General features: G+C 42.0%; 5 protein-coding genes across 23 annotated transcripts in view; 1 reads left to right on the forward strand and 4 right to left on the reverse strand.

The window, feature by feature from the left end:
- Positions 1-20,929, forward strand: part of SLC67A1 (solute carrier family 67 member 1) — a 66,957-nt gene extending 46,028 nt beyond the window's left edge. For 5 of the 7 annotated variants that reach the window (XM_084520627.1, XM_084520625.1, XM_084520626.1 and 2 more), the window contains 4 exons: positions 3,183-3,283; positions 12,374-12,475; positions 15,710-15,830; positions 20,632-20,929. In XM_084520627.1, coding sequence (XP_084376753.1) covers positions 3,183-3,283; positions 12,374-12,475; positions 15,710-15,830; positions 20,632-20,819 — 512 coding nt within the window. In that variant the 3' untranslated portion in view covers positions 20,820-20,929. The remainder of the gene's footprint in view (positions 1-3,182; positions 3,284-12,373; positions 12,476-15,709; positions 15,831-20,631) is intronic. The other 2 variants (XM_084520628.1, XM_084520631.1) reach the window with 1 other exon arrangement.
- Positions 20,930-22,236: 1,307 nt separating this feature from the next.
- PHLDA2 (pleckstrin homology like domain family A member 2) lies at positions 22,237-23,523 on the reverse strand. The gene is made up of 2 exons (XM_084520088.1): positions 22,932-23,523; positions 22,237-22,661 (listed from the first exon to the last, which is right to left on the reverse strand). The coding sequence occupies exon 1, from the start codon at positions 23,359-23,361 to the stop codon at positions 22,963-22,965; it is 399 nt and encodes a 132-aa protein (XP_084376214.1). The 5' UTR covers positions 23,362-23,523; the 3' UTR covers positions 22,237-22,661; positions 22,932-22,962.
- A 15,038-nt stretch (positions 23,524-38,561) lies between these two features.
- NAP1L4 (nucleosome assembly protein 1 like 4) lies at positions 38,562-70,441 on the reverse strand. Of its 11 annotated transcripts, XR_014693443.1 has the most exons (18): positions 69,879-69,979; positions 68,110-68,150; positions 65,928-65,959; positions 64,682-64,743; positions 63,701-63,800; positions 62,949-63,090; positions 62,768-62,854; positions 61,081-61,206; positions 59,701-59,772; positions 55,994-56,133; positions 54,297-54,442; positions 52,762-52,784; positions 52,037-52,156; positions 51,711-51,740; positions 46,617-46,673; positions 46,418-46,470; positions 45,433-45,470; positions 38,562-39,837 (listed from the first exon to the last, which is right to left on the reverse strand). XR_014693443.1 is itself a non-coding variant. In XM_084520637.1 (17 exons), the coding sequence occupies exons 3-16, from the start codon at positions 65,939-65,941 to the stop codon at positions 45,465-45,467; spliced, it is 1,125 nt and encodes a 374-aa protein (XP_084376763.1). In that variant the 5' UTR covers positions 65,942-65,959; positions 68,110-68,150; positions 69,879-69,979; the 3' UTR covers positions 38,562-39,837; positions 45,433-45,464. The 11 variants fall into 11 exon arrangements, 7 of the variants coding, with proteins under 7 accessions (XP_084376763.1, XP_084376759.1, XP_084376758.1 ...); XR_014693445.1 differs by lacking the exon at positions 46,418-46,470 and having other exon boundaries at positions 46,617-46,694; XR_014693446.1 differs by lacking the exons at positions 46,418-46,470; positions 69,879-69,979 and adding an exon at positions 68,879-68,983 and having other exon boundaries at positions 46,617-46,694.
- A 4,787-nt stretch (positions 70,442-75,228) lies between these two features.
- On the reverse strand, positions 75,229-109,256 carry CARS1 (cysteinyl-tRNA synthetase 1). 3 transcript variants are annotated; one of them, XM_084519714.1, is made up of 23 exons: positions 109,161-109,246; positions 103,731-103,976; positions 100,169-100,260; positions 99,237-99,325; positions 98,805-98,901; positions 98,245-98,343; positions 97,091-97,240; positions 95,976-96,116; positions 95,094-95,182; positions 93,889-94,010; positions 91,942-92,054; positions 91,407-91,535; positions 91,054-91,183; positions 90,644-90,747; positions 89,556-89,653; positions 87,886-88,075; positions 87,303-87,371; positions 84,226-84,307; positions 80,567-80,647; positions 80,142-80,209; positions 78,689-78,748; positions 77,308-77,391; positions 75,229-76,271 (listed from the first exon to the last, which is right to left on the reverse strand). In XM_084519714.1, exons 1-23 carry the CDS (start codon positions 109,183-109,185, stop codon positions 76,137-76,139), a joined length of 2,493 nt encoding a protein of 830 aa, XP_084375840.1. In that variant the 5' UTR covers positions 109,186-109,246; the 3' UTR covers positions 75,229-76,136. The 3 variants fall into 3 exon arrangements, with proteins under 3 accessions (XP_084375840.1, XP_084375839.1, XP_084375841.1); XM_084519713.1 differs by lacking the exon at positions 109,161-109,246 and adding an exon at positions 109,044-109,062; XM_084519715.1 differs by lacking the exon at positions 103,731-103,976 and having other exon boundaries at positions 109,161-109,256.
- Positions 109,257-109,413: 157 nt separating this feature from the next.
- LOC311438265 (tumor necrosis factor receptor superfamily member 10B-like) lies at positions 109,414-119,637 on the reverse strand. Its single transcript, XM_084522447.1, has 10 exons — positions 119,507-119,637; positions 118,307-118,400; positions 117,360-117,491; positions 117,051-117,162; positions 116,378-116,451; positions 115,576-115,671; positions 114,584-114,615; positions 111,503-111,835; positions 110,987-111,035; positions 109,414-110,172 (listed from the first exon to the last, which is right to left on the reverse strand). Exons 1-10 carry the CDS (start codon positions 119,534-119,536, stop codon positions 109,877-109,879), a joined length of 1,248 nt encoding a protein of 415 aa, XP_084378573.1. The 5' UTR covers positions 119,537-119,637; the 3' UTR covers positions 109,414-109,876.
- Between the last annotated feature and the right edge of the window lie 2,259 nt (positions 119,638-121,896).

The raw sequence follows: 121,896 nt of genomic DNA on the forward strand, positions 1-121,896 counted from the left end.
TGTTTCAGGGGAGCAGGAATAGGATCACTGGAGACATTCTTGCCACAAGCAGAGCACTATGGTCAGGAGCAATTAAAATCCTAGTGACTTTGTGGGTCTCTCTTCAGGCCACTGGCCATAGGATTGCAGCTGAAAGGGGATTTGGCCATCACCTCCTCCTCGGCTGCTCATGGCTGGAGGCTGAGCTCCTGTTGGTCTCATTCACCTTTCATCTCCCTGCTGCAACTGTATAATTAATTAATTAGATCATTCAAATTACAGACCTTTCTCTATTTACTTTGTAAACAAGTTTGTGATATACACAGGAGAAAATCTTCTGTTCCGTATGGATCTCGTTGTCCAAAATTAGCTTGACTGAAAGAGAAAGAGCCTTCCCAAGAGGGCTGCAAGGTTGGGAACCTCTTCCCTGGTTTGCATAAAAGCAGAGATCAGCTCTGTGCCTCCTCTGGGAGGAGAGCTGCCAAGGGATGGAGGGGCAGCAGGTCTCTCCAGCACGGCCAAGTTGCCTGCTCAGCTGACATGGGAAAAGCAAGCATCATTTCCTTGTGGTAGATAAGAGACAGAAAGCCAAACATGTGGATAGAAATGTCAAACATACCTCTTGCTGCTCAGGGATCACCAGGGCTTTGAAAATACTAATAATTAGCTGCTTGTGTGAATCTTTAATTTTTGGAAAGCCTGCTTTCGTCTCAGAGGCAACCCCTGCAGGCCCCCTGCTACCACCTTGCCATGTAAGCCCAGTATGCCCTCCCAGAGCCAGAGGCTGCTTTTATAAATTCCCAGTCTTTATCTTTTTTTTTTTTTTTTTTTTTTTTTTTAAATGCGTTTCACACCCCCATATCTCCTTGGTGCTCTGCCTCACATTTATCGAGTTTCACAAGCCCCTTACCTGCCTTCTGCTGCATGACCGTCATTATTCATTGTTCTGGTGCAAGGTTTTCTAAGAAATTCACCCCTTGTTTAGCCCTATCTTTCACAAGAAGGTGAAGTTTCTGAGACCACTTTAGTCACTGAAAGAAGGTAGGACAAGGAGGGGCTCCCTTGTCCAGGCAGTTGTTATTAACCACGCAGGCACGGGCATGATACCTGTCTGAAGAAAGAGATGTTTGCGTCTCCATGCAATGTGTAAGGCTAAAGAAGGAGAGCAGCTAGCCCCCTTCACAGAAAGAAATGAGTTTGTTTGGAGCAGAAAGATCCAAATCTGCCTAAACTCAGCAAGGGACTTCAACAGGGAGCTTAGCTGCAAGAGCAGGCGCATTGTACCAGGAAGCGTCAGGTATGTGGGAAGGCTGAATCCCTCCTAGGTGGTACCGCAGCGGGGCAGCTGCATGAAGGCAGTCGTGCCCGCCCTGAGCCGATCTCCCCATGAGTAAAACCAAGTGTGGTTTTTCTTTCATTTCTTCACGTGTGTCTTTTATAAACATGTGCAGCTCTGTTGTCTGTTTTGGATGCTGGGAGTAAATGCTGCAATTTGCATGTTACCTTAAACTGGCTGGGGCTGAGAGGCATTTCAAAGCAATTGAGTACTGACAGGCGCTCCCCACTGAGGGGTGTGGCAAAGCCATAAATCTTCACGTGCACCCAGCACCTTCTCCAAACCTCTGGGGACCAACACCAGCTGGGCAGTAAGGGAGGAGGAGGTGTCCCTGGAAAGCTCGGGGGGCTCAGGAAGGCTTTGCATCAGGGTCTGGAGTGGGAGGGCGGTGGTTCCTCGTGAGCTGGGAAGCTCGGAGGGAGACCCTCCTTGGTGCAGATGCACCACTGGTACCAGCAGTGCTGTGCTGTTGGACACAGGGGAATTAGGCTGATTTTTTCAGGTGTGAGCCCTCCCTTCCCAAAGCAGACCCCGGGGCCGGTCAGACCATGACACTGTGTAAGTGACCATTGTCTCACCAGCACCCAAAGCCCTTGGTTTGAGTTTTCCAGTTGGGTGAATTTCACAGGAAAAGCGTGGTCCCTGACTGAATGGAACCCACAAGGAAAACCCGTTGTGTTGTCCGCCGGCGATGGGTGGATGTGGTTGTGCTTGGAGTGAATGTGCTGCACTGCAGTCAGCAGTTTGGGACAGCTCTCCTCACGCTTCCAGGAAATGTGAGCAGGAGCCTTTCCATGCTGCGGGGTGCATGACTCACCTTGCCAGGCCACAAGCCCTCATCCCCAGCCCTCACCCATTTCCTCCTGGCCTCTGCTTTCCTACCATGATGGAGAAGACTTCATCTCCCAGCTTATCAAGTCTTTGCAACTCAGAGGATCCTCCAAGGGCAGGGATGGACCCCTGGAGGTCACCTGCTTTTTCCTCCTCTTCCCATCAGCATCAGACAGTCAAATGGGGGGGGGGGGGGGGGAATTAAACAGAGGGAGCCCCAATTTCCTCCTGTCTTTGTCACCCGAGGTATACAAGACGTTAGGGTGGCAGCAGTCTCACATCTTACTCCAGTTCTTTAGCAGGCTCTGTCCCAATATTTTTAATTTAATGGCTCTGTGTGTATGGTGGAGTGTGCGTACACGTTTGTATTTGTGTATGTTTGGCAGGGAAGGGAAATGCACCCTACTGTAATTTTAGGTGAGACTGAGCAGGCATTTTCTGCTGTGCTCTCTAGAAATTGCCTTAATTGAAGAGCTGCCCCAGTGGCTACTGTTCCTGTCCATACGTCCCTGGCTTTTTGTGGTGATACCACTATCGTGCCATGAGAGAGCTTCCACATACTGCTGAAATCACCGTTGGGGTGTGCAGCGAAACCTCCGTGTTTGTTCTGATGTCACTAGGTTGTTTCCCAGGCAGCATTGCCAATGGTGGAAAGCTAAAGTTAGGCGAAAGGGAGGAGGAATCCAATCAGATTATTCTCTGGTTACAGTCTTGTCTGAACAAAGGTTTTCTTGCTGCCTTAATGGTTAGTCTGGCTTGAGTGATAAAAATATTTACCAGTTTATTATAAACAGCTGAATCTACAGCCTACGTAGTCACATTATTTAAAGATGAAAGTAAGTGGGATAAAAAGTGAACATTTAAAGACTAAATTACTATACTGACTTTGAGTAGGATTCTGCTCATGTTTATATCCAGTCCCTGTAACCCCAGGGAGAGCTACTGACTCATGCTGGAGGTGACTGGGAGCAGGGGCTGGGCCATTACAAGCACTGGAGGTGTACTGATATATACTTTTCATTAACCCTCCCTCTAGGTTTGTTCCTGATTATGTTTTCCATCATCTCGATGGATTTCTTTGGCTTGGAAGCAGTGGAGTCTGGCTACCTGATGTCATATTTTGGTGTCCTTCAAATGGTAAGTGAAGTGGAAGCCCCCCTCTTGCCACACTAATGTCTAAGGTGCACCTTGCTCCCTTTTTCACTCATGTTCTCCTAAATCCAGGCATGATATTGATGTGAAGAGCATAAATGCACTCCTAGCTCTGCTGGGTGTTACTTGACTTCAAAAAATAAAAATGCCTCCAGATTTATTCTATTTCTTGAAATGGAAAGAAAGCAAAGCAAGGAGTGTCTTGATTTTTTTTTTTATTATTATTTTTCCCTCTTGTCCCTTCCTGTGGGCTTGGAATTAAATGATCTTTAAGGTCTCTTCCAACCCAAACCATTCTGTGATTCTTGCAAATGTAAGCTGTGGAGCTAAAATTTCCAACAAGTGACACGTCATCCTGGTTTTATAACAAAACTTACATTGAAGTTAACTTGCCTTGATTATAAGGTTTTCAGTGGTGCAGGGTAGCTCATTTACATTTGCTTAGTAGCACCCTGTGAATTTATGTAGGTAGACAGTCTTACTGGCATTTTCACAGATGCCTTCATTGTAGAAGAAGGACTAGTTTCTGCTGGGTGGAAACAAGCACAGCAAGCTTATGCTTGCAATAAAATAAAATAAAATAAAATAAAATAAAATTTTCTGCAATGGAATGTGATTGTGAGACTAATGAAATAGGCAAAATGGAAAAGTCAGCTGAATTAGGCCAGAGCAGGACCAAAAATAATGGCACTGCATTATTTGGAGGAAGAGGCTAGTAACTGTGCAGAAAGAGCAACAGCTGGTTACAAGCCAGCCGGAAGGTAGAGATGCGAGTTAAGCAATATCCTGAAGGAGGGTGGTCTTGTTATTTAAAAAAAAAAAAAAAACAACAAAAAAAAGAAATGCCTTCCTTTCCTGGACATTGCCACAGAATTCCTGTGGGATTTGGAGGAGATTCACATCTGTGAAATGACAATTTCAGTTCCTTCCCTTGTGAGCTGGATCTGGCATAGTGCTGCCAGTCACTTGGGCTCTGCCCTGTTCTCATAACTTGGTAGAGCAGCCAGCGAGCATGGCTGTGCATCAGTGAGCAAAGTGAAACATCTGGATCTGAGGTGCTGGTGCCTTCACCATGTGTGTTTTGGGAGGGTGGCATTTGACTTGCTGTATCTTGGTCCCATGTGCTCAACACCTGCTGTAAGCTGGATGCATGCTTCTGTTCAGCCGTGTTGGAAAGGAACACAGCTCTGCTGCTCCACAGCAAGGAAAGAGTGTGTGTGGCAAGTGGGGTGACCAGCAGCTGCTTGCCAAAGCATGTCTGACCCAAACTCCAGTGCTGATGGAGGCTTACTCTTCACTTCTCTTTGTGTGCTGCCTCCTACAGCAGTACCTCCAAGATTCATTCAGGTTTTAGGGGGGCCAAGTCGCCTTCTGATGTCCTCTTCTCTCTTTGAATGTAGAGGGACACACCAGTAACTCTTAACATATATGTGTCAGTTAAATCCATAATATATGTCTACACGGAAATCAAATTTGGGATTGCAGCATGGAAGTGGTTCTCGTTTCAAGCTGGCTGCTGTGGGTTACGATACCACCAAAGGTGAAAATGGTGCAGCCTGGGAAGGAGTGGCTTTGCGTTGCTCAATGGAGCTGGGACGCTGCTGCTCAGTGTGGGATATCTGTCTGTCTTCATGCTATTGTTTCCCAGGTTAGTTTGGCTGAAACTGCCGTAGATAAGGTTACTTGCACTGCCATGCCGGGGCACCCTACAGTCCTGAGAGGTGCGGGACCTGCTGCTTTGACTCTGCTTCCTAGCAAATAACCAGATGGCAAGCGCTAGCCAAGGCTCTGACCCTTCCCACAGTCTGGGTTTCATCCCAACCATACCTATTACCACGCTGGAATTCAGCAGTGGCCTCCGGGCTCAGGTGCAGTATCTGCTTTGCTGGGGAGGCTTTGCCTCAGGCTGTTTGGCACAGAAACTGGCTTTTGTCAGCCAGGCAGCTTGCTTTCATCTATCCATGCAGTTTCTGTCTGTTTTGCTACACATGTTCAACAGCACATGACTTTGGACAGCAGAAATGCAGGAGGAGGGAAGTGGTCGTAGTGTATGAAGGAGCTTCTTTTCCTTGTGGTGCTGTGTTGGGGTTTGTAGTCCAAATACCAGAAAAAGAATGAGAAAATTTCTTTTTTTCTTCTTCTTTTTTTTTTTTTTTTAAAAAAAAAAAAAAAAAAAAAAAAAGCGCAGGACCCGTGAATCCTGGTGGCAACAAAACCATCTTGCAAAGCACTGCCTGCTGCTTTGTTGCTGTTTTTTTTTTCCACTTTGTAGCTGGCAGTTACCAGTTCCACTCTAGTTTTTACAGGACCAGATCCTCAGTTGGTCCAAATCAATGATGCTCTCACCATCTGGCTTTACAGCTACTGTAAGACATGAGATTTGTGTCCTAACTTTCAAATCAGGACTCTGGCTGCAACGGCCCAAAGGTATCTCTTGTAGATAGTGGCTGTGTAAATTCTCTATGACTGCTTTCTGTCGAGTTTCCTCCAGTGGAAGATGTGCACAGGGGATGTAATGTGTGCCAGCTCCATCTCGCTGAGTTCATGGGCCTCCGTCGTCCCTCAGCTGGCATTTCAGGCATGTCTGTTTCTGTTGAACAGTGAATTGATACTGCTGGAGATATAAATGCAGATTAAGGTGCACGCAAATTCCACCAGTCTAGATGGGTGAATGGTGATTAATATCTGCTGACTGGCTTCCCCACTTCACTTGTTAAATTATAGCTTTATTCATAATGAATATAATGTCCTTTTCAATGAATTTCATCAAGCAGGTCCTCAGCTTTGATTTCTCATTCCTTAGTTTGCCTTTCTCTAAAACATTGTGGGGGTTTTCTCTCTGACTTGCTCTAATCCCCCTGTTAGAGATCCCCCTCTCATTTGCATTCCTCCTGGGCCTGAAAATGGGCCACATTTAAGAACTTTTATAGGTGGGAGTGGACGTCATAGAACCAAAGGGGAAAATAAAAATCAAGCTGTGTCCTGTTTACTCTAAACATCCTTGTAGACATTAAAAACAGTGCTCAGGGGTCTGTTCTGCAGGGCAAGAGGGCATGGCTGTGGTCTCCTGCTCTCAGAACACACTGCATGTTCTAAGAGGTTTCAGGAGCGCACAGATTTCAGCACGTTAAGCAAGACTTTGTCCAAATGTTCCCCAAAAGTCATACACCAACAAATGGCATTGCCTGGTCTGCCAATTCCTGGCAAGTCCAGTAGCATTATTGCAGTTTCTATTTTTTCTATATTTTTTTCTCCATTTAATTTTCAAAGCTAACACAAAGGGACATCACAGCCCCCTTTCACAGCCTGGTAAGCAATGCCAAGGCAATTCAAATACTGATGGTCTCTTCCTGCTTTCCTCTCCTGCCCCGAGGTTGTTATGCTCCAATTGCTTAACTTCATTTTTCAGCTTCTCAGCCTCATTTAACCTCCTGTGGTGAGAAGCAGCCACCACACCATCAACATCTGTGCTTCTCATCATTCAAGCCAACTACAGAGTGTGCAGAGAGGAGATTTGGAGTGGTTTTGAGTCAGTCAGATAAGCTTTGAGTCAGATAGACCACTCAAGAACTTTGCCATGGACATCTCAAACACCTCTCTGCACAGGGGGATCAGTGCAGAAACACCAACCCCACAGGAGTTGAGGGTTTTGTCACCTTTGCAGAGGATGTTAGTGAGCATCCCATCTCCATGGGATGGTCAAGGAGACCTGAGTGGCCCAAAGTAATACATCTGCTGACATTATTGTTGTAAACATACCAACAGGTGTACTTGTCCATTGGGAGGAGGCTTCCAGGCTCTTAGGATGAAGCACTAGGAGCTGGTGTAAATTTGCTGCTCCAGATGCTGCCCCTGCCCTGCTCTTCATATTGGACAGGTCACCTTAGTCCTCTCCAGCAGAGTTGATGTTAATATTCCCTTGTAAGCCTCCAGCTTACAAGGTTCCTTGTGTGGGAAGTCCTCTGGCTCTTTGCTGGATTGCATTTTCCAATAGTGAAGTAGTTAAAGAGTAATTATATATATATATTTATGCATTTATTTATGACTGCTAGGAAGAGATCATCAGTTGCACCTGCTTGCAGTTAGGCAAAGAGCATCATCTGATAGCAAAGGATAGAGAGCAGACACAGTGAGAGTGGGAAGGGAATGGTTGGATGGAAAATAGCAAGTGGAGGGTAATTCACGCAGTGCAGGCTCTGCACCCTGATAGTGTGGGGCTGGCCGATGGGCTGGGGTGGTGCCAGAGCAAGTCCAGGAGGAGGAGTCTGATGGGAGATAATGAAATAGGGATGGGAAGGCAGAGAACGGGAGGGGCACAGAGCCTCACATCGCAGAAATCCCCTTGCTTGTGATGCGTTTGAATCATTTTCATCTGATTGCTGGTGGATATCCAGCAAGAGGTCTGGGAGCCCATCAGTGATAATGTAGCTCTTGTCCTCGGCACTGTGATTCCAGAGCCCTCTTATCTCAGAGGCCGTGTGAACAAAATTTCCCTCCTATTGAATGCCTAGGAGTGTGGGATGCCATTCATTCTCCCTCCAGAGGATAATTAATTTCATAATCATGTGAAAATTAAAATAACTTAACTTTGCATAATGGGCAGAAGGATCCAGCTCTTTTTGGAGTGGGGAATGCGATAGCATGGAGGACTTCAGGTGTAGTATGTGCTTGGAAAATGCTGCCAGAGGATTAAGGCAGGGGAAATACCTGGAGTCCCTGGTTCGTATCTGAAGTCACATCTGATGCTCAGATTTCCAGACATGGGAGGGGGCAGGGGGAGCTCTCCTTAAGAACTTTTTCTCTGAAAACAAAGCAAAACACACAAAACAAAAACTCTGGGTGGGACAAAGGGGTAGGTATTTATTACCCTGAGGACCGAGAAATCATAAGACATCTGTTCTAGTTACTGCGTTTAATTGGCATTGTTGTACAAACTCCACCTCTAGCTGTGCAGCTTCTGGAGGGACAAGTTTGTACTGAGTGATTCTGGAAAGATGAGAGAGATTCCTGGAGGAGCGATTTACATTGCCTATCATCTTATCACCAGCCTGTCCCTCTTGCTTTTTTATTTCTCTGTGCAGCAAAAGGGATGATTAAAGAGCTGGGGATTTAATTACAGCCAGGTTCGCCTAGGGGGAAAACCCACTTGGTGAGAGGACCTTGCAACAACAAACAGAAAGTTCTCCAGTTTCCTCGCTTTGAAGGATTTAAACCTGTGGTGGGGGGCGGAGGGGGGAAAGCCAGCCATTAGGCTGGAGTTTGCAAAACACATGCTTGTCTCTCCCCTGCAAGGCCAAGTGCTGCTTCAGCAGTTCGGTCCTTACCGTCAGCTCTCCTTGCAGCCCCAACACCCTTGTGCTCTTCTGCAAGACCTGAATGACTTCTCCAACGCTTTCTGGCATCGCTGTATATATAAAACAACCTCCTTCCCCTCCCACCCAGATCAGTGCAGGGTTTTGCACTACCTTCAACCTGTCAAGAAACATCCAGCACTGTTTGATGCCCCAGCCTGTGTCTACCCCTGGTCCCAGCCCTTATGTGGGCTGTGCCTGCCTCCATGAGCTTCTCATGTCTTCTCCTTTCCAGGTGTTTGTGTAAATGGGTGTCTTCTTGCTGGGCTCTTTTTTTTAATGGGTGCTTGTGAAGGAGTTTGTAGGAACAGCCTCATGTCCAACAGCCACAGGTGAGCATGAAGGACCAGCCAGGCATCTGTATGACTTGGACTTTTTCCATTTCACTACTTGGGGATCCTGGTCTGGCTCCACAGCAGCTCCACACAGCGAGGAAACTGCTTTGCCATTAAAAAGCCAGCCAAAAAATAACACTTTAGACCTTTAAACAGCAAAAGCCTTTTCCATTCTTTAAGGGACTTGGGAGAGTTGGTGGTGAGGTCGACAAGATGTGTGCTCTCACTGGCTCTCCCAAGCAAATGGGAGCTCCAGCAGATGCAGTAATAATGAGGATGGTTTTCTACATCATCATCTGAACTAGTGGAAGGAATCATGAGTACAAATCCAGTGTAAGGAAGAGGAGAGAGATATTTGGCTGTACTGCATTTATCAGGAGACTTATTTGCCTTGTAAGAAGGAGGGGGGAGAAAAAAGAAAAAGCAGTGTTGGTTTTTCCTGTGACATGTGTACACAGCCACGGGCAGTGCCTGTTATTTCACTTGCAAACAATTTCCTCTCCCTTTTGTTTATTGATGACAGAACACATTCCAGCCAGGTACACTGTCTCTGCCCCAGCACTTCAAAGGAGGTCAGGTTACAAAGGCAAGCACCATCCAGCAGATTAAATGCGGGAGGGGAAGGCCCATGGGATCTCAAGTGGAGGCTGCATGCAAGGAAAAAGCCCTGAACATGCCAGCAGGAATAAAGATAAATCCCACTGCTGCCTTTTTGGTGCTGACCAAGCTTATCCATGGGAGCAAGGAAGCCCAAACCATCCCAGGTGCCCCTACTACCGCCTACATCCATACAAACAGCACTGCAAGAGCAGCACGTCACCTAAACCCTCCACAGGATCATGCATGCCAACCTTTTAGCTTCCTCCTTCCCAAATGTGCCCATGCTGCTTCTCAAACAAATCGGGCACCTGCATGCCCATGGAAAATTGTAGGTGGCATTTTGGCAGGCATTGTGCTTGGCGCGAGGATGTCATCACTGGGTGGTGCAGATCCGTCTATCCTCATTTTTCTAGATTTTTCTTCCTCTAAGCCTCTTTCTAGGGATTTTATGAGCTTATCTGTGACTCAGGAAAGCTCTCTGATGGAGGTAATGAGTTTTCAGGTCTCATTTCTGGCCAGAAGCAGGTCCTGAGCTCTGAAAATGTTATCCAGCACCTAAATCAAGATGCTGGTGTTAGAATGCGTACAAACTCAAGATGAGAGGTTTTTGTGTCTCATGGCTGGATCAGCCATGCTGGGGAGGGAGACCAGCAGCACAAGCCAACAGGGCCCAGTAACCAGTGGGGAGGCTGGGGTATAACCCAGAAATGGCCACGTAGCCTGGGACAGAAAGCAGGTGACATGGGCTGGTGCTTGCCGCTCCCATGGTGATCAGAGTAGGCTTCTCTGGAAATCACTGATGATATCCCCCCATGACTCAAGAATGGGCAGGGACAGGGCTGCGCCTGCACGGTGAATCCCGATTAAATACACCATTCAAGTCTGGGCAAATTGAGAAACCTTTCCTCCAGTGGCTCAGAGGAGCCAAACTAGGGTTTGGGTGATGCCACCACCATGTCAAGTCATGCCAAGGGAAGGCAGTCCTGTGACTCAGCACAGCCCTGGCGGGAGGGACTGGCAGGCTACAAGGCATTAATGACGGTTCTTCTTCGTTTTCGGAGTGCTCAGCTTAACGAAGCATGACTCAGCAGCTCCTCCACCCATCCCGAGCAGGAGCTACCAGGGCTGGCCTCATCCTCCTCCCACCCGGCCCATGTCCGTGGAAGGCATGAAGCCACAGTGACTCAGGTCACCCCATCCTTTGTCCCGGCGTCGCACTGCACTGTCCCCAAGGCCACCAGGCAGGTGAGCCGCACGGGGCTCGTGCCACCACCACGCACGTGAGCCCAGCTCCTGAGCCCTGCCCAAGGGTGACACAGGGACAGGGACAGGGAAGAGGAAGAAGCATGTACTGGGAAACCAAATTTCTGCATGGCAAAATGCCCCCTCATGCCAAAAATTGTGCTCTGAGGGACAGCAGAGGGTTTAATTTTGATTTTTTCCATTAAGTTGTAGCTTGTTGGAGAAATATTTAAACTAGTTATCACTCTTCATGAAAACTTCACCTTATTCTCACTCTATGTCTATTTACCTTTTACCGTTTGATTTTATTTTTGCAATTAAATTGTTTTTTTGTTTTGTTTTGTTTTGTTTTTTGACTATTTGTTGTACATTAACATTTCTTTTAAATAACTTCCTTTTTTATTTATCCTGAACTGATTTTCTTTTAGTGGATTTTGGGTTTCTCCCTTAGGATTAGCACAGTAAAGCTGAGAGCAGCACAGCTGTGGCCCAAGTCAGATCTGAGCACCAATGTTTTTTTAGGCTGCACCAAAATTGAAACGAAGCCATCACAGAAAACAAAGTGTTTTGCACTAAAGCTCTTCTTTCAAGTCAGAGGGGCTTTCGTTTGGATCAAACAAACCCTTCTGAAGTGGGGGAAGCTCGGTAGATCCCTATCTGTCCCTCCCCTGGAGCCCCATCAGCCAGGATGAGCTCTTCCACCCTCTGTCCTCTCCTGCCCACTCTGGCCAGTGCCAAGTGCGCCAGATGCTGAGCAGAGAAATGAAAGCGGGCACCTTTGCTCTCTGAAGCACTGTAAAAGACAAATGTGCCCTGAGATTTACATTTTCTGCTCCTCCTTTATTCCCCCCCTCCCCCAGTTTTTGCTTAAAATCTGTAAAACCAGTTCTTTGTCCCTTGTGCCTGTGCATACTGCTGGGGCTGGGGATTAGCATCGCTGTTGTCCATATTTCCTGTATAAAAATGATGAACTGCCCAATTAATACATTTATAGTTTAAAATAATGGCAAGACAAGATACAGAAGAGGAGGCATTTTCTACCTCTGCATACAAATATGCAGTTTTGCTTTGGAAAAGCTTTCCAAAAATGAAGAATTTAACAGTAATTGTATTTCACAAATAAAATAAAATAAAATAAAATAAAATAAAATAAAATAAAATAAAATAAAATAAAATAAAATAAAATAAAATAAAATAAAATAAAATAAAATATCCCAAGTTAAAAAATTGTATCTCCACGTGCCTTTAGATGGTTTCAATCACCACTGCTGACCATGCAGTGACAGCAAACTCATGCAAGCACCATTCAGTAGAGAGATCTTCCTCTGACAGGGCAGATTTATCACTAGGATGCAAAAAGCTCAAAATATGGATTGTGTGTTCAGGTTATTTACTGTGACAGCAAAGACCCTTCCCTCCCCCCACCCCCCCCCCCAAAAAAAAAAAAAAAGCAAGGAAGTAACTCATTTGCTCCCTTTCAGTTGCCCTCTCAGCTTGTTCCCATTGATATAAACTGGATTAACATTGCTTGTGTGCTTCTCCCCCAGGTTGTGCAAGGTCTGGTGGCTGGGAAGCTCAGTAAGCACTGCACAGAGAGGACCCTGCTCAGGCTCAGCGTCCTTGTCTTCGCCGGCGTGGGCCTGGGCATGGTAAGGCTTGGTGTAAAATCATTCATGGTGCCTTTCAATAACGTGGCAGGCAGGGGCCTGGCTGCCACCACTGCTGCTGGCAGTGCCACTGCTGGCTCTGCTTGGCAGGGCTCGGGGGGGGACCAGCAGTCCTGGGCCACTCTGCAAACACGGCTGTGCTCAGCAACGATAAAGAGCACTGTGAGTAATGGTTATGGGGATTAGCAGAATAATAATCCTGCACAGAAATTAGTAAATCCATCCTGAGTCACTGGATTTGCATAGAGGTCCTGCCTTCCGTCCTCAAGCCGCTGCGTTTCCTGAACAGCCCAGAAAGTAAATGCAGATTATGGGGAGAAAAAACATTGCAGTTGTACCCTGCTGTGAGACAGAGAAGGACTGTTTTCTCATCTTTCCGGGCCTTTGTTTTGCCTAATTCCCCCAAGCTTAGAGCATCTGGAGAAGGAGGCAGCAAGGAAATAATTCAGCTCCTCCATTTGGGGACAAGCTGCGTCACCCATCACCAGTTGTGTTGGTGTGGGAGAGAGTTGATGCCAACCCCAAACGTCAATCGGAAAATCGTGCTGACGTGGGCAGCTCTGCTGATAAGCATGTTCACTCAGATAAGCCAGCTCTGCCCAGGGCAGTGGGATGCTCGGGAAGGGTCTGTCTGGTCCCTGCCCACTGGCATCATGCCTTTTGGGCTGGTGGTGGTGTGCCCCATAAAGTGTGGCCCAGGGGTGGTTTTGAGGGTCTCACCACTGGGGTTTGGCCTTGGGTGGGAGCAATTATGTGGGGCCAAGGTGGAGCTGGCCCACCCAGAGATTTGAGAACCAGCAGCCAAGAGCAGGGCAGAGGGGTGATGGTGGAGTAAAGGGCTTTGGTGCACCAAGGTCTCACTGGGAGGACTGGCAGCTGCTGAAGGTACAGGAGAAAGCCTCGACAGCAGAGCAGACTGGAGGCACTCACTCAGCCAACTTTGTTGGATGTGGCGTATGTGTCTGAAACCCATCCAAAACTAGCGTGGATGGGACACATGAGCTCACGGGCAGCAATGACAGAGCAGCAAAGGGGTGATTTGGGGAGGGTAATTCCCATATGCCTCTGGAGAGACAGCAGCACAGGGGCCACAGGGCTGATGTGGCTGCACAGGGAGGGGAAAGCGGGGAAGGGAAATGGTTGGTTTGAGAGATGGCAATTACACCATGCCTGGAGGGCTGTGGACATCCTGACAGCATGGCCCGGGGACAAGGGTCAGCAATGACTTCCCACAAGAGCTATTCATAGGCAAATGCAGCAGCCATCCTTGTTGGGCGTGCAGTCCTTATTAAAAAGCGCTCTGTTGTGTGGTTTGCTGCAAAAATATCTATCTCTGGGGTGGCTTTTTGTCTCAGGCAGGTCCCAAGCACAAGGATGACAACAAAACCCCAAAGAGAGGCAGCGAGGAAAAGCAACTAGCTGTCCATACAAGAACCTGCAAAACTCACCCCCTTGCCATGAGGCAGGCTGAAGGGGTTTTGGATGGAGGCTGCCAGTGGCTGCAGACACACGGGAAGAGGCTGGAGGATGCTTGGCAGCAGTGGAGGGAAGGGGTGGGCTGGGAGCCCTGCAGTCACACCTGGAAGAGGGAGAGCAGGGCAGGGTGTCTGGCATGCAGATGCCGGCAGCGCTGCGAGCCGAGCGCGTGGGCAGGGGTGTAGGAGGTCTTGGCAGTGTTGACGGGGAAGTTTTTTCGCTTTGTCTCAAGGCATGGCTGTGCCCCGTCCTGCCTCCTCCCCTCTGGTTCCCAGGCGCTGGGTTTTGAGCTGAAACTCTTGGGTCTGCCTTCTTTACTTTGAAAATGGCCTCAGATCTGGCTGGGTGGAAAAGGCTGCTGTCTGCTGGGCTGCAGAGGAGTAGTGGACACCAAGTTCCACCTGACCTCATCCCACCAAAGCCCAAGACAGCAAGGAGATATTCCCCAGGATCTATGCACAGCCATGGGTCTGCTTTTTCCTGGCCACTTCCTTAAGCCTCCAGCCCCTGAGGACACTCCTTCAAGGCAGGGGAGCGTTAAAGCTGTTTTTTCCTACAACTGCCATGTTGTCCCCCAATGACATTTGCCCTGGCAAGGAATTAATCTCTCCCCGTCTGAATGTTTATGTACCAAATACCTGTTCCTCTGCTTTTGTTCACCAGTTCCTTAAGCTGGAGCGCTTAGTTCTTAACCAAAACGTAGGCAAAGAGCCCCTCCAAGGAGAGAAACCTGGCTGTGTACGAGTCTAGAGGGGAACTAGGAATAAACCTCAGTATTTCCAAGTCATTAGTTAGCGATAGCTCTGGGCTTCTCCATCTTCTGTAGCCAAGAGGCACAGACCAGTTTTTATGAGTGAGAACCCCAGAGAATGAAACCTCTGGCTGGGCCGGTGACTGTTCCAGCCACAACAACACACCTCGAGATGAGGCTGAGGGCAGGAGACTGGCAAGGGAGAGGGAATTTCCTTTTCATGCCCCAGAGAAGTCTATTTATTTGACCAGCAGGGCTGAGAGCCGCTCTAGCCCCATTGCTGAGGGATCCTTACCGCTTTTGTTTAAGCATTAAACTGCTGGAGGGATGTCTCCACTAAGAATATGTGCAATAACAAAATCATTACTCTCCTTAATTATGCTCGCTAATGTGCGCTTATGGCCAGAAGACCTATTCCAGATTACTGAATTCGGTGAATTTATTAGTGAGGAAGCAGGAGAACAGGATTAGAAATCCCAAAGGTACAGCATTACATAATGCACCGGCTTCATTTATTTTGGCAAGCTTAGTTTGGTTTTAATTACTTATGATAATGAACCAAAGTGCCTTCTCTAGGCTGTTTTGTATAGGTAATGGAGGCTTCCTGAAGTACGCCGCATTGTATCTGCTGCTGAACATTTCCTTAGGACTTGGACAAGTGACAGAAGACCGGGGGGAGGGTGTGGGGACGTCACTAATTCCCAGACACTAAAAATACCCGCGGCAGGACTGGAAAACGTGCTGCTGGATTACAGGGTATCGTCTGCTACTTGTGCTGCATGCTTGGAATAATTTCCTGCACACAAATGCTGGGAGGCGGAAGACCCTGAAATGGCCAAAGCCAGACTGTCATAAATCAGTTGGGGCTCTCCCAATTTACCTAAAAGTCACAGGTTTGGCTTGTGATGTTTTTCTGGATAGTTTCTTGCTGTGAAGTTGCTTTTTTGTGCTCTCTAATGATCTGTGGTTCCTCGTGTCTTGTTGCTTAGGCCCTGATGAGGACCGTGTGGCATTACTGCATCATTGCCTTGCCGCTGGTATTCGCCTTCAGCATGCTGGGCACCATCACCGACAGCATCCTCACCAAGGCTGTCCCCTCCTCCGACACCGGTAAGGCTCATCAGAGAGATCAGACAGGTCTTTTTCCGCTCCCTTTGCTCTTTTTTTTTGGGCCCATCAGGCACCTCCCAGCTCATACTCCAGCTCACCACAGTGGATGCCCAATTCCTCAGCAAATCTAGCTGCAGCAGTTGCGTGTGGTGGGTGTCAGTGGAGGGGTGAGTGAGTACTGGTGGTGCTAGCACAGGATGAGCCACAACGGTGTGGAACAAACATCCCACAGCCGGTGCACCCAGTCCTGCCCTAGCTGCTGCCATCAGGCTCCAGGGTGCTGTCGGCTCTGGACCTTCAGTCCTGTTTGCCCTGCACGAGGTGAAGTCCGTGGCCTGATAGACCTCACTCTTTCAGCAGCTGTTTCCCCAAAAAGCTGACACCATCCCCAGCACCATCATCCCTAATCCCTGACTCAGTGCCAAGCCGTGTGCTTTGCTTCCAGCCCCATGCGGTCATTGCCCCGTCTCCACTTTTTGGCCACATCACTGCATAGAGTTACTTTATTTCTCTGTACAAGGGGTCTGAAATGCAACAGTAGATGCAGAAATCTTCACGCCTGCAATTTTTCATCAGTCAACTGAGGAAATATGGCTGTGTTGTTGCCATGGGAGCCTTGCTGAGTTTGCCCCAGGATGGAGCAGGGTTAACCTGCTGCAGTGTATTCTGCTTGTGGTCTTTCACAGTTTTCTCCCAGAGCTCTGACCATCAGGTACCCAAGATTTCCTCTGCTTTAGCTGAGCCTTTCTGGGCCACCAGCCTTCACCCTTCAGCTTCACTTGCGGCTGTCTGAGCAGATACCTTCCCATAGGACCCAACTGAGAATTGGCTTTAGAGTCTGCACAGCCCATTAGTGAAGTTTATAAAGCACTTTTAAGATGCTTCTAGATGAAGAGCTTTTCTAAACGTCACTCCAGAAGTTTATTTGTAGAGCTGAAGACCGCCTCTACTACAAATGCTGGAAGCCCACGATTTCCAAGCGTGATGCTTCTACCTGGGAGAAGCTCCTAGACCATGCAGAGGTGAGGTCTGGGATACCCCAGCCCCTCTGCATGGCCAGGAAGGAAATCTGCTGCTTCACGACTTGGAGCAACATTCAGTGAGGAGGGAGAGTAGTGGAGGAAGGGCACCAAAGGCCTTTGGGGCATAAAGTAAAGCTGGAATTCATCCAGGCTCTGCTCAAAGGGGCTTTGTAAAGAAAAACGGAGCATTGCTCGGCTTTTAAAGCCCGGAGGCTAGCATCGGTCAGAGGGGAAAATGGGTTTAGTTGCCTCACCCTGGTCCCCGCTTGCGTATGTTGTTACGACAGGATGGGATGGATGATCTCTGCACAGAAAGGCAGGATGGAGACAGACCATGGGGTGGCAGGAAGACGTCTGGGGACCCTGGGATATGGGCTCTAATGTGCCCATCCATTCTGGGCCGATGCTGTGCCAAGTGCTCCTACAAATTACAGGCTCAAAACTGTGTACGAGGAGGAGGCATCCTGCTGGCACAGAGGATCACAGCAGTGGTGGAAAACTCTGTCTCCTCCAGCCCTTCCTGCCCCTCACCCTTACAACAGTGCCTTCCCTCACGGTGTTTCCCAGGGAGGAGGCATCTGCTAGTCTTGCGCTTGTTTTGGGCGCATCCCCAGCAAAGGCAGGAATGCCTGACACAGCAGAGCCGCGTCCTCGCGAGCTGCCTCTCCGCGGCAGCTGCGGCGGTGACGGCGTGGGTGTCTCTCAGAGCAATGCGGCTATTAAGATGCCTGCCATCCGTCGCAGGCCGTGGGTGGCACCACACGAGGGCTGCTCCACCCGTACGGCAGCTCGAATGTGGCTCCTTCCTCTGCCAGCCTGAAACTGGCTCTGCAGTGAGCGTTTTGGTGGTGTGCTAGGAATCGCCGCTTCCCCAAGGGCGTGTAAATCTGGGGATTCTCCTTACAGAAAAGTCTCTCTTTCATTCCCTGGGGTCAGCCGTGCTGTTTTTACCTGGGGCTGGCAGAGGCTGGAGGGACTTTGCATTTGGCCAAAGAGAGGCCACGTGAGGAGCTGGAGGTTGGGCTGAGCTGAGGATGGGGTGTTGCAGGACGATCGTTTGTCCACCCTGGCTAGACATTGAGTCACCCATCCTTGTCTCCTAGCTCAATGTTTCTGCAAGGAAACAGAGGCCAGGCAGTGGCCAGAGGACGGCACCATCCCTTGCACCCACCACCCTGCTTCCAGGCCCCATCTCAGGCCACTCCTCCTGAGGCTGACGAGTCCCACTGAAGGCAACGGAGTGGAAATGATTTCATTCATTTCCCTTTGATTTTTTTTCCCTCCCCATCTTCAAAGGCAGGAAGGGAAAATGTTGCGCTGCGTGCATGTGCCATTCAGCTGTGCGCACGAGCTGGTGGGAGCGCAGCCCCAAGCCAAGGCAGGCTCGCATCAGCACAAGCACTCCTTGTCCCCCCGAGAATGGAGGTCTTGTTCCTGCCTGAAGGAGGGGGGAGGTAGGAAGGAAGTGAAGCAGAGCATCACTGCCTCATGGTCCCGCATTTCACAATTTTATTCACACATCAGGCGCAAAACCCTAGAAGGAGAGCTTGCAGTGAGGCTTGGCCCCCCAGGCCCCCCAAGCTTTGCCTTGCTGGCTCGTTGGCGGCTGCTCGTGGTGCCCTGATCATTAAATGAGGCCATGCTATTGCCCCGCGGGCATCGGGCTGATCCGGGCCAGCACTGTCATCTGAAGGCGGTGACAGGATGTGAGCTGGAAAGGAGTGAGCTGGGAGGAGGGACACTGCCCCGAAACTTGTGGGAGGAGAGGCTGGGAGAAGGTCTGGGGTGGGAGGTGACTGCACTGGCCAGGTCTGACCACATGGGAAGGGGTAGTGATGCCAGGTATGGGAAAAAAGCAGGGGAAAAGCTAGTGAAGGAGGAAAAAAAGGGGGCAGGAAAGGTACAGAAAGATGAGATCGCTGTGATAAAGAAGGTGGCAAGCAATCATGGTTTTTGGCAGAGCTGAACAAAGTGATGCAGACATGGTTTTTGCTGGCGCGGTGACTCGTCACGGTTAAAGGTCTGATGTTAACAGATCCGTCACGTGTGCAGCATGGAAATGGAGCGAGGGCTGAGATTTACAGTGTCCCAAAGCTCCAGGGCATCCGACACGAGGGATCTAATTTAAGCCCATTAAATAGAAATTATCTTTCTCAGCAGTGTGTTACAGAAGTGCAGAGAGAGAGCCCAGCCTTTTGAGAGGATGGATTTCAGCTGAAAAAAAAAAAAAAAAAAAAAAGGAAAGGAAAAAAGTGCCTCCTCAATCATAAGAGCCAGTTTGGCAATTGCACGTAGTAATTAGTTTAATTCAAATACCTAGAGGGAAAAAAATAATTGCAAAACCTGCCCAGAAAGTTTGGTGGTTGTGGGATTGTTCCCATTGGCAAAGGGTCAGGTTGAGGTCCCACCCATCGCTGTGTTGTTCCCATGTGCAGGAGGAGCTCAGCAGCTCTTCCAGGGAGACTTCCCTCTCTGCACACCATGACTACGCCCTTGGTTCAGGCTCATTGCACAAGTATTTTAAGCATTTTTGATAAAAGTACAGCAGTCCTGGGGCAGCGTTACACCAACACTTGGCTGCCCACCCTCCCTCTGATCTGGGGGTTGTTCCTCCATGGTCACCCACTGCTCTAAGCCATGCTAGATATCACACTGGTGTCCGCTTCTTGCAAGCAGGACAGCATCCTCCCCTCTCCTAGGTGTTGCTGGCATGGCGTGGTGATGGTTCAGTTCATGTCTTGGTGGAAAATTGATGCCAACAGCCTACTAATCACATTGGGGTTAAGAGAAATAATTTAAAACAACATTTCAGAGCAGCGTGTAAGTTCCTTGTACAGCTTCCCCTCTCTCCCAGTGGTGTGGGCTAATAATTTCCTGGCTGGATGGGCATTGTCTGTTCCCCTGAGCGTGACAGCCATCCCGCATGAGGACCGCATGGTCAGGCGCCCAGTGGGTACGGGGGCCGTGGTTGCATTCTGGGAGATGTCCTGGTGGAAAAACCTGCCTTTGCCCAAGTGGAGGTGCTTCCCCTTCCCCTGGGCTCCTGTTAACCATGCAAATGTGCAAGCTGCTGGAAAGAGAACCGGCCGAGCCAGGTGAAAGGCTCCCATTTCCATCCAAATTGAAACATCCGCTCTGTTCGCTCTGTTCGCAAGGGTGTGGGGGGTTAACCTCAAGGGGGTTTGGTCTCTAGCTGTGCTTTTAGCTATTTAGTCTTAAAGACATAGTTCGACCTAAGTTTCTTGCTCCTGATAAGCTCTCAAGAGCAGTATTATGCAAGAGAAGAAATGGTGATTGCTGCTTGGTGGGATGGGAGCCTCTTGAGTACCCACTGCTGCTAATCATGATATCAGAAGACGGTGTGCTTCGCTTTGGAAGGCGTCAGTGTGCTCCTAGAAGCAACATCTCCGTCCCCAGCCTGTGCTCTACTTGGCAGCCCGGTTGAGTTCAGGAGCACCTTCCAGTGTCCAAAGCATCCTTGGACCCTGGCTAAGGTGGCGGTGAGCATCGGTTTGCCTTTTGGGCAGCGTTACGACCATCTGCATCGCGGTGGCAAAGAGCTGAGCTGCCTTCTGGTGGAAACTCGTCCCCATGCCTCCAGGAGGCCTTAGACTTAACGAACCCTAATTGGACTTCTATAAAGGAATGCGAGAGATTATTTGAAGTGATTTCCTACCGCTGCAGGGGGAAGGCCAGCAGGGACAAAGGGGCTCCCACACACCTCCCTCCCAAAACTCGCCCTCGCCCTGATGTGTGCCTATCTCTGCTGTCTCTCCTAGGTACCATGCTGGGGATCTGCGCGTCGGTCCAGCCCCTGACACGGACGGTGGGCCCAACTATCGGCGGTGTGTTGTACAAACGATTTGGAGTCCACTCCTTCGGCTATTTGCAGCTAATCGTTAATATCGGGTTGTTTGTTTACCTTTTAAAGAGTAAAATCCCACTGAGAGAGCAGAAAGCCCACTAATTCAGATACACCAAAGCTTCCCCCTTACTTTTCCCATAGCAATAAAGAAGACAGTGGCATTGTGCTTTCTTTTTGAGGCCACAAATGTGGAATAAAGCACTTTCAACAGCTCCTTGTGTTTCTTCGCCCTTGGCACAAGAAAGACCTGACATCAAGGCCAGCAGCAGGCAGACCAGCTTGGAATAGCAGGGGGCCGCGTGCCCCACAAGCTGCCGCTGCCATTGCAAACACTCAGCAGCAGCTCCCGAGCCCCAGCTGCTCTAAGTCAGCATTCCTGCGTTGGATTCGCGGAAACTGAGGGGATTAACAGCCAGACCCTCTGCTCGGTTTGGGCTTTTTTTTTCTTCCCTCAATACTAACAAGGAAAATGGGGGTAGAACGCACTGACATTTGGGCAGCAGTGCATTATCACTCTACTAACCGTGCCTCTGTTGTTCTTATGTTAGAGGGGAGCCAGGGCTAAAGGCTTTCAGATGTTGTGGCCAAATGCTTGCTACGTCCACCATTAAAGCATGGAAAGCCACGACGGTGCATGAGGCTGCTGGTTACAGCTGCCAGCAGAGCATGAAGAGGATGCCTGGCCCTGCTGTGGCCCTGACCCTCCTCCTGGAGTGATTTTTATTCCCTGTACTGAGCCTCTCTTGCTCTTACTACAGGCTGCTTGTAATTAAATAGCTTCCTCTACTATAAACTCTCCTGCAAGAATTTCCTGATACTGGGGGAGGGGAGGGGAATTACCCAAATGAAGCGATCAATTTTCGGAGCATTAGTAGGGAATACTTCACTAGTGATTATTGAGTCTCATGAGATAAATCTTCAATAATTTTGTCCCAAAAAAATATATATATAAAAGAGCAGCTGCTTGATCTATGGGCTCTGTAGGAAAAGACCATCTTACTCCTTCCCAGGTAATTTAACTTGACCTAGGCACCGCGTCACTGCAGGCAGATAAGAGGAGAGGAGTTTGGCTTGCTATGTTGTAAAGGTGAGCAATCCTGTGGAGCTCCAGCACTGCATTAGGCTGAAATCCAGGTCACTGCCCCAGCCCAGCAGGAAGCTATGGGACAGCAGGGGGAAGGCAAAGGGCATTAGGAGTATGCAGAAGCATTTTACAATTGCAGGGAGCTCTTGCGCCGTCTTTAGCTGCCATTACTCAATTACACGGGAAAATGCTTCCGAAAGAGCCCTTACCGAGCACGTGGAAGGCTTTTGTATTTCCACTGCTGGCCAGTGCTGGCCCTCAACACTCTTTCCCTCCCTGTTCTCAGATACAGATGGGTTACCTCAAGTTCCTCCACCTCCCACTGCCCAGTCCAGGCCACCAAAATGGTGCTTGCCCAGTCCTTTCAAGCCGCTGCCCACACCACAGATACACGTCCACAAAAGTTACTGCACCACAGACTATAGTAATAAAAAGTGAACATTTCAAGTAATTTATTTGGAATGGACATATTAATGCAAAAGCAATATTAAGACGAATAACTGCCAAAAGACATTCATCAAAATAAATACAAATATAGATACTACAAATAATTTAAATTGTGTTTAACACCACCAGTCAGTGTTGAATCTTCCTTGCGTCTCATAAATAGAAGATAATCGTTTGCGAAGTCGTGCCACTCAACACACGTGGACGCCTGGCTAGAAGTCCTGTATGGAAGTCTTTGGTTTTTCTTTTTCAAAATGCATCTCAGGCAAAGCTTGGGGCTCTTTGCTCAGCAGCCTCGACAGGCTTGGAGAAAACCAAGCTGCTTCCAGCTATCTTCTTCGCTTTCCTTCATTGGTACCCTGTCCCATTTCAGTCCAAGACACTTGCTCTGGTATATCATCCAGCGGCATGCTCTATGGGCAGCGAGAGAAAGCAGGTTAGTGAAACGCACTGGGTGGTGGAAATAGAAAAATAAGCGCTCCCAAATGGGAGGCAGCGTCCAGCCCTCATCGCATGCTTGGGGGTTTCCATAGGGAACTCTGCGTGGAAAGCACCGCCAAGTGCCATTTCTGCCCTGGCAGTCCCTCGCCGCCCGCACCCACCCGAAATACCCGGCCTGGGGGGACCCGGCGATGCGGGCAACCCCTTGGCAGCCAGACGGAGCGCAGGGGGCTCGGGCTCACCTGGGGCCGTGCCGGGTGGCGGGCGGGGGGCTCAGGGCGCCCGGGCCAGCCGCCGCTCCTGGGTGCCCGCCGCCTGCTCCATCTCCTGGCGGCTCTTGAAGTCCTGGATGGCCCGCTTGTTCTGGAAGTCGATGAGGGCCATGGTGATGGAGGCGTTCCAGCAGCTCTGGTCCGGGCACCGAAAGTCAATCTCTTTGCGGTCCTTGGTGACAATGGTGAAGTAGATGTACTTGCCCGTGCGCTCCACACAGTCCACCTTGAGGATGGAGCCGAAGCCCAGCTCCTTGCCCTTGGCCCGCTTGTGCCCGTCGGGGAAGAGGCTCAGGCTGTCCTTGGTGAGCACCACCAGCTTCTTCTTCCACAGCTGAAAAAGGCTGTCGCTGCGCTTCTCCAGCTCGCCCTCGCGGATCACCTCGGCTTGCATCTTCATCCTTTCCCCTTGCTTTTCTCCTTCTTCCCTCCCTCCCTTCCTCCGCGGCGGCTGCGGCTCCTCCAGCTGTGGCTCCGGCTGGGGCTGTGGCGACGATGAGCGAGCCGTGCCGCTCAGGACCGATTTATTGCAATGAATCAGCGCCGGCCGCCTTCCGGTGCCTCCCCCGGGGAGCCCGGCCCGCCGCCCCCTCGCCGCTCCGCCTCCCGCCCGCCCCCCCCCCGGGCCGCGCTGCTCCGAAGCGGGGGGGCCCTGCGGAGACCCCACCACGCTTGGGTGCCCACCCCGGCTCGGCCGACTCCCCAGCTCCTTGTTTTTTTGCGTCGTCCCCTGAAATCGCCGCCTTCGCCCCTTTTTTTCACCCCCCACTATGCTAAACCCACTCCCCCCCCCCACTCGGGAAGGCTGCGCGGTTTGCCAGCCCTCAGCCCCACGGGGCAGGGAGTGAAGCTGGGGCTTTAGGAGGCGAGCAGCAGGCAGCTGAAGCTAGCCCACCGTCCCTAGCACCCCATGAGTTTTGCCACCCTCTTTACACCCCACGCTGCTTCGCCCAAGCCGGCATTGCAGCAAGCAGCAACCTGGGTGGCTCACTTCTGCCGGGTTCGTGGCTGCCTTCAGCAAGGGAAAGGGTCCATGGTGGCATTTTCCAGACAAATGCCATTCCGGCCTGTAAAGCAGCAAAGTTCCTGCACAAAAGACCCCTTAAAGAACAAGGGATCTCAGCTAGGTAGGAGCAGAGCTGGATCCTAAGTTGAAATTTTACTATTATTTTAAGTAGGGCTCCCCAGTGCACCAGGGAAGGGTCTTTGTGTGCAGGAAATGGGACACCACTTCAAAAAGAGACGAAACAGAAAAGGCAGCAAGCTGGGAGCATACAAGGAACATCTGGAGGAAAGCTCCCGGTTTGGAAAGCTGCAGGACGTGGCATGTTTGTGCACACCTTGCTTCAAAAGGTCCAGAAAATTGAAAAAAAAAAAAAAAAATACATATAAAAAAATTTGCTTTTAAATGAAGCTCACATCTGTGGTGCAGGGTCAGCTGCCTGCTTTGGTGTTCGTCTTCCTGCTTAGGCTATCACCTAAGCGATCTTCTGTACTCATCCATCACACCAAAAAAATCAGAGCCTCAGCTGTCACAGCCTCCAGCTGGTTTGAGCACTGACCAACTCAGAACACTGCTGGGAAAAAAAAAAAATAAAAAATTGCTTACAGTGTAGAGAAAGGTTCTTGCAGCACTGGGACCCTGGCTTTCAACATATGGCCACTATAAGAACTCTCCCCTTTTTATTAGCATGGGCTTGCTAAGTGGATAACCACATAAAAGGAAAGCCCAGTGCATTAAAATACCTTAATTCTACATGTATGTCTTTGGCATGGTGACCATGCAAAAGCAGGTCTTAATGCTGTTTTGCCCTTACCGAGGCAGAGAGCAAAGCAAAGGTGACTCTAACTGACCCCAAACCAGGCAGCAAAATACAATCACGGAACATTTCCTATGGGAGCACGTGTCAGGGAAGAACTGAGAGCTTTGGAGACCTCAGAGCATCCTGGCCTGGGAAAAAACTCCCACAGCTTGCACTGAAGGAGCACAGCCCTAGCCCTACCATGTGCTGCAGTGGCTGATCTTTGTGTAGGAAAAAGCAAAAAGCCTATTGCTTTGCTTGGGAGAAAGAAAAGAAATGTGCATATTGACTCCTTTTAAAATAACACAGATTAATAAATTAAGTGAGGAACTCACAAGGAGTTTACAATGGAGGGCTCAATTCATCTTCAGCGCCTGGAGAGACAGTAAGAAATACAAGGCAAGCGTGATCTTCCCAAGTGTCATGGAGCGGCTTGTGCGCATATGGGTCTCCCTACTCTTAGAATAAAACTAAAATAAACAAAAATAAATAAAAATAAACAAAAATAAATAAAAATAAATCAGTTGGCAGTGCTAAGCATTGGGGAGGTGGTGGGGATGCAGCAAGGCAGGCAGCATGGGCAGCTCCAGGGCAATGCATCGGCATTCACATGCCAGAGCCTATTTCCACATGCCCATCTCCCACTTTCAGTGTTCAGCAGAGATGCTGCTACCATCCTTTGCATCACCCTAAAGCAACTTCTGCTTTGGTAAGAACATTTTCAAAGCCAACATGGCACAGAGGTATGGTTTCAGCCCTCTCCCAAGTGACGGGAGGGTTGCTGGCTCTGCCATAGTGTGTGTTTCTTAATTCAGTGCATGCTCCAGACCAGGGATTTTGCTCATTGTTTCAGACTTTGGGGTTTCATATGCCCCCCCACTGGCCTGTGTGCTCATTGGCCTGATGGCTCCCTCTGTGTTCAAGGGATGGGGCTCATGCTGAGGAAAAATGAAAAAAAAAAGGGAGAGGGGGGGCAAGGGGGAAGCTTAGTGATTTATCATCCCTGCAGCTCTCCCCACTCACCCTTTCCTGGGGTCTTGAGTGGGTTGTAGCAATGCACCCAGCTTGCCCAGGTCAGGATCTGCCCCCAAACACATCAGCTCTTACTCATGCTCTGCAGGGTATCAGCGTTTCCACTGGTGTCATGCTGTTATTCCCGTTGCCACTTAACTGTAATTCCAGAGATGTGCACATCCCTGGCCTGGTGAGGGACCACCAATTCAGCTGGCATTACATCTCAGCAACAGAAGGAAGTGGAGAATCGAGGCCATATGACTTTTTTTTTTTTAATTATAATGATTTCCTTTTATTTAAACATGACATCTGTAGGGGGAAAAGAGCCTGTTTACAGGCTTGAGGTTGTAATCCTGCCAGCTGAAGTCAATTAGTAATGGAGAAACATATGCTCTCGCATCATAAACTGCTGCCCTCCAAGTTTTATTATTTCTAGGAGCGTAGCTCTATCCACAGGCTTCTATAGATTAGTGAGTACTAGGTCCCCTGATAACTTGCATTAAAAAATAAAAAATAAGCTGCAAACTGGGGGTCTGGGTTACTACTGCAGAACAGTTGTGAGGAGCAGTATTTCTTCATGCTTTTCACATTTTTTTCCTTTGCTCATTTTTTCACATGCTCATATTCCTTAATATATATATATTAAATAATATATAAATATATATTTATATTATATGTTATATATAATTTATATAATATATATTATATATGTGTATAAAATATACATATATAATATACATATATATGTATGTATAATATATATATATATATATAATGAGAGCATTCCACAAGATACCCATGAAAGCCTTGCTTACAGTTTCTTATCATCCTCTCCCTTCACAAACCTCCTGGGACCACCAGCCCCCCCAGCCCACCCTGGAGAAGTGCTGGGCACTGCTCCCTCTGTGGGGAGGACCCTGGAGGGGTCTCAGCAAGGCAGACAGAGGCCACCAAGGCAGCTTGTTTAATGATTGCAGCAAACGAAACACAGCAGGGCTGGAGCTTTTCAGCTGGTTTGGGGGCTAATTTAAACAAGGGCGGCAGAGGAAGCATCTTTGCTCAATCTGTGAGGAGACTTTTTCATGCTGTACGCAAGCCATGTATTAATCAGCAATATCACGTAGCCCCCGTTGCTCAATTTACTAATATTTATCTGACTAAGACTCTTTTTTCCTAAGCAGCTTGAAAATGTTTCGTCCAACTGACTCAGTGTGTTACCACTGTGTGTTGTAAACTGCCATGAAACAATCATGAAGGGCTGGGGGGGAAAAAAAAAAAAAAAAAAAAAAAGCAGTCATTTACAGTAATCTGGTCCTTCACTGGGCTCCCAGGGATGCAGCCAAATAAGGGTGCTCCAAGTCCAACTTGGGCACTGCAGGTCAGGGTAGTGGTTAGAAATGTGTGTGTTTGTGTTTATTTCTCCCCAGCAGTCATCTTCCTGGACGTGACCCTATGTGGAGCACGTTCTCAGCTCCTGGACATCACGTAGGTGTTTAGTCTGGTTACAAAGGGGAAAAAAAGTCCCCCAAAGACGTTATCCGGTCTCTTGAGTGTTGGCCATGTTGCTTGGGTCCCACCACCTAAGACACGGATCTTTGAGTCTCGTCTCAAGCCCATGTGGGACCTGGATTAGGCCTGGTCTCCAGATCACAACTACCTTGAGATGTTAACCTGCATTTTGGGGGAGGACCCAGCCCCATGGCCTGGCTGCTGGGGACGGGTTGTGACTCAGTACTTCCCAGTAAATGAGGATTTTGGCTGAGGGCGTGGGAACACCAGTGGCTTTCCAAGTGCTGCCCTGAAATACACGGTATTTACTGGCCCCTTGGAGTGCCACAGATATTTGCTCATGTCTAATGAGCTCAGGAGATGGTTTAGGCTACGGCTCATGATTTTAAAATGATGTGATGTTCCCAAGCCCTATCCTGGCAATATAAATATTTGGAAGATCTTTATTTTGCAGCAACAGTGATAAATGACTGAGACCTCGGCCCTGATTGATGCTGACATGCTCATTTCATACTAAGTCTACAGCACGCACTTACAAATCATGGCATTCAGGCTGAAATGGCCACTTGTGCTTGCAGATAGTCTTTTATTACCCTGAGCTACAGCACTAGCATTTACTGGAGATTACGAAGAGCTGGGCCTCGTAGTAGTAAGAACGGAAATTGAAGGTCACTGCTACCAGCAAGCTGCCCTTTCTACTTTCAGTGATAAGGAAACTGCCTTTGAACCATCTCTTCCCTTTTTTATCTACCTGGAGAAATGCTTCTCATAGGAAATCCACCTGGAAAGAGCTTCAGCTCTGATATTTTCTCTGGCATTTCTCACTCTGCCTCTTGTCACACACAGCGCTATGTCCCAGCCCTTTTGCTGGGTGATGCTGGTGCTCCTGCTGCAGGCTCTGTCCGCAGGCTCCAGCTGTGTGCATCAGCCCTCCTGAGGCTGTCACCTGGCCATGGTTTGGGAGGAGAGGTGCTGGGGCTGACAGAGCAGCACATAGGTGCATCCACAGATGCTTGTGCAAGTGGGGAGGAGAAGGACATCCCCCCAGATTCACTGTCTAATGAATCATTGTATTGAATATCAGGAGTTTATTCTCCAGTGTGGAGACAATTGCAAAAATGCCAAACCCTTTGGCCAAGCAAAGCCACTTGGAAATGACCTTGAGTGTGTCCCACTTCCCAATGGTGTCCCTGTTGTGTCACCAACAGCCCCCCTTCCACCATGCAGAGGTTATACAGACGTGACAAACAGCATCGCAGCCCAGAAAACCCCATAATGGAGACAAGGACAGAGCGAGACGTGCTCCTGGAGGCACTTCCAGCAGGTCCAGTGCTGACGAATGTGTAGGATTGGGATGTCACCACCCCACGTCACATCCGAGCCTGGCATGTGCTCCAGGTCCCCCCCCCGGCTGTCCTGCCTGCCAATGAACGAGCTCTCTGCTTGGCGCATCCTCCCAGACGTGCTTTTTGCTTTTCTCCATTTTTATTTTGTTTTGTTTTGTTTTTGGACCAACAGTGAGTAAACTTTAAGGGTAAACATTGAAACGCATCACAAGCTCACCGAACCAAAACATCGGCAAGCTCGGGGTGGGGGGATGATGATGAGGTCACTTTACTGTCAAGATTTAGGCCACTTCCCGTCTCCAGCCAGGCTGGGGAGTGATCACAAACAAAATCCTCAAGCACATCATTCCCAGCAGAGGCTAGGGGAGTGGGGGATGGAAGAACTAACGTGACCTTCACCTGCTACCTCTTCCCTACTGCTCCTCGCAAACCCAGGCCCATGACCAGAGCTTCACCAGCATGGCCTGTGGTGGCTGAGGAGAGGACGCTGTGGTGAACCTCGTGTGGTGAAGTGTAGTCCCTCTTATATATATATTTACATTTATATATATATATATATATGTACTTTATATGTGTTTTCTATGTATCAGCTTCAGGAGCTTCAAGGAAAATCAAAAACCATGGGAGAAAAAGGAGAAGGGGCATCAGCAATGTGCATTTCTCCAGTTTTGTTTGTTTTTCCCAAAGCTCACCTGCTGCTGATTTATGTCCCTGTTCCAGACACCAGTGGGGTGGGAATGGGGTGGGTTCAACAGCCCCGAGCAGCAGCAGTTGGTGTGCATAAGCCCCAGGTGCCACCCAGTTTGCACCCATCGTTTGCGTTCGGCATCATAAGAGGGGGAGAACGGCAGCCCACCCATCACTCCAGTTAACCGTTCCTAATGAGGCCACCTCATAAAACTGGACTTGCTTTTCCTTCCCATTGGTTACTCAGATCCTCTCATGTTTGAATGCCCAACCCCACCTTGGCAAATATTTGAAGGAGGTGTCACAGCCCTGAGTCCTGGGGACGTCCTGATGCAACTCATAGTGGGCTCAGGGCTGGGACTGGAGAAAGTAAGCGATGAGCTTTGGGATGACGTTGTGCTCCTCCTCGCAGTCCCCATGCCACCCAGCTGAGTCATGAGGTGGGAAAGGGAAAATGTAACTCATAAAATGTTGGGGAATGGTGGTTTTGTTTTTTTTCTCTCATCTTTGGTGGCAAAGAGAAGCGAGCTGGCAGAAACATCTGTGTGTTTTGTGCTGACTTTTGGAGCCAAGCACAAGCCCAGTGACCTGGGTGGCATGGGGCAGGGAGCCTTGGCTGGGCTTTGCTTGCCGGGGATGAACTGAAAATAAGCAGCCAGGGAAGGCAGCACCTGTGCTGGTGGCAGAGTCTGGCCCTGGCCCTCTGCCACCTCTCAATCTGGTCAAAGTTCCTGTGGGGTAGGGACTGCAGCCCTGGTGGGATGGGCAGGGAGGGGATCCATCACCTGGCCCAGAAGTAAGGGAGCTTTAAACACAGAAACTGTAATATCCTAGAAATCCCTCTGTGCTGCACAGTCCAACACACTGGGCCAAATGTTGTAAAAGTTTAGCTATTAACCCCAAATTAGCAGCTTCATTTAGAAGAGGTTTCCTTTAGGGCAGCACACATAGGGTAGAACTGAGCTGGCATTACTGCCTGCAGTGGGTTCAGTCCCAGCTTTTCGGGAGATGCTGTAACCAGAGGGGTTTCTACGGCAAGGATAAAATGCTGCTAATACCACATTTATAATAATCAATAATTAATAGAATTATCATGCTTATTAATTATGTTATTAATATACCACTCTTAAATTATTGTTGTTATTATTATTGAATGTTGCAACTATTGAGAATTTATTCAGGTCAGAGAGCGAGGCCGAACACTCCGGTCCTACTGGCTGGCCAGCCTTCAGAGCAGGGAAAAAAAACCTCCGGATGGAGCAAAAGAAGTTAAGGCTCTTGGCAGGCAGCAGGGATGACTCAGGCATTCCTTCAGCCTTAGTGGGGCAAGAGTCAAAGTCACAGAACTGGACGGATTTCCCATAATTGGACAACCTTCGCCAGAAATGAACACTCAGGCTTTCATCAGCAGCGGCGAAGGCTACGGCAGAGGTGCGGGTGGGACACAGGGCTAAAAAGTGACTTTCAGTGCGAGTACCAGCATGGGCAGGAAAAGGTGGTTTGGGCAGGGACTGAGCCTGGACACACTTCCATGACCATGTGTGCTGGCTTATCCTGCTTTGAGATGGCCAAAAAGGAGTAAATGGACAGCGAGAGCAAACCACCCCTGTGTCAGACATAGTGCCAAATGAGGTTGGAGGTTCTGACATTAAACCCAGACAGCCCAGGGCAGGATGTTTCATGGCCAAGGCCTCACAGGACACTGAAGAGCGAAGCTACATGAAAGTAGGAGGAGAAAGGTCTCGCTTCAGTGCACCCATCTCCTTCCATCTTCTCCCCCACAATTGGTGGATGGGAGGGCCCATTGGTTGCCCTGCCGCTTCCAGGATAACTCATTCCCTAATTCCAGCCTTCCCTCCTGGCCGGGCGTTGTCTGCCACCTGTGACAATGTCCAAAGGCACTCTGTGGAGCTTCACCACCCAAGGTTTGTCTAAGCAGCCTATCAATCAGCGCCATTCAGCTCATGGCACCACCAGCAATCATCATCAAGGCCTGTGCTTGGTCAGTGATGAGGGAGAGCAGCAGTCACCCTGTGGTCACACCACCCTAGGACCTGGGCTTTTCGGGTCCGGCCGCCCCGTGAGCACATTTCTTTGCAGTGTGACAAGCCCACGGCCCGGCCTCGCCTTCTTGCACAGCCCAAAGCTGATAAGGGAGGGAACGTGCCCCTTATCTGTGGTGACTCAGGGCCGCACTTCCCCTCCGCTTGCACTTCAAAGGCCGGCTGCCTCCTGGATGGGAAAGCTGCTAAGTGTTGACCGAGGCCAGGAGGAGCTCAGCCACACCTGCTCTCAGAAATCCCCTTTTCTCAGGAACCACAGCCTCCGCTCAGCCTTTTATCGCCCACCACCACTCAGAGCCTTTCTCCCCTGTGGGACATTTTGCCTCAGCCCTGCTTATAACTGAGTGGTGATTACTTTGGTACAATTATTCTGGAAAAATGAATCCTCTCATATTGATACTCGCCACGGTCCCATGGGGCACTGTGTTGCCATGGAGGAGAAACAGCCTCCCACAGGCAGTGTGCGCCCCGTGAGTCACTGCGGCCACACCGTGATAGGAGGAGGGGTGTTGAAGCCAAAGAAAAATGCCCCTGATCTAGCAACATCTTCATCCACAACATTATTTCCAGGGTAGAGACTGCTCCCAGGACATGTCCTCTTCCAGAAGCCATTTATTTTTATATACATGCACAGGGGGCAGCACCATGGGAGCCCAGGACTGGGTCACCAGCATGGTGGCCACATGTGCTGAGAACATCAGGCACCCCATGGTGACAGAGGTCCCATTTCTCTGGGCGATGCCCAGCAGATTGATGGGCTGTGGGGCACAGGAAAAACCTGTGATCCAGCCATAGCTGTAGAAGATGCTGGAGAAGACCTCAGGTTGTGCACAACAGGCTGCAGTCGACAAATGCTGTGGGCACTGATGGGGGGAGGAAGCTTTTCTGGGGAGCTGGTGGCAGGCAGAGAGGAAAGCAGGGGAGGTTTTATCCGCCCCAGCCTTCCGAGGGTGGAGGCTGCTGGCTTGGCGCTGGCTGCTGGAGCCAGCCCAGCTCTCACATGTTGCTTCCATTCAGGCTTTCTTTGAAAAAAAAAAAAAAAAAAAAAAAAAAGCAGGTTTCACTTCTCCTCGGTCAGAGGAAAGCAGCTCACTCGCCCATCTGGCACGCGGCTGGGGCGGCCGATCAGCAGAACTGGCGTGACTCAGCCCTCCCACGCACAGCCTGCGATACGGCCCCGGATATATTTGCCGAGCAGGTGAATCAATCATTGCACAGAAAGACCTTGGACCTTGCTTCCTTTCCTTCCTTTTTTTTCTTTTTTTTTTTTTTTTTACACGTGACCGTCCCTGGCTCCCTCTTTGGGGCTGGTGCGAGCCACCCCGGCAAGCCGCCTCCTCTCCGCTCCGTGCCTGCGCTGTTGGCACTGGGGAGATGGCTCCCACCTTTATGTCAGTGCCAGTTGGTGCCCAGGGGCCCCAGTGAGCTCAGCACCCTGCAGCATGTGGGCGCACATCCCTGGGAGCTGCCAGCCCGGGAATAAAATAAAATAATTTAAATAATATATATAAATAATAAATTAAAAAATAAAATAAATACATATATTTTGTAGCTCCTAAAGGTGGGCCTGCTATGCTCTCAGGCCCTCACCTCCCCACCAGGAGCCCCCCCATGTTTCATCCAGGAGATGTTTCTGGGTTGTACTGTGTGTGTGGAGGGCTTGCTTTGCCTTCAGAGGGTTTTTCAGTTCTGATTGCTTTTTTTTTTTCCCAAAGCTCTTCTCCGCCCCTTTGATGTGCTGCCTCCAACAACACAAAAGCCATTTGCAGTTTGCCTGGGGGTGCCGGGGCTGGTTTTAAGGCCCCAGTAGCACGGCCGGGTGACAGACAGTTCCTATCTGCTCCCGCCGGCCCTCCCAAGCCCCCCAGATGCTCACGCCTAAGGGCTGGGTTTGACCCCCCCCAGATGTCCCACCCAACACCCTGGCATTGCCATGGGGCCACACTCACAGGGGGCCAGTCCCCCTTCTCCCCGCCCGACCGCCCCCTTTAATTAAAAATTGAAATCGCGTAATTGCCTCTTCATTAAAGCCAATTAAAGCCCGGCTGACGAGGGAGGTAGGCGGCACATTTTGCAACTCGCCGCGGAGATGAGACAGCGTGCAGCGCAATTACGGCGTCTGTTTGCTTTGCCTCCATCCGACAGCCTCATCAGGGCTCGCTTTGAAAGCAGGCTTTGGGTTGGGAAGGTGCTGGCAAACCCCCGCACACCGGTCGGGCCAGCTGGTGGGAAAAGGAGGCCGGGCCTTCTCCTCCTCTTCCTCCTCCCCATCCTCCTCCTCCTGCCCCAGCAGCTCCTTGTGCTGCAGGAGGAGGAGGGATGCAGGTGGATGGAGAGCAAGGCTTTGGGGCAGCATTGTCAACATCGCCCGCAGTGGGCTACTGCCATCCCCACATCCTTCCTCATCCTCAAGCAGTGAGCACCACTTCTAATTAACACTTGGCCTCACTAATAGGGAGGTGGGAGCAGGGAGTGCTGCCCCCCGCCAACACCTGGGGGGTGCTGCCTGCAGCTCTGCCTTTTGCTCTCCATCCCTAGGCTCTAAAGCTACTGCCGGCTCCTGGGGGAGGCCAGGAGAGCCCAGGCAGGCTCAGTACCCACACTGCTCGATCATGGGAACTGTGCTCACCCCGTGCTGGTGACCCCTGTGGAGGAGCCTTCTCCAGGCCTCACAAGAGGAGGCAGCGCATTGCCCACAGCACGGCCTGGGGCGGCGGGAGGGAGGGCTCCATCACCTGTTTTCCTCAGGCAGGAGCTCCCGATAACAGCCCGGCCGCCTCCACAACCACAAGACTTTCCAGCCTGGTGAGCTCTACCAAGCCAGCAGCTGCAGACAAATGCATCTGAAACCCTGTGCTGCTGCTGCCAGAGAGCCCAGCTCCAAGATTTCCCCTCGTAATGCCAGCTGAAAAAAGCCTGGGCAAGCAACCCTTGCTAGCACTTTGTTGCACACACTGCGCTTGCCTGTATTTTGACCTGAACGGTGCTTATTAACCTCTTTTTTTTTTTTTTTTTTGGTTATAATAATAGTCCAGAGTCCTTTGTAAGCAATCTTTCTTCAAAGATCTCTTTTTTTGATCTTTTCATAGGCTAAGCAACAATTCATCCTATATAAATCTGGGATTGAAAGGACATAATTTGTTGTTCCCTGCTTTTTTTGAAGCAGTAAGAGATGAAACAGCTCCAGGGAATGTCAGCACTGGTTATATCTTAATTGGTTTTTCTCTGCATCAAAATGCCTTGAACTATTCACTCGTGTGCAGCAGCACTACATGACCTTTACAGCGAGTGCTCTGACTCTTCAAACAAGTTATAGCCCATCTCCCACCTTAGGTGTTTTCATTGTTAGTGGCTCTGACACTAATTTTGTATCCAGCCCTCTTCTTTCTGTCCAGGCAAATCAAAGACTTCCAAACGTGCCTTAAGCCAGGAGTGTAGAAAGGAAGAAGGAAGACTGCATAATTGGGTGAAATTAAAAAGAAAAAAAGGGAGTGAGGGGAGAACATTTCACAGCCTTTCCCTCAACCTACGCACCGGTTTTCCCCGGTGAAGAGGCTGCACGTGGCCATCTGATGTTTCTGCTTCCCAACCCCAGAAACACTGTTCCTGCCCGCAAGTGTGAACTTCCCCCTGTTGGCCAAACAGACATTAATGCTAAAACACAGCAGAAAGTCCTTCCTTTCCCCTAAAAGATGGGAGAGCATGGACTCAGCAACTGCAGGGGTGCATTTGTTTTGTAAAGCCATCAGGTTATCAGCTCGCAAGGAATAGAAAGACCAATGGCCCTTCTTTTCATCAGCAGCATCATGTTATGCTGTTCAGTTCCTGCCCCAAGCAGGGGCAAGTTATTATCACACATATCTATATATGTCTATATGTAGAGAGATTTTCCTTTGGGCCATATTGCGTAATGAGCAAATTCCTTTCCAACCTGCTTCCCTTCAGCCCTCTCCTTAAGCTGGGCCGGGTCCGGTATCGGTGATGCTAACTTGCAAGAGCTGGGGGCAGGAAGAGAGGAAGGGCTGAGCCAGTGAGAGGGCACATTATTGCTGCAGACAGTTTATTTTGGAAAGGAAAATTTGCTAATAGGGTTTTGTTAGTTGTTGTTGGTTTAGTTGTTGGTTTAGGTTTTTTTTTTTTTTTTTTTTTTTTTTTTTTTTCAGCCCAGGACTGTTAGCAGGAAGGTTGGTATGAGCTCTGGCAACCAGAGCACACTCTCGCTGGGTTGTATTCACCTGGTTTGGCATCCCCACAAGGCGTCCGGATTCCCACGGTAAAAAACGGAGGGTAATGAAGCTTGTGCAAGAGGCGAGTGCTGCTGGGTGGAGCACGCGCTCGCTTGTGTAATGGCGAGATGAACGAGCAGAGAGGAGAGCCGGTCTGGAAACAAAGCTGGCACTGGGCGAACAGCTCAGCCTTCATTCACAGAATGCTTCATTAACAGCACAGAGTGACTTCGCTAGTTATTTTCCCTTCCTTTGAATGCTTGTCAAACCTGAGTGACTTACAGCGCTTATTGTCCCTGGCCTACGAGAGGCTGGAGGTATTTAGGACAGCAGTGTGAACGCATGGAAAAAGTCCTGCCTGCTGTTAGCGGTATGGCCATGACCTGCCTGGGGAAGGCGGCTCTCCTGCACACAGGTCACGGTATGGTGACAGCTGGGCACAAAATCACCTCCCCCCAGTAAGAGGCAGACAGTGAAGAAGCATGAACGCAGCACTTTTATTTATTATTAATTTAGTTATTTATTACATATTACAGAAAGCTTGCTGAGAAATGCTTTGCAAGAGGCGATCTCCATGGTCTCCAAAAGCTGACTGCAGCCTCTTGGTGGCCACTAGGACCCACAGAACCGGGTGAAGTTCAGTGACTCCAAGACTTTGGAGAACATCACATGGGAGAAGCCAACCTCTCCTCTAGCCTGCCTAAACCACGGCTTGTGCCTATGGGCTCAGCTAGAAAGGCTGCTTGTTTTCTAGCTGAGCTGTAATTATTTCCAAAAGGGATCAGGCTAAGATGCTTCAGAAAAAAGTGCAAATCTCAAGCACGAGTTCATAAGGTTATGTGCTTACTCAGTGTGACTTTAGGCAGCCAGAGCATGTCTTACATCTCAAGCTTGCCTTCTGAATCACCAAATTCGCAAAGAACAAGCGATTTCCTTGTGCCGTAACCAGTCTGACCTCTTCTTACACGCTCTTCTCTGGCTCAGGCCTCCTCAGGACTTGGCTGTGCTGAACTGGCTTCCTTCAGGAGACCTTGTTGGCTTGAGGAACTGCCGTCAAGGCAGCATTTCCCTGAGAATGAATTTATTAAGCCTCCTTTATTTTAAAACAGGCAAAGCTTGTTTCAGGAGAGTGGAAACTTGCAAAACCTATTTTAACTCTTCCAGCTGCCTCAAATCCTAACCAGGTGGTAGCCAAACCCAGACAGCTGAACTCGCTGACAGTGCCCACAGACATCCCAAACACCTCCCACAGGGGTCCCGGGGAGCCCCCAGTCCTGTGTCACGGGCCCCTGACAACCCGCAGCCCCCCACTGCCAGCTGTGGGGCCCTCCAGGCCTTCTTCCTAGAGACCCGAGGTGCTGTTACCGCACTGCTTCCCAAATGAATCTTACTTGGACTGCTTCCAGCTGCTTCAACCTGCAGACCCAGAAATGGAGCCTTTTTTTTTTTTTTTTTTTTTTTTTTTCTCACCCTCAGGTCAGAAGCCAGTGAAACGAAGACTGCATCAAACTGGTGTGTTCTCACAGACAGAACCGAAGTTTCCTTTAGGGAGTTGCTGTGAAGGTAATCAGGCATATATTGATGTAGACTTTTGCTTTGTTTTGGTATCACAGCTCACCATTTTTAAAACGTCCCTCTAAAGAGGGAATTTTGCAATTCATTTGACTTGAGGCAGAGTCTTCAGAAACCACCAGGACTGAGCCTTTTTTCCTTTTCTGCTGTAGTTTATGACTATAAATAACCATCTGAAGCCAAAGGAGAATTTACTAAGCTACTCATCTTTGCCATTATCAGCTAGATCTGTAATGGTAAGGGCAAGGCTAGGTTTTGACAAGATCTGCGCTCTGTTAGACTGCGTCGCCTGGCATTAACTCTGCTTCTAACGAAGCCCGGCTCAGCTTTCCCACTGCTTTCCTGAGGATGAACATCTTGCTCGTCAGCTTCATTACCCACTCAGCTCATTTGCTCCTCCTGAATGCTGGCACATTCACTCTCCATGTTCTGGAATTTCCCGTTTTCTTGAAATTAAAGTTAGCCTTTAAGGATTCATGCACATAAATTACTTCAGTGTGCTAATGTGCAGATGTTTATCTCCAGGTAGTAGCACTCCTATTTAACCATGTGGTGGAAAGTATTTCTTTATGACAGTGGAAGCATATCATTCACTTTCTTTTGATATAAAAGACTGGTCAAATACCTCTACCTAATGTGCCTAGCATCACCAGCACTGGTATCAGCCGGTTAGCATGCAGGCAAGCTCTATAGTTTTTCCCACCCTTGTCAACCATACATCTACACCAGCAGAAGTGCATACTGTAGATTTTTCTCCTCTACATCCCAAGTTATTGTCACTAGCACAAATTTTTAGGACCACCCTTGCCTGTGAATATTACATGCACATCCCTTACCGCAACTCCTCCTGAGTCTGTTAATCACCACAGTTCAGTGACTGGCTGCATTTTTTTTTTCCTTCAGTACCCAAAACCTATCCACACCCCCCTCCTCCTCCCCTCATCCCTACCTTAATTGAGCATTAAGAACTGCATTTTCTGACTATAAAGTATGGATGTATGAGTATCTCAATATGCCCTAAACCAATTCACACCCCCAGCACCTTCTCTGTGACTGAAGTAGGTAACTGCATGAAATCTTTAGTGATGTTGGTGCCCCTTAAGCCCACGACAATACAGATGCTTAGAAGCTGAGGAAACTTTGCTTGCAAATCAAGCTAGTTTGTTCTGAATTACATTGAAAAACTCTTTTTAATGCAGTTTTCACAAGGGCTACTTTTCTTCGTCTCTTAACAAAGGAAGCCAGCCCCATGCACGTTTAAGAGCTGTATTATGCCAAAGAGGTGGCATGCCCCTTGTTGCAGACTTCAGAGTTAACTACAGAATGTCAAAGGGACTTTCATTTAACCTAGGAAGCATTACGGACCAGACAGGCACCAACGTTCATGTTTCACAACTTTAATAGAATATTCTATCTATTCTGTACAAATTGAAAACACTGTATTAAGTTACAAATGTGTAAGGTAAGGCTGGAGCACTCTACATGCCTGGTCACAGTGTTGATACAGCTGCTATTCAACTGCTGCCAGAGGTTGGCAATGGATGCTGAAACTAGAAACATGTACCTGAAGTGCCGCACAACAACAAAAGGTAGTTTTGAAGACTTCAGAGCTTTAAGAAAAATTGTGGAATGGAATAATTTCAGTGTTGCAAGTAAGACACCAAAACTTCAGATTTATTGAACTGAATTTTGTTAAACTTCTGTGTTCATAGTGAAAGGTCCTTCCATGCTGGACACTAAGCAATAAGACTACTGGAAATTTTCTTTGGCTGCAACCCACTTCCATTGACAGCAAGTTTGGCCTTTACATTTTGATCTTCATCCAGAAGAGTTGTCATTTTGATAAAAGTTCGTTTCTTCTGTCTAGACTACTACATTGAGACCAATTCAAATCATTTGTTGTACAAGTACCCATATTTTATGCAAAACAGGAAGAATATTTTCAAGTATATTAAAAACTATTAAAAAGCACTAATTCTGTCAAAGTACTTACAAACATGAATAAATAAATAGTAAGATGAACAACTAAGTCTCAAATATGACACCCCCTTCAATGAAGTAAAATTACTTCAATTCAATTGGTTTTACTGAGATAATAAATATGACATTTAAAGCTGCTCAAGCACTAGTTCAATTTGTAGGTTGCAAGAAACATTAAAAAAAGGGGGGAGGGAACTAGCAAAGAGTTCATATTGCTCTATCCGTTTCAGCTACCATACAGGTAATCCATTTACTTTAGCTTCTCAGCACATTGCTATTCCACAATTTTCAAGGTTTTAACAAGAAAATGGATAATCTTCGCTTGGTAGTCTGGACTATTCCCCTATGCATAGGGCAAAAGGCTCTAAAGGCCTACTGACATACTTAGCTACAGTGTACCAACGGCTGTAGAGTGTGCTTTATTTAAACCTCTTATTTCCCAAATGCATTGAAGTTGCCACTGTACATGTTAAGCAATAAAAGAAAAGTTAGTGAAAATCATGCATTTTAAAACAAATTAATTTTAAGCATTGTTAATAAGATTGTGCTGCAGCGATGAAGTATCCTGAACTGCAGGCCAGGTATCCAAATATTTGTTACAAGTTGTTCAAATATCACTTTGAAGTGGTATTTCCTTATTACTGTTGTTTGCATTCAGCAGGTTGGCTGGAATCTTTCTGTTTAAATGGAAAAAGAAAAAAACAGTTAAAAATCAAAATGGCATACAATAAATAAAATACTTAATGAATAAAATAAATTGTCTATGCAGTCTTAAGCTAGCTAGAGAGCATTAACATATAAGGCAAGCTACATATAAATTCAGGTAATATCATAAAGTCTTCAACAGTAGTGCTTTTTTAATTCCTTCCAACTGCTTGGTACCTCATACTATTTTTTAATCTGTATTTGCATTCTCTAAACCCCATCCAGTAGGCTGAGGTTCAAACAAACCAGAAAGCAAGTGATTTTCTACTCCCCCATCCAAAGGCTCAGTTTGACTTTCAGTTCATATTAAACTAACAATAAACTGCCACCTCCTCACCAGCTTGGAGGAGGGATGAAGGCAATGAAGTCAGGCTGCTTATTTTTGCAGCATAATTGAGTTTTTACTTGCTTCTTCTGCAAAGACAATAAAAATGTAATTAATGTGTTGATTTCGTCTAGGTTCTGCATCACCAGTATGCAACTATTCAACAGTTTAACACTGGGCAAGAAGTCCATATGTTAATCTGAGTATGCAAAAGCAGAAACACCTTCATTAGGGAGTAAAACTATTTCCCCTCTGGCAAAAGGAAGTGTATTTGGGAAAGAACAAGAACTCAAACAGCTAAGAACTTCAGGTTTTACATTGTACATCTTGCTTGGTTTTTGCTGTTGTAAAGCAGTGTTCTTAGAAAGCAGAAGAATTTACTTCAGTGTATTTCCTGTTCGCTTCTCCCTTTACTGTTCTTATTATAGCTTATTATAAGCAAAATCTAAGTCACAGAAACCTGCTGAATTCTAGTAAAGAAAAATAAAACTAAAATATGACACCTTGAATGCCACCAACTGCAAAATAAGATGTTTCTGAGTAACCATCCTAAAGAGGAACTTTTTAATGTTGCAAAGGAAGCAGACATGCAAGAGTTCATCATGCATCAAGCGACCAAAAGCTAAGACAACTTAAGCACTGTGCTTGTAGAAGAAGAGTAAGAGATGCAACCAAGATACTTTATCAGAAAGTTTGTCCTGAAGAAGATTTTTTAAACCCAGACAATTATTCCCTTCACCACCTAAACTGTATAGGGCTGGAGGTCACTATCGTTCCCACTGGAAGTCTAGATTACAGCCTAATTTTGTCTCCTTTGCACAGATATGCTAGAAATGTTCAACTCCTTTGTGATTTTCCTCCCTGGTGCATCTGGCTAACTTCAACTCCGTACTTTCTCATCTGCCTGAATTCCCCAGAAACATGAACTCATTTTCACTGATCCAGCACTAAATGCAGCATGAATACCCTTCTTTTCAAGAAGAAACGTTTGCACAAAGGTAGTATACTTTCTCAAAAATATCTGACTGCCACTGCTAATTGTTGCATGCTAACAAACACCCAGCATTTTTTTAATCAATAAGATTTTCAGAAATGCCTTTTTCTAACAGCTACTTTGTATTTGAATGTGGCAATAGAATAGTGCACAGCACCACTCCCTCTCCCACACACCCTCTGGCTAAGAGCTGTAATCAAGTAACAAACCAATTATTTACAAACTACTTCAAAAGCTTTTAATCTCCCTCCCTTCCTTCCTATTCACCTCTAATAGGAAATCAGACTCATTCAGGTTGACCATTGCAACCATTTTGGCCAAATTTTAATGGCCAAACAAAACCCCTATTTGCTAATTTTGCTAATAAGTTTCATCTCTTCTTCATACTTGTCTTTATTTCTGTGTAAGCATTTAAATTGCAATTATTGCGATTAAAACCTGCATCACAGGACCTACAAAGTTTCTTTTTAAGGATCTTTCAGTGTTGACTACAGCTCTCATACAAAGAAAAATATAAAATTTAAGAGGCTGTCAGATACAAGTCAGTTGTTGGAAACTTTAGAGAAAACAATGCCAGTATTTTATACTACTTTTGACTTACAGTTCAGGGCATATCTCTCTTGACAATACATATCAACTGTTTAAACTGGGCATAAATAACAAAGTATCTCAGATCCAGTTTCCAACATAATCATTTTGCTTCCCCTACTGCAGTAGCACAGCACTACTCCCACCAAGCTGGCCAGCATGAGTTCCACGTTGCCTGCATTTACCTGTCAGCCTCACGTCTCAGGATTAGACAGTGAGATGCAACAGCACAGGTTGATGACTACCCTTTTCTTCAAAAGTTACCGCTTCTGCATCAGGCACGTGAAAGCTGAAATTTAATTTTTGGCCTGTAACTGCTCCTGAAAGATCCAGACCCTAGGTTGTAAGTGTGATTGAGATACTACATCCATACTCCCTCAGGCATGGCTGTTAGTTTGAGCTTGCTCTTCCCATGCTGCCCTGATTGCTGGTGACATTTGCACAGACAACCACTACCAAAATCCGTTTAGAGCAGGGTCTGTTCAAAGCTGCTATTTCCTCCACAGTAGCAAGATTTCCACTCACACTACGTTTTCCTAAATTAACTCTCAAAAGTATCTTGAAAATGTTGGTGAAGTGTCTCAGCAAGGCAACAAAGACCAAAAAAGGAAAGACTAGAACCAGCAAAGATAAGGAATTTTATCTCATTTTATAATAAATCAGTAAACAAGTAAGCTGAGATTCACCACCATCACTACAGAGCCAAACAAGAATTCTTGTTGTATAGAGAATTTCTTCAAGACAAGTACTGAGCAATGACTTAAATTCACATGAACTGTGACAGAACGTTTTACTTTAATGTCTTTAAGGCAATTATTTCAGAACATTTACTTAGGCTGTGCAAGCGGTGGTTTAAACTGCTCTGGGGCCTTGATTCCAGCTTGAGAAACTGTTCCAATCAAGATACACAAGCTAAATGAGACTCCCACTTACTCTAAAGCTTATTAATTTTTAACTCCTTCATTAGCAAGTATCTATATGTAAAGCTTTTGTGTCACTGCTTCTTGTTTATAGCACCACTTGTTTGAAACAAACAAATAATAATACTCCTGTTACAATAGACCTCAACATTTTTCTTCTGGGATTTCATTACCCAGAAGATAAATGCAAGAAGCTTCAGCTAATTAGCTTACATACAGACCACTTCTTCAGACATCAGCAACCAGATCAGCTGAACTGTATCAACTGCTTATGGACAGAGGACATGCACTGAATGTAATGAGGAAGTTTCAGCTAAAATTTGCAGGATCAGAGGGCTAAAAGGGAGAAGAAAAGCAGATCTGTAGTAGTATGAATCTCTCTCTACAAACTGCTTCCATAGCTTTCATACATACAGCCCACTGCTTCCCTTCCACCTATCCAATTAATTTGGTGTCCTAGAGAATGGGGGCATACATCCAAAGTACCTGTGCCATTTACGTTGGTAATTTAATCCTTTCAAGCCAGATTTTTTTTTTTTTGCGTAAAGTTATTATTAAAAAAAGAGACACTGAATTCCTTTTAACCTTCAGTGTTTAAACAGATTAGGCAGGATATATTCCTAGCTGAATAAGAGAACAATCAAGCATTCACCTCCTTACTTCTACAGATCACTTTGGGAAGCTTCTGTTACACAAGCATTCCATCTGCTAAAGCAGCTGTGCAGGCACAAGCAGCCCATCGAGATCTGATTCCCAAACACACTTGGCTGCCAACAACAGTGGGATCAATGCAGTCAGTAGGCACTAAAGCCAATGCCTTTCCAGCACACAAGGAAGAAAGCCTTTCAATATTTCATAAGTTTTTAGCATGAAATAATCTCCAGTTAGGTGTCATAGAGATAAAGCTTATCTTTGTTCCTTTTCTAACATACGTTCTTGAGAAAAAAAAAGTAAGGATATCAGAGAGATGCGGGAAATAAATTCACACCTAACTGGAGCTAAGCAAGCACAAGGTCTGAACTGCTTCCTCCACAAACAGAGAAAACCCTACAAAAGGTTCCAAAAATTAATTCTCTGCTAACAAGCCCTTCAGCCACTGTTACTTAAAAGACATACTAAGCACCCTGAAGCAGGAGTACTCTCTAACACTGGATTTTTAGCTCATAATTCAAACCGGTGTTGTGTATTACCCAGTCAACTAATTCTCTATTCAAGCATAATACCAGTAATATGAAAAAGGCAGTTAAACAACAGGGCATGCAAGCACAGAAAAATATACTTGTCAAAATAAGCTACTTTATCTTGACATCTTCTGAAGCTACTTTCAATCATATGACTGCTCAGTCTTCCAAAGCCACAACTTATACATAGCACAGCATTATGTTCTTTGTATAATGATACTGACCTGGTTCTAACTGAACAACTCAAATGTACTTAAATCTGTCAGGAGCACGAGGGAGGAAGGAGGAAGAGGTGACAAAGCAAAAAGAAAAGTGTTGACATTTATCAAGCAAATGAAGTACAACAACAGAGGAGGAGGTAGCATGGAAGTGACTGAAAAGGCAAAAATTGGATATGAAACAAAAACAGGGTAAAGGACCATTATTTTTGTGTACGTGGAAGGGAAACTATTCTAGATGTAACAAAAAGGAAGGGGGAACTGAAAGGCAAAGAAGGGCAGGGGATGGGGAGAGACAAATCCAGTGAACAGAGGTAGCAATGGAAGATGGGATTAGGGGGCATGACCCTTAAAAGGCAAAACCAAAATTCCAAGTTTACTTGAAAAATTGAAGACTGGCTAACGATTTTTAACTGTAGTAAGGGAAGACAGTTGTGTAAGACTGCAGCAGCATGACATATAAGCTGTCATGACAAATGAATGTTCTACTACAGCAAGTGAATAAACAGTGCAAGTATGCTGAGACAGGCTGGTTGGTTTTTCAAAGCACATCAGATTGGAAATAAATACAGCTTAAGTGAATTGAACAGAGACAAAATACTTATGAGGGGAGGAAAAGAATTAGAATATAGCTTCACATAAGTAACAAAAAACACAGAAGCCTAGAATACAGAAAAAGAAGCATGGAGCCTGTTGCAGACAGTGTTCTCTGTGAAGCATGGGAAGAAAGGTGAGAGATAGTACACAACAGAAGGACTTTCCTTCCTTTTAAATAAAAGGAGAAAACTGAGGAGAACAAAACCTACTCAGAAGCATGAGTGCTAAAGAAAATGCCTCTTCAGAATGACTGACTGAACTTGTCAGGCAGTGTAAGTTAAGAATGTTGGAAAGGACACAGCAAGTAAGTCAATGACTTACAAGAGTTCTCAAGGAGAGCAGAGGAGATATTTAGGAATTTGCAAGTATGCTAGAAACAGTACAGAGGTGCAACATCAAATCACAAACAAGGAAAAATGAAGTCTGACAAGTCTCAGTATCTTTTATCATGTGTACAGAAAATAGCTTGACTGCTACAAAAGCAAAGCAGAAGTTGTGCCAGGAAGGCAAAGAGGTCATTCTGAAAAATCTACTTTCAACATATGATTTAAAGGCATTCATCTCTGTATGCATTTCTTTTTGTTTTTCTGAGCTCCTAATAAAACCTAAACCCTGAAGTTCCCATTCCCCATTTTCTTTTCCCCATACAAGGAAAACAAAAACCAAAAGACTAGCAAACAAACTACATTACATGGCTACAATGGGACTTCTTGGAAGTTAGGTATGAATGGAATTCCACCTTACCTAGAAATGTATGAATGATAAACAGACTTAAATTACACCTAAATGGGAAAAAATTGAAAGGAACTGTCAGCATGAATGAAAAGTGAAATGTACAAAATAATACAGGAGGCAATAGCTATAACCTTCCAAGGTACTAGAAGTTCTTTCTAAAGAATAACAGATTTCACACTTCTGCCATTAAAAGGATCTTACTTAACATGAACGTACTTTGACTCAGAACTAACATTTCGTTTCTCTGCTGTCCCACCTTTTCCCATTACAGGTACACTACTGCATTTTGATCCTTCAGAACAGAGTAAGAACATTCGTTTCTGCCATATGAATCCTGTTTGATCCATCTTTCCTGAAGACAGACTTCCTTTACAGCAGTTCTCAATAAAGAAAAGTAAGCTCAAATCTTGATATGGAGACAAAAAACATGTACTAGCAATACGATGTATATTAACTACGTAAGTCAGAAAAGTGACATGTTAAGCTGCTGTAAGACTTTCATCCACAGATCAAGTAGTTTTGCATACCTTTCACTTTTTCATCTGTGCCTTTAGAAAAGATTAAAAGTTGATGTTTTAAGAACTAAATAAGTACAAGTCTTTGTTTTCATTGTCCTGGCTTCACTAAATACAAGTATTAGCCTTAATGTAACTGAAGGACTGAAAAACACCTATCAGAAGGAGCATTAGGCCTTAGGCTGAGTTTTAAAACAGGTCACGCAAAGTTTAAAAGTCAAAAGGTGGGGACTAACTTCTTGAATCCTAGCTGAGCACGGACATGTGGAGTCCAACCTGCAGCCATTAAAACAACCAAAAAGAACAATTCTAACAAAGAAAGTAAATGAATGAAAACTAGTTGAGACTTGTCAGACTAATTCCAAGTTGAAGTCCAACTACAGAAAAATATTTGAAATAAGACCTTTCTAAAGGAAGAGAGATATACTTATTACACAGAGGTGTTGCTAAGAGGTAAAGACAGAAAGTTAAGAAATTACCTTAATTTATATTTATCCAAACTTAATTTTTTCTTTTAAGAGCAATTTGAGTACTGAGGAAGACAAAAACACAGCAGTCAAGAGGTAGGCTTTTTTTTTTTTTTTTTAAAAAAAGTTAATATTTTCAAACTGCTATAATCTTAATTACATTGCTCAGGGTTATAGTGTGTACAACACATAAACATACTAACATTCTTACCTTAGCATCACTCTCTGCATCTTCCTCCTCTTCTCCCTCCTCTTCCCCCTCCAACTCCTATGACAAAATAGAGATAAACTAACAGAAATTAAAACAGGTTAAAAGTGCAACTTTTTCCAATGGAGAAAAAAACAAAATAGCAAGTATTACCACTGTATTCCAGAGTGTTTCAGCAGTCAACATTAAAACTACTTAGGCTTGATTAAAAGAATTCAGCATCTTCTAGATCTTAAAGCAAAAATTTTCAAAGAAGATTTAAAACACAAGATTTACAAGATTCAGCATGACTTAAGGAAACCTTCCTACATAAGTTGCTGCAGTCTGCTAGTGATTTTTGAAGTTCTACCCAATGCATTACTTGGAACATCGCAGTTCTGGTAAGCAGCATCTAATTTTGTTTTTTCACCTTCTCCCAGAGCCTCTCTATTTATTTGGCCTACTGGGGACAGATGAGGTATTCTTCTACAGGATTTGGCAGTATTTTTGCACTGTTGTACACATGCCTACTACACTGGGTCTGGCTAGGATGTTAACTTTCCCTGCAGCAGCCCATACAGTGCTGTGCTCTGCACTTGTAGCTAGAACAGCAGTGGTATCACACCAGTGTTGTCTGCTGCCGAGCAGTGCTGGCACAGCATCAGGACTCCCTCTAATCCTCCTAGGGGGTGAGCAAAAAAGAGAGAAAAGAAACATCACCAGGGCAGCTGACCTAAACCAGCCAAAGGGATATTCCATACCATATGATGTCACACTCAGCAATAAAAGGTGGAAACAGGAAAAAGAGGGGAGGGGTGAAAACATTTTCTTGGTGTGAAAACATCGGTCCTCCTCCCAAACACCGGCTATGTGCGTTGAGGCCCTGCTTCTAGGACGTGGTCAAGCATCACTTATTTGTGGGAAGTAGAGAGTAATTTCTTTCCTCTGCACTTCCACATAACCTTTATTTTTTTTCCCCTTTCCCACTTTCCCTTTTTCTTCCTCTTTAGTTCAATTGTATAGTTAATAATAATCTTTCCTTAATAATTATAATTGTTTTCCCTTTAATTAAATTATCCTTATCTCTTTTCTTTACTTCTATTCTTTACTTTACTTCTTCTTTACTTCTATTCTTTACTTTACTTCTTCCCCTTCTCAGCTAAGGAGAAGGAAGAGTGAGAGAACAGTTGTGGTGTTTAGCTGCCTAGCATGGTAAAACCACCACAGTCCTTTCTGGTGCCCAACGTGGGGCTCAAAGGGTTGAGATAACAATAGAATTGACTAAAAACACTTGTAACTAACACACTTGCTAGTCACCACATTCAGTGTCCTGTTAATATTGGCTTGTTTGATCATGTATCATGCAATCCATGTCATGTTCTCCTTTCTCCTCTACATCTGATCCAGGAATGTGCTACAAGCTGTGTTCATTTTTTTTTAATTATTTTATTTATTTATTTATTATTATTTCACTGTGCTGCCAAGCACTGGCCTTCAGTTTCATCTGGCATTCAGGCTCTGCACTGTTATCATTTGGGTCTCATGGAAACTACCTTTTATAGAATATTCAGAACTACATTGCCTTCCTTTCCTCATCTGGATGTCAGTTTATGAATAATATCAGGAATAGGTACCTCCTCCTTCTTTCACAGTGGGCTAATTACAACAATTTGAGTATTTTGAGTATCCATATGTAACCCATATATTGCTATTTCTAATTCTGAATAACTGGTTTCCTCTTCTCTCTTAGTCGATTGTTTAGAAAGCTTACCCAGGAATCTGTCTCAAAACAGTCTTATGACAGGTGGCAAGGCGTGTGGGAGGATATAGGCAGGTACCTGTCACAGGTGTCTCCTCCAATAGTTTTGAGCTTCACCCCCTGAACAAGTGCAAAATCCTAAAAACCTGATAGAATGTTTGAGTTGTATGTCCTGACCCTGATAATGCCAGAGAATGACAGCTTGCAGCATTGTGCTGGGTCCTGGCTTGCTCCTATCAAACACTGTTTAACATCATCCAGCACCCTGAAGAGAGGGAGAAAGTCTGAGTCCGATGACCAGATAACACATGCTGTGGCTGACCCAGAGGACCAACCGATATGGTATCAGTCACCCCCATAGTCAAGTCTAAACAATGGAAATCAGCTCGTTTAGTAAGGGAAGAAGCCTCTCCTAAGAAGGAGGGAGAAAGGGAAAAGGCAGGCACCTCTAAAGCAGAGTCATCACAAAAACAGCAGGAAGAAGAGATGGAAATCATAAAGGAATCAGAAACCACTCGATCCCTATCAGCATATGAGGGTGTTCAAGCTGCTTCAGAAGTTGTGGGTACAGAAGCACAGCTCCTCTTGGCCCCACAGCTACCTGTATTACCTTGGACGTTCAAAGGGAAAATTCCCACTACACACCATGCGACTGATGCTACATGGAGTAAGTGCATAGTGTTAATTACACAGCGGGCTCAAATGGGAAAACCTAATTGCCCAGGAATCCTGGAAGAGATCATGGACTAGCCAGAAGACAGATTTAGGAGTGCCGACAGAAGGGGTAACCCGTGCTGAAGAGGCTCTGCCATATCATGAGTTGCCAGAAGACAAAAAGCAGTATGTATTGTTTACTGACAGATCCTGCTGCGTGGTAGGGAGCCATCGGAAATGGAAAGCTGCTGTGTGGAGTCCCACACGATGAGTTGTGGAGGCCACGGAAGGGAAAGGCGAGTCAAGTCAGTATGCAGAAGTAAAAACCATACAACTAGCCCTAGATTGCCAAAAAAGAGAAAAATGGCCAGTACTGTATCTCTACACTGACTCATGGATGGTGGCTGCAGCAATGGAAACAGAGCAACTGGCAGTGCAGAGGTAAAGCTATCTGGGCTGCTACCCTGTGGCAAGATATTGCTGCCCAGGTAGAAAACCTGGATGTAAAAGTAAGTCATGTAGATGCCCACATGCCCAAGAGTCGGAAGAACATCAGAACAACAAATTAGCGGATCAAGCTTCAAAAACTGAAGTGGCTCAGGTGGATCTAGACTGGGAACGGAAGGATGAGCTGTTTGTATCTCGATAGGCCCATGAAACATCAGGACATCTGGGGAGAGATGCCACATACAAATGGGCTCATGATCGAGGGGTGGACCTGACCATTGAGGCCATCACACAGGTTACCCATGAGCATGAGACCTGTGCTGCAATCAAGAAAGCCATGAAGGTAAAATCTCCCTGGAACAGGGGAGGTGGATAGGGTTTCAATATGCTGAGGCCTGGCAAATTGACTATATTGGACCACTCCCACAAACCTGCCAAGGCAAACAGTACATACTCACGATGGTAAAAGCAACTACTGGGTGGCTCGGAACATACCCTGTAAACCATGCCACAGCCTGAAACACTATCTTGGGCCTAGAAAAGCAAGTGCTGTGGCATCATGGTACACCAGAGAGAATTGGGTCTGTTTCGGAAATGACTCCCATTGTCAATCTTGTCACCTCCTGGGCCAAGAGGCATGGTATTGAGTGGGTGTATCACCCACAAGCCTCTGGGAAGGTTGAGAGGTATAATGGACTGTTAAAGACTATGTTACAAGTATTGGGTGCTGGGACATGCAAACAATGGGACATAAATCTACCAGAAGCCACTTGGCTAATTAACAATAAGGGGTCTGACAGCCGTGCTGGTCTTGTTGAAACAAAACCCCTACACACGGTGAAAGGAGCTAAAGTCCCCATAGTGCATGCAGGAAAGTGGATGGGGAAGGCAGTGTGGGTTGCTCCTGCCTTGGGAAAAGGCAAACCCACTGATGAGACTGTCTTCGCCCAAGGACCAGGGTATACCTGGTGGTCATGCAAAAGAATGGGGATATCAAGTGCGTGACTCAAAAAGATTTAACCTTGAGAGAAAACGAATATGTAACCTAAGTTATATGTTGTAGGAAGACATTGCAGGATCAATGACAGGTCAACTTTGCAAGGAACTGGGCAGTGCAATAAGGACTTGAGCTCAGCTGGTGTGGGCATCCAGACATCCAACTCCGCCTGCCCTAAGTGACCACTTAGGCAGATGAAGACCAAATTGTCAACAGTTCTTATGAACATTTTCCAAGAAAGACCAATAGAATGAGAAGATATACCTGCCTATTAATCTGTTAAAGGACAAGGAATAATGGTGATGAGAATACTTATATGCTAAAGTATGGGGGATCTGAGAGTGACACATGCTATGGAATAAGGGGTGGAGGTTGGTAGCAGAGGATGGTGGTGGTTTTACCGTGCTAGGCAGCTAAACACCACATCTATATCCAAGTAGTAACATCTGGCACTGCGTACAGATTAAAAATATATGTACATTTCTATCACTATTCAGCTTAAAAATATAAATGTTTAGTCCTCAATAGCCTAGGCCCAAAAGTCTGCATTACAACTTGCAAAGATAAAAGCAACTGCAGTCTGAAAGCTGCCAGCTCTTATCAGACCACCAGCTCAGTAACTTCTAATGCACTCTACTCTGGTGAGGTTGATGACAGTCAGGTATGTACCTTTAACCAATCAGCAAGAACACCACAGCAAACATAGTAAAATAAAAGTATAATTGCCTGTCAAGGATATTAGTTTATTCAAGTGTGGTATCATTTAGTGGTTTTGTGCAAAGCCTTTCATGGTATGCTTGTATTCATACAACACTGCAGTAAACGGACCAGAGCTCTTGGCATACTAGAACTTTCACTCTAAATTGAACCTTTAACCCTAGCAGTTGCTCCCTCTCCTTTTTTTGAACTTGGTATTTGGCAGTAACCAGTCTTAAGACACACGACAACTAAAAAGTGAAAACCAAATTTCATTGCCACCTAAGTAATAGGTATTAGAAAAAAACAAAGGGTCTTAGCACTCAAAAAAAAAAAAAAAAAAGCTTCTGCTTTTGACTTGTGACAGAAAATAGCTCCCAAAATTCTAGGAGAACCCTAGGTTAAGTGCTCTTACAGGAAGTAACTTTTTTCTGAAGACAAGTAACAAACAAATTTTACAACTTAGAAATGCTGAACTCTTTTGGAAAGAAGTACCATATACAATTTCAGGACTGGAATACAGTAGGTAATTAGTTATCTATAAAAGATGTAGTATGCATCTCACCTCCTCTTCACCTTCTTCACCTTCTTCAAACTGAAAAGCAAGACCAAGAAGTTTTATCAACTCTGCTAATATTCGCATAAAATCTCTGCAGTTACAGTTCTGGCACACTGAAACACAGTACTGCAAACTAAGCCCCTTCTAGAAGGGAACATTAGCAGCTCACAATAAATTGAATGGTTATTTCCTATTCCCAAGTAATAGGAATCTCTTCAGATTTTGTTATTCTCACATAATTAATAATACATACTAGTCTAATCAGAAAAGTAAGAGGGACAGCTTCTAGATATATGGTGACTAATAAACAAAATGCTGATGGGCATACATACATTATCATCATCCTCTATAGCCTCCCCAGTGAAATAAAGCACAGCACGAGGGACTATCCTTTCACGGAAGAAGTGACCAATTTCAAAATCTGCTGCTAAAGTAAACTCAGAATCTTCATCCTGTAAAGCAAATCAGTTTGAAATAATTTCATTCACTCCTCTGTAGCACACCACTTTCTTTTTTTAATTGAAAAATAAAAAAGTTACAGGTTTGAGAAACACACCATCAACCGTTCTGGTGACCTGCACTTAATTTTGTAGCAATAAAAGAAATATTGCAAGGCTAAATCCAGATTTGCAAAACTGCCATTTAAAGAATTTTCTACCATCTACGTACAGGCTACTGGCCTGCTAAAAAATGCATTCTATTAAAAATAAAGCTCACATTGACTTTGCTGGCCCTGACACCTTTCATAGCAGAATTGTTCAGACTGTTTCAGACTTTCGCGAAGAGCTGGTTACCAGTTGCGTGACTAGAAAAAGTTATGACCTTTTCCCAACAGTGACAGTTACAGATGTATCTTATCAAGACATGCAACAGCAAAAGATCACAGGATTTAGAGAAGTCAACAGTATCTTTCAGTTTATCAAGGTAAAGTTCAACTCCAGCAACAGCAAAAATAACTAAGATATGCACAATTATTAAAGAATCTGAATAGTTAGCATAGAGATGGTGAAGAAGAAAACAGTAGAGAACAGTTGTGCCATTTCAGAAACAAACTTACCAACGACTCTCCATCACCAGATACTGCAAAAAAGAAAAGACAGCACATTCAAGTAAAGTTTGAATATCGAGGTGGGCTAGACTATACAAAAATGACAAAAACATAAAGACCTTCTCATACCAGAAAGCACTGGGATAATTAAAGACTTCAAAAGCTAACAAACTTTTAAAGTCAATTTAGATCCATCTTAAAATCAAACCCATAGAAACTGTACCTGCTAAGAACGTGTGCTGTGATAAAGGCACCAAAGCTGCCACGTAGCAGCCTCATAGAGCAATACACCTTACTTCTGCATTAGTTCTGTAAATGCAGTAATTTTATTTTGCTAAAATAAAATTACTCCCTTCCTCCCTTCTCTTCAAACACTGATGCTACCAAATTTATCTTTCATCAGGAGTTTACAAAGTATTTTGAGAAAAGGCCTAGAGCTGCATCTACGACAGACTAAATCAGAATGCAGTCACAAAACTGCTCAGCAGAATTAAGGAAGTGTCTTTTTTTTAAAAAAATAAATAAAACAAAAACAGAAAATCTCTACTTTCATCAAGTGCCATAGATTTTGTCATCCTACTGTGAAGTTTATGATTTGGTCCTGACTGTTCTCAAGTTGACAATACAAGTATTAACTGCCAGCATATGTCATAGCCTTAAGACTTCTTAAACAGCAACCTCTAGAATTTGTCTTTTACATATAAAAAAAAAACAATATAAAACCATCACAAGGCAAACTAGTCACTATCCCTTTCTCAAAACAGCATCTACACACATTCCCTGTGTAACACAATAAGAGAAACTAACAACTGCTTAAGTTAAGACGTTTTTGTACTAGACAAATTAACTTTGGAATTATTTATCACTTGTTTAATTCCTGTGCAAACAGGGATTTGTAATATGATTACAAGGTGCATAAAAGCCTACAATTAAATCAAGACCTAATGTCAGTTTTGTTTAGTACATCTCTAAAGTCCAAAGTAAAAAGCTTCTTTCATCTATATTTGAAAAAAGAGTACAATGGGAGATGTATCAAATATATGATGTTTTTCAGAATACACCTAAATTGCTTTAAGTACACAGCTAGCATGAGATAAACCAGGAAAATTAAGAAGGTATATGGAGCATCAGGGATCACTAACGAATCACAGAACAAACTGCAGAAAGTTCTAATGCTCAACACAAAGGTTTAAACGAAACCAACATTCTGGAACTTTGACCAGAACTGGAAGAGTCCTTCACATTAAAAATCTCACATTGATGCATGGAGCCATCCTGTGGTAGAACAAGTCAACTTCTTTAGGAGATTCTACAGGAGACTCCACATACAAGGAATCCTGTTTACACAGCACACCTAATTGCCAAATTCTACAGAATAACCCCAAACCAAAGTGATCTGCTTTGATGGGCTGCAGTTTGCCATCATCCTCCAGTAACAAGTCTAAATATACAATGCAGCAAATAGAGTTTATAGAGTTAAGCTGTATTTACATATAAAAGCCACTGCATTTTAAGAATCCTACATTCTCAGTTTCCAAGCTTACCCTTTATTGGGTTGAAGAAGTTAAAAAAAGAATCGTTAGGTACTTGTTTAGTAATCGTCCGAACTGTGCCTCGACCCTTGTGTTTCTGTTTTTTCTTGATTGTTTTAACTGTAACATTTTTTCCTTTCTTCCAATCAATAGTACACCTAAAGACAACACGTGGGAAACAGAATTTTAATGCAACACATCAACAGAAATAAAGAATTGAGTGCTGAAGCAACAAACAAAGTAAAGATGGTTTCCAGTTTTCTAGTTAAAGCTACTTTTACACACACACTGGCATCTTAATCTACTTAACAAGATACTCCGGATGCATCATACTGCTGGAGACTACGTACTAGGTGTATGTTGGATATACCAAATAACCAAATACTTTCCTTAACAGAAAACCTAAATAGGTCATCTTCTCAGCATAACCACTGCCCCCACCCCACCCATGCCTTAACACCTCTTTGGCCCAATTACTAGAGTTTTGTAACTGAGGATGTGATTAAACTAATCCATAACACCCCAACAGTTAAGAATGATTCTTCTGACAGCCAGGCCAGTGGAAAACAATACACAATTTGCCCTCACTGCAGGCCAAGGCAGTGTCCAGTTACCCTGAAAAGCCCACCAAAAAGAGTGGCCAGGGAGAGGCACACTAGCTCTCCAAAGAACAATGCTCAGACTGACTTGGCAGTAAGATATAGCAAGCTGGAAATAATGAACTTCTTGGATCCTTTCTGCTACTGTGCAAACTGGCACATTACCTCAATTAAGGCATTCTCCATGCACCTACACTTTTATCCCAAACTGCACATGGCAAAGAGTAAGTGGTAAACACAGTTCTCTTAATATGAGGGGGGACAAAAAACTGAGCCAAGCATGGTGTCAAAGTATACATAGCATTTTGTTTAACTGAAGTTATCGTCAAGACGGACTAACCTCTCACTTAAGTGTGAGTTTCACTAAACATACAAGATGACGTTTTGCCTCAATGCTATCAAACATTCAATTCAAAAAAGCTAACACACAGCATTAAATGCCAGATTCTGAGGTTGTCAGGATACCTTCACAAGAAATATTTGTCATTTCCCCAGTGTTATGTTTTTTGAGGGGAAAAATACAACAAAGGGAAAAAAATTTAAAAAAAAAAAAAAAACAGGAAGAAAGGGAAAAAAGGAAAAAAACAAGGAAGCTGCATTCTGAATACATTCAGAGATGCACAGCCAAGACTAACAGAAACAAAATACACAGCCAACACATTCCGGGCTGAGAGAACAGATCACACATATGAGCACTGCCTGCCAGATTCTGAAGCACTGCTGGAGTAAAAATTGCTGAGATGGGCACAAGTTCAATAGGCTTACAGCTACCTATCAGAGTGCCTATTGGGGCTGTGAAATAAATTAAAATGAATTTACCCTGTTATCTGGAAGTTAAAGGCTTGTTACCTCATTGATCTATTTTAACTTGAAAGGCACAGGAATACAAATGCACTCCTATTTGTGTACACATATATATATACACACACACATACAAACACACTTCTGCATGCTGAGGCTAAGATCACCATCCTTGTATACACTCCCAGTTTAAGTCAGCAACATCTTTATCTTCACTAGTTATCGTCACAGTCAGGAAAAAAAGAAACAGGATCTTGAAGACATCAACTAGTACTTCAAAAGGTTTTTTGAATTTCAAGTTTTCCTTACCCCTCACAATCAACTATTTCAGGTCCTTCAAATGAAAAGGGATCCGTCTTGTCTGGCTCCGACTTCATCTTGTAGGTTTTTGTCAGGACTGTATTAGAAAAGTAGTCATTGGGCCCAAAGTGGAACTCTAATGAGAAAGACTACAAGAAAGTTCCATTACAGTTTTATGTTAACACTGATTTATCATCTTTGAAATAGTGAATCAGCAGAATCACCATTAATCAAACTCTGAACACAGGAAAAAAAAAGAATGACTTGACAGTAAACGTATCTTTCACTGTAGCAGAATCAGGAAATTGAGAAAAGTCTTTGTTTCATGTTCTGTGGAAGCCTTTTCTTCATCCCTTGACTAGGGATGATGCAGCTGTTGTTCTGAAAGTCTCTTTGGCTTCACAGTAACACCATTGGGCTCTGCTCTACCTACCCCTGGCTCTGAGCAGTCAATACTATGATATTTCAAGCATGAAACAAACATTTTAAATTTATTATTCAGGAGTCTGCATTTAAATAGTATAGCCCACCATGAACCAGAATATTTATTTAATAATAAAGTCCTGCAAAAGAACCCTGACTTCATAAACTGAAGCCTAAGATTACACATTTTAACTGCTTGCAGCCTGAAGCAGGTGTTTCTGATCACATTCATGATCATTCCTCATGTGGCACCTGAAAGTTGTTAGCAGAAATTCAGCAACTTAGGTGGAGAACAAAAAGCTCCAGCTAGGAAGAACCACTGCATACACAACACATCAGCTTTCCAATCTCTGAAGCTTTCAAAAACTGATCACACAAAGCTATATAAGCCTACTTCTCACTCACAATCAGCTATGAACTAAAGGTTCATAAAGGTGTTTTTTTCAGCAGCACTGCTTTCATTACTTGAAGCAGAGGTAGGAGGGGAAGTCCGCTTAGGCAGGTCAGTTCTCCAACAGCACAGAAGGGTTGAAAGTCAAAAGCTCCAGCATCACCAGAACTACTGCATAGACGCAGCATGCCCTATTACTTAAAATATTTTATTTACTACCCTGTCAACATGCCATAAGACCTAGATCTCATGCACATGCAAAACAGACAAGCTAAGCTCAAGAACGACTAGCCTTAGTAGCCTTACAGAACACATGTTGCAGAGCTCGTGAATCTACTTCCCCAGCACTCTTCAGCCATAGGGCAGAAAATGGTCTCTTATAACCCAAGATCTTCTTGTACTCTTTGAAAGTCTACGATGTGGAGTATCTCCAGGGACAGCAGTCTGTTCATCAAAGACATACACCTCTCACTCATCTCCCAGAGGCCCCTTAGTTTTCTCTCACCATCTGCTTTCTCTGACCACATGGATCTCTTCACACGATAGAAATTTAGAAGGACAGAAGTGCCACAGAGATGGGTTTGGGGGCAGCAGAAGCCTTCAAAACCTCACATGCTTACAGATTAAGGAAAGGAGGCTACTGGGAACCAGTTGTGAGATGAAACACTTGTGTTGGCTTCCCATAGCCTATTTTAGCTTTACTTCCATTTTAAAAGAAATTCAAAACAGCCAGCATGGTTTGGAGATATTCTTCAGCTAGGACAAATCCCTCCCTAGCACACTTGCTTAGGGGAAGGGTCAAACTTAGCTTTTATCTACCACCAGTGACTAACACTCTCATACCCAAATAATCCCACAAAACATCACCAGGATAAGTAACCACTGGCATTACTTAGCAGGCAGCATCCCAAGCACTTGCAATACAAACTTATCTGCAAAGACAGCATTTCAGTATTTCTTTTTAAATCTGCTAATTATGAGACAAAAGTTTCAAGGCCTATTTGAATAACTTTAATAACCTCTCCAGTAGCCTTGAGGGTCTTTGCTTTTGATATCAGATTAGCTATGTAGTATGAATTTCTACAGTTTTCTTATAGTATAGAAGATACTCTTATGAAGTTCAAATAAATAAATGTCCTTATTTCAAGCTACTTAACTCATATGCATACTCATCACCCAGGTGTGAATGTGCTAGCAAGGGATCCCTCTGTCCAAATTGATAGATATTTTATAAATTACATTTATATAAGCACATGTAAGTTTATTCATTGATTATAAATAAAAGCAAATAAGAAGAGGAATTGCTTAACTTTACGCAGATAAGTTTATATACAGGCTATAGCAAAAAGCACTTTGGAAGCACCATTACTGTAACCAGGTAAATCTAGTTCTGAAGGACAGTAACTGAAGTCGATCAGTGGTAAACCAGGAAATTCCTAACTATTATATGTTTATTTTAGTTGCAAAACTTATTCCCCAGCAGAATTAGTGTTTTCATTACACACCAGTGATTTGAACTTTTTGCATTACAAGGCCATCACTGCTGCAATAACTGCCAGAGAATTTCAAACATTCACAAATAATTGGTAAACAGGTTTCACTGAAGTGGTTAGGAATACATCCTTTTGTTTCCAAATACAGAAGAGACATATAATTTGTCAGCCTTCCATTATTGGATTTCATGTAGCACTGGAATGGAACCTAATCACAGGAATATGCTGTCAAGAGGTTACGAACAGTGCGAGACAAGATACATCCACTGATGTCTTCAACTTAAGGTGCTGTAAAACAAAGCCAAATGAGAACACACAAAAATGTTGTAGTCAAAAGCAATTATTCCCAAATTATCTGAATGCCACCAAATAGTTATGTTTCAGGATTAAAAAAAATAACTTTTTTCAGTACTTAAATTTGTACTTATACATTTTCTTCATAAAACTCACATCTTCTCCTCCAGCTGTAACATTATTTAGGAACTTAACTCCCAATTTCTCCTGTCCATACTACCCCCCTTGCTGATTATCGGCGTAAGATTTTTGTACTAATAGAAGACAATGAGGGCTAAAAACTTCATTTCAGTTGTTAATAACCTTTAAAAGGTATTTTGAGAAAGTCCTTTTATCTTTACTAGAAGCTCTAGTAATGAAGCATCAATGAAGCATCTCTTGCATTTTAGACTGTTACATGACTATAACTCCATAAAACAAACCATCAAAAAAAAAAAAACTTGCAGGGAAAAAAAAGACAGAAGGATGAAGTTTAAAGAAAGAAAATGTAGGCTGAAATTCCGTTATTTCCCTGCCTCCCCCTCAAAAGAAGTCCAAGGAATATAGTCTGCATGAATTAAACGTACAACAGAACAATCTAGTTTTGACAAACACAGGATCTACAAAAGGAACACTACAAAGAATTTGCATGAACATGAATGTTTCTGAAAAAAGGCAAAACTTAAATTACTTATTGGGTACACTTTCAAAAGACCATCTAATATTTTTCCTATAGGCATCATATCCATTATCGTTGTTTTTGATTAAGATTGTAGCCACATCTCTTCTTTTGATGAAGCACACTATGTGGGAAGCAGCACCCACAATTCACTTGCAAAACAAAAGCAGCCATGTAACTTTCACAGAAAGAACAGATTATTTGGAATTTGAAATAGAAAATTAAAGCAATAACTGGCCAGAACTGAATCAGAATTGTAATCTAGAAACTACGTTAAAGATGTGGGGTGAAAAAGCAAAGGGTCAGGAAATCTGAACATTAAAAGCCACAGCATAAAGATATAAGCCCAGAGAGAATCCCCCTATATATTCTAGCCAAACAGGATGGAATTAGAAGTTTGAACTCTTGCTCCCATCATTACTACAACCTTCATGAACAACAACTAGGGAAAACTCACCATAGGCTGTCCAGGTTCAGAGAATTTAACTTTAATATCCTGCAGATGTTTTAAGATTGGTTCATCATATTCCTAAAAAGGAAAAAGCAATTTCTTATGGTGCAGGCAATATTTAGAAGACCAAAACTTCCATCTAGTTTGCTTGTTCAACCTGTTCTTAAGAACAAACTAATCCTTGCAGTTATTTAAAGACTGCAGCTAAAGTTCAGATTTGGAACCAAATTTCTTAATCCTTGTTGCAAATACCATGTCAAACTCCCAACTCTCAATCACCAAGCCTTGTCTTCAGTAAATATTGTTACCCTACTAGGCTTCATGAATGTTACTGAGAATAAAAGCTTAATTCAGGATATTTATTAGTGATGAGCTTTACAAAAAGACAGACTTCAGAAATTTATTCTTTAATATCATTACAAGCAATTACTACAACTGAGAACTACACAGGATACTTAACATGAACTCAACCTATCCATAGGTACACATATAGTACCCTTGAAAAAAACAGACTAAGTTAATTATAGAGGAACAGCTGTTGTGAGCTGTGAATTTGCATTTTAATATCTACAGAGGTTGTTACAAGATCATTTCTAAGAAAACCTGCATCCTGTTCAGCAGTTTTGGTCAGCTGTTCTGCTTATCACTAGCTTTTCAAGCACCTTCAGGAATAGTGTTAGGGATTATGAAGGCCCAAAGATTTGGTGTCACAACAGAATCATAGAACGATTTGGGTTGGAAGGGACCTCTGAAGACCCATCTTGTCCAACCACTTTGCCATGAGCAGGGACACCTTCCACTACATCCGGCTGCACAAAACCCCATCCAGCCTGGCCTTGAAAACTTCCAGGCATGGGGCATCCACAGCTTCTCTGGGCAGCCTGTTCCAGTGCCTCACCTACAGCCTGAATGAAGAACTTCCGAATATCTGATCTAAATTTACCTTCTTTCAGTTTAAAACCATTATCCCTTATCCTATTGCTGTACCCTAGTAAAAAACCTCTTATAAGCCCACTTTATTGAAAGGCAGCAGTAAGATCTCCCTAGAGCCTTCTTTTCTCCAGGCTACAGAACCCCAGATCTCTTAGCCTTTCATCAAGAGAAGCATTCCAGCCCTCTGATCATTTCTGGAGCCCTCTTCTTGGACCTGCTCTAACAGGTCTGTATTTTCTCATACTGGGAGCCCCACACCTTGCCAGTCATGTCCATATTTTTTCCATCCACCAGCACCTCAAGTCCCTCCCCACAGAACTGCTCTCAGTCCATGCTGATGTAATTACCCTGACCAAAGTGCAGCACAAGGTTCCAAGCACTCACTAGTAACTGGAAAGAGTAGCAGCCATTTAACATATGACAGAAGTTACTCTTATCATAAGGCAAACTTACTTGTACTAATTCACTTAGCATATCTACGTTTCTAAAGATAGTAAACCAGAAGTCTGGAATTCCTTTGACATTTGTCTCTTCTGCTTCTGCTTTCTCTTCTATTACCACTGCATTTTTCAGGTCTCCCTGTGAAATAAATACAGAAACAATTAAGAAATAAAAACACAACTTCTCAATATATTATTTCATAAACATAAGTAGATGTACAAAGCATTCGTTAACTCTGAAGCTGTTTTTATAAGACTTCTAAAAATCTGAATTGTTTCTCTGTAAATGGCATTAATAGGCATGAGTTTCATTTACACAAATAAGCACATAAACAATCAATTCAGGTTTCCTTTCAATTAATTTGGAATTATTTTGTACAAAGTCTAAATAACCAAGTGACAGCTGCTGTAATTGGACAAACAGGAAAAAAAGGAAAGCACATTCATCTTTACCACAGTCAGAAAAAATACAAATGCATTTTTTCGTATTCATCTCTCTCCTGTAGCCTCACGTGTCATTGACAGAATTCTACCTAAAAGTCTAAAATTAAGTTCTGCCCTCTTAAACTGTCCTACCTTCCCAATTTTGCAGGGTAGTTAGCAAAGTTGATTTACCATGGTTACTTTTCATTATTAATACTGAACAAATAACTTTGTGTGATGCAGAACTCTGTACATATAACTGATGTCAAACGTCACCTAAACAAAATGACCAAGTTACTTCTCTAGCTCATGAAACAAGGAATTTGGGGTATGAATTCATATTGCACCTTTGTATTTACACCACTAGAGAGCAGCAAATACACAAGTTCTTCTAAACAGCAGCTGCTTGGGCTATGGCTAGCCAATATGAAGCAGCATTTTACTTGCCATCTAGACATGTTTCTGATCTATAATTGCATTGAATATCGCCAGTCAATGCTGCCTTCACACAAAGTCTAAGAAACCTTTTTGCTTCCACACATTGAGTACTGCATCATGCTAAATCTCATGAGACTAGTCAAAACAAAGAATAATTTGCACTGTATATAAAACAGCATCCAAAGGAAACCAAATGGAGATGTAACATGGGAAAAATGCAAGGAAAACCTGACAGAATGTCACATTTGTCACCTTAAGTAGGTCACTGTTATTTAAAGATAATAATTTTTTAAAAAATCAGTGAGTATCCATCTCCAAAAAACAACAATAAAAAATAAAAGGCAGCCTACCCATTACATCATCCTTTGTAAAGCTAGAGTTCCTACTCACTGGGGAAGAAAGAATCCACTAGCCAGCATACATTAGATAAGGTCAATTCCATTTTACAACTAAGAGATACCTGTGTCTAGTTTATATTTCTAGATATTTAAGCTAAATTATGTCCCCCCAAAATAAAGAGAACAGGCAGACAAACAGCCAGCCTTTATTACCTTGGGGTTATCATGTAGCACCGGAATGGAACCCATTAACAGAATGATGCTGCTAACAGATTACGAACAGTGCAAACAAAAGCAAGAATTTGCTGAAGTTAAAAACTTGAAAAAACCTAAACTGCATTTAGAAGCTTTCACAGGACCTAAGAAAGTGTTCATCACAGTCGCACATTACTGGTAAAACATTTTTCTCTCCAAAAGATCAATCTTCAACGGGAAATGCTGTACAAGAATTAACTTTGAAAATCCTATACATCTCCAGTTCATTACCCAGTTTGTACTTACAGCTAGTTTTTCTTCTTCCTCATTTTCACTGTGCCACTCTGACTCTGCATCTGTGGGTTCAGCTTCTCCATTAATAAACTCTCTTCTCTATGGTAGGAAAAAAAAACAAAACTGGCATAAGTAAAATTTTGTATATGCAAACAGAATTGACGCAGCTGTAAGAAACATTTAGTCTTCTCACCTTATCAAAAAGAGGTTGATAGAGTGCTGCATATTTTCTCTCTAAATCATGTACTTCTTCATAGAATTTAGCTTCTATATGGGCACATTTCACCTGGAGTTGTTTCAAGGCATCAATTCTTCTTTTCACTGCTTTTGGTAAACTAAAAAATACATACTTCTTTAAGTTTAAAAACTAGTTGCCTTACCATTATTTAATATTTCCCTGTGAAATAGGGTGCATATAAGCTAAATGCAATTTTGATAGATTAAAAATTAATTTAACTTAACTTTAAAAAATTAAAATAGTCTCCTAGCTATGCTCAATAAAGAAATAAAGGCCAAAGTTTCTGCTAAAGGCAAAACTTGAAGCATAAGCCTATCTTCCTTTCAAAAAGGAAACTTTAAACTAGGGCTAAAAGAGTAGCTTTACAGGTCCTGACCTTTCCACCACGTCCAGACAACAGTTTTATAAAAAATCAGCACACAATAACAGAATACGAATCAAAGGAAACAAGGTAGGATGGAAAAAATACTTCAAACCAAAATTATAGTAGCTACAGAAAACACTACACAGGGCAACATCTTGTTTTAAATTTCATGCAAGTAAATTAAAACTTGACTCTTTCTTCCAGATGTAGGCCACTGAATCACAGTTAAAGTCAACATTTTACTTAACAGGTCATTTGCTCCAATTTCCTACCTTAATTATACAGTAGTATCATTTTATTATGCTTTCAGTCTTTCAAGAATTTTATTATGTGCTATACTTACGTTTCAATGTAACTTGAAGGGGTAAGCGCTGTGTTGTCAAGTCGTTCCTGTAGGGCTGCCAAAACTTGTGGATTTTGCATCACTTGGTCTGCCAGCTTTTCTATGAAGACAGAAACCCATTCTTAAAACAAATCTGAATATATTTATAGCACTTACGTCATATTATGAGTCTTACTGTGTCACAGCAAAAATACTTGCTATTTTCCATTTCTCAAATATCACTGCTATAGGGAACTAATAACTCAAAGTTACCTCACGATCAGATTTAAGAATGGTAAGAACGGATAGTGATAGAAAACTCATTCCTCTGTTTAGAAATGTATCAAATCTTTGTTTTCTAAAAATCAAATAGCACATTGATGACATAAGCAGATTTCCTGTCTTCCCTTCTAAGAAGGTGCAAAATACAAGTTTCTATGTCCTCTCTATACTAGGTCTAGTTTGTAAGCCACGAATTTGCGACCGAACCATCAGATTAAACTTTCAAGACATTTGTAAAAGTGTTTCCCAGTTAGTCTTACTCCTGAAAACATGTGACAAACTTGGTGAGCTTTGTACAACAAAGCAACACTGCACTATGAGCACTTCCTCGACAACTATTAATTTTTATATCAAGACACTTTTACAACTTATATGACTCCTCAAACAGATATCACAAGAGTTGGCAGAAGACTTTTTTCCAGAGGTCACACCTTCTGGTTAGGAGCTTAAAAGCATCACTAATAAGACTCATGTGGTGTTCGTAACATGCAGATATTTGCTTTCCTGATCTTTCCATTCTTTCCCACCACTCTTCTCACCAGAGAGGACACAACAACAAAAAAAAAATCAGTAAGTTGCACAGCACACACTAACTTGATGAAATTTTTACATAGGTGTATTTTTTCCTTAAAATTACTTATTTTTTATTAAAGAAGCTTCAATACAGAAGGCAATAGCATTACTCCACCTTTGTAGCGTTACCTACTAGTACGTACTTACCTTTTTTGTCACTTGCATTTTTAGCAGCGTCCACAGAATCCGAAGCAGTATCTTCTGCTTTACTAGAAGAATTAAAAACGTAACATTAGAAAAGCATCACTTCGTAAAAACATTAATATTTAAGAACAAAAGTACACTGAATTTTCAGTGTTTATAAAACTTGACCTGTAGTAAACAAGTATGCCACTAGAAGACATGCTTATGTCTTCGAGCTTTTCAAACTCTGAAGTTTGGATATGAAATTAATTCTCCTGTGATGAACAGGAAACAAAAGATGGAAAAATAGCTATGTGACAGATAAATTAATCTCCTTTAAGTGAATGTCTGGCCTTTGACCTGTACCGGGTCATCCTCAACAGGGAAATGTTATTACTCACAAGTGAAAACACAAGACATCCTTTTAATGTAAGTGATAAAAGAAAAACCACTAGAAAGAATACAGGTAAGGAAGCAATTTAAATGACTGCTCTAAGCTCTTTGGACTTAGTATAGTAAGTTGTTTTGACTAATAGGAAGAACAAACAGTCACTTTGATTTTAAGAAAGAAACAACCCTGTCCTTCCCCCAGTGTCTTCCATCTCACTTCTTGTGCTGGGGAAAGAGAGGGCCCAGAATGAGTCAACAGCCAGCAAGCCTTCCCTATGTTTCCTGCCTGTCTAGAGGTTGCAAAACACAGCTTGGGTATTGCTGAAATTAATCTTACCTCAGATATAAAAGGAGAAAAAACATTATACATTCAAGTGGGTATTATTAATTACTGGATAGGCCAACTTATCCAGCTTACCCTGATGCAGTGCAAGCATTGAAAGCGCAGCATCACGTATGTTTTTACATCAGCTTAAGAGACACTTATTTGTTCTAAAAACATTATGAAAAACAGAAAATAAAGCAGTGCTTTCTGCAATCATACAGATCAGAGAAACAGCAAAGATCAGTGCTCTCTTCACATCTTTACAACATTTCAGCATGAACATGAAAAACTGAGTCAACACAACACTAGTTACATTAACCCCAAAACAAAGTTATTCTGTAGCCAATATACTACATTCTCAGCTTCTAGTATGGTAAATGGGCGTTTCCTCCTTGCTGTAAGGAAATACAGTCCAGCTACAGAAAATATTACTATCTTACCCTTACTCAAATTTGGTAATACCCTCTTCATTGCGAAAAAAAAAGTTCACCCACAAGAAGACCAGATGAAGTCAGCTGTAACTAGATTTAACTTCACGAAATAAGTCCAACATACCTGTTATCTGCCATCTGTGTGCCTGTATCCACCTGCAAGTTAAAATACAGTGTTTACAAATAATTTAATGGTAGCTTGCTTACCTCCACAGAAGATGAAGATAAAATATGTAACAGTTTAAGACACAAAGATAAATAAACTCCCTCTGTTTTTTCTAAGAAAGTCAGCATACGTTATCTCTCACAGTAAAGTGAACAGCTCCCATAACATGCAATCCAAATGGGAACTTGTTCAATTTTTAAACAGTATGTTAAGTGCTTTCATTTCACCCTTTTAGACTTTTTTTCCTGTTACGCATTTCAGTTTATAACCTACTTCTACCAGATCATAAGTCTTTATCCTAAGAACATGAATCAGTTTCCTAGATTGGCTGTACGTTCTTTTTAAAAAATAAAAACCTGACGATGAAGAAATAAATATATTATTTTCTAATTCCTTGACAGTACCACAGTAAATAATGAATTTTTAGTCTATGTATTACTATGCCTGATCTGGAAACAATGAAAGTTCAAACAAAGTACAACTTCAAAAAGACTTTTTTCTCATGTCACCTGGGCAGAAGAATGTCTCCTTTGTCAGTCTAATCAGGGCTATTTTTGTGAATAGCTGCTTCTTCTGCACTATGCAGAGTGACAAACTAAACATACTACCAGATAAATAGAACCAAAACACTGGAGGGAAGAAAATTGTTTATCCAAAAAGAAGGTTTTTGACAGGAGCTGGAAGACTCCTCTACTCAACAGTTTGCTGATTTGCCTTGAGTTTATTTATTGGGACTGGAAAAACAAAGAAAACATGGAAGCAGAAGCCCCAGCGTTCGCAGTGGCTGGAACAAAGCCTAACACAGGTACACCAGCCCCCACAATCTAAACTAGCTCTCCAGACACACCAAAGCCAGACTGCCTACCTTATTTCACTGTAACTTCTTTATCAGGCTGACATACACAAGCCTGTATGTCTATTTTAGTAGTTTTTTTTTTTTCCTCCTTCATTCCAGACACAGTTCATTGCACACCCAAGTAACCACTACATACTGTATAGATTATTTTACACTATTAAATCCTCAAGAAAACAGATATGGGTTTGTAAGTCAAGTTCAAGAACACAAAGAACACATCATTCTTATGAGTCTGGTTTCTTAGAGCCTGTAACGCCCAGGCAGGCTGACCTATAGCCCGGCTTCCAATAGACAGCTACCAGAGAATGTGAGGACATCCAGAGTGACAGTCAGAGAATGGGTGGCAGAGAATGCACACACTCCCCTACCTGGAAAAAGGAAATTCCTGCTCTAAGCTAGGAAAGTAACACGTTCACAAACAGACAGAAATGGAAAGCTAGGAGTACAGGTTAGATTATTCCACAGGAAACATAGTTGCTTACCATCTATTACCCCTCCCAAAAAAGGCAAAAAAAAAAAAAAAAACAAACAACAACAAACATGTGAGTTCACCATAGACCAGGAACAAACAAGAAAGCAAGCTCTTTAGACCAGGTCTGTGTCAGCAACCCATGTGTGTTTTTGTTTTTGTTTTTTTTTTTTGTTTGTTTGTTTTTTTGCCAGCACTTATTTTTGCCCTAAGCATAAAAAGACAAAGTAAAAATGCAAGCAACCATGCTGTGGAGCAAAAGGAGAGAATTTTGCTATCTTACAGCTGAAGAAATAAAAGAGCATACGCTAGTCTTTCCTTCCACTGCATACAAAAAGCATGGAAAAAAAAAAAAAAGAGATGACTAGGAAGGTAAGAGAGCAAACTGACCTAATATCAGAGTTCAGCCAACAAGTTACATGATCCTCGTCACTATCAGAGGAAGCAAGAGTAAGCAACTAAAAATGCAGACTCGCGTTACTTAAAATTTAGCCTCAAAGTCTCGTCCCTTCCAACACTGGCCCAGGGACAGAGCCAAAAGAAAAAATCCACTCAATGTACAAATCTTCTGCTCCATTATTTGTGCTGTGTTTCCTGCGGGGAACTATTTCTCAGCCCTGATGCTGAAGACAAGATTCTCATTCCTGTTTGGGAAGCATGAAGTAAAGCTCCCACAACTTGCACAATTTTTAAGTAGCAGCTGACTTAAGCTCCACTGGAACAGACGTCAATTAGGCATGTTCTGACAAGGGCCATTTACCTAAATAACATGTAATAAAATTGGTAAGGCATCATTCCCTTGTGCAAATACATACTTTCAGTCTGGTTTGCCTCTTCAAAGTTGTTCCTTTGGTAACTGAAAAATGAAAAGAAATAAACTGAACAATAAAGTAAAAGAAGCTTTTCCAAAAATAAAAAAGCTTATGATTCCCAGTGGCATTACAACTCCCTTCTAATGGCTTAAATGCTCCCGATTACTAATAGAACTGTTCCATGAAAGCTGGTGGAGACAGGCGAGAAGAGAGTAAGGTGATTTTAGACAGAAAGTTAAGTGCACAGTTAATGGAAAAAGTACAGAAGCAAAGCATTGAGCCTTACTATTTATTGCCTTTGTTATCTTCCAAGCAAAAAAGCTTGTAGACAACAAAGTTTGCAGACAAAGACAAAAAAAAAAAAAAAAAGCTACCAGAACTCAAAAAAAGAGCACTGTAGGATATTATTATCACTACCACCGCCAATAAGAGGCCAAAATCATATCTTACATATTCTGGACAGTTCACCCTTTTCACGTAACTAATACAGACAAGAAACTTAGGGGAAGGAGGGGACTACATCAACCACCTGTCCCATAAATCATTCTGCTACAGTTTGCCTAGAATGAATGTCATATGGCACTAGGCATCTAAAACAGCAGGAAACTAAACTCAGTGCATACTTCCAACAGTCTACAATAGCAAAAGTTCATTGTAAGGACAAGAAACATCCAGAAGGATGCAGCTTTAAAGGAAAAGCCTGTCTCTTTAATAGCTAGAGATACAAACAAAAAACTACACAGAATAAGTTTTCTCTGCTAAAAGAGCTTACCTCTTGTTCTAAAAGCCTTCTAAATTTACACAGCTAGAACATAAAACAAAAAATTACTGCACTTGTGAATTCACAGGAAGACTTCTACCTACAACTGTTACTGCTTTTGTAACTACAACAAATCAGGAGGGAAAGTTATGACTTCCGTTTAGACCTGCTGGGATGCAACTCTGTGGGAAGCCACAAGCATAATAGTCTCTGACACTTTTAGTAAGCAAGATTAGAAATAATAATGAAAAAAACAGTCAAGAGGAAGAAACTCATTAACCTGCTCCACAAGCTCTGAACATCAGCAGCAGTTATGCTCACCTTGAAAGCTGTACTGAGATCACACTGTTTTGACTTTATAAAAATGACTTTGCAAATAATCATTAAGACGACTTCATAAGAATCTGCCTAGTGGTTCTGGCTTCACCTCCAGAATTTACATACTTGCCTCTCTACCTGTAGAGGGATGTTAGAGAAACGAACCAAACAAATCCCACGGAGGACGTGCTATTATGTGCGACAAACAACCGATGCAACAGCAGGAAATTTTAAAGAGGCCCTCGCTTACAGAACAAGAGCCGCGAAACGAAAAGAGAGCCCCAGAAAAGTACAGAGCACGCTGAGCGAACGGAAGACCCTGGATGAGGTCAAACGAAAGCACCACGCCTGACCTCAGCAGCTACTGGTTTGACTCGAGGCGAGGCAGAAGCGCTCCCCACCCCCAGCCCTCCCTCCTCGCCCTCCCCACTCCCGCAGGAGGCCGGGGGGAGGCCGAGCTGCCCGCAGCGCCCCCCGCTCCCTCAGCGCCGCGTCCCCGTTAAGATGGTGCCGGGCCCCTCCCCGCAGGCAGCCCCACCGCCACCGCCACCGCCGGCCGGGCCCGGCCCCACCCCGCCCCACCTCAGGCCCTAACGGCCGCCACACGCGAGCCCCATCCCCGGCGAGCCCGGCCGCTGCCCGGCGGCCTCCTGAGGGCCGGGAGCCGCTGGCGGCGGCCCCGCCGCGCCCTCACCTGCCCGCGGCCCCGCTCCGTGTCCCGCCCGCCCTCGGAGGCAGCGCCAGCCGCCAGGCTCCTCGCAGGCTCGCTCGGGCTGCGCCGACCGCCAACAAAGCCGCCTCCCGTTGGCCCCGAGCGTGGGCGCCTCCCTCAGTAAAAGCGCCGCCGATTGGCCCCAGCGCCGCCGCGGCCGCCGCGCCGCACGCGGGCCATGTTGACTATCCGGCGGCGCGGCGAGCGGCCAATCAGGGGGCGAGCGCGGGTCGGAGAGGGGAGGGGGGCGAGCGCGTGATGGGGGGGGTAAAGGGGAGGGGGGGCCTCGTGTCTGCGGCCTTAAAGCGGCAGCGACCGCGCGGGGCGAGGGGGGCACAAAATGGCGGCTGCTGCCCGCCTCATCTACCCCTGCCTCGTGTTCCCCCCCCCTTCATCTCCCCCCGGCCGAGGTCAGATAACCCGTCCGATTAGCCGAAAACGTGGCGCTGCCTCACCTCGCTTCCCCCGGCAGCGCCCGGCTCCTGCTTGCGCTGCAGGGCTCGCTGCCCCGGCACGCACAGGCGCTGGGGAGGCGCGTTTGGGCTGGGCTGTAGCGGAGCGGCGCCTTGCCGGGCTCTGTACGCCAGCGGCTTTCAGGGCTGAGGGGGGTAAATCGAAGTGCCGAGTGCTGCCTAATCAAAAAACGCATTTCTGGTGTTTCCAATCAAGTTCCTTTTTGGAATGCAGGCGTTAGCCCTTCCAGCACTTCCATGTAATCCCTTTACATTTTCAATGTAATTCCTTCTGACTAAAATAAAATAAACAATCTGGCTTGACTTCTAGCAGTTCGTAAGCAAAAGATGTTGTGTGGTACTGGGAACAGTGTGACTTAAGCACTTGAAACCACTCAGACTTTATACGAGTAACCTTTCACTTGGTAGGAAAAACCCTAACCCTCTGTGGCGTCACTGGATTCCCTTGTTCTATAAATGCTTTTCTGCTGGTCTGCTTAGTCTTGGATTTCAGTAATTAATCAGTGGGGATTACATCACAGTCCTTTCACAAGTCAAGTTAAAAGTTGGAAATTGCGAGACTGATTAGCTAAGCAAAACTTTAACGTTGGATTAATTCAGGTACTAATGAGGGGAATAATTAACGTATCATTACTTAAATAGGTACTAATGTTGTAACTAAGGAATAAGATAATTCTGAATTACATTCAAGCATCGAAAGAACTGCAGAAATGTTGTAGAGCCCACTGCACAAATAAACAGATCTGGTGAGCCAGAGGATATGCTCAGTGGGAGGATTTTCAGCTTTTCTGTTTGTTTACGCTTCCCTTTCCCTGTTTCTCCAAACCACTCCTTTTCCTAACATCAGCAGATCAATGTCCTCCCCATGCTTCCATGAATTCTTTTTTGGGGACTTTATACATAGTAGTGGCTACATTTAATTCTCCCTTTTCCAAAGAAGAACATAGACTATAAAAGGAGGATTTATCTGAAAATGTTTATGCTTTTGTTCTTGTTCTTGCTGATTCATAGCTGACAAGTATTCTTTTAAGCTTTTTTTCTGTCAATCTCCATTTTGTTAAGTTATTTTAACTTTTTTTTTTTTTTTTAATCAAAAGTCTTTTCTTCCAAAAGAAGTTTAGAGTAATACATTGTCTCCTACAAAGGTTTAGGAGGTTTTGCTTGAGTATATGATCTGATTGCTCCTTCCCACTATTGCAGGAGTACATTGCAGCCCTGCAGAGTTTGTGCCTATGAAGTAGTGGCTAACTTGTTAATGCCATTATCCTCATAACTTCTACAAATCCTGAGTTAAATTAGGATGGCCTTGTAAAAATAGATTTAACTTCTAGATTAATTATTAAAACTTCCAAAGAGGCTGGAGTGCTGGAATTATTTCCCCTTTGTCTGTTGATGTATGTTGAAATAAACATATATTTCAGCTACCTTATGTCCTTGGATTTAGTGTCCCTCTCCAAAGGCATTTATCTCCCATAATCAGTGAGGGATTTTTGCTGACTGTTGTAGCATGATGCTAGACTTTAGGATTATAGCTGAAGCACAGTCTGTGGAGTCATCTTGCTGTCAGGTGCTCCTGCCCTGCAGAGCCGCAAGAAGATATCTGCTGAATCACCCTGGCTTGATTTAAACACCCAGCCTAGCATTCAAGAGATCTTGGCAAACCAAAACTGAGAGAAGGGATTATGGCAAAGCTGCTGAACAGATGTACTAAGTGCTCCCGCTTCTAGAGAGAAAGCTTAGGCTGAGATCTGTAACTGGTTTTAAAATGTCTGTGTCTTCTGCCCTTGGGTGGGTATTAATGGAAACTGCTTTCACTTAGTGAGATGCCAGACATTCACAACCTAATTTGAGAGATAAGACTTAGTCAACGACTTTTTCTGGAGGCTGAGGAAGAACTTTGATCATTGTTAAGTGGAGGCTTGGGTACTAAATAGCTGATGTGCTTCTTAATTAATTTGTTCTGTCTCAGGAGACCTTAAGTACTACGTATGTGGTACAGTGTCTTGTATAGGAATCACCCTGTGAAAGCACTAAGTAAAAATACCTTTACACATTGTAGAAATTGCGTAATCAGAGAACTAAAGTTGGTCCAAAATTACCACGACTTTATAGTGTTTAAGTGTAGCTTAGAATGTAGAAAAAGAAGCTGAAGTTATGTATTTTGTGTGGCAGAGATTTCCTTATTTGCACATCTAAGATGCATCAGTGGTTTCCTGGAACAGCAGAAAGCAAATGCAACTGTTAAGCTAAAAAGATTGAATAGAACATCTTAAATGTAGTTAGGCACTCCTTAGTTTAACGTTGTAAAGAGCACTGGCAACAAGATCACACTGACCAATTTACAGATTTTTCTACCAGTGCATTGTCCCAGAAAGTACTAAAAAAAATAAATTCAACATTTTGCTATTGGGATTTTAATTTTCTTAGCGCTTACAAAATCATACTTCATCCTTGCTTCTTCAAGTCTGTGGGTATGCACACATGCACATTTTAAAATAAAATTAAAAAAATAAATACCATGGAATCTGTCCTTTCCCTTTTCTTGGCTGAGACAGGTGACTAGGACACTGCATGTGGGCCACTGCTGTTGCATTCTCTTCTCCTGGTTGCCAAGTCTCTCCCACTAAGCAAATGCAGTGTAATTCACTTAACTGACACCTTGATGGATTGCCAGGGAAAAAGGTATTGTGCCAGACATTTCAGAGATTCCACAGATCAACTGGCACAGCTACACTGAAAAAGTCTTCTAAAAGGACATGCATCTAAGCCTGGCTGCAGCATTCTTTATTTGCTAGCAAGTTTTCCTTCTGCACAACTTTATGCATACATACTGTTATTTTTTCTAGATTGTAGCTACAGAGTGCTAGTAACTGATCTGAACCTTGTTTTTTGTTACAAATTTCAGGAGACCAAGTCCATTTTTATGACTCCTTGTCAAGGTCATTATTTTTATTTTGTTGCTTTTAGAATAAGGCATTCCACATGTGGGCAACACTCTCATTTTATTTGGAGAGAGTGAAGTAATCCCACTTGTGTATTAAAGTAAAATATTTTAGCAGCTTCCTTACAGGATGAGCTGCCATTTCGTGTGAATTTCACTTTTTTTCTAAAATAGAAAAGACTTAGGCCTGTCAACTCACAGATGCTCCATGAAGCAGGTATTTTCCTTGCTGATGATGCTGACTTCCAAGGACAGCTGAGACATATAGGAAGAGAAAATCATGACAGGTCGAACACAGGTATGGGAAGAAAAGTTCCAAGTGTGGGAAGGCTTTAAGGGCTTTATAGAAGTGGAGAAGCCAAGTTTGAAAAGGAGAGAAAAAAATAGAATAAAAACTAGAAAAAAGAACTAGGAAAAAAAAAAAAAAGATAGCAAAACACTATACAACACAGGGAGAAATTAAGTACCTCTGTAGAAGAACAAAGATGACCCAGGACATAGAAGGTGAGCCTGAAGAGGAGAGGATTTCAAAGGCTCTGATTTTTATGATGTGTGCAAAAAGTATCCAATTGATTTTAAAGAGACTTTTGATTGTCTGCACTGAGAAATCAAAATCAGGAATGCTGTTTCTGCTGTACTAAAAAAGAAAGATGAGTTTAGCAGCACTGATGCTTCAGATAAGGATTCTTTCAAATCATCTTACTTTAAAACAAAAATAAGACACAACATAGAGATAGAAAGCATAAGCTAAACAATGTTGGAGTTAGAATAAGACATTAATGAGGCAATAAATGCAGCAGAGGCCCTTATTTGAGCTACAGGGACGTGACTCACTATGAATTTTAAAAAATATTTAGGAAGGAAGCAGTACGTGCATGTGGGAAGCATATAGAAAGAAAGCTCAGAACCTTCAGAAGACACCAGCCCTGAAGCGCTCCTAAGACCTATGAAAGGGCAGTTGACCCAAAAACAAAATGAAGCAATTCAGAAGGGGGAAAAAAAAAGATCTTCTACACCAATGTAGTAGATAAATCATGGAATTAGATTAGATTCCACTGAGAACATAATGCATGGAGAAAAATGTGGTAAGGGGAAAGGGAGGGACTAGGATGACGTTGCAGAGATATCATTAAGAAAATTCAAATCCAGGACAGCAATGGATTAACAGCATCTCCTCCATAGTCATGTGATCAGTAGTTTTGGCTGTTTCTGGTTAGCAAGTGCTATCAGATCACCTAAAAGGAATTTCTGTAAGCAAATTACTGCCACTATTTGACATTAAGTAGCAACTTCAGAAGCAGTTCATGTTAAGGAAGGTAGTTAAGGCAGCTAACTGTGGTTTGAGATGATTCAGGGTAAGAATTCCTAGTCTAGTTTGCAGAAGTAGCCCTGGAGTCTGTCTAGGAATCAGAGAAATTTGTATGGCTGAGAAGCAGTATCTTGTGCCTCTAGCACAGGCACATCCTATCTCTTTCATGGTTATCTTCAGTGCACAGGCATCATGGGGGATGATACTGGGGAGAAGACAATGCTATGCACACACCAGTAAGTTACCCTACAAAAAATGTAGGCTAGAAGTTCACCAGCACTGGCCTGATAATATTGCAGGGGTTAAAATCTAGAATGGTATAAAAATGCAACCGATCCTCTTCTGTTCAGAAACCAAAAGGATGGAGAAATTGCCCTCATGGCTGTAGCTGTTTTTTTGAACTACCACTCTGCAGTTTAATCATGCTTTTATACAATTAATTATAAATTAGCAGAATAATCAAATACTGAACGCAAAATGTTTTTTTAATCAGCTTAATAACAGCAAGCTAAAAGTTCTGTAAACCGTATTTTATGATATATTAAGATGGTTGTTAAATAGAGATAAGCTGTATTTTCTTTGCACTATACAAAGATTACATACAACCTGTACTTTACAACAGATTTTATTTTCTGTGTACAAGATGCATGTGCTTTACTGACCTTAACATTATTTACGTTTTCAAAGGCAAATACAGATAAACCAGACAAAATACTATTAGGCCTTTCTGGTACTCCAAATATGTTCATCTTGATACTTCAGAAGGTAATATATTAAGGTAAAGCGAATACGCTTACAACTTCAAATTAAGGAAAAGAACATAGCCTGGTGGCTATGTTCAGTGCAGGTACATTTGCCTTGTACTTACCCACCTTGTTGTAACTGCAGGTTGAGTAAAGATGATGATCTGTTTGTTCCCTTTTGCAACAAAGAGACTGTGAGCTTCTACTATGCAAAGTGTCTTGGGTATACTTACAAAGTTTTTTAATAACAGCAGCTAGAGTACCATAGTGGAAACTACCCAGTTTTTCCTGCTTATGTAAAGATACTAAAATCATCTGGAAAATAGTGTTCTTACTGTGGAACAAATTACTCTGCTTCCATTTAGTAGTGAATTTTGCTGACTGTGACATATTTGAGAATACAAGCTACATTGGATATTTGATAGAGATCGGTATGCAGGACAAATTAACCAAAGCCTGGATAACTATAATAAATAAGAATCCTCATGTGGATTTGCTGACTGAGCAGCACCTTCCCAAAAAGAACTGGCAGCCATTCAACCTGCCGCTGCTGTCGTGAGGAAATTTCTTAAACGTTGGCTTTTTCTTTTTCTTTTTTTTTTTTTAATGAATGGATGTTTATTGACTTTCCAGATGACATTACTAATCCACGTAAACAGGATGTTTACTTTGCACATAATAGAAAGTGTAAACAGAAATATGAGCATCAGTATATGCTCAATTCTTCAATGGTGACCCAGCACTCGCCTTCTAAAAAAACAAGTCCTCTTGTTGTCAATTTGCACTTCCATTCTGAACCATTTGTAGATATTCCTTGTGTAGCTTTTCTTGGGTTTCATAAACTTTCTTTAGCTTCTTAATTTGTCCTTTGCTGAGTTCTTTGCCTTCTGCATCATGCGTGGGAAATCCCTGAAATATAAAAATAATATTTAAGATAAATTCTTGGACTGCTTTTGCTCCTTATAGAATTCTGTTCTTTGCAGATGAATCACGTTTGAATAAGATAGGAGGAAAATGTCATAAGTAATGACAAACTGTCAGGGTAGGGTGCATCATGGTTAATTTTAGTCACCCAGAAGTTTGACAAGTAACTTGGACTACTTGCATATGTTCCCTTCCTATTTTCTGTCTTGTACTAAGGGAAGTTTAGGCAACTAATTTCTAGATGGTTATAGTTAAGCGAATAATAACCAATCCCTAAACAGATGGTTAAAACACCACTTTTAATGATACTAACATATTAAATCCAAGGCTTAAAGCAAAAGCAGTAAGAGAAGAGATTTGTGTTCTTGATGGAGAAAGTATGATCACAGTTTCTAGGGACCTTCTCCTTGGTTTACATGCCTATTTTCCTTATTTACACTCTATTCTTACTTGCCCCCAGAGCCTGAATTTGAATGGGTGAAGAGGACAGGCAGAAATAGAATCAATGTCCCAGACCAAGCACTCAAACAACAGTGCTTTGCTTTTCCAAGTAATGCCTTTTATCCTCACAGGAGCAACCAGAGCCACAGGGAGCGGAACCAAAATGGAAGAACAGGGTCTCTCTGAAAGACATGCCTGTTTCCATCAGTTCTGGAAGAGTTAGGGAATTTGTACAAGTGTAGTCCTTGCCCTGAAACAGGGTAATAAATCTGTGAACAAATATTATGCATGTTCCTAGCCACAAATCTTCAGGGAATGTTGCTTTGTAACGGGAAGGCCAAAGGAGACCACTGTACAATGAAAATACCCTTGAAATGACTAATGGTTTGACAGCCTTGCTCCCCAGTGCAAGGTATGTGCAAGGCAATATACTGCTTTTTCTTTCTCTCCTTCCCTCCCTCCCCTACATTAATAACACTGCCTTAGAGGTTTTGGAACAGGATCAGGTATGTACACATACAAGCAAATATGTACAGATGGGGTAGGAAAACTACTCCCTATTTAAAGAGAAGTCTCTTACATTTTCATCAAACACAGAATATTTGTCACGCTCCAATTTAAACATTTCATGTGGTGGAATCTTCATTTTTGCCAGCTTTGCTGCCTGTAATATAAAGCATGCATTAACTGCATTAGCATCACAATTAATTACTAACAAGCTGTTTTTTTAAATAGCCATCTCTGAATGTGTGCAAATGGAAAAGTAAATAGTTTGCAAACCAAAGAACATTTAATTCACCATTATTTATCATGTGAAAAGAAACTTTCAGTAAGAAGCAACTCAATAAATCATAGCTGTGTTTGTCTAGGAAAATAAAAAAAAGTGTATGTTTTAAATTTGCAGAGAACAACTTAATACAGTAATTGTGTTGCAGAAACGCAAAATAACTTGCTTATACTTTCCGAAAACTACATCCGATTTCTGCTCATTTGGTTCCTTAGTGTTTTAAGTGTAAATACAAAGCAAATACTGCTATTTGTAAACAAGTTAAGCAATGATCTCACTGCAAAGGGAACCACCTTTATCGACATAATTCCCTGCTGGCAAGAACAAATTTCTGTGCAGGTCACAGCAGGATCTGGATGCAAGTAGTTGCACTGAAAATAAATTGAACTTTCACTTATTTGTGAACAAGTACATCTCAGAATCCTTTCCAAGTAATTTATGCCCAATACAAGGGAATCACCTTCTTGAAAGAATGAGGAGAACTACTTGGACTATAACTACTTATTTGTTTTTTTTTTTTCCCTCTGTATGTGACACTCTAAAAGTTTACTTCCTCTTTTAACCCAAGAAAGCATTTCCTGTACTGTTAGAGTCATCAGCATGGCAAACAATGTTTTCCTCTTCCAAGTTCACCTACTTTAGCTTCACCCAAAGCCTAAAACCTTTAAGTGATCACAATTCCACCTAGCGAGACTAAACACACTTTTACAAAACACTACATCTCAGAGTTCAAGCATAGGGAACCATAGGGAACAGAGTGAGTCTCAAAGATAAGACAACTTGTTTTTCATGTATACCCGTGACACTGGAAAGGGAACCAAATAGTAAGTGACACAACCAAAATCTTCTCTAACAGGTATGTAAGATACCACTTTGTCAATTACGAAAGTAATACTGTCTATAGAATGAAATATGTGCTACAAGATCTGAGCAGGTTCTGCATTCTTGTTTTGAAAGATGGCTGCTCTATAATAACAGCCATCAAGGAGATGAGTATTCAAATCTAAATTGCAAGCCAAATCCATTCTGAGAAGGAAAGTGTAGAAAACTAAATAAATGGAGGCTCAGTTAATGTTGTGTAGGGAGAATGTGTTCTAATGCAGTCTTTCCTGCACGTGACTACTGCTATTAACACTTTTCTTCAAAACCAGATTAAAGGAATTTGAACACTTACTTCCTGCTCTTGTTTTTTCCTGGCTGCTTCTTCTTTCTTCCTTTTTTTCTCTTCTTCAATCTATGAAAGACAGCGTTAATGAGCAAAAGGTAACTATTTCAGGTAACTACATCATTTTGTTGTTTTCTATAAATCTGAGCCGGCTAGCTAGCTCCACTGGATATCTAATTGCAGACAGAACTGGCAGCGTAACCTACAGCAAAAACACTATGCCTTGTAATTAGGATTGTCTGATACTTCCCATTGGAAGACTTTGTTTTCATTTGCTTTTATTCACAGTTAAACCAGTTTTAACTGTTCAGAATGTATTTTGCATGCAAAGCGTACACCTATGAAAGAATACAAAACTTGCAAAAGAAGTGATCCTGCCGTTTCACAGGGAAAATGTTTTGCAAATGTCTTTAATAAGACCATATTCCTCTGATATTTTAAGCTCTTGCCTCAAACTGTGAAGATATTACAGTTTCTCAAGTAGTTGCATCCCTTGATGTTCCTAGGGAAACGACTATCCAAATTTAACCAAGTTAAAAAACCTTTAAAAAAAAAAAAAAAAAAAAAAAAAAAAAAAAGCATCTTGTACTTGCTTAGGAGACCCACTAGTTTTCTAAGGGTTCTGCCAGTACTGAACATAGCACTGTGTTTCCAGGGAAAAGGTACTCTAGCTGCAGCTTCTACTCATCAATTAGATATGAACTGCCCTCAAATGCCTTTTTGATGAAAACACCTGGAACTGGCTGCAACCGTGACTTATTTTTCCCTTTTTTAAAAAAAGTCCACAGGGAAGGAGAAATATTGGGAAGTCTTCCAAACATTTCTAGTCATGATGGAGTTTTTTTTATCTGTTAAAACTGAAGACAGATATGTAAAGCATTATTTTAAAACACTACAGAGTCAAACATTAACACTAAGAAGTGCAAACAGGAGGGTATCTGTACAGACCTTTTGTATGTGATTTATGATTCATACGTAAATCGACGTTTACATAGCAACATGTAACGTCTTGCCCTTACACCCAGAATATCTCACTTATTCATGCTACATTAATATTTAGCCGGTGCGTTTTGTTTTCAAATAGCAAATAAACACGTTCTAGTTCTATTAAAAATGTCAATTTCACTTGTACAGATAAAAAAAGTCATAATCAATTTTTCATTGGAATCATTCTTTCAGAGAGATATGACAATATGTATGCAATACTCAACATCCCTTAATTAAATTAAGATGAAAGAACAACAACAACAAAAACACCTCAGAGGTATTCATTACATCCCATAAAGAATTTTCTAGCAGCTGCTATTTGAAAAATCCTTTTCCTGAACACCATTCTAATTTTAGTATCTACTCTGGTGTATTATTTCTATTATTGTTGCTAGGTTTACAAATTATCAGGGAAATGCATAGGTTCTACATTACTTTAAACATAAAAAAAAAATTGAATGCTTAAAATAATAACCTTTTTCTTTTCTTCTCTTTCTTTCAATAATGTGTCCTTATCCACTAATTTAACCACAGTTGGAAGTCCTGAAGAAGCAAAAACAGAAGAATGAGTTTCCAATGCTTGAACAGTGAAAGATAAACCTTATATTACCTTATAATTTTTTCTCAAGCTGAATGCAAATACAGAAGAATGACTACTTAAAAAAGACTAAGCAATTAGGTACTATAGAAAAAGACTGTGATAAACATTTTTATTCTCTATATATTCCAAAATACACGTACATAATATGTACGTGAAAACGGAAATCCATTACGCTATAGATTTGCAGTCCTTGAGCATGGTGGATTATTCAATACTAGTCTTGACAGCTCGTTTTCCCACAAGAAAATAAGATTATAAAAACAGATACCTAAAAGTTCACAAGATACAGAATTGGGTACCTTCATGATCTTCAAATCGAACACCAAGTTCAGGAAGGATGTCATCTCGAAGAGCATCACTCAACTGCAGCACTTCAGTTACTATGGAGCATAAAAAATACTTTCAGTTAAGCAAGTTTTGGTGAAAGTATACTTCTATCCTGATACATACTTATTTAAATGCAGTTAAGAAATTGCCACTCTCTCACATAGGTTGCACAGAAAGGTCTTTTGTTTTAAAGTGATTTATGTTTTTAAATAAATTCTGCCTTCTTTCAGTTACAGAGAGAGGAAGCATGTTTCTTTGCAGGAATTCATACATTTCCTCTGAGATACCGCTATTGTTCCTGAAAACCATAATGAGAATTTCAGTTCAGTACCATAATCCCATATAAGTCCGAAAACCTTTCCTTACTAAAAAAAAAAATCATTTAAAAGGAAAAAAAAAAAAAAAAAAAAAAACACAGGAACTTTTAAGTCTGTACTTGTTTGTTCTCTTTTACATGAGCACGCTGTTAATTCTCTGTCTCACCACTTCACGTTAGGAAGAAAAAAGTTACACTGTTAGAACACAACAGATTCATATAATGAGGAGCATGGAAATGACTGAACTGGAGTAGATTGGACGTTAATTAGTCCTACAATCCAATGCTGCACACAGAGTGTTCCTTGCAGTGTAAGTTCAATACTCCATGCAAAATACTTATACTGTGTTACAACTCTGGATATTTTAAATACCCACAAAAAATATGCAGCATACCCACTAAAATAAATTTTACCGAGTTTTTATTTTTTTATGACAATTTTTTGGATTAAAAAAAATATATATAATTTTTAAGTTCCAAATTTCACTGAATGTCCCTTTTGCTTTGTGTTGCAAGACAGAACCTTACTTTCATAAAAATCAATCATAACTGTATACATACATATATATTTTATTTTTATTTTTTTGAACTAGTTCTCTCATTTGTTTCTTGAGTCAGATTTGTCACTGTAATTTCTTTCCTCTCTTTACAAGACAGGAAGGTCTTGCTTGCCAAAAGTTGAGTTTTGACAAATACACCACATGTAGAAATGAAACAATAATATACACGTATCAGTTAGGAAAACAAAATGGAGGAAATTAAATGTTGTTACTGCAACAGAAGGCCAATACAAATACCAGACAAATTAAATTGTTTATCTTATCCTGCTCTTTACTGCTTTCATTACATAAAAGCCTCTCAAATCACCAATTAGATAGCAAGATCCCCTCATGTAAGCAATAAATAAACCCTAAAAAGTTTGTCATAAATCTCAGTCACACAATGCAGCAGATGACAGTAACAAATGTTAAGCTATGAACTGCAAGGAAGGAAGCTATCTTAGTTGTAAGAGCCTGCTTTCAGTTAGGAGGAACATGCTAACCTAATAGACAGGGAAATTAATGTAATACACTTTGAAGAATTTTCAAAATAAAGATAACTTACTTCTTCATTCATTTTAACTCTGCCATCACAAATCTAACTTCTCAATCAAATGTACACTAAGCTATCTCTAAAATTTATTCCCAAACCCGTGAAACAACTCCTCTGAGCTTTACTGAACTATGGAATGGAAAGAACAATGTAGAGACAGGAACAGTTTTACTAACAACGATTTTTCACAATTCATCAAGGCCATAAAACACATCTTCACTGTTGGTTTCCATTACGACAGTTCAGTTACTACTGTGAGGGGCAGCTTTGCAGGCAGGACTGCCCATTTAAGAGTTTTGGCTTGCAGAGAGGGTATATGCAAAGCTGCAGAGAAAGTCAGGCTGGTGACAGTAAAAAGGACTAGAGAAGGCTTACTACATCCCAGCTTTTTACTTGCTTACCTGCCCAAGCACTCTGCAAAAATAACCCGCAAAATCATCATCTCATGTCATAGCAACATTTGTCAGTAATACAGTTGTCCAAGGCACTGAGAAAGGAATTAAGTTTTAAGGAAAGGAGGGGGAACAGGCAAGAAGGGGAGAAGAAAGAAAGTCCAAGCTAGTTCAGGAATGATGCAACAGTTCTGCCAAGGTACAATGGATGGGCACCAGACACAGGAAGATGCTAATGGCTGCTGCAGGATTTCCGCTAAGAAAGGTTAAGAAGAATCACAAGATTTTGTATCCTGTGCTACATCTAGCAGTAACTTTGAAGGATTAGTATTTTATTGGTTTGCTAACTACACATAAATTTGTCAAAGCAATTGCAATCCAAACATCCTCTGGTTCTACAGATAGTTATCTTTCTTGTTGCGTCTCTGCTTATCACCTGTGTTTTTTTGGGGGCGGGGGGCTGGGAGCAGGGGGAAGAAGCAGACAGCAAGTTACTAAGAACCTAAGATTTAGCTGAAGTAGATGCTATTAATTCTTCAGGGGAAAATTATCTTCAAAGAACAGACTTACTACCTATTTACTGAAGTAAGGAATTGTATCCACTGAGAAATAGCAACACAGTTATAAGGAACCAAACGCACCATGAAGAGCCTTGTATGTTGCCCTTATGAACTCAATTCAGTAGCAGGTTTTGATACAAAGTCTTGCATTTAGGAGGAAACACAAATATAAACAGATAGATTGGGTTAGTAGATAAGTGTTCTTTCTCCCTTTTAGCAGTGACTCTGAGATGGTTAAAGATAAGCAGTAATAAAGATCTCAAAGCTAATAATTCAGCCAGTAAGAGCTTCCACCCAGATGCTGGATTTTAAGCACTGCACATTTTAGCAGCAACCCTTGGCCTGCACCTTCATCTCTTCCATAATTGAGCCTCAGAAAGCTGAACAGTGGACAGAGAACTGACTATCCCAATACCATAGAAAGGAACAGCCACATTGCAGGGCAGTTTTCTTTGCTGGGCAATCAGCAGAATGACAAAACATCGCATTTTATAGGAGCTGTTTATTCTGCTGTGAACTAAGTCATTACTTTTCTTTACCCAGAGCAGTTACACACAGTGAACCATGCTGATGTTTGACGCCACTCTAAAGAAGCCATTAAGATAACAAGTGATAAGATTATCTCACTGGTTGTTAACACTGAAGAGTTGACTCTGACCTATGCAAGGGAATTATAGATGTCATATCAAGGGTGTATCAGATACACTTACTGTTTATTCAATAAAACAGCACAGTCAAAGCTTTTAAAAATGGGATGGGGTGTGTGTGTCAGGTGGAACCCACAACGACTTCTAGGAAACTCCCAGATGAATTTTCAAAAGAGAACACTGAATTACCATCTCGGATACCACAATAACAATTGTGCTAACAGCTAAGAATGAACATCTCAGCCTATTTAAACACAGACGCTACCACTGTGTAGCAATCTACATTTCTAAGAGAATGTTCTCCCTGCAGGAGATGATGGCTACTACTTTCATATCAAGAAAGCAAGGAGTGCCCTAACTAGAGAAACAACAGCTCATCCTCTTCATTCCTGAACTTTTAGTCTTTAAGCAATTAAAATAAAATGAGCTGAGTAGCCTGTAAATGATTCCCAAATTAAAGAGACATGTAGCAGAGACCTAAGTATTCAAAGCAACTCTGATTTAAAGATGCCTTACCTTTATTTTCTAAGCAAAGAGACTGCAACACCCAGATCCTCCTGTCCTTCCCAGTCCCACATCTCCTAAATCTCATATGCAACAACACAGGAAAAAGTAAATTCTCACCTTTTTTCTCTCTGGCAATTTGTCGCACTCCTTCTCTGAACTCAGAGAGAACTTGTAGGTATGGCATCACTGTAGATTCAATCTGTAGGGTAATTATTTCTACAGTTAGCTAATCATAATTTAGATTTAAAACAGGTCCTTATCCACTTCATATTTACGTACTTTTGGATAGATGTTGACCCTCAGGGCAGATATGTATCAATAAAGTGTCATTTCTCTATTGATGTCAAAGGAGAGATGATAACTTGCATTAACTGACAATTCTCCCTTTGGGCTGATAAAATCACCTTGCCTCTCCCCATTCCTTTTTCCTCTCTTTGCAGTTACAGATACATCAGTTCCACAGGGTTATGCTATGGCCCAGCTGGCTATAACGCAGTACACAGGGGTAAAAACAGCTGCCGAAGACATGCTGAAGAGCTACACCCAGATGAATTTGCCCCTTCATGTTCCATGTTGTCTTATTTAGGTCAAAGTGCTTGTCACAAATAAATCAAGTGAAGCTGATGTTAAGACTTATTTGCATTAGAACAGATCTCAAATGTCAGCATATCCTTACTGTATCTGCTTCCAGCACAGTGCAGTTGTCTGTACTCCCCCCATGACTCCCTTCTCAACACAGAGTATGGGGAGACTACTGTTGAAGTATTTCAGGTGTGAATAACTGCTGCTCATGAAAGCTCAGACAAGTCATCCTGAGAATCCTGCTTTCAGTGGTAGTGAAGAGCAACAGCTAGCTGTCTGTGAATGCAATGAACACTTACAATTACAGATCAGCGCTGTTTGCCATCACATTTCTGGAATCCCAGGAGGAGAGGCTGGGCACCCAGGGGACTGCTTATATTAAAAGTTTAATTACTTTGAAGCGTGGGGGAGAGATAGAGAAAAACATAAACACTCACTTCTGTTTCACCTACAGTTTCCAAGTGTCTCTCCCATCTGTTAAATCTCTGTGACATATTTCCGTGCAATTCACAGCCCAGAGAGGCTGTTATGCTCTAGAAGTACCCACATGAAAGGACCTGATGGGCTCAGATAAAACTTTTTGTAAATGTGAATGCTACACAATCATCTTCACAACCACAAGGAAAGTGGTTCTGCTAAGTCTGGCGGAAAGAAGAGACCCTGGAAACTACATGAGCTACAGCCATGTCTCTGCTACCCTCTTTACACTGAAACTACCTCAACATGCAAGTGAAGTGGCATCAGGAAAGCATGTGCCATCCTTCCTTTATTATATATACCAGACATCTAAAGATGAAAGCTTTTTATTTCCAGAATAACTAACCTGACAGAAATGCTTAAGTCATTTGGAAAATGAGGCTATGGAATCTGAGGTTTTCTGACTGCACATGTCTCCTATTCCCTTTCAAGTCGATCAATGAGCCGTGGTAATTATGCTTGTTTTTCTCTCAGAGCTTTTGAAGAGGATTAAGTCTTTTTTGGAGATAAAGACTTTCAGATCTATTGATTCCTTCATTTTTTATTTGGACACAGAAGAAATAGGCCTGATTCACAGCTTTCTGTTTTAATGAAAAGTTTTCCAACCCGGAATGTTCACTTGGTAGTTTTTGCTAAGAAAAGTAAGTCTCTGCAGATTGAAAGAGGGTATACGACAATTAATGGAAGAGCCAAAACACTGTCAATATTATATATCTTTATGCTATAATGATTAAATCAGAAATGTCTTGGGTGATAAAAACAGAAGTTTTTTTCCTGTAAAATGCAAAATAAGCTGCTCTGGGTGGGTACCTGACTACTGGTTTTCTTTGAACTGACTGCGTATACAAAAACAAGAACAACAAAAAACATACACATATTTCACTAACAAGTGTTGAAATTCCTTTTCTGCACCAGATTCTTTTGACTCTACTAACCTCAACAACATTACTTTAAAATAATGTAAGGCTTAACTTCTTGTTCCAAGCTACTGCCAATCTTCCCCTAAAGCTCTTACAAACACTATTTGAACGAAGTGTAAAATACAGATTTAATTTTCATTTTCCCTAAAAAGATAAGTGTTAAGGTGCTGTCTTTCTCCTGAAATTCAAAATAATTTTGAGTTAAGCTAAAATTCACTATTGATGGCTTTTAGCATGGAATGCTGAGCATCCTCCTTATCATCGTATATCATTATTAGAGATTTCCACAGCACTGTAATGTAAGTGTTTGCATGAGCAATTATCCGATGAACATTCACTGTCATTCAGTGACAAGCAAGTTTTTCTCTTCCTCTGGTGAACTAAGGGGTTTTTGTTTGCCTTTTTGTTTTGCATTTGTTTGTTTTAATTATTCCTTTTAAGGAGGAACAGAAAAACACACGATCACAATTTTGAATGCAAAACTGCATTAAGACCAGCACTAGAAGCTACTCAATATCAGATGTTGTGCCACATCAGCGTCCTTTCTCATATCAAGATTTTCTCATGAACAGAAAGAGCGAAGTTGATGGCTTTTCAGATGGAGTTATTTCTCCTGCCTGCCCCATGAAACATTACTATTGTTACAGGGCCTATTAGCACTTTCATCAGGCATCTCCCACATATTTCTAGGAAAACTCTGCATTACAGTGGTATTGCTGAGTGACCAAAGCAAAACAGCCTTCAAAAGCCAAATAAATACTGTGGCTACAAAATGAGATCAGAAAGAGAGATTGAACTGAGGATGAAACTCAGCTGCCTCCAGGCTGGTTTTTGGTGTACCACAAGGAACTTTAATCAGTATAATTGTATTTTTGAAACTACTTAATACACAAATCCTTGTAATGAGTCTTTATACGGTAGCATGTGCTGTCTGTAGTTAATGTGGTTTCTTAAACAGATTCATCATTCAGAAGATGAGATAATTTTTTTTCTGGTTGCTGTACAATTTGTCTGTCATTAAATCAAACAAACCTATAAAATAACAACTGTCAGAAAAATCCCACTTCCTTAGCCAATTAATTACATTGTTTCTACTTAAAACATTTGAATCCAAAGTAACTCAGCTACGTACCAGTAATGTAATCCCTTTACCTAACCTAGGCTTTCAAAAGGACACAGAATAATTTTTTACAGTGTACTTTGTTCTTCACTTACATTTATGTTTTGACTGTTCCCTCCAACAGGAAAACCAATTACGTCATCACTTTCTATGGCACCAAAAATCTGATCAAGGGGGAAAAAAAAAAAAGAAAAAAACAAAAAAAAGAACAGGTTGTATACATCAAGTTACAGGTATGTGAAGACTAAGCAAAATCACATGTACTAGGGTTTTGAAGCCACCTAGTTCATTTAACCCACAATTCATTGTGTTAGTAAGAATTTGTTGTGCTTTTTAATTGATACAACATATCAAGCATTGGCTTTCAGATTTAGATTTAATGCAGTCAGATTTGACATTTTGACTTCTTTTTTTTTTTTTAATGTTTTCTGTGTATGTAATAGGGCCTTTCTACTATTGAGTAAAACATTAGCTGAAATAATAATGGACTAAAGGGTTCCAAATTGTTCCTGCTGCAGCATACACTGCAGTTTGGGATCGTTTTGGTTGGGGTGCGTGTGGAAGATCTCTAGTTTCCTACAAGTTAAAGAAAATCTGTACAGATCCCTATGTATTTGAAAAATACAACAGTTAAAATTGCACAGTGCAATAGCAACTTTACTACTTGCTATTACATACCTTTAGCATTTGAGTGAGATAGGAACTGATGTTTTCTAAAAGAAGTCTGTTTGGCATTTGTCTGGAAGATTTCTTTGCAGCAATATAGGAGTTTGACTGACTGACTAACGAACGCATTTCTTCTAAGACAGAGCGAGTGTCAATATTGTCACACAGTGCTTCATGAATTGCTGCTTTCTTGTCGTAAAAACTAAGAAGAAAAACATTTTTTTTTTTTTACTATTTATGTCAAAAGTATCTGCAATCACTCCTCTAACAGAAGTTCTTTAGAGTACAAGGGAGCCTAAAAATGAGATTGTCTTTTGTTGGTTAAAGTTTATATATAAAGGGAAAAAAAAAAAAAGATGAGCAAGAGAAAGGCATCATCACCATGATGCAGCTGTTTTGCTACTACGAACAAAGGCAGGCAGGATAATCTAGCTGGTAACAACTATCCAAACAAATTACATCTAATGCATTTTCAGCAGCTGACTTCTTAATACTAGTTATTAAAAGCAGTTCAAATTGCTTATTTAGTACTTATTATATTTTTTAAAGTATTGATCTCCTATCCCTAGGTACCAACTTAGGAATTTGTTTACCATCTTTCTAATGTGGAACACCAATTTGGAAATTAATTTACCACAAAGAGTAGCAGTATGAAGCTGCTACAAGCAGACACAAGGAATAAATTCATGCAAACTATGTAATGTTTATTAATAGGCGTAATAAGTAATATATTATATTAAACACTGTTCCATCACACGTTATGACTTTTTCAAACATACTTTTTTCAGAGAAAAGAAAGTGAGAAGTGGTGGATAAGACAAAAACAAATATTCATAAAACATAATCTTTTAAATTTTAAATGTTTCTCCCACTTCTTTGTCCCTTTCTTTTGACCTACTACCTATTCCCCCACACACAACCTTTTTTTATTTTTTTAAAGAGGTCTCTCTAACAACAAGACGAAGATTGAATTTTCACTAAACAGAAGCATCTGCACTTGGTCTTACAACAGTCAACATCTCTGTTCATGACAGTGAACTGAACTAGGAAAAATATTAGTACCACAACACAAGAAGTTTCTTTTTTAAATTTCACACGTAATAGAAGTCACATAGGAAGCTGTTCATATGACATACAATAAGGATAGTTTGTTATAAATGTGCAAGACTGCTATATTGATATCACTGTTTCTCTCCAGTCAATAACATTTTCAAATATCAGCACTCTGATCTTTTGTACTTTTAGTTGAGTCATTTAACTTGCGTTTATCTTCAATTTTGTTATTCCACTTTGAAATGTGTAAAATATTATTTTCATGGTTCTAAAGATCATATACAAATTATTGGTCACTTCTCAAAGAGGACAACAGCGTCTGAAGTAGTGAAGGAAATTACAACTATCTAACAAAGGACTTCTATTTCTCTACACAAGACATGACAATGTACTTAACACAAATAAAAGGAAAATCAACAATTTAATCTAAACTTCATGAAGCTGCCGCACAATTAAATTCACTATCTTGTATAGATATTAAATTCACTATCTTGTATAGAGCTGAGATACTGACTGGAAATGCTGCCAGACTTGTAAATACCACTAGTAAGTCATTTTACAACGAATATAAATTAAACATGCAGCTACACAACATCTATTCAGAGAAGAAATAGGAATGCTCCACTCACTTCTTGTTCAGCTCTGCTTCCTGATTTTCCCATTTCTGAAACTGGCCTGTCACATCAGTGGGAGCTCGAAGAATATCCTTCACATTTAAAAAGAATTCCTAAAGAAAAAGAACATAGTTCAAAACCTGTTTAGATTACACACAAACAGTATTTACTATAAAGAAAAAGCATTATTTCAAACTCAGCCTTGTAAAACTTGGTTTCAATGCTATTTTGGCTAGGATCTACTGAATGGCTCTCACAAGAGGGAAACCCCCACTTTTCACATAACTCTATAAATCACCATCAGACTAATTCAGTTCCGTGTGTCATCTCTACCACTGCCTGATACTACAATGATACTCTAACATTAAGCTGCTCAAATACAGTACCATTTAAAAAATAATTAGATAGGAGTTCTTATGTCAGATTTTTATGTGTTGCTAGGAATGGAAAACCAGGAATACAAATGGCTTCATAGAAAGGTTTTTTTTTCATGCAGGCATCCAGCTTGGTGAAAAGTCATTTTCTGTGTGTCCCAAGTCAAACATTTTACATAAATAGCAGAGTACCTTCAGCTAGAAAGACCAACATCAACAATCTCAAAATGCTGTACAGCCTCCTTGTGGGAAATGTGGGTTTAACTCACTGCTCTGAACTATGCAGGGATAGAAACTGTGCCTGACCCCTCACCTTACAGCTGGTAGGAATAAAATCAAATGTTCAATGTATGCGGCGAGAAAGACAACGTAGGAATAATATAGCCCTTTGTCAACATGTGCAAAGTCTGATCTGGTAGAGAGTGTCTGTTGGACTCAGTCCTATAAGCAAGCTAAACTGAGAAACTAATCTTGCATGTAAGTGCCAAAATGCTCAGAGATGTCAAAACTTGGACAGAGCACGCACCTGCAGAGAAATGTAGCCGTCTGTGGAATTTATGTGATTTGAATGTTCAATGGTAGCTAAAGAAATACTGTAAGATCACAAACGATGAATTCAGAAGGCAAACGACTGGGGATGCAGCCTGTACATCCTTGGGTTCTATTGCTTGAAACATGTTACAACAATAAAGTTCAGAGAGCTGGAGGAAGAATGGAAAGCTTACTTACATTCATAAACTTCTCATACTGAATAGCTGACTCCATGGTGTTGTTTGAATAATCCAGTGTATCCTTCCAAGAGTGCATGAGGAAAGCCAACCGTAACTGTCGTGCTATTAGGAGTTTTAAAGTAAACAAGGAAAATAATAATAAACTAAATAAAAGTATTTTTATGGCCTCCAATACTGTAATGGCTAATTACATAAGAATTTTTAGTATTCTTACTCTCAACACATCTACCAAAAAAGCAAGACTATTATTATCCATACAGCTACCAATGAGGAACAGGGTAGCTGTTCTAAAGTGACTGAAGAAAATACCTGCAGTCAGCCAATTTTGGAAACTCCATTATGAACTTAATTACCACAGTCATCACTCCAACTGTATCAAAAGTACTCAAATTCTGAAGTAATTTTTACCTGTATGTTTCTTCAGTGCATCTTTTATGGTGATAAAATTCTTCAAAGATTTGGACATTTTACAGCCAGCTATTGTTAAGTGGCCAGTATGTAGAAAATACCGAACCCAGTGATCATTTTCAAAGTATGCCTGCAGCAAAAACAAACAAGACTCAATGCTGTACACATATATACCATAAACTACAATAATTTAGGAATAAAATATTGAGGGGGAAAAAGTTATGCTTATACAAAACATGTAAATTTAAAAAATAACACAAAAAATAGATGCATTTGTGTAAGTTGCTGTCAAAGCTAAGCACATAGCTTCATCACTACAGAAACTGAAAGGCAGTGACAAACAGTTCACTGACCTCAGACTGTGCCAGTTCATTGTCATGGTGGGGAAATCGGAGATCAAAGCCTCCTCCATGAATGTCCATTGACTCTCCTAGAATGGATCCAGCCATTGCAGAACATTCAATGTGCCAACCTGGCCGGCCCTGTTAAAATAAAGACATTACTTGGCTAACGGTTAATTGTCTTCCTCTTCTGCCTATGTATCATTAGCTCATTAAATCTAGTACGTCATGTACATCCGTGATGCCTTAATTATCATCCTCCTTATTTTTGATCACATGGAAAGAAAAGGATTGAGAAATCTCTGTAGGTAAAGACTACAGAGAAATATAAGACAACTGACCAATATGAATCATCACAAGCCTGCACGCTGAATTCTGTTTACGAAGAATTGAACAGGCAGATTGAGCATAGCAACATAACCTACTATTGAACGTAAGACCCTCATAATCTAGATATTGATAATATGAGGCGAGCTACAGTATCTGTTTAAGAAAAAACATGCTATCTAATAAAGTGTAAAAGGTCTAAATCCTGTAATGTCCTTACCTTTCCCCATGGAGAATCCCATGAAGGCTCTCCTGGCTTGGAGGATTTCCACAAAGCGAAATCATTTGGAGAATGCTTCTCACTTAGGCGATCCGCTGAGATACTGAGGTCACCTTTCAAGAGAGAAAAAGTAAACATTGACATTTTATTTAAACACCAACATTATTGCTTTTTGGTCTCGCTGTGCCTCACACCATGTGAGGTTAAAAAAAAAAACAAAACACTCAGCACTTGAAAGTCCTTATAATTAACTCTGACAATCCTTTGGTTTTTGATTAATGTTTGGTTGACAGGAAAGCTGACAAGTATCAGCTGCACTGCTTTCTAAGTTTTGACACGAGATTCATCTACATTCTCTCTACAGACACAATTCCAATATTCCAGCTGCAGAAAAAGAAATACTGAATAAATAAAAAATAACTCTGTATTTATAGACAAGTAAGATTGCAGAATCACTTCAAAGTTATAAGTATCAAAATTAAGACTAATTAATCTGTCTTAATATGCACACAGAACATGATCCTAGGGTATCTCTAGCATGCCCTGTCTAGGCTGCCTCACAGAATGGCTGGTAGCTGTTCCATATCTACACATTTACTGTTATGTTTTTATTATAGATGAAGTGTACATTAGTTGCTGTTAGCTCTTTATGATCTTTTGATTGGTACTCTCATTACGGCATCTTTAAAATACTAGGAATTTATCATTTCTTCAGTACTGCTGAAAATTACAAGTGGTTAACAATACCACTTAATGCATGAAAACCAGGACAGAGATTAAAGCCAATCTTGTCAAGGGGAAACTCGTCAATTAATTTTGATGTACAGGTTGAGATACCTGCAATCTCAGTATTTTAGAATACTTAATTTTCAAAGTGCATAATGACAAGTAGTATTATACATTTTAAGTTTACATTAGATGCAACTTTTAAAGTTTAGCATTTCTGCTGCCTCTGCTAGTCAAAATGACATTATCTGTTAGGGTATGGACAATCATGACAAATAAGTCAAAGCAGCTAGGCTGACAAGAGATCTAGACATATGCATAGTCTCAATCAGTTACATTAATCATTCTGCTTCAGTTCGTATTTGCAAAAGCAGACAACTGTGCTTGTTTATGTGGTGGCAATGATGCATTCATGCTGCCACAAAGACAGTGGTTTAAGCTCACACCTTTTATTCCACATACATGTATATACAAAAAATCTCGGTTATAAGGGTTTCAATTAAGAAAAAAAAGTCACATTAAATTTTATGTCCCAGCTCAGATATTGTAGGTGAAATTAAGGTAACTAGCAAGTGTTATATAAAAACCTTTTAATATTCTTCTGATACATTTTGTGGATGATTTTCTACTAAAACAGTACAACCTTAGGAAGAGATAAAATGCTTAACTAATGAATCACATTTCATTGAGCTAGTCTGCTGTAAATGCTCTAATCAAAAGATCTATATTTGGATTTAGTTCAACACAAGGTCAACAAAATAAAGAGTTCTCAGTACAAGAGAAGAATGAGGAGAAAAGAAAAAAAAAAAATACACAAGACCAAATATTTGTCATAAAAAAGCCATAGCCTAGCAGGGAGAGCTTTCACCTGGCACGTGGAAGACTCAGCTTCAAGTCTTTGCTCCCCGTACTATGAAGCAGATGAAAAGCCAAATAACTGGGCTGTACTCAAATTGGACTATTCACAACCTCCTTAAGATAATAAATAACACACAATAAATAATAATGCCATCCTAGAATGAATAACATTTGTTGCTATTTTCCAGTTAAAAACTCAAAGTGCTGGCTCAAGAAAAAAAAATTGAAAAGAAATCCCGAGGCAAAGGAAGTGAGCAGGTAGACCACTGAAGTCTGACAATAAGTTTGATTCAAACATCAGTAGAATCATTTGAAGAGATCAACACATCAGCAACTTAAGCAAACATTATTTCCCCTTTTTACCTTCACCCTCTTGAAGAGCTTTCTGATCACCTACAGCTTCAGGAACCAGCTTAGCATAGGAGTGTTTTTCACTGGAATCAAACTTCATAGTATCAAAGTATACAGATCCATTGGAAACATACCTGAAAAGTTAAAAATAATTATTTAGCTATCTTTCTACTGAGACTTAACTAAACTGTACCCCCAAAATCACTATCCTACTTTTTCTAGTGAACACACATACAGTATGGTACTGTTCACTGTGGTAAAGATGACTTAGGCTCACTTAAGTTTTAAGGCATTACCATAAAAACTTTAGGTAAGGCACTAAAGGTCAGAATAAAATTCAAAGGTAAACCTATTAATATATTTTGTTAAATTCTTAAATAGGTGAGACTTCAGACTAACAGTCTCCAAAAATACCTACAGCAATTCTGGTCCCTTCTAATATTTTGTAATAATATAATACGAATCACGTTTGCTTCAGAGTCCATTTGTCCTCCATCACTTTGCTGATTTTGTCTTACCACAGCCATGATAAAAAGTCTGAGATGGAAGTTTTAGTACCACCATGAACACTAATAATTCAATGCAAATGATTTTGAACATTTTTTTAAAAAATAAAAGCATAGATTTCAGGCAAGAACTTGCAAGAAAAATTATAGGAGTCTGAACCACAGATTTGCTTTTTCACAATGAAAATATACTGAAAACTTGAGCCTAATAAGAGAAAGTACACTCAAAAATGTCAGTCAGGAATCTATCATGATATTAGGAGCTTCTAGAGTAGTAGCCTAACTTTCAAAAGCATTAGACAATCGCAGAATATCATTTTGAGAAGATTTTTTTTTTTACCCTATGTTATTTACAACTGACTTCCAGCAGTCCACTCAGTTCTGAAATCCCCTGCTGAAAGCTGGAAGTCAAACCCAGTTCAAGTGAATTAGGCTTTGACTATTTTTTTTTAGGAATGAGGTTTTCACACTATTAATTTTAATAATCTAACTTGTTTCTTTGTAGGACATTACAAGAAGTATATAGTAGCACATTTTCACCAGGTTATACACAACAGAACTTGCATAAAGTAATGTGAAATTTTTTTACTGGATGAAACACTACTTATAGAAAAGAATATTGTTGCATATGAAAACAGAGAAAAGAGTAAGTGTTCACAGCAATCCAATACAGTATAAGCACATAACAAAAACGCTCAATAGTGAACTTACCCATAACCATTATCCACAATCTTTTTCACAAATGCCACAATTTCTGGCACGTATTCACTAACCCGCGTTAAAACATCTGGAGGTAAAACCTACAGAGAAAAAGTAGCATTTTATACTTAAACATATGTAAATATATATATACAGACATTCAAATACATACAATATATATATATATCTCACATATTCATGAAGTGACTTGCTCAAAAGCAAGTGAAAGTGGAATCTAAGACTCCTACTTCAAGCTCTATGCTCTGCAACAATATGCTGTGGCATTTTTTTTCTCAGCCTCTAAGGCAATGTTATCAACACACTACTGCAGCAGATAGCCCCTATTCCACCTACTGCACTTCTGGCAGAACAGGCAGTGTGTCCCTTTGATTTGGAGGTAAATAAATAAACCTTCATTGATCTGATCCACTGCATATGACATAGTATTTCACCTGGAATAGACAAATCTGTCCTTGACTTTTGTCACCACCATACAATTTAAAGAGTATTCAGTAGTCAATCTACATGCTTAGGATGATAGGGTTGTCCTGTGTAGCAAATGAACTACCTGAAACTTCCAGATCAGTTTATATGATTATAAGCCCATTTTAGTCTAAGAGGAAAGATGGAGTGTACACACCAAACTTATGTCCAGGTCACTGGCACTGGTAACACGCATAAAAGTTTTAAGATTGCTGGGATGAAAACAGAACAGGTGATAATTTAATAGCTACCTATTCACGTTAAAGACTAAAGGAAGTGTATTATCAATACCGTCGAAATACAAGGCTTTTGAAAGTTATTAAAGGGTTTTATTGTATTCTGGGTATTATGAGGCACAGCACATACACTTTCAAAACAGAAAAAAATGTTTTTGTTTTGTTTTTTACTTACGTTGAGAGCTTCCATATCTTTATGAAATTCCCCTTCCCAGAATTTGGGGAGCTTTGAGAATATGGAATTGTCAGTCACCTGACTGCCAAATTTTGTGTCCAACCAGTCAGACAGCAAATCTTTGGCTTCTTCCAACATTATCTATAAAACAATTATAAGTGTAACTGATGAAAGACTTGTCCTGTTTAAACTGTGCTGAAAGATCTTACTCTGAGCAGATAGGTTCGCTTAAGGAAAAAGACACTTGGCTATGAATACAGAGTAATCTGTGCTTCTATCACATTTTTATCACATTGTCCTTTATATATATGGATGAAACATGCAGAGGAAGGAAGACAAACTGGTAACTGACATCTGTTTTCATATTGGTCACTTAAATGAGCATGTGAAATTTATGTTGTAAACACTGAATGGGATCTGCAGTTACCACACCACCCATTCCCCCGCCCACCCCTAATTGCTGGACAATCCTAACAGAACCCTTTCTGTGCACATCAGTAAAAAGTGTTTGAAAGACTGATTTGAACCTCAGAAAGGATGCATTTCTCAATCCTATCCTAAGAGATGGATTTTTACTTATTTACTTATTCACAAGAGCATATAGCTCAGAAGGTGTGATTGTTTAGATTTTAGTTGCTTTTCAAGTTTTTTGAGGCCACTATGCACTTTTATAAAGACTGCTGATTCTATAATAGATGGATTTTTTTTAAGGTGAGTGAGTGAGAGGTACTTCTCTCATACCCTGTGCTTCCTGCAGTGACAAATACGACAAATTATCTAAAAGCAAGAAAAGAGGAATGTGGAAGCCAATTACTAAAAGCTAGCAATTTTATTGCCTGACTCGAATACCAAACCCCAATAGTGTCAACAGGATTATTGTTGCTAATTGTAACAGTCTTTGGGATAAAATTTATTCTGAACATAATTAAGTTTTATATATTTTTTTTCTCTCATCAGAGAAACTTTTGTGTAGAAAACCACACATAGTGGAATGTCATATATGGTTTTACAACAATTTATAGTACAACCCCTACTGAAAACAATTTCATCCACCAAAATACTATTTGAAAGCCCTAACTATTACAAAAATCACTTAAAAAGGAGCTCAAACTGACCTCATGACATCTATTGATCTCTTCTGCAGGGAGTTTTGCTTGCACAGCTGCTTGTAGAGGGTCAAAAGCAGACTTCACTGCATTTTGAATTTTTTCCAACATTTGCTTTTTATCTGGGTCTGTTGTCTCATTTAATTTAACTGAAAAGAGCTACAATCAAAAGAAAAGGTTTAAAAAAAGCAACTTTCAGTACAGTAGGGCTGTGTTCCACACACAACATATTATCTTAACCATACAGAACCTTGCTTTTGATGAATAATATGTTATGCTTTGATATCAGACTACTATAAACAGCTTTGATATCAGACTACTGAAATGTAAACACATGTATTCACTGGTCCAAGAAATGTATTTATTTTTTTCAAAAATTTTATGTCACTAAACCTTAATTACTGTTGTTTAGTAATTTTTACTTTCTATACAGTTGATCATTTCAATTACATAGTTAATTATCCCAAATCTGACATGGAGAAGATCTAATGTGAAACACAAAGAGATTTAAATGCTGTGCTTAGAAAGTATGTCAGGCAATGACAGCTGGGCAAAATTTCCAGGCCACCTAATTCCCAGGCCTGTATTTAATTCATCAGACCAATAATCCTTTTGTGATCTGTAGTTCTAAAATGATCAAAGAATCACCTTCCCCCACTTTTAGTCCAGCATACACAAATTATTAAATCCCTTAAGCTTTCAAGACTTTTTGCTCTTTCCAAGGCCATCAGCGGTACAAAAGGAAAATTTCACAGAAATCTACAGCTTTAAAATATCGTGGACCACCATTTGAAAATCTATTATAAAAGGCTACTTTTGAAATTTGCATTCTGACAAATATACAAATGTTTTTTGATTTTTTTCCCCCACCATATCAACACCATTATATATGTTTACATATATTGTATAAAATGATATACAAACAACTCTTCTAGACATAAAAAGTCAGGAATGCTTTTTACATGGATGGTTCTTGTCAATTCTAAAATCAGTGATAAGCTATTCCAGTAACACTTCTAATTTGTGTGATAGCAGTTCAATAGAGTAAGTGAAACAAGCAGAAAGTTTAAACTAGCAGCAAAGTCAGAGACATTTTTTAGATGCTTTGCTATATTACTGAGTAAGAACATAAAACACTAGCAGGGATTAAGTATTGAGCCTACCTCTGAGGCAGTTTTAACATCTTCAAGTAGCTGAGCTGATGTTATTTTGTTCTCCCTATACTGTTCAAAAAGGTAATTCTGTCTTGCTCTCTTGATGATCTACAAAGCAGAAATATGGAAATATTCTTGTGAAGCAGGATAATAGTTATAGAAAACGCAAATAAAATCTAATGTTATTAGATATAAAAAGCTTTTAAGGATCCACACAAATTTAACAAGATGCAAGAACCACAAGCAGTAATACAACTTAAACACACCATATATAGTTAATTAGCTAGCTCAACAGAATTAATTACGCATGTCAACAACAGACAGTGAAAAAGGCGAATAAACAAGTTATCTTCATAAAATGTTTACTCTTCATAATTTATAACAACACTCGTTTATGTATGAGTAGTTTGCTAGCAGAGGAGAGTCACAGAAATCAATGACTTTGTGTACAAAATACATCTCAGTAAGTATATTATTCATCTTGGCTTTCCAAATAGCAATTACACATGATTCTCTGACTTCCATGCACAAACTACAGTATTTTAGATTACAACTTAAACAGGCCTTACCTTATCATCAATATCTGTAATATTCATACAATAGAAAACATCATATTTAAAATAATCCCTGAGGATTCTTCTCAGGATATCAAATGAGATGTATGATCTAAAAACAACAGCAACAAAAATTAGTTTTAGTGTTTAGTGAATACGTCAAATGTGGTTCTATTCCATGCAAAAACTACTTCAATATCTGTCAACAATTTTATAGCAGTTTCAACTCTCCCTCATCCTCCAGTAAGTTTTCCCTCACACCATGACATACCATAATATGCTTCTAACCTTAAATCTTGATCATTGAGACTAACAAGACCATCGTCCAGTAATACACTTATCTAAATAAAGTACACTTTTCTCCTTAATCTTTGCTTACTTATACGTGCTGTTACTACTTATATCAAGTGCTGTTATTACTTTTATCAAAATAAGCAACTACATTACCTGGCATGTCCCATGTGAGAAGCATCATATACTGTTGGACCACAACAATACCATGTCACCTTTTTTCCATTCTGCGGCTGAAATATTTCCTTAATTGAAAGGGATGGTACAGTGAGTAAGAATTGAAGACATGCTTTCAGCCAAAAACACCACATTTGGAAAATCAGAACATGAAAAACATGGATTATATTTTTTTGTTTTTAAAAAAACAAACCTTATTCCACTCATAGTTTTACTGTAAGAAAAGATCATCGCTAGCACTTAAAAGAGAACATAAGCCACCACACCCTGTTATCTGCACTCTTATCTATCCAGATACTAGATTACTAAGATTTGGATTAGGTAGGCCATTGTTCAAGCTGCGTTCACAAGGGAAGATCAGGCTTTCTTTTGCATTGAAAAAGGCTATACAGTATTGCCATTTCATATATTCTTGGATATAACATACTGTGTGACATTATTATTCCTAATATTTCCTCTCTTCCCCCAAGAACCTTCAGCCAAGGCCACAGGAGGTTTTACCACTCTGTATTACAATAATATAATTTGCAAGATTTTTTTTACACAAGCGACTTTTTTTTTTTACACAAGCGACATTTAAACTATGATTTTTATTTTGTTCACACTGCTTATGCTTACGTGTTTTACAGTTGAACCACTGGCTATTTTGCATGATAACTTGCTATTGCATGTTACATATTAAGCAATACACACATGCATACACACTTGTATATTTATTGTGTATATTGTAGCACTTGCCTCACCAAACACACTTGACCGAGGCAGCATTTCTTTCACCTGCTTGTCAGAATCCCACAGAATAAACCCCAGAAACCTGTGTACTAATAAGGAAGACACTTAAGAAGCAAACATTTGATTAATCCTCTGTTTGCATTTTTAAGAAGATCCTCATTTTTCTTTCATTTAGTCACCTTATTGCGAGTCAGGCTGTTGTAGAGGCAGAGTCTAGAATGTTTTGTCCCTTCAGGGGGAGTCCAGGGGGGCTGCATACGCTTGCCTTTACCTAGAGAAAAAACAATTTAAATAGAACTGAAAATATAAACAGTTTTACAGTACAACATTTCCATCTTATCACATCATTAAGTTAGTTCAAAAGAAAAATATATATATAAATTATACAAAACAGCTCCAGTCTTAGTAATCCTAACTACTTTTGTTAGAGCTAAAGCCACTAAAAGATTTCAATCACTTATTTTCCACCCTCTGCCTTGACACACCTATTACCTTTGATTCGAGCAACAGTAAAGAAAAGGGTGTAAAAGTGAGAACGTGCAATCAGTCAAAGCATTAACAAGAGCTTTGAAACTTAATAAAACACTAATAAAGTGTTATAGCAGTCCTGGGCTTTCTGCAATGCTTCTGACATCTATACTGTGATGGCATATAGATATCATACAGAGAATTTGCAAAAAAAAATCTCCAGAGACCAGACTTAATCTCTAGAGCCAATATTGACAGAGTTTGTGTACTTAGCGTGAGAGGGAGAGAAGACCAAAAGGTTTAGAAAGAGCCTCAGCTTTTAATCATAGGTGGTTGCTATGTACACAAGGCATTTCTGAGCGCTCTCATTTACCACAAATATGTTCCAATTCATCGGCAGGTTAAATTTTGCCATTAAGGAGAACAGATAAAAATCTGGGTAATCAGTGATAATATTCAAAAGAGATGGGAAGAACTGTAATTGCTGTTCTTTGGGGAATTTCAACATTTTGAAAACTGCCTTTTAACTAAATAGGAACAGAAGTTTGATACTTTTTAACTTAGTAGAAATTCTTAAACAATGTTACACATACACAAATAGTGTAACACAAATTACAAAGCAAAAGTAAAGTGTTGTCAAAACAGAAAGTTTATATTTCATCGCTACATTTAAAAGTATTCTTTGCAACTTTTTCATTTTTTCCTTTGGCTTTTTTCTGCGTGAACATCACTGTGATAACTGTGTTCAGAAAAAATCCGATTTCAACAAATCAGTGTCCACAGAACTAAAAGGGTTTATTTTAATTCATCACAACCATCATTTTAGATGGCAGGACAGTAAGCCAAAGCACCACACTTCAAAACACTGAAGACTCACTCAACATGAAACACACTGTATGTGGGTGGGTGTTGGACACTTTTCAGTTTATTTTTGGGAAGGTGGCATATCCCTTTTGTGCTGCTGCTCTCAGTTCTTCTACTCTGCTGCACGAACAGTTTGGGAACATGCAGGCTTATTCTTCCATTTGTTTTCTTTTCAATTTTTAACACAATTGTTAAACGTGTTTTCAAAGAAAGTATGGGCATGTCATCTGTCAAAGAGTTGCAGTTTGGTATGCACAGGGCTGCTTGCAGCTGTAATGATGTTAAACTAATCCTCACATTAACCTGGAATGGAAGCAAAACAGGAAATTCAAAGATACACCAAAGGTACTAGGCTAATACATATAGTACTGCCTTCAGGTATTCTCATGGTAGGCATTTTAACCGCAATTAAAATATTATACAAACTATTTGTTTTGACAACAAAATTTCCTTTCTGATCCTGTTTCAGGATGCTATTCATTAATTCTGTTTCCCTAATATCCTCATATTAAAATTTTGACAGAAAACCTACAAGTAACATACATTTCCATGGTATAAAAAAAAAATAAAAAAATAATAATAATCTCTTCCTCATCATCCTTTTTTGAGTAACTGCCTAAATAAGAAAAAAAAAAAAAAAAAGTAGAAAAGGAGTTCATTTAATCTGCATGCTACAGATCCACAGAAATGTGTGTTTATTCTAAATAGTTTATGGTATGTTACTGACCAGAACAGTTCAAGTGCAGTAGAAGTCTATCCATAAATCAGACCAAGGTATGGATTTGTTTACTCTTTGATTTACAAAGATTATTCTGGTATGCTTAATTGTGGCTAATGTTTCCCTCAGGGAAGGAAGCCTATGTGGGTTAGTCTAATAAAAGATAAGTCACTAAAGCTTTTTTTTCCTTACAACCGCACTGAACACAAGGAAAAAAACAAGCTCACAACAACAACAACAAAAGGATAACTGACCCCTAAAGGTCTCAGTTTGTGATTTAAGTGTCATACAGATATACAGATATGGATATATGCATGTTTTATATATCCACATGGATACCAAGGGCAAAGTAAAGGCATGCTGCTTAGTCTGCTCAAAGGCATCCCTGCCCGCAGTAGTCTTCCCATGGCTGAACTGAGGTTCATTTGCTCTAACCCACCTCTGGGGCTCTCAGATACATCCAAAAAAATACTGTTAATATATCCAAGGCTTTAGAAGCATGGTGGATCCATGCATTATTTCATCCTGAACATTGCAGAACACCATCTCAGGACTTTGGATAAATATGCACAGATCAGAAAATCAGAAAGCTAATGAGGCAGCTCTTCAGAAAGAGAGACTTAACACTGCAGATTTTGTGGACAGGAAAAACTGAAGCCTTTTCTCTGGTTGCCCCACCCTGATCCATGACAAACATTCTGCAGACAAACCATAGTTAGTGGTGTTAAATCTGCTACCAGAGCCAGCAATACAGATGAGATCCCTTCCCTGCTGGAAGAAAATCAATAGCCAGCACAAACACATGCAGGCACACACAAAATCTACTCTCAGCAGTCTGACTTTAACTGCTGGTCTGCTAGGAACTGAGAACGCATATGATGACACTGTGTAAGAAGATGGCATTGGAGAAATATTAGTCAACTGTCAGCCAAAATGACAAACACATTTACAGATATTGCAAGCACTATACAACAGCTCTGTGTTATTATTATTAATTATTTCATGACTCCCTGAGGATGGGTCTCACTATAAAGTAATGAAGCTAGGCTAGCTCACTGGAAATCATGGCAGGAGTGATGCAGCTCCCAAAAATGCCAGTACCCATGCTTACTCAATAACCTAGATCAACCGGTTAGTATTTCCTGAAATCATCAGCAATCCCTAAATTACCAAGGTTAAAAAAAAAAGAAACCCAAACATTCAAGTCTTAAGAACCCCCAAAAAATCAGTTTTAATAAAATAACCTTAAGAAGCAGCATGCAGTTTACTTTTTTATGAAATTGAACATTATACAAGAACTATGTAGTTACTCCCACGGGGGGGGGGGGGGGGGGGGGGGGGGGGGAGTGGATTGAGAAAATCCTGATATTTTAGGCAACAAAGCAAAACCCACATACCCAGTTACTATTCAGTAGCTAGCTTTTTAAAGAAAACACAAATAATCAAATTCTGTATATTGAAGAATTTTAAAATCAGATGTGGAAACAGAGCTGTAACATTCAAATAGTTCAGGATCCGAGTATTACACAGAAACAGTATGCAAGAAGAATTTAATAAGCTTGAATACAAGTGGATTGTCAAATTGTAAAGTGTGCAAGAGTATGAAAGGGAACTTTTAGGACTGCTCAGCAACAAAAATCAATACAATGTCAGCTAGTCTATAGCCTGGCCATCAATTTCATATTACTCACTTGTTTGAAGTTTACAAGGGTCATTTTTTTCACTGCTGCCATCATAGATTGCTTCTATGTGTCTGTACCACCGGACAACATGGAAATACTGGTCCACAGGTGGCCCCGAAAACTTTCTGAATACCTCCACATCTGCATGTGAAAATGTGAACCCCTGGATATAACTACGAGTGCTCAGGTACTCGTTCAAAGCCTTCACCCTGGCTTCCTCTTCACTAATGCTCAGAATAAAACTGTAGCTGGAAGCTGTAAAGACAGAGGCACAGGACATTTGGTCAGCATTAAAAGAAGGAGATTCCATGACCAAAATATATCCTTACATTATACATCACCCCCTCTAAATTAGCTCTGGCAACTGACAAGAAATTTGAGGAAAATATTTTTAATACAAGACACTGAACAACTAGATATTTCCTATTAATAGGATTATGTTCACACCATGGTAAGTTTTTGGAGAAGTCTTTACAAAAGTAGTAAGGACAAAAGCACAGGTCCTTTTCATGAAGGAATATTAGCTACTTGAAAATGGAGAAAAATCTCCATGCACAACAAATTTAACAAGTCTCTTTTCCATGCTGCTAAAACACTCATGCAGCAAATATTTACATATAATTAATATTATACGCTGCGGATAGGCTGTGGATACTTCTACTGAGCTGAGCACATCCTGAAGTCTTTACAGGACTGGTGCAAACGTGCGAGCTCCCAGCGCCACATCAAGTTACTCCCACTTGCTCCAACAACTGCGAACACTTACGCTGTTGCTGTATAACCCCACATTTCTCCTCGACCACCCTCTCTCCTCAGAGGCATGAGTAACACTCAGAGAATACAATGAAGGAAAGGAACAGGCAAGATATTAGAACATGCTTCTCCCTCATGGTATTTTAACGCCATGATTTCTTTGGTACACAGGCAATGCAGGGTTAATTACTCCTCTTCTTTGCAAATGCAGGAACGTCTTCCTATGGAGGAAGCAGCCGAAGGGTTCTGGTAGGGATGCTCACAGTAATAGCACGTCTTGTGCAAGTCAGTGGGTACAAGGCCTAACACTGGTGTTTCCCTACGGTGATTCAACATCTGTAACTCCGTTGATGTTCAAAGCAAAGTAAACATTAAACCAATGTCCTGCTTGGGTAGTCAGCCAAGAGAGTAATTTAAGACATAGTCAAGGACATAGTGCAATAATGTGAGAGAGTGGCAGTATCAGAACACCTGTCCCTGCTCCCAAAGCCCATAAGGAACCGCTGTTACAAGTGCTGCTTCTTGCATTGGTAAACACCTTTTTCTGCATACCAAAGGACTGGAGGTGCTCTTAGAAAGGGAAGGTTGAACAGGGACAGGGGAAGAGATGGTTATATAAATCATCGATATCATCACTTAGGACTTTATGAGCAGCCCATTTCCCATATGGAAATCAATTGAAACATCCTAGTAAAAATTAAACAGCTGCTCTCAAGGAGAACAGGAACTCAGATAAGAGGGAAATGGCAGCTAGATAGCAAGTACATTTGTGTTTGACTCTTGAGCATTACTAAGTTAAGTGGCATATCACTTTAGAGGTAAGCAGAACTAATAAATGAACAGTGATAGAAAAAAAATAAAATCAAAAGGTCACAAAAGATATTTAAGATTCATACACTAATGCCAAAACAGATTTATGTAAGTTCTCGATCCTTCTTAAGGGCTATCCATGCAATTGTTCATTAAAAATAAGGAATAAAGAGTAAATAATGGTTCACGGCTAGACCTTACGGGCTAGTCTTACCCAGCTGAACAGGATTCAGCTTTGGCTCACATCGTTAATTTTACTATAAACTGTTCAGTTTCCTAAATATTTACTGATGTTTATCATCACAGGACTTCACATGTTTATACACATAAAATAGTTTGAAATTGTTATGTTCATTAACTACAGAAACCTAAGACATACGTGAATTTTGCATCCATGAATCATGAGGGAAAAGCCCCCACCTCCCACCCCCAAATACTGAAGGAATAATCCATGCAGAAATGAAACTGTATCTCAAAGAAAAGATCTTTAAAGATCGGTTGCAAGGAAAGCAACCCTCCACTGGCAAAGTATTATTAGGGTTATTATGACCATTAATCATACTCCAGGCTGCTAATGGGAAGCAACTCAGTGTATCTGAAACAATGTAAGTGCTTTCCAACCACATCTATAAACCGATCTAAAAGAGAAGTTGTACAAACTAACACACAAATAAAAGAAATATGACAGAACCTATACATGCTACATTTAGTGAGGAGAGGTAGCAAACACTGCCTGTGATCGCTGGTACCAGTTCAGCCCTGATAAGCAGAGCAGACAAAATTACTTTGAACACTCTTGGCATATGCATTAATACCTGAAATTATACAGTTTGACGTAATGTCTCGGTGTAAGAGCAGCAGACTTTAAAGTGCAACACATCAAAGAAACCAGTTAGCCCAGGGGACCTCATAGGAGGATGTCTTTTTGTTGAGACGGATCACTGACTCAAACTCATCCCGAACTCCCCGCCTGTGATTACACACCGGGCAAGAGCCACGCAGCACGAGCACACCTGGGCAGATGTTGGAGGGTTTCTCAAGGTGCTGCAGCAGCTGGGCCACAACAGTCTCGAGCTCCCAGCAAGCTTTCTGCACAAATATGAGTTCCCCACGCTGGTTTCACAGGCTCCACTGAGCTCCAAACTTTCTTTTCTAAACTGATGGCTGTTTCTCAAACCATGACAACTAGCATACAGCTAGCAGGGTTGTACTCAGCTACGCTCCAGTCAGACTGAGAAATACAAGCACATATGCTGTGTTGGAAAAAGTGCTGAGTGATCAGTGCCAATGCGAGCATCCCATTTCAATATATAGAGAACAAAATCATTCCCACTGCTGGCATTCATGTGAGTAGCTCCGACTTGGATTGCACTAACAGAACAAAAACCCTTCTTCTGAACCACAGGGCATTCTCCTGGGAAGAAAGAATGAATACAGCAGCACTGTATTTGGAAGGCAACAAACCACAGGGAGGTAGTGTCACTTCTTTATGTGAAAGAACTCAGTCAAAATTATCTTTACATAGAAGTCTGTTCCAGCTTCATTGATATCACTACTAAAAACAGGAGTAGAAAATCCACAGCTTTTTTTCCTGTGATTTACATCCTGCACGCTCAATTCCTGCCCATGAGTCTCACAGTACCTTTAATTCGTAACACACTCCCACTGAAGAAATTTCCTAGTGTCTCTTAAGTGCTTCATCCCCTCTCCCCATACACTTCAGTATCTCCAGCCTCTCTTATATCTCCAACCCACCTTTGCTCAGTCTGGCAACCGCATTCAAAGAGGCATCCCACTGTTGAATTTAATACCAACTGATGGATTCAAAAGCTACTGAGGGAGAAGGGTTAGTGGACCATATAGGACCAAGTCTCCTAGCCCGCCCGCTTTAGGAAACTAGGCTAAAAATCAGCCTCTCTCTTGAATCATCCTTTTTTCTTTCCTCCTAAAACAAAAATTACAGTTGCTGCTACTCAACAGCATTAGGAAGTGTCTTCCTGACAGCAAAAAAAGCAGGAGTACCACAAAGCTGTTGCATAACGCTCGTTGTTAACTAACGTGAATGGAATGATCCAAAGACACCAAGACATCACTCAAGGGCAGCCCCATTCAGAAAACAAGCACCGAGCATGAGTCTTGTAGAGGGAGCAAAATAACCTTCAAAAATCCCAAGAATGAATATTACTAATGTGACACTCTCCCAGCATTAAAATGTTGTTTCCAAAAAATTCCACTGCAGACATTAATACAGTTCTCATACAGTAATTACCGGTGCACAGTTTGGACAATATAATTTGTCACACATTCTTCCTTCCATATACAGAATGCTTTGTTGACTGCTGGAGGACACTAGGAATTTGTCTGGAAGACTGCAGCAACACGCAGACTCAAAGGCATAAGATTGTTTCTGCATTTTATTTGTAAATAAAACAGCTTTCAAAGTTGACAATGCGAAACCTACACAGTATCAAATTTGATGGAAACTGTTCTCTTTTATTAACCTGAAAATGAAAAAGAAAACGTTCTTCCAAAGAGCTACGTTCCTTGAAGGAGTTGACAGCAGAGTAAATACAAAAAAGCCATAAAGCAGGCAGTAAACTAGATTAAATAAAAACAGGGAGTTACTTTGCTTCAGGGAAAAATTAGTCTCCCTGGGCATCCCTGAACCTGCTAACCTTGTCAGTCATACTTAGAAGTCAACTGAAATGCTCCAGGATTTCTGCAGACACATTCTCTAATGAAGACCCTTAAGCTTTTCTGAATATTTCTTTTCCAACCAGGCTTTCGCAAAACAAAACGATTAATAAGAGATAACTGTAACGTGTCAATATTACTGTGGTCTTAAACTGGGGAATAGGTTATGGCTCGAAACTAGAGAGAAAGAAGAGGACTTTTCAAGACTCACACAGTGGGATCAAGAGGCTTTTAGCAGAACTAGGATTTTTAAGATGGGAGTAGCCTGCCACAGAAGAGCTTCTCAGTCCTGTTCACTTCGGCCCCCCTCGTTCCACTTTCATTTCTCCCAAACTGAAACCAAATGCAATAGTTGCAATCCAATGGCTACTTGCCCATTAAGTTTAACTGAAACGTTTCTTAAAGTACTCCTGAAATGAGCCTTTGGTGTCCTCCCACTAACACCCCTTGAACAAAATACTGATGATACATCTGAGGAAGACAGTCCTTTGAAAAATACAAGTATTTTTGGACTCTCTTGCACAGGAACATTACCTGCGATAAGCACATAGAAAAAAGGGACAAAATCTTTGAATCTACAGATCCTTAACAGGAATGACAGAAATGTCTAAACCCTTACACACCATGATGGTATTTCACACTTGTACGACTGGTACGCCAAGTTCCCATTTGCTACAGTAGTGCCAAAAATTACAGGACTACCCCAGCCCTCCTTCCATATGGAAGGCAGCGCAACCCGTCATTAAAACACGGCCACAAAAAAAAAAAAAAAAAAAAAAAAAAATCTCTGGAAAAAGCCAAAGTTCAGAGCCGAGTTCAGGGGAGAACAGGCAGAGATAAGGAGAACAGTGGGTGAATAGTGCAGGTGCCGGGGAGCCCCAGTGCCGGCCGGCAGCAGGCGCCCCCCGCCTCAGGGAGCCCGCGCTGAGCGGCAGCCCCGCGTCCCCCTCCCCGCCGCCATTTCGCGCCCCGCCGCCCCCCGCCATTTTGCGCCCCAGAGCGACACCGCCCCAGGGCAAACGCCCCCCCCCCCCCCAGCCCGGCGCGTGACGTCACGGCGCCCACCTGACGCCCTGACAGCGGCCGGCCGTGACATCACCCCGCCGTCAGGGCGCCGTGACAGCCCCGGCGGGCGCTTCCCCGCGCCTCACCGGGCCCCGACGCCCCGGCCCCGCGCCTTACCCGGCTCAGCCGCGGCCGCTGCCATCCCGCCGCCTCCTCCTCCTTCTCTCGCTGCCGAGCTGATGCAACAGCGTGCCCGGAAGCGGCGCCCCGCCCCGCCCCGCCCGCTCTACGTTACTTCCGACCGCCTCCCCGCCGTCACCGCGGTAACGGCAGCCGCCGCCTCGCGCCGTGCCGTCGCCTCACCTCACCCGCCGCCATTTTAGCCCCTGAGGCAGCGCCTCAGCAACCACTGCCCCCGAGCCAGCCTCAGTTTTTTGCTTTTAAAGACTTTTTATTTCAGAAACAGAACGCTTCTTCGCATACCGCGTGCTCTCACCACAAACAAAACGCGATTACTTCATAAACAAAAATGCGGTTCTGTCAAAAACAACAGCAGGCGCTCTGGTCTCGCAGAGCACCCAGGTCCATACAGCACACGGAGGAAGGGTCCTTCTTCACAGCCTCGTGAAGGAAATGCAAACTGAAGCTTCTTGCTCCCAATTTGCCGTCCAGGGCTTGAGTTTCATACAGTACAACTCAAAAAGCACCTTAGTCAAAGTTGCAAACGGAGCTTGTGTCACGATTAAGCATCGACTTAATCGCTTCTGACTCCCTGGAGGATGGTGAGGGCATCACATCCACACTGCCACTTCTGTGAGCAGTTTTTGTCATCCTTAATTATAGGAAGTTTGTATATATGTATACAGGAGCATTTCTTAAGTTAATTGAAAATGTTAATCTGTAGCTACTATTTTACTTACAATGTTATTACTTGTTAAAGTGTTCATTACATTATCGTAAGCCTTGGTATCTAGATACCTTAACTCATCCAGTAACTTTATAATAGATTGTTTCTCTCCCAGTGTGTTTCTCCAGATGAGAAGCATCTGGTAAGATTGTTCTTCTGTGTCATTAGGCCAGTCATAAATAATTTTATCAATATCATTTTCTTTCAGGTGAGTTCTCATAAGACGCCTCCATTTTTTCACTGGTACTTCTTTTATGAAAGCCCAAAAGCAATCTCTCAGTTCTGGGGAGAGAAAAAAAAAAAAAAGAAAACACTTAGTTTAGGTTCTAAAATACAGATTTTTTTTTTCCACAGTTAATATACACATTTTCCAATTACTTTTTAGCAAACACATGTGCAGACCAAACAGTAGCAGCAAGGCTAGGTTTGGGACTTAAGAAGCAGAAGGACAAATAGGTTCCCTATTTATCTTAAGAAGCTAAAGATACCACTCTACATATCTCAGAAGTAGTCTCTTCAGATGAAACACCATTCAGTAAGGGTGGTTTTGGGGACTGCATATTTCTGCTTACTCTTAATAAGGCTACTCAACAGTAGCCTTTAACCACCTCACTCAGCTAACAGTACAGTTTTGCCACAGCAAGACCAGCATTAGCAAAGCCCATCACTTGGCCATTTCAGCACATCAACATATTAGTTACTAGTACGCATGCGTGGCTTTGATGCAGTCTTTCATTTAGCAGAGATTTGACAGAAAGACTTCCTGTTCTGACCTACACCTCAGTCATTAAGGCAGTATCCCACTGCTGCACCACAGACTTGTTTAAAACATGCAAACAAATTCTGTACCCTGCTTATTCTTAAAAGCATGACTGCATTACACTGCCAGAAAAGACATATTTTAAAGTAGATCAATCCATCATCACAGTGATTGAAACTTTTCTTAAATGCAGTAATAATCGTGTTACAGTGTATTTTACAATTAACTGAAAGCCTTATATCTTTAAGCAATAGTCGCAAATCACTCTATTGCTTATATAGACTAAAGTCAACAAGAAAAAAAAATCAAAGTACTGACCATTTATAGGATGCTTACCTTTTTGAGAGAGATCTTTAACAGTTATTTGATATTTTTGTTCTCGTACCTGTAATACAAAGTTGGACCATTACTTCTAGCATGCCAGAACACTTGATTCACTTAAAAGTTATTCCTGAGCTATTTGATAGTTTACTTTCATAATACACATGCCAATAATGGGGCAGGTCAGATTGCACAGTACAGCTGAGAACAGCTGTGCTACTAACTTGTAAGTGAAGCAACAAAACAATGTATTTGGTGCTATTGCTAAAGAATGGCTTCTGGGTCAATACTGAACGGGAAGATGGGAGAGGCACAGCACATTAAATGATGGACTGAAGTCTGCTTTCCCAAGATATCACTCTCTGTGTGTGATATCTTGGGATATCTATAAAGATATCTATCATATCTTTAAGACAAAAGGTTCCTATTTCTTATTATCCCACCATCTATTACTCAGGGAATAGTTAAGAAATCAGCTCAAATTACACATATTAGAGAACATACTATGAGATTTTTTTCCCCCCAACTTACCATAGGATTTGCTGGCATCCTAGCACTCAATCCTTTAGATTGTGCATTCTGGTAAAAAGCAGGATTCGGCCCAGTTTTTGCAGATAATGAAGTGTCCGAAGTGATCTTCTTCCACCAATCTTGTATGGAACACCTCAAACTCTGCAGGATTGTGCCCCTCCCAGAAGGCGCAACACTGTTTTCCTCTGGTGATTGGCATGTTACATTCAAATTAACACTAGCTTGTTCCTGGTCCTCTGGACTCCTAACAGAGTTTTCACCATCTGGGTTATCTGCATTATTTTCAGTTGTCACTTCTGATAAAAATAGGCTTTCAGCACTACCCTCAGATGCCTGTAAAGAAAAAGAAAATTATTTAGGAGATATTTCATAGGTAGGTCTTCAAGAACAGTTTAGGAAACAGAATACTTGAAATCACCAGATGTCAAAGAAGTAATAGAGCTGCTGATTTGTCAAGGTGAAAAACATGTAGAAGCCACAACTTTCAAATGGTTTCAAAGCCTAAACCTTCATCTTGCTGGCTGTTCTGCTCCCACCAGGCTATGTGGTAAGGCTCACAGGCTACCCCCACAACAAACAATTTTTTTCCTCAAGGTTTCCACTGGCATGCATTAGTGCTTGCAACATCTCTGGGTCTGGAAGTACATACTACTGCTAAGGCAGGAAGGAATTAAGTTGCTGTGGTGCACCCAAGCCAAGCTGACCTAGCAGCCTGCTAACAGTGACCTCAAGCCCGTTGTTGTGTGAAGGCTAATGCTCTCAGAGCTTTTGCTGAGCTGATAGAGTGGTATCAGTTCCATGTAAAAGTATGAACTTGTGTTTGTTTGTTGTTTTTTGCTTAATTACTTTTCCTCAAATTCACACAATCAACTTTGTTCAAAGTGAGTATCGGAGTACACTACGTAGCTTTAGGGAGGGAAGCATCATTTCCAGTATATCAATACGTTAAATAAGCCTATGCCATGAAGTTCACCTCAGGCTGATGGTGACCCACAAAGAACAGTGCAAGGATGAAGCAAACCAGGATATATCTAGAACATCAGTTTATGTTGAAAGTGGAAAGTTTTAGGCAGCTTTTTTTTAATTATTATTTATTTTAGAAGTAGAAAGTAAGGGCAAGTATTGACTGTTTCTCCAGCGTGACTTGAATTTAAGGTGCAGTTCCTGCATAAGCCCATGTGATTTCTGTTTGCACAAGGTCAATGACCCATATGTGACATCACCATGTCACCAGCATGGGTAGGCAGGGATATGACACTACCCCACTCAGCACACAGTTGTACACCATTCTCCTTGAATTCACTTTGAGGGTGCAAACTGGTTAAACAAGCTGCTTCGATTTGTACAGGACAGTTCTTAAATAGGTAACCTAGTGACTGAAGGTTTACAGCATGGCTAATGTAACTGATCAACTTTGGAAGGAAATAACATAGGAGCAATATATATATTTTACAGCAGTGTGGAAATAACATAGGAGCAATATATATATTTTACAGCAGTGTAAGTTCACTGGTACTTCTTTGGAAGGACAGTATGCTGGTGCCAAAGTAACTGGTCTCAGGAACATATCAGAATGCAACTCTCCAAATAAACTGTTACAGTAGCACAAGTACACAGGTATTACAACTTAAGTTCATGATAGTAGTATTTTGTGATAGTATTATTATTTCAGAGCTAAATGTCACCGTGCACCATTTGTGATTATATTTTTCTACTACAGTTTATTCAAAATGTAGCGTCCACCTATTCCTATGCTACACAACTCTGACCAGGTTTTCTGTCATGTTCCTTCATCAGCTTCTATGAATATATGAAACACTGTGAATCTGGCCAGGATGTGGGAAGAGAGACAACCCAACAAAACCCAATGGGCGATTCAGATATTTGAGCCACTTATGGACCTTAAAAAGAGAGAAAAGTTTAAGGTAAAGTTTTTAACTGGTTTTTCAGCACCATTCCTTCGGTTTTCAAATATGTGAGTTAAAATACATTTAATTGCTTGAACTATTTTACTGGTAAATTAGACGAGCTCATGCACAGAGTACTACTTGCTTTGGGTGAGGAACAAGGAAAGTAGCAGGGGAAGGATGTGCTACATGTGTTATGAGAAGACTTTGGGTCCTTAAAGATCTCTTATCTTCAAAAGATATTTTAGAACTTGATGGTATGCATGATTAACTACACCAGTCAGAAGATCAAGCTCATTTCTGCCTTGCTGAGCAGTTAAGACTATAAATTCTAAATAGAAAAGCTAAATCAGGAGTACTTAACTAGTCTAGCTTCCTCTTGCTAAATACAAGACTAGCAATAATAGTTCAGTTGGAATGGGCCTACAAAGATCATGGAAGTCCAACTGCCTGACAGCTTCAGGGGTGGCCCAAAAAGCTGGAGCATATTAAGGGTGTTGTTGACCATGTGTAACTGTAAGATTCTGAAGTAGTCTTTGACCACAAGAGGCCAGGGTAAACCTAGCTTTAACAGTGAAACATGTGTCAGCCTTAGCATGGTAAACACTTTTCAGGATGTACTTCTGAACTAGTGTTCTCTGAGCCCCTTGACTTATGGGACACCCTGTGATAAAGACATTGGACTACAAGGTCCTGGTCTGTAGCTTGAGATATCAGTTTAAAGGCAGGACACTGTCACTTTGTCTGCTGGATCAAGAGAAGTAATCTTAAGGATTAGTATTGTAGCTTTCCTTGCATTTTGTATGAAGCATCACACAGGAAGTTGATAGCTGTCATTCCCTGGGGATTATAAGCCTGAAGCAGCAGAGAACTAGTTGAATCAAGGCACCACTTGGCCAAAGTTCGCAGTGAAAGCTGGTGCTTCATCTCAATTTTTCCACTTTCAAAACATTTTGGCCACAGGCTCTGTAATGTTTTCAATACAAGTACTAGAGAGGCCAATTCCACTGGATGCGTACAAATAAGTACTGCATGAGGCCCTATGTGAATCAGGGCTTGTTACATCTCAGGAACACACCCTACCAGACATCTACAGCAAGACAAGAATTAAAAGCTGTAACAGCTTAGCTGCACAAAGCTTTCAGATAAAACAGTGTATCCATTATATACTTACCAGGCTTTTTTCTACTTTGTCAGGTGAAGTGGCTGAAAAATAAGATTAACATTAGGAGACTTACTAGGAACTGCTGCAAATTAAATTTCATACAAGACTTACACATAGAACTTCTTTACACAAATTGAAAGGTCTGCTACAAGCCATTTAGTTCCTTGAAATGTCCAAATGTCCCCTAGCTTCCACCTACAGTGGAAACACTGTGCCGTCACACAGTGAAACTGTGAAATATAGACATGAAGATACAGTTTGGATTTTAAGCCCCTCTTTCAAAAGAAAGGATTCCCAATTCCTGCACCTCCCCAGCCTATGCTTCTTAGCATTCTCATGGGCTATTGCAATACAAAATGAGGCAGAAAATTTGACTGCAATACATGCAGTAAGTCATGATTTGAACAAAGTTTACCTTTGAAATTCAGAAGTGCTTCCAATATCATCTAACTAAATTGGTTGCAAAAATAGTCTAGTATGCAGTAATGGAAAAAAAGTATTTCTCAGCAGAAGATATCCATCCCCACTAAAAAAAACACACAACTATGTGCATTCATATAGGGCTAACCAACCTAACATTCACATTAAGAGACTGAAATGATGCAAGGGCAGTGATATATTGAAAAAAATACTCTACAGCCAAATACAATGAGTGAAAAATTATCTAATTAGTTGATACTTCTTGTCTCACACATCTAAGCTCATGCACAGGGTTTTCCTCACTCTTTGCCAATACAATGCAATTAGGTGTGTGGAGGTTCATTTTAAAGGACCCTATGCTAGTCTTTAAGGCCAGAGTTGTTCAGTTAAAGCTTATTCATTTTATTTACTGAACAAAACTGGTCTCCATCTTACTAGAGTTACTTAACTGAATCACAGGCTAAACAAGTGGGAGCTTATCTATTAAACAGATCCTCTATGAAGTAACACCGAAACAATAGTCTTAGTGCATGCTCTGCCTAGTTCTGGAAAGTTTATGAGTAGTAATCAAGAAAAGTTACCTTTATCACGTCTCAGCTTTTTAAATATAAACACCACCACCACCAAAACAGGAACCACTGAAATAATTGCAAAAATCCAAATAAGAGAAGTGTTCCCTGCAAAGGAAAAGGAATAAAATCAGTGCCTGAAATACTGAAGCAGTCCCCACATGACATCCTGAAGTACAATTCTTCCCTGCCACACTATAGAACAACCTAAACTCCACACTAGTATAAGGACCCAGCTAGCCTGTCCTAGAAAAGGCACTGGGACTACCAACTGACCTGATTCCAAGTACTGGTTTGCATTGCACATTGTTATCCCAGTAGCAGTGGGGGATTCTGTACAGAGCTGCAAAGCAAACTCTACAAGGCTTTCAAGAGTAATATTTAAGTGGAAAACGTATGCGAAGGATAGCAGGTTGATGTGCTATAGTGTTGGTAGGGCCTATTCCTTCCTTCTCTAGTCAGCAGAAGAGGGAAGTCACACTACACACAGCTTCTCAGACATGCTAAACAACAATGAGATGCTTGTGCTGGTCCTAACTTAACAGTGAGGATGTTGCAACTCTGAAAACTCTGGCAATACATATAGCTTTTCACCAAGGTAAGTGCTCTTTTGCCTGAGGTGAAGTTTAAGATGGTTTTGTCTTCCCCAACCCCTTTGAGAACTTCTGTGTTGGTCTGGGAATTACTTAATACAGAATGTCCTAAGTATGGTACAGAAGAAGTTCAAACCACTGTTTTTACAGACTGTTTCTGTGTTATTAGCCAGAATTCACACACCCAACAGACCAAGCCATGTGGTATTTATGTTCCAGACCTTGATCAGGTAAGCCACATCCTAGGTCCATCGTAGCATTGCAATTCTGCATGATTTCCTTCCCTTCTGGACACCTGAAGTGGATGGCAAAACAGTTGTATCAACATTTCTAGAGTGATATACTAAACCTGTTCATGTTCAGGCAGAGCTTAGAGACACGAACATGCATGAACAGATTTGTTAGAAATGCACCTTTTAAATAACCCAATACCTCATAAGATTAAGTAGAAGCAAAACAGCTTATATATGTTAGCCTTTAAGTGGAGCAAAAAAAAAAAAAAAAAGCAAACAACCAAACACCAACAACACATGCAGTGGATGCATTATTTGTGCATAATGAGTTTTCCTCAACAAGTGGTTCTACCTCCTGAAGTTCTGCAGTGGTTGCTACAATGCTTATTCAATTGTGCATGTGGGGAAATGCTAATCTGAAGACACAACGCATGTAAGCACACAGGCATAAGCAACAAGCACAGTGGAACCAAAGGTCTATATCATCTGGATCTCAGCCTCATGTATTTTGACATTTAGAATTTAAATACATGAATAATGCTATTTGGCTTTGAGGGAATTATACAGTTGAAGTGATGTGGTAGGTATTAACACACATTGGGCCACAGTTCTTAAGTTCACTAGAATGAAAGGAGTTGCTTATGTTCATTATTGAACTTACGTTTTACTGCATCTTTGACATATTTCACAGCCCTCAGCAGGGCAGAAATATCCTTGTTTGCATTGGCATTCAGTGTCATGCGTGGGAGTACAGGCTCTCAAGGTTATTTGATCTAAAAGTAAGAGTTAAAAAATTAGTATAAAAGTTATAGCTCTATACAACTGTGCTTAAGTTATACCCTGGCCATAAAGGCAACATTTTTCCCCCAACTTTGTTATTCTCAATAACCAGAATTGCAAAAAAAGAGCATCAGGCTTTCTGCATTAAATTCAGGGCACAAGGGTTAAGGTTTCAATGAAACTGTGGTACCATCTCTGCACTGTCTGCACAGCAAGCATTCATCCAAGCCATTTGCATGAGCAGTATAGTCTTCCCCTTTGGTGCAAGAGACACAGCTTCCTTTTGAGTGTGGAGTAGTGCAGTGCTGAGAAACATAGGTACCTGTGGAAGAGAAGAACCAGCAGCAGCACTCTCAAGGTATTCTGTAGCATACAAGTTACCACAAGATGTTACAAAAATAAAACCATTTTGGTCAAAGTCCAACCCTTCCTTGCAAGGAAGCAGTATGTCACACGGGAACTTGTGTGACGCAGCACACCCAGGAGGCACACCTGAGCTTGCTGCTCAGACAAGGGGCAGTGGCAAAGAAGGCAGCCAGGCAGGCCTGCACTGGGACACACCAGGGAGCACACAGGATTCACTGCAGCAGCTCAGTGTCACTTCTTCAGCCAGCACCACCTCACTGGAAGGGGTGTATGGCAGACATGGAGAGAATTGCTTATACAAAAAAAAAAAAAAAAAGAGTAACAAGCAGATCCCTTCTTCATCTGAAGGCTCTTCAAATACAACAGATAGCCTTGTGATACTATCCAAGGCCAGTGCACTTCTTGGCACAAAGAAGACTTCACTGCACACATTGAACAAGGCAGGTAGAACACAGCAAAGCAAAGTTCCACATACCAAACTCTCCCAGAGGAAATCAAAATTCCCCTGGGCTCACTGACCATCATGAGCCACAAAACACAAAAAGCAACCTGACTTTGAACTCTTCATCCCAAAGAGCAGGCAGAGGTTTTCTGAACAGCTGCCAAGATATCGCTCACAGTGTATTACGCAAAATGCTCTCACTTAAAATGGAGTCCAGCACCAAGAAGCCATCACAGCATTAACTGGGCTTACAATTCCACCAGCCAGAGTCTAACAACAACGAACCACCTCAGATGGGGAGCATGGAGACTGTCTGTCTAAAGTCTTACCTGCCGGGCACAAGACACAGCAGAGACCTTTGTGCCAGTATTCTTCCTCTCCACAGTCCTCTGCTTTGTTTCCAGACATTATCAACAGTGTAACCTACAGCAAAGACAGACAGGTGTTTAAGTGATTCAACCTGCCAGGACAGGATAGCAATCTTGGGGAGATGTTCCTGTAAAGGCTTGAAAACGTATTCAGGTGTTCATGGGAAGCCACAAAGGAAACCCAAACTAATTTCTGCTAAGTGCGCTGTTCACAGCAGTAATTACAATCACAAAGGATGAGTTAGAGCAGCACCACACGGTTCCAGAGCAGCAGCTGAAACGTTTCAGGAAATTATTGCCCAAGTCCCCCAGCTCCATTTTAACTTCTGTTCTTTTCACTAACTCACTACAAGCAAACTCCAGAGGCTGAGGTTTCTGCCTGGTGCGAGGGATTTGTTCCACTCACCCTCGGCCTATCTTAGAAGAGTCGAAGTCCGCCTTTGAGAAAAAAAAAATAAAACGGATACGCCCAAGGAATTTCCACACGTTTCTCACTGGCTCTAATCGTCCTCGGAAGACAAGTGAATGAGTCATCGGCAACAACCTTACCCTAACTACAGGCTCACCAGGAGGAGAAAAAAAAAAAAAAAAAAGAGAGAAACTTTTTCTTTCTTTTTGAAAGAAATCCTGTGCGACTATGGTAGCCCGAAGCGCCAAAGAGAGGCGGCCCCGGGCAGTGGTGGCACCCGGGCACAACGCGTTTGGGCCCGGGGACGGCAGCAGGAAGGCAGCAGCTCCACTTCTGCCCCGTAAGCAGCGGATTTAGAGCTCGCCCGCCCGCAGCTCCGAGCTTCCCACTTTCTCCTCGCGGGACACTCAAAGCCTGCCCGGTAACGGCGGGGTTCACAAAACCACCCTCTTGGTAAGCGGGACGGCGGCGCTCTTCAGACTGGCTGCTGCCCCCAGACCTTCCCCCGACGGAGAGCAGAGCCGCGACCCGGTGAGCGCCCCGGCCCCGTTCGCCTCCCCAGGCTTAGGAGCGCTTTGCGAACTACCCCGCACCCTCGGCGAGTATGAAGTAAAAGCGAGTTCCCAAAGTGATTGCTGGAAGCCAAGGCGGAAAACCGCACGGGGCAGGACGCCCGGCTCCCAGAGAAGGAAGATTCTCCCCTCCCCATACACCCCAAAAAGAAAGAGCTGGGGGCCAGGTCTCGCACTCACCAGCAGCAGCCCTACCGCCCTGCCTCCCATCGCGGCACCCAAGCGCTTCCTCCCTGCGCTGCCGCTGCTCGCCCGGAGCAGGAGGTGGTGCCACCGCCCCTTTATCCGCCCCGGGGCGTCCCGCCCCCGCTCTGCCCCGCTGCCTGCCACCCTTTTCCTTTGCCGAAGCGCTGATTTGCAAAGGCAAGACGGGCAGCCAGGTAGCACAGAAGGGAGTGGCCCCACTGCGAGTAAAGTGAGGAAAAGAGGATAGAAGTGAGGATAGAGCGGTAGTACATATTCTGGTGGCGTGCTTCATGCCGACAGCGAGCAAGAGGAAACTTTAGGAAACGGCTCGGCTCCACCCAAGAGCTCACGTCTGGCTTCTAAAGGGCTACTTGCTGACCACAAAAAGGAGGGCAGAAGGGGAATTTTTCAAAAAAAAACCCGCACAAACTGGCTGCATAACCGGGTTTTCTTATTCCTCCAAAGACTTCTAATTTTTTTCAACAGCAGGTATTGCTCTGAGAGAGATAGCAACAGCCATGAGTTTCTTCAAGAAAAGTTTTCATCCTCTGCATGCACATAACATGCACGTAGGAACATTCACCTCCAGATGTTGAAATTGGATTAAAATTAATAGCACAAGGATGCAGAGAATTTTCCTTTTAGGATTATTTTTAATCCCTTGTGGCAGTAAATACTTCTCTTCTGCTGATGCGTAATTAGTTTATATAGGTTAATAGTTTCTTTCATTGAACCGCTCCTCTCTTGGTAACATTTGGTTTATTTGACTGCAGTAACAAGTCCTAGTAAAATCCCTGTGGGCACACAGTTTTGTAAAATGGAAAGGATCCAAAGAATTTTAAACATTCACCTAGTGTTATGAATTCTGAGACAATTTAGCTTTATAAGATTTATTTATGGGGTCAATAAAAGGCAAGCAAACAGTGCTGGGTGCACGGGGAGTCTGGGCTCCTCCAACACACACACACATTACATCAGGTGGCTGGTTTTTATGCTCCTAGGCTAATACATATTCATTACTACTTCTAGAAAAGGCAAGGTTGTTATAATTAGTTCCTGGAATCTGAACCCTCCCACTGGCACGTGTATCAGTCTCCGGGGGTCCCTCTGGGGGTCTCTCATGCTGAAGGCTCGTAGTCTTCCTCCCAGGCTTTTTCCTTGACCTTCTCCTTTGTCCATCTTGGCCGGATGTCAGAGACTTGCATAGTGTCCCATGCAATAGTCACAATAGTTAGCAGTTATTCTGACCCCCCCCAGGGTATCAGAGGCTCAAGGTTTACCCTTCAAGCCCTCTATTGACACAAATTGCTGAAACATTCCTTACAATCCCTCATCTTCTTTTAATAGTCTCAATTCGTGTCTCTTCTTCAACTTTTGCCAGTAACAGCTGGATTTCATCAGTTTAAGCATCATTATTGACACATCACCTTTCTTCTCTACTGAAGTCATCACAAATTGGGTACTATTTATTATTTGGTGTATCAATAATGTAAAGCAAGGTATCATACAAGAAATAAATAATAACATCCTTACACCACATAAAAATAAAAATAACATCCTTTTAACCCATGGTCCACCAGGCAGCCATGAAAACAAATCCCAATCCATACCCTTCCAAGTTTGTACTGGGACATGGGCTAATTGTCTAATTTCCTTTGTTATCTGTTTAACCACCTTTCCATTATCATCAATTTGTAAACAACAATTAGAATCATTCAGCTTTCCACACACTCCCTTTTCTTCTGCTAGTAAATAGCCTAAAACCATTCTATGCTGAAAGATAGCATTCCTCATCTGGGTGGATTGATCAGCCAAAAGATCCAAAGCTGTCGCTGTTTGATTAGTTACAATTTTGAGGACAGCTTGCAACCTAATTATTTGATTCAAATTCTAAATAGGTTCTTGAATGAGGTAGATACTACCTCATTCAGGTTCCAGGTAGCTGGTCCATAATGCTGTGTGATTTTTTCAGGAGGCCATTAATTCTCTCCCCATTTTTTGGCACTACCCCCGGCTAAGGAAGCATCAGTAGATCATTTGACTCTATTCAGATCATCATATAATTTTATTCCAAATTGATTTCCTTGTATTTGTGACAAAAAAAAATGTACAAGGGTCTTATAACATGCTGATAACGTGCTGATGTTTTAATTGTTGCAGAGCAGTGCTTACCCCAAACCAAGGACGTTTCAGCTTCTCACTCTGTCCTGCCAATGGGCAGGCTGGGGGTGCAGCAAGAGCTGGGAGGGGACAGACCCAGGACAAGTGACCCAAACTAGCCAAAGGGGTATTCCATACCATCTGACATCATGCTAAACAATATATAGGGGTGGCTAGCTGGGGGAGGGGGGCTGGGACTGCTCGGGGTTAGGCTGGACATTGGT

The sequence above is a fragment of the Aythya ferina genome (genome assembly GCF_964211825.1).
Source record: "Aythya ferina genome assembly, chromosome: 5".
Lineage (NCBI taxonomy): Eukaryota > Metazoa > Chordata > Aves > Anseriformes > Anatidae > Aythya > Aythya ferina.

What these genes read in the sequence shown, in the direction of transcription:
- LOC311438265 (XM_084522447.1), bottom strand. Translation starts at nt 119,536, where the DNA reads ATGGGAGGCAGGGCGGTAGGGCTGCTGCTG. An exon ending in ATGTGGCTTACCTGATCAAG is followed by an intron (nt 115,672 to 116,377) that starts GTCTGGAACATA and finishes TTTCCTTTGCAG; the next exon opens with GGAACACTTCTCTTATTTGG. An exon ending in GGATGCCAGCAAATCCTATG is followed by an intron (nt 111,036 to 111,502) that starts GTAAGTTGGGGG and finishes TTTGTATTACAG; the next exon opens with GTACGAGAACAAAAATATCA.
- PHLDA2 (XM_084520088.1), bottom strand. Translation starts at nt 23,361, where the DNA reads ATGAAGATGCAAGCCGAGGTGATCCGCGAGGGCGAGCTGGAGAAGCGC.
- CARS1 (XM_084519714.1), bottom strand. Translation starts at nt 109,185, where the DNA reads ATGGCAGCGGCCGCGGCTGAGCCGG. An exon ending in AGCGGCCGCGGCTGAGCCGG is followed by an intron (nt 103,977 to 109,160) that starts GTAAGGCGCGGG and finishes CTGTCTTTACAG; the next exon opens with CTTCCAGCTACAGTTTTATT. An exon ending in GGGATTCTCCATGGGGAAAG is followed by an intron (nt 91,536 to 91,941) that starts GTAAGGACATTA and finishes TTATTTTAACAG; the next exon opens with GGCCGGCCAGGTTGGCACAT.
- NAP1L4 (XM_084520633.1), bottom strand. An exon ending in AAATGCAAGTGACAAAAAAG is followed by an intron (nt 63,801 to 64,681) that starts GTAAGTACGTAC and finishes CTGTCTTCATAG; the next exon opens with AAAAGCTGGCAGACCAAGTG. An exon ending in GAAATAGTTGATTGTGAGGG is followed by an intron (nt 54,443 to 55,993) that starts GTAAGGAAAACT and finishes TGTTGTCTTTAG; the next exon opens with GTGTACTATTGATTGGAAGA.